This window comes from Halichoerus grypus, chromosome 1 (assembly GCF_964656455.1).
Source record: "Halichoerus grypus chromosome 1, mHalGry1.hap1.1, whole genome shotgun sequence".
In the NCBI taxonomy this organism is placed as follows: Eukaryota; Metazoa; Chordata; class Mammalia; order Carnivora; family Phocidae; genus Halichoerus; species Halichoerus grypus.
The window spans coordinates 85,409,824-85,554,002 of record NC_135712.1 but is presented as its reverse complement, the minus strand read 5'-3'; the positions used below and the strand labels follow the sequence as shown (position 1 = coordinate 85,554,002).

General features: G+C 38.4%; 3 protein-coding genes and 1 pseudogene across 10 annotated transcripts; 2 read left to right on the top strand and 2 right to left on the bottom strand.

Annotated features, from left to right (window-relative positions):
* Positions 1-30,874: 30,874 nt before the first annotated feature.
* On the top strand, positions 30,875-41,411 carry ZNF639 (zinc finger protein 639). Of its 4 annotated transcripts, none has more exons than XM_078068939.1 (7): positions 30,875-31,179; positions 31,933-31,981; positions 34,908-34,979; positions 36,092-36,160; positions 37,483-37,593; positions 39,648-39,782; positions 39,914-41,411. In XM_078068939.1, the coding sequence occupies exons 4-7, from the start codon at positions 36,103-36,105 to the stop codon at positions 41,065-41,067; spliced, it is 1,458 nt and encodes a 485-aa protein (XP_077925065.1). In that variant the 5' UTR covers positions 30,875-31,179; positions 31,933-31,981; positions 34,908-34,979; positions 36,092-36,102; the 3' UTR covers positions 41,068-41,411. The 4 variants fall into 4 exon arrangements, with proteins under 4 accessions (XP_077925065.1, XP_035971800.1, XP_077925069.1 ...); XM_078068943.1 differs by lacking the exon at positions 30,875-31,179 and adding an exon at positions 31,224-31,400; XM_036115907.2 differs by lacking the exon at positions 31,933-31,981.
* A 12,358-nt stretch (positions 41,412-53,769) lies between these two features.
* Positions 53,770-85,249, top strand: MFN1 (mitofusin 1). 3 transcript variants are annotated; one of them, XM_036115909.2, is made up of 18 exons: positions 53,770-53,919; positions 55,173-55,291; positions 56,433-56,568; positions 57,942-58,104; positions 60,613-60,737; positions 62,732-62,840; positions 64,200-64,307; positions 66,922-67,075; positions 67,190-67,257; positions 72,524-72,645; positions 74,470-74,596; positions 74,878-74,982; positions 75,263-75,365; positions 75,507-75,736; positions 77,611-77,763; positions 78,974-79,170; positions 80,997-81,131; positions 83,154-85,249. In XM_036115909.2, the coding sequence occupies exons 2-18, from the start codon at positions 55,180-55,182 to the stop codon at positions 83,233-83,235; spliced, it is 2,229 nt and encodes a 742-aa protein (XP_035971802.1). In that variant the 5' UTR covers positions 53,770-53,919; positions 55,173-55,179; the 3' UTR covers positions 83,236-85,249. The 3 variants fall into 3 exon arrangements, 2 of the variants coding, with proteins under 2 accessions (XP_035971802.1, XP_035971803.1); XM_036115910.2 differs by lacking the exon at positions 53,770-53,919 and adding an exon at positions 53,941-54,234; XR_013446408.1 differs by lacking the exons at positions 80,997-81,131; positions 83,154-85,249 and having other exon boundaries at positions 77,611-77,835; positions 78,974-79,107.
* LOC118550687 (NADH dehydrogenase [ubiquinone] 1 alpha subcomplex subunit 1 pseudogene) lies at positions 78,066-78,497 on the bottom strand (annotated as a pseudogene).
* Positions 85,250-85,663: 414 nt separating the features above from the next.
* GNB4 (G protein subunit beta 4) lies at positions 85,664-142,792 on the bottom strand. Of its 3 annotated transcripts, XM_078068902.1 has the most exons (11): positions 142,607-142,792; positions 141,965-142,007; positions 115,556-115,653; positions 108,130-108,168; positions 107,328-107,434; positions 106,857-106,920; positions 105,224-105,386; positions 103,978-104,044; positions 103,670-103,871; positions 91,812-92,028; positions 85,664-89,893 (listed from the first exon to the last, which is right to left on the bottom strand). In XM_078068902.1, the coding sequence occupies exons 3-11, from the start codon at positions 115,610-115,612 to the stop codon at positions 89,787-89,789; spliced, it is 1,023 nt and encodes a 340-aa protein (XP_077925028.1). In that variant the 5' UTR covers positions 115,613-115,653; positions 141,965-142,007; positions 142,607-142,792; the 3' UTR covers positions 85,664-89,786. The 3 variants fall into 3 exon arrangements, with proteins under 3 accessions (XP_077925028.1, XP_035971806.1, XP_077925036.1); XM_036115913.2 differs by lacking the exon at positions 141,965-142,007 and having other exon boundaries at positions 142,607-142,791; XM_078068910.1 differs by lacking the exons at positions 141,965-142,007; positions 142,607-142,792 and adding an exon at positions 142,289-142,449.
* Between the last annotated feature and the right edge of the window lie 1,387 nt (positions 142,793-144,179).

Sequence of the window (144,179 nt, the reverse complement as noted above, 5' to 3'; positions counted from 1 at the left end):
CATTTTTCTCTTTTGTAATAGGTAAAAAACTCATGTTTTGGACACCATTCTTATTTCATAAACTTAGGTAGTTATCTCTGCACATGCCCTTCAGTTGTATTTTTTATACCAAATGATTCTTAACTTGGGGGACCTGGTCATGGAAATTCACCTGATGAGACAACTAAGTTTAATTTGGCAGTTCAATTGCAAAGGAAAGAACCGTCTTTGGGGAAATGCTTTCTCCACTCAGGAGCAGGAGACTAATTAGAAGAAAACACCTTAGCAGATTGAACTGATGCGTTAACATGTCGGGTTAATTAGCATTTCCACCCTGAGGAAACCTGAAGACGGTTCAGCTGATCTTTGTGAACTAGGTTAACCAAACCAGCATAGACTTTAATCCTAGGAAGTCTAATTGAAAGGTTGCCCAGAACACAGAACATCCTCAACCCTTGCCTCTCATTAAAACTTCTCCTTGGATTGATTTCTTTTCTTTTTAATGCTCATTCCCCAGCCCTTATCCCAGAGTTCCTTGTTGAGGCCTTTCTGTGGTAGGTTTGGAGTATCTGCATTTTTAGAAAGTTCAACAAGTGATTCCTATGCCAACCAGGATTTAGAATCAGAAAACGGAGCTGGAATGAGGAAATCTGGTTCTCACCCAGGTCTGCCATAACCAGCTACTTTAAGCTTGAACAATTCCCTGAAATCTGAGCCTAGAGTCCTCATTAAGAAAAAAAAGATAATAATGACCATAATGACCTCCCAATGACTCATGTGAGAAAAACCTGACATTCCAGTTTTCATAAAAGTGCTCCAAAATGTATTACATAAACACTGAGTCATTGTTCTTATTAAATCCAATGGTCACCTTATTTTACTCAACAGTTTACCAGCATTAGACTCATTTGGCCTCTCCCTTCTTGAAACAGTGTACTCTGTGGCTTCTGTGACGTGACACTCCCCTCACTCTCTCTTACCTCAGGGACCACTCCTCTTCTGTGTTCTTTTCTGGTTTCACTTACTCTGTTGGAGCTTTAAATATTGGACCACTCAGGGCTCAATCATTGTTCCTCTCATTTTTTCTCTATATACTCTCTCCTTTGGTGATCCCAACCAATTTAGTGAAATCTATGGTTTAAAATAAGCATCTCTATAATCATGGTTCCCAAAACTTATGTTTCCAGCTCAATCCTTTCTCTCTCTCTCTCTCTCTCTCTCTCTCTCTCTCTGGGTGTGTGTGCGTGTGTGATTCACCACAAAGAATTAGCTTATTTGATTATGAGGGCTGTCTAAGCAAATTCAAAATCTGTAAGACAGAGAGTATCAGGAAGGGAAGATCTGGCAGGCTCAAACTTTGAACTTCACAGGTGCAGGCTGAAGCCATCATTTTTCTCTTTCTTTCTCTCTCTCTCTCCCTCAGGCCATCTGACAATGGGCCACTAATCGAATTATTCAGTGGACATTCCATGCTGGCATTTGGTATCCCTGGCATTTGGTATTGTCAAGCACTATAATAGCCTTCTCAAAAATTCTACTCAGACATTTCTCTTTTTTTTTTTAAGATTTGTTTATTAATTTGAGAGAGCACGCACACAGAGCAGAGGGGAGGGGCAGAGGCAGAGGGAAAGAGAGTCTTAAGCAGACTTGCCACTGATCACAGAGCCCATGGCAGGGATCAATCTCACTACCCTGAGACCACAGCCCTAAGCCAAAATCAAGAGTCAGTTGCTTAACCGACTGCACCACTCAGGCACTCCTCAAAGAAATTTGTAAGTCTATCTCCTTCACTTCCTTCCGATCCACACACTTTAGTAAGGTAGCTTGCTCAATGAATGTGGCTATCCCCAGATAGAGATCATTTCCATTTTTTTTTTTCCACATATCATTTGAGTTGCATGGATACAGAGAACCAAAATTTGGATATAGAGCAAAATTTATCCTATTACAATTAATTTGCCTCTCTGGATCATTCACATGGTAATTAAGTTTACTTGGCTCCAAATTGTGTAAGATATTGTTTTAAAGACAAATCCTTCTTGGGACACCTGGATGACTCAGTCAGTTAAGCACTGGACTCATGATTTTGACTCAGGTCGTGACCTCAAGGGCCTGGGATCAAGCCCTGCCTTGGGCTCTGGGCTAAGCGGGGAGTCCGCTTGGAATTCTCTCTCTCCCTCTCTCTCTGCCCCTTCCTGCTGTATCTCTCCTCTTTCCCTAAAATAAATAAATAAATGTTTAAAAAAAATAAAATAAAGACAAATCCTTCTTTTTTCTTTATAATCTATGAGTTGTGGGATTTTTTTCCTTATAAGGTTCTTCGAAGTCTTATCCTAAAATACTTTCTTGAGTTAAAAGAAGAAAAGAAAATCTCTCTTGAAATTTTTCTCTCTTGGACCACAGTTAATTTATGATACAGAATGTTTAACAGATATCTCTAAGGAAAGATTTTTTTCTTTTAAGAAATAATTGACATGTATTATATCAGTTTCAGGTGTACCACATAATGATTTGACATTTGTATAAATTGCAAAATGATTACCTCAGTAAATTTAGTTAACATCCATCACCACACAAAGTCACAAATTTTTCCTGTGATAAGAACTTTTAAGATCTACTCTTTTAGCAGTTTTCAAATATACAATACAATATGATTAACTATAGTCACCATGCTGTACAATACATCCCCAGAACTTATTTCATAAAAGGAAGTTTATACCTTTTTACCACATCTACCCATTTCACCCATCCCTCAGCCTTCTCATATGTAAAGAGAGAGTCATAATATACACCCCACAGGGTTGCTAAGAGGTTTAAATGAGTATAATGCCTAGCATCTCGTAGGTGAATAATGATACTGTCACTAATAAATGATTTCTACAGAATTTACAGAGTTCTAAAACTTAATTTGGTTTTAAGTTCCAAATTAGGCTTCAGAAATCTTTGATGCACATGAAATTCTCTGGGAAACTTTTTAAAAATTGATTCCTGGGTTTCACCCTGGAGATCCTGATTTAGTCTGCAACCTGGGCTTTTTTTTTTTTTTTTAACACACTTTTTGTACATGATTGTTCATAGTAGATTGCTTTGTAATAGTCCCAAAAGGGAAACCAGCAAAATGTCCTGTAATGCATGAATGGTTAAACAAACTGTGGTACCTCCATACCATGGAATACCACTCTGCAATAAAAAGGAACAATCTATTGATACCAGCAACAACTTAATGGATCTCAAGGGCATTATGCTGAGTGGGAGGAAAAAAAGTCAATCTGAAAAGGTTACAGGTACATGATTCTATTTATATGACATTCTTAAAAATGACAGAATTATAGAGATGGAGAACAGATAAATGGTTGCCAGGGGTTAGAGATGGGGTAGAAGAGGGAAGAGGGATGGGTGTGGCTGTAAGAGGGTAACACAGGGATCTGTGTGGTGATGGAGTAGTTCTTCACTTTGATTGTGGTGTTGGGCACATGAATCTACATATGTTAAAACTGCATAGAACAGGGACGCCTGGGTGGCTCAGTCGGTTAAGCATCCAACTCTTGATTTCACCTCAAGTCATGATTTCAGGGTCGTGATATTGAGCCCCCATCGGGTTCCTCTCTCAGCACAGAGTCTGCTTAAGATTCTCTCCCTCTCCCTCTGCCCCTCCCACCCGCCATGCACTAAGAAAAAAAAAAAATTACATAGAACCATATAGACTTGCGGCGCCTGGGTGGCTCAGTCGGTTAAGTGTCTGCCTTCGGCTCAGGTCATGATCCCAGAGTCCTGGGATCCAGCCCCACATCGGGCTCCCTGCTCAGCGGGGAGCCTGCTTCTCCCTCTCCCTCTGCCTGCCGCTCCCCCTGCTTGTGCTCTCTCTCTCTCTGTCAAATAAATAAATAAATAAATAAATAAATAAATAAATAAATAGAATCTTTAAAAAAGAACTATATAGATTCACACACACACACAAATGAGTGCACAGAAAACTGGTAAAATCTGAATAAGGTCTGTGGATTGTACCAATGTCAGTTTCCTGGTTTTCATATTGTACCTAGTTATCTAAGATGGTACCATTGAGGGAAACAGGAGTTCTCTGTACTGTTTTTGCAATATCCTGTGAATCTATAACTATTTCAAGATAAAAAGGAGTAAGAAAAACTATTGCTTCATGCAACAGTTTGGATAGGTCTCAAGGGTATTACGCAGAGTGAGAAAAGCCAATCTCAAAAGGCCACATACTGTATGATTCCATTTATACAACATTCTCAACCTGGCCAAAATATAGAGCTGGAACACAGATTAGTTGCCAGAGGTTACATGGTAAGTGGAGGAAAAGAGGGACATGTGATTATTAAGGGACAGCTTAGGGGAGATCTTTGTGGTTCTGGAATAGTTCCATATTTGTACAGCAGCGATGGTTACAGTAATCTCCACAGGTAACAAAATGGCATGGGACAACATGAACACATTGTACCAATATGGATTTCCTGGTTTGGCTGCTGTGTACTAACGTTACACAAAATGTAACCATTGGGGGAACCTGAGTGAGGGGCACCGGCCCTCTGTACCGTCTTTGCAGCTTCCTGTGAATCTATAGCTATTTCAAAATAAAAAGTTTAAAAAATAAGACCCCAGGTGACCTATATGAACACAAATGTTTGAAAAACACTGACTCTGTTAACCCAGTCACAAATATTAAATAAGCAGGAATAGAATCATGATTTGTTCAGACCATTAGTTAACAACCTAGTTACCTGGGGTGTTAAAAACAAAACAAAACAAAACAAAAATAGCCCAGGCTAATTAAATCAGATTCTGACACAGTTCTCAGATTCTAGGGCCTGAGATTCTGCATTTCTAACAAGAGCTCAGCAATAGCAAGGAATAACTTCTGTCAAGAAAGGAGCACTGCTAGACTAAAAAGATGTGGTACCGCTTAAGCAGGTGCTTTGGTTATTATGTCCAAGAAAACTTGTCACTAATTTGTTCGTTTTCTTTTTTATCTCCTCACCAAAGTGGTAATAGCAACAGCTATTACTGGAAAGCATTATGAGACTTTAAGCTATTATGAAAATGAAATATATTTGCAAATACAAGAAATAAAATCTTTATTTACAAATATTTGCATAATCACCAACACTAAAATAGCCTTCACAGATACAGAAGAGAGCTGTAGAGAGAAAGCGTAAGTCATTCTTTAACAAGAGTTGGAAGAATCCTTGGTTCGCAATCAGCAAAACTATGAGAATAATGAGTCCAGAACTGCTAGGAGCCATCCCTAGCTACGATGCGTCTGCTAGTAGCCACACCTCTCTAGTCCCTCTGTCCCCACTGAGCACCAATAACTCTGATCTGCAGTGAGGGGAAAATGAATGAGATGCACAGACAGCATCAGACCAGAGAGACAGACAGACAGAGAGAGACAGGGACAGAGAGATTACTTTGTGGTTCCAGTTGTTTTCATCTATCTACCTTCCTTTCTCAGTTATTACGATTTTTTTACATAAGTCCTCAATTATTTTCAGTACTTATTTTTGTTTTAATTCTTGCGATTATTGGACTTGATTTTTAATTTTGATTTTATCCAAGTGATAGATGTATATGTTCCTAAAAGATCAAATAGTACTTTAGATTTTAAAAAAGAAAAGTAGCAATCCCTGCTCTACCATGCCCCACTTCTAAGTCCCATTTCTTACTGCCTTTTCACTACTTGACCTATTTTTACTTCCCTATTTCTATATATTTATACTACCATCTTCGAATCAGTTTTAGAGGTTATTTATTAACTTTCTGTAATGGCTGAGGACTCAGCACTCAAAAACTCATTTCACTATGCATAACTTTTACCTCTTCTTATCTTCTTGGAAGAATTACATCATTGTTAAAAAATTTCACTCTCCAGTGTTTACATTATCATGATTAAATAACATTCTCAGATATTGAATAACATACTGTGATAATATGCTGAGAAAAAAGTACCATGATTATATATGCATTCTTTGGGTTTAATTTAGAATAACAACCATTGATATTTGCTTAGGAATTTCTTATTTACCTATTACAAAATCTCAGAACTATGAAAACTCCTTCAATGTGTTCAAACATAAGAAATAATCTGCCAGTCCAATTTCATTTTTTTTATAATTCTGCATTTGTTTTTCTGATTTTACTTTTTTTTCTAATTTTAATTCCAGTATAATTAACATACAGTGTTATATTAGTTTCATGTGTATAAGTTATGGTGACTTTATTAAAGTAATGTTTTACTTATCAAAGTAATATATGTATATATTTTTAAAAGTTAAATCATTTTATTAGGCTTCTAATATACAACTGCAGTCCCTTCCTCCACCCCTCTCCATACCCTTTTGTTTTTGTTTTTTAAAGATCTTAATTATTTGTCAGAGAGAGAAGAGAGAGCACAAGCTGGGGGAGCGTCAGGCAGAGGGAGAAGCAGGCTCCCCGCTGAGCAGGGATGCAGGGATGCAGGGCTCAATCCCTCTTCCTCTGCCTCTCCTCCCCTCCCCCCCACCGCCCCCGCTCTCTCTCAAATAAATAAATCTTAAAAAATAACAATTACTCTACTGGTTTATCTACTTACTTATTTTTAAATGTACTTTTGTCTCAAGCTCTGCCCCTTCTTGCTCTAATCGGAGTTGTTTGTATTCTAGGCCTGCTGTGCTACAGTGCTCTGGGAATTCTCTCCCCCATCACCCATCCCATCATCCCTCTCCTTTCTCTGATGTTGTGTTCCTGATTTACTGGAGCCCCCATATTCCACTTTTGGTTCACTCCCTTGTTTTCATGGAGTACATCTCCAGAGCGTCCTGAAGAAGAGCACATTGGAGTAAAGATTCTGAAGTCTTACTGGTCTTTTCTTCTGGTCTTGCTGGTCTCTTCTACCCTCACGTTTGACTGGTAGCTATAGCCTTCGAGATTGGGGTTCATTTTCCCAGAATGTTGAAGGCGCTGCCTTAGAGTGGTGCCACTTTCCTTTCCTTGGTTTGTGATCTCTTCCCCGGGCATCCCTAGAGTTTTAGAATCTTCTTTTTAACCCTAATATTTTAAAATCTCACAATGCTTTGTCTTCGTGTAGGATTTGTGTTGTTTTTGTTCATTCAATTTGCTGGGCTGTCAGCGGACTCTTTCAGTCTGGAGACTCGTGTACTTCTGTTCTGAGAAATTTTCTTGTATTTTTTTCCTTGATTATTTCCTCTTCTCTTTTCTATGTTCTATCTTTTGGGAATTCCTTTATTTGAAGATGGGTTCTGATAAAATGGGCCTATTTCCTTATATTTTCTCTCCTTATTTAGCTCTTTTTTCCCCACTTTGAAGAAGTCTACCTTCCAAAGCTTCTATTAATTTTTAGCTTAGCTAATGTGTTTTTAATTTCCAAAAACCTCTTTCTTGAACACCGAATATTCATTTTTAGAGCACCCTTTTCTTATTGCATAGATTCAATAACATCTTCACCTTGGATTGTCTCTTTTCCTCTAGATTTTTTAAATGTTTGTTTCATTTTCTCTTTCATATTAAATACTTTTCTCAAACTTCTCATGGTTCTCAGGTTCTTTCCATATTTAAGAGTAAGGCACCAAAAAAGCTGGTTAGAAGCTAAATGTGGGTTTCACTAAAGGGTGATAAGGCTGGGACCCAGCTACTTCCCTTGGGGCCCACTTTCCCTACAGCCAATATCTGTAAGCTTTTTCTTTGGATTAACTGGGTCCCCAAAAGAGCAATCGTCTCATTTGTAAGCGTAAAAATTAGTCTTATGACAGCTGAGTTGGGGCAGGAGACTAGAGTCCAGCTCTTAATTATGCAAACTTTCCCTCACTTCCCAGTAGAATCTCCCTTCCTTTTGCTACTTCTCATATTCCCAAATCAAGGCTCTCTAATTCAACCTCTCTACAGAGTAAAATCTCAGTTTTCTATTGGGGTAGTGAATTGGAGCCTGGTATGTAGAGACATAGTTCTAGAGGCTTTTTTAATTTGTTCAGGCTGCTATAACAAACGTAGCATAGACTGTTCTATTTTTTTTTAAGATTTTTATTTATTTATTTATTTGAGCGAAAGAGAGAGAGGGCACAAGTGGGGAGGAGGGGCAGAGGGAGAGGGAGAAGCAGACTCCCTGCTGAGCAGGGAGCACCACGCAGGACTCGTTCCCAGGACCTCGGGATCATGACCTGAGCTGAAGGCAGATGCTCAACTGACTGAGCCACCCAGGCGCCCAGACTGAGTGTTTTAAACAACAAATATTTATTTCTCACAGTTCTGGAAGCTGGGAAGTCTAATACCAAGACATGGGCAGTTTTGGTGTCTGGTGAGAGCCTGCTTCCTGGTTCAGAGACAGCTGTTTTCTCACTGTGTCCTCAAATGATGGAAGGGACAAAGGAGTTCTCTGTGGTCTCTTCTGTAAGGGCACTAATCCCAAACATGAGGGCTCCACCCTCACGACCTAATCACCTCCCAGAGGCCCCACCTACTAATAACATCACATTAGGGGTTAGGATTTCAACATATGAATTTGGGGGGCAGGGACAGTGGTAGACACAAATATTCAGTCCATAATAAAGCCTAACTTTTTTTTGAGAGAGAGAGAGAGTGAGGGAGGGGCAGATGGAGAAGCAGAGAGAATCTCAAGCGGGTTCCACGCCCAGTGCGGAGCCCAATGTGGGGCTCAATCTCACAACCCTGAGATCATGACCTGAGCTGAAGTCAAGAGTCAGATACTCTACTAACTGAGCCACCCAGGAGCAGCCCCCACAACTGCTTCCTTATGTAGACTTTCATTTTCATATAGACTTTCTCAAATGTTCAATCCCATTCATTCCTATGCCTGCTGTATCTAATTCAAGCCTTTCCAGGATACTGCTGTGAAAATTGGCTTGCTTCTTGGAGTTACCCTTTTGTAGGCAGTTGGATTTGAGAAAAATGAAAATCAGCCCTGGTGGTATTCAGACTGTGATATTCCTAACAGAACATAAACAATGTTTCCAATGGGCTGGACAAGAGCACATAAACAGTATTTCTATACAAAGCTATACCACTGCTGCAAAAATGACTAACAATATTTTCTTGTAACTGCTGTTTTGCTACCAGTGCCCTGTCTGGTTTTATTCCTTCAGTTTCCTGAACAAAGATATCTAAGATATTCAATTGCTGAAATTCCCCTATTTCTCAACTATAGCCCATCCTCTTTCCTAATCCCCCTTTAGAATCATGCAGCACAGGGGCGCCTGGGTGGCTCAGTTGGTTAAGCAGCTGCCTTCGGCTCAGGTCATGATCCCAGGGTGCTGGGATCGAGCCCCGCATCGGGCTCCCTGCTCGCCGGGGAGCCTGCTTCTCCCTCTCCCTCCGCCTGCCTCTCTGCCTACTTGTTCTCTCTATCTCTCTGTCAAATAAATAAATAAAATCTTTCAAAAAAAAAAAAAAAAAGAATCATGCAGCACAAACCAGCCCTCTAAGAATCCTTCCCAATTCTCCTGTACTGAGATGCTTCCAAGATTCCTCTGGTGTGTGTTCTCCCTTGTTGCAGAAAACTAAATAAACATAACTTTGTTTAACTCCAGGTATGTTGCTGGTGATTTCTGGTGAATGTTGACAGAACTCAGCTTTTTGTGGTCTGCTAAGTTAGCTAACCCTCAGGTATCTACTTTCCAGATTCTAAAATGTTGACCTCTCTCTGAGGTTGCCACAAGTTGTATTATCTCTTGCCTGCTTATTGCCAACCAACACTATTGCTGAAGATGTTTCAAATTGGATTTCTATCACTTGCAACAGGTTCTTGACAGTATTAAAGGAGGAAAATATACTGAAACAGGAATCAGTGAATGAACAAATATGACCTAGCATCTCCCACGCTGGGCATGTAAACCATGGCATTGAATCCTGACCATATGTGCGTATCTTCCACAAAGTGTTAGACCTGCCGACCAAACTCCAACTGTATGTTGCATTGAGCCAGACCAAAACTTAATTCATCCTTTTTTGCCACCAGGCTTGCTCCCCTCCCCCTTGCTTATGCCATTTAATCTACCATTCCATCAGTTACACAAGGCAGACACTGGGAATTCTGTCTAACTGTTCCCTCTTCCTCACTTCCAAACATCCTATTGTCACCAAGTCCTGACAATTTTACCTCCTACATACATCTTGAATTTGTTCTGTTCCTCTGTCCCTAATGCTCCTGCCCCGTTTCAAAGTCTTTATCATCTGTCACTTAGAACGATGCAATAGCTTCTAACTTATCTCTCTATCTCTAGGGAAGCACCCCCTCTTCCATGCTGTTCTTGCTAAAATGCAAACCTGATGTTTATGCTACCATTTATCAATATGTTCCTATTGGCTACAGCATAAATGCTAAGCTTCTTGGTAAGACAAACAAAACCCTCCCATACCTGGTCCCTGTCCATTTTTCCAGTCTAAAAACACATCCACCTTCAAATTTAACCTTTTCTTCCAGAAATGCCAAAACATGTTTCTCATTTCCTTTGTATATGCATTCCCGCTGGCCAACAAATTCTCCCCTCTTTACCACATGGCTGATTCCTGCTAATCTTCCAAGAAGCCCTTTCTACCCTGCACTCCCCAGCCCAGAAAACATTTGTCTAGCCCCAAAGACTACCAGGTTTTCATGGGTAGGGGCTTGCTTTTATTCAACTTTGTATTCCCCAGTGAGTAGCATAAACACAGGCACTTAATATGCATTCTATAAATAATTGCTACCAGGTTAAAAGAGGATGTTATAATTGTATGATATTTTATGTAAGCCTCATGGTAACCACAAAGGAAAAATTTATCATAGATACACAAAAGACTGTGATAAGGAAGTAAAAGCATATTGCCACCAAAACTCATCAAATCACAAAGAAAGACAGAAGAAAGGAAGCAATGAACAAAGGATCTACAAAACAACCAGAAAACAATTAACAAAATGGAAATAGCAAGTCCTTACCTTTCAGTAATTACTTTAGCATAAACAGATTAAATTCTCTAAAAACACATAGAATGGATGAGTGGATTAAAAAAATTAGATCCAGAGGTGCCTGGGTGGCTTAGTCAGTTAAGTGTCTGCCTTTGGCTCAGGTCATGATCTCAGGGTCCTAGGATCAAACCCTGTATTTGGCTCCCTGCTCAGTGGGGAGTTTGCTTCTCCCTCCCCCTCTGCCCCTCCCTGTAACCCCCGCTCATGCTCTGTCTCTCAAATAAATAAATTTTTAGAAAGTAAAAAAAATTAGATCCAATGATATGCTGCCTACAAGAGATTCATTTTAGCTTTAAGGACACATATAGGCTGAGAGTAAAGGGATGGAAAAAGATATTCCAAGCAAATATTAACCAAAAGAAAGAAGGAATAGACTTCAGCTAAAATAGACCTTAAGTTAAAAATGGTCAAAAGAGACAAGATGGTCATTATAAATGATAAAGGGGTCAATTCCTGAAGAAGGTATAACAATTGTAAATATTCTTGCACCCAATATCGGAGCCCCTAAATATATAAAGCAAATACTAACTGAAAAAAAAAAAGAGAAATAAACAGCAATGCAGTAATAGATGGGACTTTAGCACCCCACTCTTAACAAAGGATAGATCATCAAAAAGGAAACTGCAGATTTGAAGAGCATTATACACCAAATGAACCTAGCAGACATAAACAGAACATTCTTTCCAACAGCAGCAGGATACACATTCTTCCCAAGTACAAATGGGACATTTTCTAGGATAGATCATATGTTAGGTCACAAAACAAGTCTCAACAAATACAAGAAGATAAAAATTATATGAAGTCTCTTTTCTTTTTCTTTTTTTTTTTAAAGATTTTATTTATTTATTTGACAGAGAGAGACACAGAGAGAGGGGGAGTGGGAGAGGGAGAAGCAGGAAGCCTGATGTGGGGCTCGATCCCAGGACCCCAGGACCATGACCCGAGCCGAAGGCAGACGCTTAACGACTGAGCCACCCAGGCGCCCCTGAAGTCTCTTTTCTGACCACAATAGTATGAAACTAGAAATCAGTAAAGAGAAAAGTTGGGAAATTAACAAATATGTTGATATTAAACAACACATTCCTGAACAATCAATGGATCAAAGAAGAAATCAAAAGAGATCAAAAAATATCTTGAGACAAAAGTGGAAACACAACATACCAAAAATTACAGGATGCCACAAAAGCAGGTCTAAGAGGAAAGTTTATAGCTATAAATGCCTACATTAAGAAAAAGAAAGATCTCAAACAACCTGACATTACACCTCAAGAAACTACAAAAAGAACAAACTAAGCCCAAAATTAGCAGAAGGAATGAAATAATAAACATTGGAGCAGAAATAAATGAAAAGGGGAATAAGAAAATAATAGAAAAGATTAATGAGACTTAAGAGTTGGTTCTTTGAAAAGATAAAATTGACATTTAGGGGGCGCCTGGGTGGCTCAGATGGTTAAGCGTCTGCCTTCGGCTCAGGTCATGATCCCAGGATCCTGGGATCAAGGCCCACGTCCGGCTCCTGGCTTGGTGGGGAGCCTGCTTCTCCCTCTCCCTCTGCCTCTCCCCCTGCTCATGCTCTCTCTCTCTCTGTATCTCTGTGTCTTGAATTAATAAATAAAATCTTTAAAAAAAAATTGGCATTTAGCCAGACTATACACTAACAATGAACAACATGAAAAATAAAATAATCCCATCCACAATAGCATCAAAAATAATAAAATACTTAGTAATAAACTTAACCAAGGAGGTGAAAAATCTAAACACTGAAAACTATAAGGCATTGATGAAAAGAATCGAAGAAGATACAAATAAATGGAAAAATATCCCGTGGTCATGAACCAGAAGAATGTTGTTAAAATGCCCCTACTGCCAAAACCATCTACTGTGTCTATAGAGTCAATGCAATCCCTATGGAAATTCCAATGACATTTTTTTTTTACAGAAGTAGAAAAAACAATCTTAAATTTGTATGGAACCATACAAGACCTTGAATAGTCAAAGCAATCTTCAGAGAAAAGAACAAAGCTGGAGGCATTACTCTGATTTTAAATGATATTACAAAGCTACAGTAATCAAAACAGTTACTAGCATATAAAGAACTCATAAAACTCACCACCCAAAAAACAAATAATCCAATTAAAAAATGGGCAGAAGACATGAACAGACATTTCTCCAAAGAAGACATCCAGATGGGCAACAGACACATGAAAAGATGTTCATCATCACTTACCATCAGGGAAATGCAAATCAAAACTACAATGAGATATCACCTCACACCTGTCAGAATGCCTAACATCAACAACCCAGGAAACAACAGGTATCAACAAGGATATGGAGAAAAAGGAATCTTCATGCACTATTGGTGGGAATGCAAACTGCTACTGCCACTGTGGGACACAGTATGGAGATTCCTCAAAAAGTTAATAGTAGAACTACCTTGTGATCTAGCAATTGCATACTAGATGTTTACCCAAAGAATATAAGAACAGTAATTCAAAGAATACATGCACCCCTATTTTTACAGCAACATTATTTACAATAGCCAAGATAGGAAAGCATCCCAAGTGTCCATTGACTGATGAATGGATAAAGAAGATGTGGTATATATATAGAAGATGTGTGTTTTTATATACATATGTTTGTGTGTATACACATATACACACAAACATATATATATAATGGAGTATTATTCAGCCATGAAAAAGAATGAAATCTTGCCTTAACAAGCTCTTTGATATTGTCTTAGCAATAATTTTTTTTTATATGACACCAAAAGCTAAGCAATGAAAGCAAAAATAAACAACTGGGAATACATCAAACTAAAACATTTCTGCAGAGCAAAAGAAACAATGAAATGAAAAGGAAATGTAAGAAATATGAGAAAATCTTTGCAAACCCTTCTATCTGAAGGGTTAATATCCAAAATATATACAGAATTCATCTCAATAACAAAAAACAAATAATCTGATTTAAAAATGGGCAAAAGATGTGAACAGGCGTTTTTCCCAAAAAAAAGATATACAATGGCCAACAGGTGCATGAAAAGGTGCTCAATAACACTAATCACCAGGGACATGTAAATCAAAACCACAAAGAGCTATAACCTTGCACCTGTTAGAATAACTATTATCCAAAAAAACATAACAAGGGCTACATGTATGTAGAAAAATGGGAACACTTGTACACTGCTCATGGGAATGTTAATTGGTGCAGCCACTACAGAAAACACTATGGAGGTTCCTCAAAAAGTTTAAAATAGAACTATCATTTCATCCAACAATTCCACTTCTGTGTATATATATCTGAGGGAAGTGAAATCACTATCTTGAAGAGATGTTTGCACTACCATGTGCACTGCAGCATTATTTACAATAACCAAGACCTGGAAACAACTGAAGAGTCCATCCATGGATGATGGATAAAGAATTATTCAGCCATAAAAAAGAAGGAAATCCTGCTATTTGCAACAACAGGGATGAACTTTGATTGTGTTATACGAAGTAAATTAAGTCAGACGGAGAAAGACAAATACTATATGATCTCACTTATATGTGGAATCTAAAAAAACCAAACTCACAGACACAGAGAATAAACTGATGCTTTCAGGGACCAGTGGGGAAGTAGTGAGGGAAGTAGTGAAGGTGGTCAAAGGATACAAACTTTCACTTATAAGATAAATAAGTTCTGGGGATCTAATGTTCAGCATGGTGACTATAGTTAACAATACTATATTGTATACCTGAAAGTCGCTAAAAGAGTAGATCTTAAAAGTTCTCACTACACATGCAAAAAAAAAAAAGGTAACTATGTGAGGTGATAGATGTGTTCGCTAACCTTCTTGTGGTGACCATTTTGTGATATATACATACAGCAAATCATCATCTTGTACACATTAAAGTTACACAATATTATATGTCAATTGTATCTCAATAAAGCTGGAAAAAAAAGATTTAAAAATGGGTCAAGGTCTTTAGCAGAAAATAATAATTTTGAATTTGCTCTCCCCACACAAATTTGGAAAGAAATGTCACTAAATAATGTTAGCAAAAGCTTATAAAAAAAAATCAAATAAATATTTTTGGCCATTTTACTTTCTCTTTCATTTTCAGCCTATACTTATGCCATTGAATTTGAAGTAAGTTTCTTATAAGCAGCATATTGTTGGATCGAATTTTATTTTATTTTAGTGTAGCTGACACACAACGTTACATTAGTTTCAGGTGTACAACATAGTGATTCAACTTCTTTTCGCAGTGTGCTATGCTCACCACAAGTATAGCTCCCATCTGTCTCCATACAACACTATCACAGTACCACTGACTATATTTCCTATGCTGTGCCTTTTAGTCCGGTGCCTTATTCACTCCATAACTGGAAGCCTGTATCTCCCACTCCCCTTCATCCATTTTGCCCATCGTCCCACTCCCCATGGATCAAAAACAATTTGAAGCCATACTGCCAGTCTTTTAATGATATTTCTATTTTTTTTTTTTAAGATTTTATTTATTTATTTGACAGAGAGAAAGCGAGAGAGGGAACACAGGCAGGGGGAGTGGGAAAGGGAGAAGCAGGCTTTCCGCCGAGCAGGGAGCCCGATGCGGGGCTCAATCCCAGGACCCCGAGATCATGACCTGAGCCGAAGGCAGTCACTTAACCGACTGAGCCACCCAGGCGCCCCAATATTTCTATTTTTTTTAAACCACCCACATTTATTTTTTTTGGAAGTTTACATTTTGTTTTTATGTATTTTTTATTATTAACATATAATGTATTATTTGTTTCAGGGGTACAGGTCTGTGATTCATCAGTCTTACACAATTCACAGCACTCACCATAGCACATACCCTCCCCAGTGTTCATCACCCAGCCACCCCATCCCTCCCATCCCCCACCACTCCAGCAACTCTCAGTTTGTTTCCTGAGATTAAGAGTCTCTTATGGTTTGTCTCCCTCTCTGGTTTCATCTTGTTTCATTTTTCCCTCCCTTCCCCTATGATCCTCTGTCTTGTTTCTCAAATTCCACATATCAGTGAGATCATATGATAATTGCCTTTCTCTGATTGAATTAGTTTGCTTAGCATAACCCTCTAGTTCCAACCATTTCATTGCAAATGGCAAGATTTCATTTTTGATGGCAGCATAATATTCCTGTGTGTGTGTGTGTGTGTGTGTGTGTGTGTATACTACATCTTCTTTATCCATTCATCTGTTGATGGACATCTAGGCTCTGTTTCCTGTTTCTCATTCCTGTGTTTCTCTTTTCCTACCTTCCTACGGATTATTTGGACACATAGAATTTCTTCTTGATTTATTTGAAATGTTTTTTTGTATATTGCATTGTATGGTTTTCTTAGTGTTGTGTATTAGAATATACATATGCAAATTACCATAGACTACTGGTATGAATGTTTTACCACTTTGAGGGAAACGTAGAAACCATATTTCATTTGGGTCCCTTTACCCTCTCCACTTTTTAAATATAGTAATCTTGTGTACTTCCTTTACATACAATGCATACCACATCAGATAATGTTATGATTTTTGCTTCAATAATCAAATATGACTTAAGAAACTCAGGAAAAAGCTAACACACACACACACACAAACTTCGTGCATATGTGACTTCATAGTTGTGCTGGTATGTTTTAAGGGTAAATTTCTAGAAGTGGAACTTATCAATTGAATGGCAAATTTATCTGTAATTTTGCTAATATTGTCCAGGTCTTCCCCCAGGTGTTGTGTCGTTTTGTATTCATGAAATTGCCTGTTTCCTTACAAACCTCTACAAAAGAGTTTACTTGCAAATTTTTGGATTTATGCCAATCTCACAGTGAGAAATGATAGCTAGAGGTAGTTTTAATTTGTATTTATATTGTTATGAATTAACTTGAGCATTTTTTTATATGTTTAAAGGCCATTTCTATTTCTTTCTCTGTGAACCATTTTGTCTCCATTTTTTAAAAGCTTTCCTTGTTTCTCCTCACAACCACCTCTTCCTACTTCTCATAGGCCAGATGTATTTTAATACTACCTCTATCTTCAAGGAAGTCTGGAAAACACAGTTCAGCCTCACATCAAGTCAGAATTTCTTTCATAAGGGAGAAGGCAAGATAGGGAACTGAAAATCTCAGTCTCAATTTATCTTGATTTCCATTTAACCTTTCATTTTCAAAGGTCCTTACAGAGATAAAAATGAAGCAGCCAAAGAAGCAAGAAGTGTTAATAGTGATAAGCTGGGAAAATGGGACTGAAATGGGACTGAATTACGTATGTTGCACCCAATAATGTTTCGTTTCTCCTTGGAAAATGAGATTTCTGAATCTGCTTAATATCATGAAGCCAAATAAATTAATAAAAACAGAGTAATTTCCCTCTCTCCCAACCCCTCCCTCACCACAAGGCTGGTTATTTTGTTTTGAAACTCTGCCTGCTTTTTGTAAACTGGTAAAGACTAAGAGTAGAAAAGATTCCTTAAAGTGCAAATTTTTGGAGTTCTTTTTGTAACAAAATTTGAATATATGAAAGTAAAAAACATAAATTCATCTTTCATAAATCAATGCTATGAAACATGTGGGAAGGAAATTCTCTAGCTTAACTGAGACTAAAGAGACATGACAACTAGTTTTCATTATGGACCTTGTCTGGATCTTGTTTTTGAACAAACCAACTGAAAAATGATGTATAGAAGACAGAAATGTGTGTTTTTGATGATATTGAGGAATTAATGTTCTTTCTTGTTAGGTGTGAAAATGACATCGTGTTCGTGTAAGAAAATGTCCATATTCTATAGAGAATTATGTAGAAGTGAAATGACCTGTGATCTTCTTGAAATGCTTGAGATAAGAGAGAAAAGGATAAAAGGAATTAAGGGAAGGTGAGGGAGCAAAAGGAAAAAGAGAAAAGAGAAAGCAAGTAGGGCTCCTGGGTGGCTCAGATGGTTAAGCGTCTGCCTTCGGCTCAGGTCATGATCTCAAGGTCCTGGGATCGAGTTCCGCATCGGGCTCCCTGCTCCTTGGGAGACTGCTTCTCCCTCTGCCTCTCTCTCTCTCTCTCTGTCTCTCATGAATAAATAAATAAAATCTTTAAAAAAAAGAGAGAGAGAAAGCAAGTAAAGTATGGCTTGATAATTATTGAAAATGGGATGCTGAGTATATGAGGGTTCATTTATTATTCTCTCTACTGTATGTTTGAAAAAGTTTATAAAAGCTATGAAAAATACCCAAAGAGCATGCAGAGTAAAAATGAAAAAAATAAATTTAAGTGAGATTCTCATCCAAATAAACTACCCTTTAAATATACCAAACCTTATCATTTTTATGAGCAAATCAATGATACATCCCTTTAAAAAATACGTTTTTAAGGTTTCAAGTTTTTATTTAAATTCTAGTTATTTAACATACAGTGTAATATTAGCTTCAGGAGTAGAATTTAGTGATTCATCACTTACACATAACACCCAGTGCTCAACACAACTAGTGCCTCCTTAATACCCATCACCCATTTTAACCCATCCCCCACCAAGCCCCCCCCCTCCATCAACCCTCAGTTTGTTCTTTATAGATAAGAGTCTTTTATGGGGGCGCCTGGGTGGCTCAGTCGGTTAAGTGTCTGCCTTTGGCTCAGGTCATGATCCCGGGTTCCTGGGATCGAGCCCCACGTCGGGCTCCTTGCTCAGCGGGGGGCCTCCTTCTCTCTCTTCCTCTGTTGCTCCCCCCAGCTTGTTCTCTGTGTGTGTCAAATAAATAAATAAAATTAAAAAAAAAAAAAGAGTCTTGGGCGCCTGGGTGGCTCGGTCATTAGGCGTCTGCCTTCAGCTCAGGTCATGATCCCAGGGTCCTGGGATCGAGTCCCATGTTGGGCTCCCTGCTTGGTGGGAAGCCTGCTTCTCCCTCTCCCACTCCCCTGCTTGTGTTCCTGCTCTCGCTATCTCTCTCCCTGTCAAATAAATAAATAAAATCTTTTAAAAAAAATAAAAAATTAAAAAATTAAAAAAAGAGTCTCTTATGATTTGCCTCCCTCTTTCTTTCCTTTCCTCTATATTCATCTGTTCGTTTCTTGAATTCCACATATGACTGAAATCATATGGTATTTGTCTTTCTCTGACTTACTTCACTTAGCATAATATACTCTAGCTCCATCCATGTCATTGCAAGTGGCCAGATTTCACTTTTTTATGGCTGAGTGTGTATATATACCACCTTTTCTTTATCCATTCATCAGTCAATGGACATTTGGGCTCTTTCCATAATTTGGCTATTGTAAATAATGCTGCTATAAACATCAGGGTGCATATATCCCTTTGAATCAATATTTTTGTATCCTTTGGGTAAATACCTAGTAGTACAATTGCTGGGTCGTAGGTCAGTTTTTTTTTAACTTTTTGAGGAACCTCCATACTGTTTTCCACAGTGGCTGCACCAGTTTGCATCCCCACTAAGAGTGTAAAAGGGTGCCCTTTCTCCACATTCTCCCAAGCATCTGTTGTTTCCTGTGTTGTAAATTTTAGCCATTCTGACAGGTGCAAGGTGGTATCTCATTGTAGTTTTGATTTGTATTTCCCTGATGATGAGTGATGTTGGGCATTTTTTCATGTGTCTGTTAGCCATCTGTATGTCTTCTTTGGAAAAATGTCTATTCACGTCTTCTGCCCATTTCTTAACTGGATTACTTCTTTTTTGGGTGTTGAATTTGATAAGTTCTTTATGTGTTTTGGATACTAACCCTTAATCACATATGTCATTTGCAAATATCTTCTCCCATTCTGAAGGTTGCCTTTTGTTTTGTTGATTGTTTCCTTCACTGTGCAAAAGCTTTTTATTTTGATGATGTCCCAAGTTCATTTTTGCTTTTGTTTCCCTTGCCTCCAGAGATGTGTCTAGTAAGAAGTTGCTACGGCTAAGGTCAAAGATGTTGCTGCCTGTGTTCTCCTCTAGGATTTTGATGGTTTCCTGTCTCACATTTAGGCCTTTCATCCATTTTAAATTTATTTTTGTGTATGGTATAAGAAAGTGGTCCAGTTTCATTCTTCTGCATGTGACTGTCCAGGTTTCCCAACACCATTTGTTGAAGAGACTTTTTCCCACTGGATATTCTTTCCTACTTTGTTAAAGATTAGTAAACCACACAGTTGTGGGTCCATTTCTGGGTTTTCTATGTTTTCCTTTCTGTTCCATTGATTTGTGTGTCTGTTTTTGTGCCTGTACCATACTGTCTTGATCACTACAGCTTTGTAATACAGCCTGAAGCCAGGAATCATAATGCCTCCAGCTTTGCTTTTCTTTTGCAAGATTGCTATTCAGAGTCTTTTGTGATTCCATACAAATTTTAGGATTGTTTATTCTAGCTCTGTGAAAGATGCTGGTGGTATTTTGATAGGGATTGCATTAAATGTGTAGATTGCTTTGGGTAGTATAGATATTTTAACAATATTTGTTCTTCCAATCCATCAGCATGGAATGTTTTTCCATTTCTTTGTGTCATTTTCAATTTCTTTCCTAAGTGTTCTATAGTTTTCAGCATACAGATCTTTTACCTTTTTGGTTAGGTTTATTCCTAGGTATCTTATGGTTTTTGGTGCAATTGCAAATGGGATCGATTCCTCGATTGCTCTTTCTGCTGTTTCATTATTGGTGTATAAAAATGCAACAGATGTCTGTACGTTAATTTTGTATCCTGTGACTTTGGTGAATTCATGTATTAGTTCTAGCAATTTTTTGGTGGAGTCTTTCAGGTTTTTTACATAGAGTATCATGTTGTCTGTGGATAGTGAAAGTTTGACTTCTTCCTTGCCAATTTGGATGCCTTTTATTTATTTCTGTTGTCTGATTGTTGAAGCTAGGACTTCCAGTACTTTGTTAAATAATAGTGGTGAAGAGTGGACATCCCTTTTTTCTGACCATAGAGGAAAAGCTCTGTTTTTCCCCATTGAGGATGATATTAGCTGTGGGTCTTTCATATTTGGGATACTGAGGTATGTTCCCTTTATCCCTACTTTGCTGAGGGTTTTTATCAAGAACGGATGCTGTACTTTGTCAAATGCTTTTTCTGCATCTATTGAGAGGATCATGTGGTTCTTATCCTTTCTTTTATTAATGTGGTATATCACGTTGATTGATTTGTGAATATTGAGCCATGCTTGCAGCCAAGGAATAAATCCCACTTAATTGTGGTGAATGATTCTTTTAATGTACTGTTGGATTCAATTTGCTAGTATTTTGTTGAGAATTTTTGCATCATGTTCATCAGGGATATTGGCCAGTAATTCTTTTTAGTGGGGTCTTTATCTGGTTTTGGAATCAAGGTAATGCTGGCCTCATAGAATGAGTTTGGAAGTTTTCCTTTCATTCTATTTTTTGGAACAGCTTGAAAAGAATGGGTATTTTCTCTTTAAATGTTTGGTAGAATTCCCCTGGGAAGCCATTGGTCTGGACTTTTGTTTGTTGGGAGATTTTTTATTACCGATTCAATTTCTTTGCTGGTTTTCGGTCTGTTCAAATTTTCCTCCTGTTTCAGTTTTGGTAGTTTATATATTTCTAGGAATTTATTCATTTCTTCCAGATTGCCCAATTTATTGGCATATAATTTTTCAAAATAATCTCTTATAATTGTTCATATTTCTGTGGTGTTGTGATTTCTCCTCTCTTATTCATGGTTTTATTTATTTGGATCCTTTTTCTTTACTTTTTGAGAAGTCTGGCTAGGGGTTTATAAATTTTATTAATTCAAAGAACCAGCTCCTGGTTTCATTCATTTGTTCTAGTGGGGGGGGGGGAATGTATCTATATCATTTATTTCTGCTCTAGTCTTTATTATTTCCCTTCTTCTGCCGACTTTAGGCTTCATTTGTTGTTTTTCCAGCTCCTTCAGGTGTAAGATTAGGTTGTGCATTTGAGACTTTTCTTGCCTCTTAAGAAGGCCTGTATTGCTATATACTTCCCTCTTATGCCCACTTTTGCTGCATCCCAAAGGTTTTGGACTGTCATGTTTTCATTTTCATTTTCTTCTATGTATTTGTTTTATTTATTCTTTAATTTCCTGGTTAACCCATTCATTCTTTAGTAGAATGTTCTTTACCCTCCATGTATTTGTGGTCTTTCCAAATCTTTTCTTGTTGCTGACTTCAAGTTTCATAGTGTTGTGGTCAGAAAATATGAATGGTGTGATCTCAATCTTTTTGTATTTGTTGAGGCCTGATTTGTGACCCAGTATGTGATCTATTCTAGAGAATGTCCCATGTGTACTCAAAAAGAATGTGTTCTGCTGCTTTAGGATGAAATGTTCTGAATGTATCTGTTAAGTCCATCTGGTCCAGTGTGTCATTCAAAGCCATTGTTTCCTTGTTGATTTCCTGCTTAGATGATCTGTCTATTGATGTAAGTGGGTTGTTAATGTCCCCTACTATCATTGTATTATTATCAATGAGTTTCTTTATGTTCATTATTAATTGTTTTATATATTTGGCTGCTCCCAAGTTGGGGGCATAAATATTTACAATTCTTAGATCTTCTTGTTGGATAGACCTCTTTACTATGATACAGTGCCCTTCTTCAACCCTTGTTACAATCTTTGGTTTAAAATCTAGTTTCGGGATGCCTGGGTGGCTCAGTTGGTTAAGAGTCTGCCTTTAGGGGCGCCTGGGTGGCTCAGTTGGTTAAGCGACTGCCTTCGGCTCAGGTCATGATCCTGGAGTCCCGGGATCGAGTCCCGCATCGGGCTCCCTGCTGTCAGCAGGGAGTCTGCTTCTCCCTCTGACCCTCCCCCCTCATGCTCTCTCTCTCTATCTCATTCTCTCTCTCAAATAAATAAATAAAATCTTTAAAAAAAAAAAAAAAAAGAGTCTGCCTTTGGCTCAGGTCATGATCCCAGGGTCCTGGGATCGAGTCCCACATCTGGGTTCCTTGCTCAGTGGGGAGCCTGCTTCTCCCTCTGCCTGCCACTCCCCCTGCTTGTGCTCTCTCTCTCTCTCCCTCTCTCTGACAAATAAATAAATAAAATCTTTAAAAAAAAAAATCTAGTTTGTCTGATAGAAGTATGGCTACTCCAGCTTTCCTTTGATGTCCATTAGCATGACAAATTTTTCTCTATCCTCTCACTTTCACTCTGCAGGTGTCTTTAGGTCTGAAATGAGTCTCTTGTAGGCAGCATATAGATAGGTCTTGTTTTTTTTTTAATCCATTTGGATACCCTGTGTCTTTTGATTGGAGCATTATTCCATTTACATTCAGAGTGATAATTGATAGATATGAATTTAGTGTTAAAGTGTTACTTAAGTCATTGTTTCTGGAGATTTTCTCTGTTCCTGTCTAGTCTTTGCTGCTTTTGGTCTTTCTTTCCCACTCAAATAGTCCCTTTAATATTTCTTGTAGGGTTGGTTTAGTGGTCACAAACTCCTCTAGTTTTTGTTTATTTGGGAAACTCTTTATTTCTCCTTCTGTGCTGAATGACAGCCTTGCAGGATAGAGTATTCTTGGCTGCAGATTTTTCCCACTCAGCATGTTGACTATATCATGCCACTGTCTTCCAGCCTGCCAAGTTTCTGTGGAAAAATCCGCTGCTACCCTTAGTTGTCTTCCTTTGTAACTTAGGGATTTCTTTTCCCTTGCCAATTTTAGGATTTTTTTCCTTGATTCTATATTTTGCAAATTTTACTACAATATATCTTGGGGTGTTGGCCTGCTTTTGTTAATTTTGACGGGAGTTCTCTGTGCCTCCTGGATTTGGAGGTCTGTTTCCTTCCCTAGATTAAAGATGTTTTTGACTATAATTTGCTCAAATAAACCTTCTGCCCCTTTCCCCTCTCTTCTTCTTCTGGGACCCCTATAATACAAATGTTATTATGCTTCATGGTGTCACTGAATTCCCTAAGTCTACATTCATGATCCAATATTTTTCTTTCCCTCTTCTTTTCAGCTCCATTATTTTCCATAATTTTATCTTCTATATCCCTTATTCATTCCTCCACTTCTTCCATCCTTGTGGTCATTACATTCAGTCAGTTTTGCATCTCGGTTATGGCATTTTTTATTTTGGCCTGATTACTTTTTAGGTCTTTTATCTCTGCAGTAAGGGACTCCCTGGTGTCTTCTATGCTTTTCTCAAGCTCAGCTAATATACTTATGATTGTTGTTTTAAATTCTGGATTACACATATTACTTTTATCTGTTTTTGGGGGGCACGTGGGTGGCTCAGTCGTTAAGTGTCTGCCTTCAGCTCAGGTCATGATCTCATCATCCCAGCATCCTGGGATCGAGCCCCACATCGGGCTCCCTACTCAGTGGGAAGCCTGCTCCTCCCTCTCCCACTCCCCCTGCTTGTGTTCCCTCTCTCACTCTCTCTCTCTGTCAAATAAATAAATATTTGTTTTTGATTAGATCCTTGGCCATGACCTTTTCTTGTTCTTTCTTTCTTTTTTTTTTTTTTAAGATTTTATTGATTTATTTGAGAGAGAGAGAAACAGCATGAGAAGGGAAAGGGTCAGAGGGAGAAGCAGGCTCCCCGCTGAGCCGGAAGCCCAACGTGGGACTCGATCCCAGGACTCCGGGATCATGACCTGAGGCGAAGGCAATCACTTAACCAACTAAGCCACCCAGGTGCCCCTCTTGTTCTTTCTTTTAGGATGAATTCCTCCACCTTAGCATTTTGTCTAGGTCTCTGTCTTCTTTGTATTAGGAAAGTCTGTTATGTTTCCTGCTCCTGAGAGTAATGGCTTTATTAAGAAGAGGTCATACACTGTCCCAGGCCTGGCCCTTCAGGAAGTGTCTCTGGTATTTGCTGTGTGCACTCTGCTGCTGTGCTACGGCTGCTCTATCCCTCAGGTCAGTCTGCTGCGAGTTTCTCCTTGCCTGCAGTGGGGAGTGTTTGGACCTTGTCCACTGGGTGGTGAGTTTTAACTAGGTGTGCCCTGACCTGCTTGTCAAAAGAGGCCTGATCCTATTTCCACTAGAGCTGCAGCTTTGCAGTACTGTATGATCAGTAGACTTGGAGCATGAGGGGGGCTTGTGCTGGTCTTCTGGGGGAAGGGGCCCGCTGCTGCTCTGGCTCTCAGGCACACTTGCACTACTAAAAAAGAAGCTGCAGAGCACAGAAGGGTGGGGCTCAGTGTAAGCAGCTCAGGCCCCTACAGTGGACACTGTACCGCTAGCTGAAGTCTGTCTGTGCTGATGGGTGGGGGAGAAAAATGGCACCAGTCTTCTCCGTCCTCCCTAGAGAGGGGAGTTCATGCCCACTCTCTGGGAAGCCCTCACAGAAGAGCAAACAATCACTCCTCATTTGTCCCAGGCCTCCCTCAGATCCCTGCCTTCACCCTGTCTGTGTCCAGGCCATCTGCCCACCTGGCAGTGCAGTGCCCGTGTTTTATCTCAGGCATGCCAGCTGAGTTTCAAAACTCCAAACGTCAGGGGTGTGGTGTGGACCTGTCCTGGTCCTCTGGTGGAGGGTCTCTCCACACTCTGGCTGGTGCTGGTTTGTCCCAGAAGAGCAGTTGCACCAACATGCAGGAGCTTGGAGTCTAGAGTACAGTGCCTGAGTCCAGGTTAGCTGTCCTCAGCAGGAGTCTCTGCCCCTATGCTTAAGGGGCAGGGGAGCACAATGGTGCTGCCAGCTCTTTTGTCTCTGAGAGGCAATGCCACCTCTCCTAGATGCACTCCGAGAAGGCGTAACCATCTCTCTCAGTGTGCCCCAGGGGATCCTCAGATTATGGCTGTCTGCTCCCGGGCCCCTGCCCTCCTTCTCCACAGGAGCACTGCACTGCCCAACAAGCTCAACACCAGCCACCGCATGGGCTTCTAAAACTCCAGTCTTTTGAGCTCCACTAGTTGTTAAAACTCACGATAATCAGCCCTTCTCGTTTTCCCAGTCCATAGCTTTGGGAAAGCACTTTCCTTGTGTGATCCCCTGTGCACTGCTTGCTTTCTCTCTCTCTCTCCCCCCACCCCGGCTTTCTCTCCTCTCTCCATGATCAGGGCTCCCTCCCTCCTGCGGCACCCTCAAACCTTTTCTCCCCCAAATCATGTCTCCACACCTCCTACCTTCCACAATGTGGTCTCTTCTCTCCCTCTAGTTGTGCAATTTGTTCTGTTTAGTTCTCAGATTGATTTCTTGGATATTCAGAATTATTTGATATTTATCTAGGTGTGTTTGAGGGAGGAGGCAAGCACAGGGTCCTCCTACTATACTCTGCCATCTTAACTCGTCTCCTAAAAATTCTTAAACAAAGGGATTTTACATCTGCGAAAGGCAGAAAAATCAAGACCTGCATTCGTTATGATGTTCCTCCTTAAATCTTTTTTCTTTTCTTAATGGCTTTAGTATGTTTCTTGTTCATGTCAGGTCTGCTATGGATGCTGATAGCTCTCCACACACAGAAGGGAGGGCTAGAGAAGCAGGAGCTGGAAATGAAAGGCCTCCACCTAGAAGTCACACATTAACACTTGTACAGGCATTTTCATGGCCCACACAAGTCATGTGACTCTACCTGACCTCAAACAGGACAGGGAGTATAATCCTCTGTATGCCTGAAAGCAGAGAGCACCAGAAACTGGATATTGTGCAACAGTAGTAATGCCTTCCACAAACCTAAACAATTCGTTTTCTTCCTAGGGATAACAAATATACCTATTTACTGGGGACATGCTTCCTTTTCATCATTTTTTAATCTCAATCTCCCTTGACATGGCTCAGGCTTCAGATCTTTGCAGGTATATATGTCTAAGTCTAAACCTATCAAACAGATACAACACTTGACCTTCATTCAAAATAAAGTCAGCACTCTAGAAAATAAAGTGTCATATATGTAGAAATTACTATTAATATTCTAATAAGGAAGTCTAGTCAGATTTTATTCATTCATTTGTTTATTCGGTTAAAGAAAAAATAAAGAATAATAGCAATTGAAAATTCAGCACTGAGTGAAAAAGTTTGATAGTCAAGCAGGGAACTTGATCCAGAATAGAGTCTAGGTAGACTCTTAGTGATAAGGGTCAAGGAAGGGAAAATGGAGTAAGTCTTTTAAAGCCAAAAGACTCTGTTCCATTTTAAGGAATCAATGTCTGAGTGGGCTGACTAGCTGGCGAGATCGACTTGCTGGCTTTGAAAGCACTGCGCTGGCTGCTTGGAGGACCTCTGCTCTCTGAGTGGCTCATAATTATGGAGTCCAGGTGTCTCTGTTGGGGATGTGAGGTCCCTGACTCAAGGCTATGGCATGCGGCTGCCTCATGTCTGAGTCAGTAGTATGTCGATCAGTCGGGTCTGCACTAGTGTTAGCAAGTTAGTGGCCAGGACAGAGTTTACCAATTCATTCAACAAGTTAAATACCTAGACTCTTTACCTGCCCCATCCTCCTTAGACCAAGCTAGGCCACCTGTCATGTGCTCCCATAACACTCTGTATTTACTTTATATAAGTTTGGTCATCACATTCTAATGCTGTTTAATTGGCTATTTTTCCCACTCTATTATAAGGAGCAGCAAGGCAAGGGCTATATCTATCTTGATCACACTGTATCCCCAATACCCAGTATGGTGCTGGACCCAAGGTACATATGCAGTGAATATTTTATTTTTTTGTTCCCCCTCCCCATACACAGTGATTTTTTTTTGAGAGAGAGAGAGAGAAAGAGAGAAGGGGAGAGGGTCAGAGAGAGGGGGAGAAAGACTCTCAAGCAGACTCCAGGCTGAGCGCCGAGCCCCATGCGGGGCTTGATCTCATGACCCTGAGATCTACGACCCGCGCCAAAACCAAGAGTCGGTCGCTTAACCGACTGCACCATCTAGGCACCCCTGCAGTGAATATTTTATTTAAAAAATTAATGAGAGTCTATACAAGACACTGCTAAGCAGGGAGACGGAGCAGACTGGAATATAATAAAACCACAATTCAAAGTCTGTAAAGAAACAATATAATAAACAGGGGTGAAGACAGTTTTTGTGAGGAGGTGAAGCTTATGCAAACTGGGAGAATTAAATTGTTAAGAAAAAGAATATAAAATTATAAATACAAAATTCTATTTAAATACAAAATTATACAAGAACATCAAATTATAAATACCTCATCTTGGAAGAGGTTCATGAAATTGAGGGGACTTGAAACTTCAGCTTTGTTTCCTTCACAGTAAATGCATCTCTGGTGATAGGTGGACCAATGTACTAAATACTGTGGAGTCTCTGAAGAGTGATCAGAGATCTCTGCTGGGGATAATCAAAGCTTTCACAGAAGAGATAAATTGTGAGCTTGATCTTACAGACAGAAGCGAGGTAAAGACATTGCAGGTGGAAAAAACATGCTAAAACACACAGGTGAGAAAGACCTAGAGCCTATCTGTGGAATAGTGAGAAGCGCTACTGGCCAGTGTAGGTTTGGGTGGGGAAAGCCTTAGGATAGTGACTTTCAAAGTGTGATCCTGGGCCAACAACATCAGCATCACCCAGCTCCAGCTCAGATTTACCCATTTAGAAACTGAAACTAGTGCACAGAAATCTATAGTTTGACAAGACCTGTTGGTGATTCTGATGCAGTTAAAGTTTGAAAACCCATGCCTTAAGAAGTTAATTGAGCATCAGATGAAGCTATCCTTACAAATTTAATTTCAGGCTATTATACAAGATGGAGAGAAATGAGAAAAAAAGGATTATGACAGAAAGGGAATGAGTTCTCGTCATCTCACACCCCAAAATAAATTACAGATAAGCTAAAAAGTTAAAGTAAAAAATGCAACCAGATATTGGGTAGAAGAAAAGATTAATTTCACAACAATTTAAAACATTTGTACCATTAATAAAATCGAAAAGTAAACAACAAACTAGAAAGAAATACATGCAACATGTATCTCGGGTAAAAAGCTAAAAATTTTAACTTTCCTTTAAAAAGATAAAGAGCCCGTAGAAAAGTGGACAAAAGACATAAACTGAAAATTCTCAAGAGAAATACAAGTGGCCAGTAAACACATGAGAAAATATTCAAGTTCACAAAAAAACAAATACAAATTATGATGGAATACTATGTTTTATTTACCAAATTAACAGAGCATTTTTTAAAGATAGAAACAACTTATTCATCCACTATTTAACTGTATGGTTGGTTATGTATAGTGGAATTCCAAGGTGCCATTAACATTTATAGCATAAGGTATATTCATGCTATATTAAGTGGGGGAAAAAAGCTGCTACAGAATAACATAACACTAGCCAAACTTTTAAAACCAATTCTAAATGGATATAGATTTAAAAAAAATAATGTACAGCCCTTGAGCAAAATGTTATCATCGGTTAGCTCTGGGTTGTAGGATTATGATAACTTTTTCTTTTGCAATTCATACTTTGCTATTGTCTCCATTGTGTGATAAAGATGTATCCCTTTTCTAATCAGGAAAAAATTGAGCTATACTACAAGTTGGGAGAAAATGATGAAGACTTAATATCCCTTCGGTCAAAATTATATTAGAAGATAGCAAACTCTACAACTCGGTACTCTTTTGAGATTTGAGGGTTTCATCCCCGGAGCCACTATCCTCCGTTAAGAAGAAGGAAAGGAAAAGGGGGACGCAAAAATGAAACTGGAAAACTTACTCCAGCTAATCAAAGAACGTCAAGTAGCCTCTGATTTGTGATTACGCTAAAGGACATGTCAACATTGTGATGCTCTTTGTAATTACTTCTCTGGGTAAGGGAAAATAGTGTGGGTTTGTTTAAGTAATGTGCTGGGCTGGCGGGGGCGGGGGGGGTGTTTGCTCTCACTACAGAATGTTTTGAAATAAAACTTCAGCCTAGAATGTAAAGATTTTGTTTGGCACAAGGCTACATGAGCAAAACAGTAACTTAAAATGGTCACATACCACCCCCTTGTGGCTTCCACTGTGTCACATCGGGAAACAGCCCAACCAGCCGAGAGGACGGAACCATGCATACCGTTTTCATAAATTCAACAAACACGTGTCCATTCTCTATTCGGTAGCAGGTGCTAACTATACTAGGATTAAATATACCACTAAATCTCTTCGTACTTTATTCAGGCCATGCCAGCATTCGTAAATATTCACTTATTTGGGCTGAGTACACACATAGAAGTTGAGGTCATAAAAACTGAGCATCGCAAACCGGTGTCTCTTTAAAATACGGCTTTATCTTCTGGGATAAAGGTGAAGGAATGGGAGTAAGGTCTGCGATTATTACTCTTCAGCGTTTGGTTGGTTGGGTAGCATGTGGTAATCAGAAAAAGCACAGTGGATGTGGATGAAAACACATGCACTGCAGCCCTAACTATCCGAGTGACCTTGAGCACGTGATAATCCACATGGGCCCCATTCATCTATTTAACAATTACTTGAACCCGGGTGCTGAGGTTACAAAAATGAGTAAGACCTGGTCTTTTAGACCCTCGCTTTTCTAATTTGTAAATTGGGACTGACAACTTCAATTTACTATCAAAAATTAAACATATACTACCCTTGTACAGAGATGTTCATTTTTGAAACCGTGTTCACAGATTTATTTATGCTTGTTCAATTTAATCCTCTCCACATCTGCTCATAGGAGCTCTAAATCCTTACAGGAATTAAATAATCTAATCCAATACCCTGTACTTTTACATTCAGTCCACCGGGATTTCTTGAATCAAGGAATCCGGCTGAAGCTTAATAACGACTCGCGATCTTCAAGATTCTCGCCCTCCTGCCCTGTGAACAGCATCGCAGCCCTGCGTAGTTCTTTGGTGGGGCCTCGGTAAAACCTTAACACGGCCGTCGCCCTTTACGTCCCCAGCAAGCAGAGGCCACTCTGGGGGTTGAAATGCCATTTGCCATGCCTAACTCGTGCAAGACGACTCTCGCACGCCCCCTGGAGGAGCCGGGTGGGAAAGGGGCCGCTAGCTTGCTGCGCTTCTCCCACTTCTCTGAAGGCGAGAGGAAGGGCCGGGAGCCCGCAGGGCGGGGGAGAGGGGAAGTTCCCTCGGCGGCCATGCGGGGAGCAATTCTAGGGAGTGGAATCACCCGCTCGGCTCTGGAGAGGCCGTACCCAGGCCGGAAGAAGCCTGCGGCGGCACAGAAGTACCGGCAGGAGGCGCGGGCCGCCGGGCCACCCCCGGGGCCAAAGAGCTGTGGTCCCTCCCAGGTCCGGTGTGCGGCGTGGCCGCGCCGCCGGATCCCCTGTCGCCCCCCATCCCCCCCCCGCACTCTCACCTCGTCACCTCCCCGCCCAGTCAGCGGGTCCCTGAGGTGCGCGGCGCAGGCGCGGAGCGAGGCGGTGAGTGCGGCCGCCGAGCCTGGGCCTGGGGCCTGGCGGGCAGGGCGTGAGGCGCGCGGGAGGGAGAAGGGCCGGCCCGGGGGGAGCGCCCGGGAGCGCGAGGGCCACAGCGGCGCCGCCCGCCGGCAGGGCCGCGCGGCCGCTCCGCCGGCACTCGGGCGCCTCGGCTGCCGCCGCCTCGGAGCTGTGCCTGGGCTGGCCGGGCGGGCCCCGGAGTCCTGGTGAGTGTGAGGGAGGAGCGGGCCCGTGGCGTGCGGACGCAGCCTCCCACGGGAGCGGGCAGGGAAGACCCGACGGCGTCTTTTAAAATGAAACCCTGCCTCCGTTTTATGGCGGGATAGCGGCCCCTCCCCCATCCCGGAGGCAGTTCCACCCCCCCGCGTAAGACGTCTCGGCCCCCTGCTGCTGTTTTCCTTATGGCGCCTTTGGGATCGGAGTTTGGGCGTCCCCGCAGGTCGCCTGGCCCTCCTGGGCTCGGCGCGTGGCGCGGGCGTGGAGGCTGCTGGGTGCGGGGGGCTCCTGCGCGGCCCCTCTGACCGGCGTGTCCGGTGGCGGCTGGGCTCTCGACGTCCGTCGGTGCCAGGCTGGCCCCCGGCGGTGCGGAGCGGCTTTGGAGCCCTCTGGCAGCGCATCCCTTGTTCGCCCGCGAGCCACCGCCGCAGAAAGCAAGCGTGCGTCCTGGCGCTCTCGTCTCCGGCCCGTGGCCTGGGCCCCTCAGGGTGCTCATACACCCCTTTTGGTTTTCTTTTTTAGTACAACCTAGGGACGCGAGTAATGTGAAGCAGTTTCTCTCTGCAAAGAGGTAAAAATTTGTACTTGAGCAAAGACTGACACTCAAGTTGGACGTACCGTGGGTTCTAGTTCAAAAACTCTCCTGAAACATTTTTTTTGTGTTTCAATTCTTTTAAAGTCTGGAGAGTATATACTTATTTGAAATGAGTGTGAAAAAGAACTTGCTTTTAAAACCTTATTGTAAAAATGGAGCTTTTGATTATACTTGCCTTATTTTTATACCAGTTAGAGAATATTTATATTACATGAAAGGCCGTAGATGTTGATCTGTTTGATATAGGTACTGATTGCCTGTTATATGGCATTTTGTACAGACATTCTTGTTGAAAAAAATGACAGGTGGAAGGATGCTGGTATGTATTTTGTAAGTTGCTTTTTAAAAAAATTTTAATCTTTCATGTGGCATGATGTCATTTTTTAAGTGTAAAATATATATGTATACCTTAGCATAGGAAAATGTCTAGATGTCTATATACCAAAATGTTAACAGCGGTTTTTCTGGGTGAATAGATTCAAGGTGATTTAATTAATTTAAATTAATTTCTAACCTTTTTTCTAATTTCCCTGCAGTGACATGTATTACGTTGGTAGTTTGTTAAGTGGGGAAGAGGGAGTGAATGATAAGGTGCATGTGATTCAGAATCGTCCCCATGAGAGGAAGACTAGTGAGCAATGTTCATATGACATCTTTGAGTAAAAAGCCAAACTTCATCAGGGCAGTTATGTATACAAAAAGCACATAAGAATATTTGCTGAAATGAAGGATGGTTAGCATTTCTGGTCTTTTTTTGTTTGTTTTGTTTGTTTGTTTGTTTTAGATTTTATTTATTTATTTGACAGAGAGAGACACAGCGAGAGGGGGAGTGGGAGAGGGAGATGCAGGCTTCCCGCGGAGCAGGGAGCCCTATATGGGGCTTGATCCCAGGACCCTGGGACCATGACCTGAGCCGAAGGCAGACGCCTAACGACTGAGCCACCCAGGCGCCCCAGCATTTCTGGTCTTGAGTAGGATCTTAGCATCATGCTGAAAGGGTGTCTGATAAATGTTTGGATATTGTTCAGCTCTAAGTAGGAGTCAGACCTTTCCTGATCAAGGTGATCCTATTCCTCTCACCTGACAGTCTGAATCCAGGCCAGCTTGCAATGTTAATTTTAATGCCATGTGTGGTTTCCTTTCTTTACTTTTTGATTCTTCAAGTTGGAAAGAATTTAAAGTATATTCTGAAATAGCAAGAGGCTACTTTAATGTTTGGCTGATAGTTTCCATTGTTCTCCCTGATAGTTTTAGAACATTTAAAACATGAAGTGTAGTGCTCTGGGCTGTATAAATTCTGGAAGTGTACAGAAGAGGTATTAGGAACAAGTCTTGAGATTTTAGTTTATTACATAATAAGAAATTTTTGATTTTTGAGTGCACTTGATTGGGAAGGGTTCAAGGAATGCTATTTGTGTTAAATAAGGCATTATATATAGAGGTACTGTTTCTATAAATCTCATTGCTGTTGGTTTCTTTGGGTGATTCCCTTCCCTTCCTCCCATTTGGTGACTAAGAACTGGAAGATGTAACTTGCTGGTAATAGTGAATAGCAATGAAAATTACTTACACAGAATTAGTTGTTCAAAACTCAAGAGTCAGAAGACATGATTTTTCAGCTCTGGTTCTGCCACTTAGTTGAGTTGACTTTCACTGAATGCTTCCTCATCAGTAAAATTGGAGTGAGTTTGGTGGTATCCCCTCTATGTATGTCACAGGATTGTTGTGAAATAAAATAAGAGGAAAATGCTCAATAAACGAAAAAGCACTATCTTATTACTGGATGATCACATCACCTGTAGTGCTAATTTATATGTCCAGAACTTAGTGAAGCAGCAAAGACAGTGTGTGCACCTCAGGTGCCTTACCATTAGAAACAAGATGATCTCAGTAATGATACCAAGTTCTACCTGGTGTGTATATCACTTTGACAAAAAAGAAAAGTAGCATAGAAAGCTGGTGGAGAAAATGTCCATTTCTTTTTCTCACTGGCCCACTTCTGCAATGAAAGAACACTAACCTGAAATGGAAGAGGTGATTCTGATTCTGACACTAATCTGTTACTTCAATTCGGGTGATCACTTTATCTCCCTATTTGTTTCCAAAGCATGTGCTTTAAAATTAGATCTTTATTCAAATTCTAACTCTACACTTATTAAGAATTGCCTTGACTTAATTTTACTATGCCTCAGTTTCCTCATTAATAACAAGGGGTAAATAATCAATTTTGAGAGAGTGTTGTATATTTTTCATATTATAGGATTAAATAAGATAAAGCATGTGTACAGCCTGGCACATGATTGGTGTTCAATAAATGGTCATTGTCCTTATATTGTTAAATAATCTATAAGGACTTAAACAGTTTGAAGTCTGATTTGGTTTGCTTTCATTGTATTTGTTTTCATTATGGCTGAATAAGCAGATTTATATTCCTGTTTTGGTGTTAAAATATACCTATAGCTTTAGAAGGTAAATTCATTTCCAAGAAATGACACATGCATATAGGTATTTATATGTGTATATATGTATGTATTTATATGTGTGTATTATATGTATATTATGTATATATACATATATAAATATGTATATACATATAAATATACATATATGCATAAAATATAAATTATATACATATAACATACATATGTGTTATTATATATATAATATATGTATACACATATATAAAGAAATGACACATGTATGTATATTTATATGTATATTTATATGTATACATATTTATCAGTTTTTAGTGTTTAATACAGTATATTCAAAAGATTATTTATGCTTGAATTCATTCCATATAACTTTGCAGTTAATTAAAGACCTGGTGCCATTGTATTCTTGAGGCTCAGAAGTGAACTACACTTTTGCTTATATGACTTCTGTTGTGTTTTTCCTACAGGCATTTTTTACCATCTGTGAAAACTTCCCTGTAATTCATTTCTCCTCACTACAGTATTAAGAATTATACCAAGTAAGTGGAATGTGGTAAAACCAATTAGTCAATTTTATAACAGTTGATGGGAATTTAATCATTTAATGATTAAACAAAAGTTGCTACCTGTTTTGTTCTAAATAGAATGTTGAATGTGATCTTGTAAGTAAGAAAAGGATTTTTTCTTGAAAATTATATTCTGAGCTTCTGTGTGATGAGTATGTTTTCTGGAAGTCAGGGGATCAATATAGACTTGTGTAAATATTTTTTTAAGGGAATATATCCACCTTTAGCTTGAAAACTGTATCAAAATATTGCCAGTTGTAAGAAATGTACCTGTCTTAGGGTGCCTGGGTACCTCAGTCAGTTAAGCAGCTGCCTTCCACTCAGGTCATGATCCCAGGGTCCTGGGATCAAGTCCCGCATTGGGCTCCATGCTCAGCAGGGAGCCTGCTTCTCCCTTTCCCTCTGCCTGCGTGTCTGCCTACTTGTGCTCTCTCTCTCCCTGTCAAATAAATAAATACAATCTTTAAAAAAAAAAAAAAGAAAAAGAAATGTACCTGTCTTATTCTTAATACGGTACCATAACAATTTTTTTAATAAAAAGTAATTTAAGAGTATGGTTTATTGTAATTATACAGTTCTCAAAATTACATCAACATGTGAAATGGACTTCTCAACATCACCAAGAAAAAAAAACAGGTATTGGTGTCCTGCCTTTAAATTTGATCAGAAAAATAAATCCAAATATAAATGGAAACATTGGGTTTTTTGGGGGGTTTTTTTTGGTTTTTTTAAAGATTTTTTTTATTTATTTATTTGAGACAGAGAGATACAGAAAGAGAGAGAGCATGAGCAGGGGGAGGTGCAGAGGGAGAGGGAGAAGCAGGCTCTCTGATGAGCAGGGAGCCGGATGCAGGACTCGATCCCAGGACCCTGGGATAATGACCTGAGCTGAAGGCAACCGCTTAACTGACTGAGCCACCCAGGCGCCCCAAATGGAAGCATTGTTTAACACTTCTCTTACAAAGTAGATTTTCAAGTGGCGCACACATTTCTTATTACCAGTAAGTTCTTTGGTTAGAAGGAATTTTTATAAAATATTAACAATCTTTATTTGTGATATTTTTATTAAATTTTTCCATTTTTAGATTGAAAAGATATGAATGAATATCCTAAAAAAAGAAAAAGGAAGACATTACACCCTTCTCGTTACTCAGGTCAGTGGATTATTTTAAAGTTGGGCCCTGGATTAAGTCCCATGCAATTGTATTCTTATCCATTTTCTCATAAATGATCAGATAACAGTTAAATATGTGGGTCAATTTTTAGGTAAGAGAAAACTTTAAGTTCTCTGAATATATATTCCTCATTGTCTACCATGTGCTAGGCACACATCAGAAGTTTACGGACATTATTTAATACTTACAACTTAAAGGTTGAAAGATATTTAAAATTAGATATCCAAGGTTGCATGCTTATACAGCATAACTGAGATTTGCTTGTGTGATTCCCAAGCTTGTCCTTAAGGCACAACATTAACCTTGGTGGAAGATATTTGGATCATTGGGAAAAAATTTTTTATCCTATACATTATTTTCAGAAATGTGAACTTTATTTTGATTGTGTTATTTTAGGTCCTTTGGTTGAGGTTGGCTCTGCTATCCTGGCAATAAGAGAGGTCTTAAGAAGACTCATGTGGAATTTAAGAAACAAAACAGAGGAGCATAGGGGACAGGAGGGAAAAATAAAACAAGATGAAATCAGAGGAAGACAAACCATAAGAGACTCTTAATCATAGGAAACAAACAGGGTTGCTGGAGGGGAGGGAGGGTGGGGAATGGGGTAACTGGGTGATGGACATTAAGGAGGGCACATGATATAATGAGCACTGGGTGTTATATAAGACTGATGAAATCCCTGAATTCTACCTCTGAAACTAATAATATATTATTTGTTAATTAATTGAATTTAAGTTAAAAAAATAATAAAGTATATATTGGTGCAAAAAAAAAAGAGAGGTCCCTGTGTGGCCACCTGTAACTAATCTCACATATCTATATTTGAGACAGTCTCTGGCATACCTGCTAGCCCACCCAAGCTACACATTCTTCGTATCTGAGGAAATTAAGGCTGATTTACTGCCCCCATCCCCTCCCAGACAAGACTTGAAATGACTATTCAGAAGCCCTAATTGGTTCTTAGACCATTTCCCCTATGCCTTGTGCTTTCTCTTCACTACATGTCAGATCTTCTTGGTAGTTAATTCATTGTTTTTTGTAGTTAATACATTTATCACATATTTATAATTTGTGCAATTCTGACAGTAAGGCAGATCTATCTTTGTGCACTTCAAGTGTTGTATTGTAAATCATGTAATTTGTGGTTCTTTCATGAAGTTCAATGTCAGTATCTTTTCAGAATTGAAATATTAATACTTTTTTACAAATATGATAATTTATATATGTTGGATAAAGGGATGGCTGTTATTAAATGTATGTATGTTTACTTGAAATTTTTAAAATTTTGCTCTTATGTTCAGATTCTTCTGGAATAAGCAGAATTGCAGATGGATTCAATGGAATTTTTTCTGATCATTGTTATAGTGTTTGTTCTATGAGACAACCAGACTTAAAATATTTTGACAACAAAGGTATATATCATATTTTCCAAAATATCCTTTAAGTTGCTCTTGATGTATTTTTATTTCTTACTTGAAAATGTGAGTGAAAGTTACGACTTCTAAATGGGCAAGTATTCAATTTGTTTAAATGTAAGGAAATAAGGCTTTTTGTAAGAAAGCAAGTATGAATTTTTAATTTTTAACATTATTTCAGACCTATAAATAAAAAGCACACTCTCCTAAGTCCATTTTAGGTGGCAAGGAATTGGTAGAAAATCAGGACTGACCTAGAGTTGGGAGCATTTATGATGAAAGGTTAGGATAGTGTTAAACACAGTTCTTCCACTCAGCTGTAGTCTAGAGGGCTAATGGAAGGAAGGAACAGAGGGTGAAGGATTTGGTGTTTTTCAGTCTTGCATCTTTTATTGAGTCTTTTCGAGAGCATTGGGTAAATGATAAAAATTTGCATTTGCTCTCTTCTTTCTTTGCAACCATCAAAACTGCCAGTTTCCTTGAGCTCCTATCAGAGGCACAGAAACATAATTTTTTAAAAAGCATAAGGAGTTGGAGGCATTTTTATGAACTCATGTTTGGCTTAATAGAGACACAGATGGTTACATACAGAGATATTTATAGATATGTCTGTGTATATGTAGCAGTGTACAAACATTTTTACTCTGTTAGCTGAGAGGGCCTAAAAAGAAATGACGCCCCAGTAGAAGTGAGCCCAGATTTTGGTTTCTAAAACCATTCTCCAACAAAAAGAACTAGCACTTGGAGAAATGGCTGATTCTAGTTCTGAGGCGGGGAAATACATAAGATGAGCCTGGAGCATTTTGTAGTGCCAGAAAATAAGGAAGTACTCAACACACGCACACAATACAGGTACTTCAAAGGAACACAGGAGCCAACTAAAACTCCCAGAAGCCAAAGCTGAAACAATTTGAGGAAAAAAAAAGAATTATAACCCAAAATATAAAATATTCCTGAGTCCATACTGATGTGATTGAATGAATAAATAAATTAGACAGAAACTGTATAGAATTCCATATTATTTATGTGGAGGCTCCTCCCTCAAGGAGGTGGAACATAACTTTCCACTCCTTAAATGAGGACTGCATACAGGGAGTTTGTTCCAAAGCATAGAGTATGGAAAGTAAAAGTGTGACTTTACAGCAGAGAAACCTGATCAATACTACTTCACCCAGGTGATCACAGTCAACATCTACAGCAATAAATCATGTTAGTACTATGTACTCTTGATGTGATGTGATTAAAAATGGCAGCTTGCCTCTCTAGTCTACCTCTAATAACCCATAATCCCAGTCTAATCATGGGGTATCCTACAAAATACCTGACCTCTACTCCTCAAAACTGTCATGGTCATCAAAAACAAAGTCTGAGAAACTGCCACAGCTAACAGTATCCTAGAGAGAGGTGACAGCTAAATGTAATGTGGAATCTTAGGATCTTGAAACAGAAAAAGGACATTAGGTAAAAACTAAGGAAATCTGCTTAAGTATGGACTTTAGTTAATACCATCTTACCAGTATTGGTTATTAATTGGAACAAATGTATCATATTAAGAGCATGGAGATACTGAAATGTAATGTAAGAGAATGGAGAAACTGAGAATGCAGGATATAGGAATTCTTTGTACTATCTTCCCAGATTTTTTCTGAGAACTTCTAAAAAATAAAGTCTTAAACAACAGTGACATGATGTTGAAGCCCAGTTTTTTCTGCTGACCTGTATTTTAGTTTCCCCATGCTAACTTTAAAACACTGGGTCTGGGCTGAGGGAATAAAGCTTATTCAGACTTTCATTAAACTGAAAATTCCTAAGTAACTTTAAAAAGTATATTCTAGTCCAAATGGGGCACAGACGCAAAAGCAGTTGCTTGTTTGGACAGGTTTTTTTTTGTGTCTGTTGGATAACATCTCTTTTCCTGGCTAAATCTGAGTCCTTTAGTTCCTGTTGGAATTCAAAATTATATTTAAAATGTTTAGTGCTTTGTTTAGTAATAATTAATATTTAATGCTTTGATATAAATAATAAGTATTTTTCCAAATCTCTTTTTACAGATGATGATTCTGATACAGAGACATCAAATGACTTGCCAAAATTTACAGATGGAATCAAGGCCAGAAATAGAAATCAGAACTACCTGGTTCCCAGTCCTGTACTTAGAATTCTAGACCACACTGCCTTTTCTACAGGTTAGGGAAACCAGTTGATAGCATTTACTTATTTTATATAGATTAATGAAAAAATTAGGGATAAAATAAATTTTGTGCCAATTTATTCAGTAGGTCTTATTTAGTGATAATAGACGTGTTATATTTTTCAGAAAAACCTGCTGATATTGAAATTTGTGATGAAGAGTGTGACTCACCTGAGTCCGTCAACCAACAAACTCAAGAGGAGAGTCCTATAGAAGTTCACACTGCTGAAGATGTTCCAATTGCTGCAGAAGTGCATGCAATTTCTGAAGATTATGATATAGAGACAGAAAACAATTCCTCGGAAAGTCTCCAAGACCAAACTGATGAGGAGCCACCAGCTAAACTTTGCAAAATTCTTGACAAGAGCCAAGCTTTGAATGTGACTGCCCAACAGAAGTGGCCTTTACTGAGAGCCAATAGCAGTGGCCTCTATAAGTGTGAACTTTGTGAGTTCAACAGCAAATATTTTTCTGATTTAAAGCAGCATATGATCCTGAAGCATAAGCGTACTGATTCAAATGTGTGTCGAGTATGCAAGGAAAGTTTCTCTACCAACATGCTTTTGATTGAACATGCCAAACTGCATGAAGAGGATCCCTACATTTGTAAATACTGTGATTATAAAACAGTGATTTTTGAGAACCTCAGTCAGCACATTGCAGACACCCATTTTAGTGACCACCTCTATTGGTGTGAGCAGTGCGATGTACAGTTCTCCTCAAGCAGTGAACTCTACCTACATTTCCAGGAGCACAGCTGTGATGAACAATACTTGTGTCAGTTTTGTGAACATGAAACAAATGATCCAGAAGACTTGCATAGTCATGTGGTAAATGAACATGCATGTAAATTAATTGAGTTAAGTGATAAGTATAACAATGGAGAACATGGACAGTACAGCCTCTTAAGCAAAATTACCTTTGACAAATGTAAAAACTTCTTTGTATGTCAAGTATGTGGTTTTCGGAGTAGACTTCATACAAATGTTAACAGGCATGTTGCTATTGAACATACTAAAATTTTTCCTCATGTTTGTGATGACTGTGGGAAAGGCTTTTCAAGTATGCTAGAATATTGCAAACATTTAAATTCACATTTATCTGAAGGGATCTATTTATGTCAATACTGTGAATATTCAACCGGACAAATTGAAGATCTTAAAATTCATCTAGATTTCAAACATTCAGCTGACTTACCTCATAAATGTAGTGACTGCTTGATGAGGTTTGGAAATGAGAGGGAATTAATAAGTCACCTTCCAGTCCATGAGACAACTTGATTATTTTTTTTAACTGCTGTAATGTTAATGTAAAATAATAAATTGGACTTTTTTGGAGATGTGAAAATGGATGATTTTAAACATAACTTATGAGAATTGCTTTTAACAAGTAAGATTTTTTTAATTGTCCAATTTTCTTAGCATTGCTACATTTTTCAGTATATAATGGTATCCTAAATGTGGTATTTTCAGTGCATGGTAGTTTTAACCACTCTTGGTATCTGTCGTCTTGTTTCTTACATAAGCTCTGATTTCATGAATTGATGAGAAACAGATGTACTAAAGAAACTAGACTACAGTTTTCCTTCCGTAACCATGGGTGCTATTAAATTTTTTAAACTCAAGATGAACTCAGTTTTTCATGTATGAAGTCATTAAAGTACTGCATTATCAGAACTTAAATGCAATGTACCATACAATTAAGTCCACTGATAGTCCCATTAAGAACCCAAACCCTCCCAGATAATCCCCATCAGGAATTATCCCCAAGACTCAGTGGACGCTCCATCTGTGTAATTCTTTTAACAACACTAGGAGGCAAGTGTTACAGTAGGAAGGGAAGATCTAGTTTTGTTGGCAGTCTTTTTTTTTCTTTTTTTTTTAATTCTCATTCAATTTTAGCCCCAATCTGTGAGTTAAATGATTTAAGATGGGAGTGAGGAGGAACTGGTAAGGGATTAGACAATAAAACCAGTTGTAACATTTCATAGCTCAACCTTTTCACAATTCATTTTCAGTTATGCGACAGCAAAGTAAGCCCAAGATGCTGATGTCAAATCATTTATTGACTGCGAAAACCCACTGAGGTATTAATCTAGAATTAGGAAGATGTGGAAGATAAGGGGTTCTGGCTTTCTTCTTGGCTTATAGATGGCCGTTTTCATTCACATGGTGTTCTCTTTGTATGCAAGTGTATTTCTCAAACTTCCCTTTTTTATAAGGTCACCAGTCATACCAGATTAGGGTTAACCCTGATGACCTTATTTTAACCTAGTAAAGATCCTGTCCCCAGATACGGTCATATTTTGAGGTGCTGGGGCTCAGGACTTGAACATTTGAATTGGGAGATAGGAGAAAGAGACATAACCACAATTCAATAGCAGCTTCTTAAATAGCGGTATCACAAAGATATGATTTGGTCTATCAATGAACTCCAGTAAACACTGCTGCTAACAAACGGCAGTGTTCAGGAATATTGCTATAGTTGAAGAGATCAATTTATGATCTATGGTTTTCCCACTACAAGAACCGTGGAAATTTAATCTATCTTGAGAATGGTGGCAGCAACAAGTCTTTTCAAAGCCAATCATTTTTAACTCTATTATTGTCAGATATGCATAACTGTATTCCTAGAAATTCATCAGGGCTACCTGATAGAAATGTTTCTGAGAAAACTTAATATCAGAATGGTTTAAACTGGACTAGAATCTTAGAAACCATCTGGTCTAACTAAGTTTCTTACAAAAATAGGCCAAGGTCACAAAACCAGTTGTAGCAGACAGGGGTGGGATCCAAGTTATTTGGCTTCCAGTCTAATAATGTTTCCATTACACCATGTTACATTAAAATATAAGCTTTGTCCTTGGGGTGTTTTTCATGATTACTTAACCTAGCTGTTCGGCTACCTTCTTGGTAATTCTGTTTATGCCTTTTTTTATATACATACACCTTCAAGAATTTTATTTTTAGGAAACAAACTAATGTCTTGGTAGGTTTTTTTCAATTTTGTATTTTATTGCTTTACATTTGATCACATTAGTAATCAAAGTAATTGTAAGGAAACCTCAAGAGATAATCCAAGTTTAGAACCATATAATTTTGTGCTTTTGATGAATCTGCATCTTGAGGCCACATCCCACTGACAGTTTGTCCAGTAAAAACTTTTTGCTTTGACTCAGCTTTCAAATAAGTCAATGACACCATAATTTGCTTGGGTACCTGGTTTATATTTTTAGCTTATTAAAGAACTTCTTCAGAAAAACAACCCTAACTAAAAAGAGATTTTTCTAACTACTTCTGGGTTTTTCCCCCTCAAAAACAAACATTTCCACTGAACTCTTGTGATTTGAAGCACAGTTCAAGTCTGAGAATACATAACTGATAGTGATGTTTATTAGCACTACAATAGAATTCTTGGCAGCAAGAATTCTTGGCAGTATTGGGTCATTTTTTTTTTCTTGCTTTTTTTATCTTCACCTTGCAATGAGTTATTACTTATGGAATTCCAAATTCCCCTGTACTCCAATATTTGAAAGTGACTGTGCACTACTCAAAAGCCTCTCCTCCTGCTTGTAAATTTGCCAGTTTTACCATTTTGAATCACCTCTTAGATTTCCTGAGTGTGTATCATCACATACTAACCAGTTTCTCCATTTCACAGGGCCCACAGCCTGTTGTCAGGTGATTGCTGAGCTGTTAGCAGGTGTAGTATACGTAGGGTTTTTGTTTTTGTTTTTTTTTCAATAGACTAACACTATTCCTAATTTTTAAATCTGACTTGGAAAGCATTGTATTACTTAATTTCTGACACTTTACCATTAGCCTTACTTTTGCTTGTTTTGTCAGTATTACTACCTTTTGCAAGACGTTTAATATGTTTCCCAAATGACTATGATTCATTTTTAATGGAATTTTAATGCCTAAAAATTTTAGCACTATGACTTACACAGATTTGAAAAAGCTAATAAAAATCAAATGGCCACAATCCTCTTGGGAAGCAGATTGGTTTGCCAAAAAATCAATACTCATTAAGAATTTAAGTGAAAACAAATAGTTAGACCAAACATCCCAATGGAGAAGCTAATTTGGTTCGTCAGGTTTACCCTATAATTAACACAGTCTCATTCCTATAAATTAAGATGAAATTTGGGGATATATATATATTAGTTTGCCTGTAACTTTCAGTTCTGATGACTGAAGATAGAATATCTACAAGAATTTTTGTTCAAGGCATTTAGGTTATGGAATTACATATACTCCTAATACTGGTTTAGCTTTCCATAAATTAATCTTTTAAGACAACATTCAAATCAAAGAGAAAGAAATGTGTACATTTATGTTGTAAAATACAAATTCACAAAGCTAAAAGTTGTCACGTAATTTACATATTTATATGAAGTTATATGTTCAATTTGTAAGTTTAAAAACTAAAAATTTTAAGACCGCGTTGTTTGAAGCCTACTTCATACTAGCCATTGAAAATAATTTTCTGGATAAAGACTTCCTGTATTAAAGCATCAGTCATCACAACTTCCTTAAGTTCATTCTCCTTAGTAATCTTGGTGTTAAACTGGTAACTACCCAAACCCAAAATAAATCTCATTTGTGAAAAGTAATTTCTTCATTCTAAAAAGAAACAATTTTGGAGGGCAGCTGGCTCAGTCAGAGCATGAGACTCTTGATCTCAGGGTTGTGAGTTCAAGCCTCATGTTGGGTGTAGAGATTACTTAAAATCCTTTAAAAAAATGAAAATTAAAAAAATAAATAATTTTCTCACATTGCTACATAGGAATATTATATTATCTACTAATATTATTCCCACATTTTAAGAAGGATGATTATTTAGACAGTTTTTTAAAGGAATTTTTGTTATCAAAACCTTTAAAAGTGTGTTATTTTTGGTCTTAAAAAGGCAAGTGAATATAACCTGAAAAGCTTTTTTCTTGCTAAAAATATTGAGCTAAATGACTTATGCCCTAAGAAATTTAATGAAAAGTATGTTTTGAATGAAAACTCAAAGTTTTCTAGTTTTTAATCCCACCCGGGTAGTGTCCACTACCAAAAAACATTAGTTGCCTTTCTTTTTCGAATAACCTGAGAGCAGGAATTGGAATCATACCCATCAAATGTAATTTCTGGTGGGTAATTTTTTTTCTTTATTTAATCCTCTATGTAAAGGCCATTCACCATTCTGTTCTGAATTTGAATTGACTGGAGTTTGAGAATACTAGATTCTCTTTTCCTGCCTACCCTGTTCATTTTATTTAGGGTTACCTCTTCTTTTAATGGCATTACTCATATTTCTAAAACATATTCCTCAAACAAAATCTGTGGTCGATTACCTTCATCTTTGCAACTCTTCCGTACCTCTTTTGAGTCCCCAGAAAGTTTCATAAGATTAAAGTTTTCCCAATTAGGGTGAGAGTAAATTTGTTTTCTTTAATTCTTCTATACTCCAAACTGTTAAAATAACTTACTTCCCTCACTCCATATACCACATCACTGGTTTCTGTACCCTATAAATATTTTATATGTTCCTGTCTAACAGCAGTTGGCTGCGCTGAATTTATAAATTCCGGTGTATCTATCTTGGATTTTAAGAAGCAGATTATCATGGCACAGATCTTAATAAATACTTCTTAATGGCCACAAGATTATGGTTATGTTCCTTATGGCACTGATCAGTGTTCTTTACTGAATAATTAAAATACTGAGGTATAGGAACTAACCTGGAATGATGAAATGTTTGTCTGGGAGGGACCTCAGAAGTCATCTAATCCAGACTCATAAAGTGTACAACATATAAAAATAATTGTATGTGGTACAAGTTTTATTTTCATGGTTATAAATTATATGTTAATCACATCAAATCTGATTCATGAATATTTTTACTTAGGACAAAACTCATTTTTTTAAGAAAAAAGATTGATTTGAAGAAAAATATGAAGTAAATAATAATACATAGACATGGAAAAAGTTGGGTAGGTGATACATGAAAGACTAAAATTTGAGAATACAAAATTCTGATCTAAGCTTGTTTATAGCTTAGAAAAATGGTTATCTAATATCATTAGTTAAATGCTTTTTTTTTAAGATTTTATTTATTTTAGAGCGAGAGGGAGCGTGTGAGGCAGGAGGAGGAGCAGAGGCAGAGAAGAGGGAGATAATCTCCAGAAGACTCCATGTTGAGTGCAGAGCCTGAGGCAGGGCTCAAACCCATGACCCTGAGACCGTGACCTGAACTAACACCAAGAATCAGACGCTTAACTGACTGAGCCACCCAGATGCCCCAGTCAAATGCTTTTTAAGCTAGAATAAATGGAACTTCTAATTTCCCCATCACTCTTCAAAAAAATTTCTTTAGATTTCTTTAGATTCTAAAGTTAAAATGTGCCCTATTTTTTTTCACCGAATGTTATACTAGACACCTGAAGAGAGAAAATGACAGATTAGAGAGTACTGGACCAAAACATGAGTGATTTTTAATCCGTTTGCTAACTATAAATCATATGACTATAACCATGAACAGTGGACATAATGTTACTAAATTTTTCTCAAATAGTCCATGAAGTCTCTTCAATTCCTTAAAAACTTCTATTTCACTACTCTTCAATTTAACAAATAGCTATGGAATATCTGTTATCAAGCCATGTGCTCAGTGATATGAGGATAAAAAACTATGGTTCTTGTCCTCAAAGAGATTTACCATATAATGCAGGAAACTCATCTCTCACATTTCTGAAGTCAATTCAGTTAAATATCAAACTGAGTGACTTTTGCATTTCTAAGTATTTGTTTTATGTACAAGGCTACCAGATCATTCTTGTATGTGTTGAGGTGTTTTGGCTTTGTTTTGGTTTTCTTTGGGGGTGTGTGAGTGGGTTGAGTTACATATACACATAGTATACTTGTGATTAAATACTTCCAAAATATTATCCAGAATGGCTAAAGTTTATATTCCCATTAGCAAATCGTATTTCCCTACATCCTCACCAAAAATTAATATCATACCACTTTTTAATTTTCTGTAAATCTGGGGGTCATAAAGTAGTACATTATTATTGTTTCAATTTGCATTATCAGATTACTAACAAGATTGAAAATATATTAATATACTTATAGGATATTTTGGTTTCTTATTCTGTGAACTGCCTCTCCTGGTTGACTTTCGAAAGTTCTTAATAAATTTTAAATATCAGTCCTTTGTTTCCTATATACACCGCAAAAAAAAAAAAAACCAGATTGTTATCTATTACTAATGTCTTTTGTTGAACAGAAATCTTTTTTTTTTTTTTAAGATTTTATTTATTTATTTGACAGAGAGAGACACAGCAAGAGAGGGAACACAAGCAGGGGGAGTGGGAGAGGGAGAAGCAGGCTTCCCGCGGAGCAGGGAGCCTGATGCAGGGCTCCATGCGGGGCCCCATGCGGGGCTTGATCCCAGGACCCTGGGATCATGACCTGAGCCGAAGGCAGACGCTTAACGACTGAGCCACCCAGGTGCGCCGAACAGAAATCTTTAACGTAGACAGATCCATTACATTTTCCCTTTACAAGTTGTGCTTTCTGCATCTTGTTTACAGAATCCTCTTTAACCCCAATGTCATAAAGTTATTTTCCTACATTTTCTCCTAATAATTTTCTGTTTATACCTTGCATGTCCAGGTCTGAGTTTCTTTGTGTGTTGGTATGATTCAAGTTGTTGTTTTGTTGTTGTTGTTGTTTTATTCAAGTGAGCCAATTTCCCTAATACTATTTGTTAATTAATGCATCTTCCCTCAGTGTTCATACCAATTTTATCACGGATCAACTGCCCATGGGCATAACTGGCGTATAGGTCTGTGTCTGTACTCATTATATTCCTCTGTTCTAGCAACAGTACTCCAGGGTTAAATAGTTACAGTACGCTTAAAATATTAGGGCTTTGCAATGTGTATTAATATCAGGTAGTGTGAATTTATTCCCTCTACTCCTTGGGAGAACTGTACTAGTTATTGGTGGACTTTTTCTTCTTCCATGTAAATTTAGGATTAGTTCCAATTCCATCTGAACTTTTGTTGTAATTGCATTAAAATTTTAAATCATTTTAGAGGGAATTAACATCTTTACAACATTAAAATCTTTCCTTTTGTAAATATCGTATATTTCTGCATTTACTCAAGTCTCTTTTTAATGTTCTTTTAAATTTTTTCATGAAGGTCATATGTAGTTTTTGTTAAGTCAATGCCTAGATTCTTTACAGTTTGGGTTTCTTTAACATGCTTATTTTCTAATGGGTTATTACAGGTACATAAGAAGGCTTCTGGTTTTAAACACTGATTTTGGGGGCGCCTGGGTGGCTCAGTCGTTAGGCGTCTGCCTTCGGCTCAGATCATGATCCCAGGGTCCTGGAATTGAGCCCCGCATCGGGCTCCCTGCTCAGGAGGAAGCCTGCTTCTCCCTAACCCACTCCCCCTGCTTGTGTTCCCCTCTCTCGCTATGTCTCTCTCTGTCAAATAAATAAATAAAATCTTTAAAAAATATATATATATAAACATTGATTTTGTATATAGACACCTTTTCAGGTTCTAGTCTTCTTAGTTCTAATAGCCATCTTTGCTCAATTTTTTTTTTATAGTTTTTGTTTTTGTTTTTTTTAAAGATTTTATTTATTCACTTGAGACACAGAGATACAGAGACAGAGAGAGAGCATGAGCAGGGAGAGAGGCAGAGGGAGAGGGAGAAGCAGGCTCCTCGCTGAGCCAGGAGCCCGATGTGGGGCTCCATCCCAGGACCCTGGGATCATGACCTGAGCCGAAGGCAGATGCTTAACTGACTGAGCCACCCAGGTGCCCCTGCTCAATTTTTAATGTAAATAATTATATAATCTGCTCTGAATGACATAAACTTAAGGAATTAAATGTCCTTAATAGTTTTTTTTCTTATCACAGAATTTGGTTGTAATTTCCACTATTATTACTAATTAGCTCCATTATTAATGAGCAGAACTAACAATAGCAGGCATTCCTTTATTTGTTTCTAGTCTTAGATGTAAACTCCTAAAGTTTCCCCAGTAAGTTTACTTACTGTAGGTTTTGGTAGGTAGTCTTTATTGGGTTTCTTAGTTTTCTAAGAACTTTTATTTTAAATAGGTATTAAACTTAAGCAATGACTTTTTCTGCACCTATTAAGATAAATATGTGGGATTTCTCTTTAGTCTACTAATATAATAAATTACACTGGTTGATTTTCAGATGTTGAATTATCTTTGTATTTCCAGGAAGACCCTGTTTGGAAAAAAACTCTTTTCGAATACAATGTTGGATTCAGTTAGCTAATATTTCATAGAGAATGTTTGCCTCTACATTCATAAATGTAATTTTTCTTACTTGTACCTCCTATCCAGTGTGGTATCAAGGTTATTCTACTCTTGTAAGTGAGTTGGGTGTTTCCTCTCTTGTTCTGTTCTCAGCAAAAACCTGTATAAGATAAGATTAATCGCTTTTTAAAGGATTTGGTAAAAAGTCACCTCTAAAATCATCTATGCCTGGCTTTTAAATTGGAAATTGCCATTTCAGTTTTTTGAGTGATTATTAACTTATTCAATTATTCTTAAGATAATTTTGGTATTTGATGGCTTCCCAGAAATTTTACACTTCATTTAAGTTTTCAAATTTATTGGCTTTATGGTATATATCTAGAGTTATTTTCCCCTTGATTTGTGTCTTCCTTGTTTTTGACATTCTTGAACAGATTTGGCAGTGGTATGTCAAATTTATAAGTTTTTTGAATAATTACATTTCAGTTTTTGTTAATCTGTATTTGTTTTAGTCTTTATATTTTAATTCTTTTCTTCTTTATGTTTACTCTGCTGGTTTTTGCCTATGAAGTCTGTTCCATTAAAAGAAAAAATGGATTAAATTATTTATTACTTATTATATTAAAACATCTGTTATGTGATTTGTAACTCATTTTTACTTTAAAATACAATAATTAGGGCGCCTGGGTGGCTCAGTTGGTTAAGCGACTGCCTTCGGCTCAGGTCATGATCCTGGAGTCCCGGGATCGAGTCCCGCATTGGGCTCCCTGCTCGGCAGGGAGTCTGCTTCTCCCTCTGACCCTCCCCCGTCTCATGTGCTCTCTCTCTCTCTCTCTCTCATTCTCTCTCTCAAATAAATAAATGAATAAAATCTTTAAAAAATAAAAATAAAAAAATAAAATACAATAATTATATAAACATGTAATTATTACTTACAGAACTAACAAAGGGACACTGTCATGATTTTAAAAATTCATGAATTTTTGAATATGAATAATATGAATAAAGCAAAAGTTCCTTTTGAGATTCCCTATACTCAAAACTGATTTGAATAGTTAAGGATTTCACATAGCTATTAAGTGGCATAGTCTAGATTTGAACTGAGGTCTTCAGATTTCGAGTTCCACACTTCTACATTAAAAGATTTCTTCTTCAGGGCGCCTGGGTGGCTCAGTTGGTTAAGTGACTGCCTTCGGCTCAGGCCATGATCCCGGAGTCCTGGGATAGAGTCCCACATCAGGCTCCCAGCTCAGCTCCCTCTGACCCTCTCCCCTCTCATGCTGTTTCTCTCTCTCTCATAAATAAATAAATAAAATCTTAAAAAAAAAAAAAGATTTCTTCTTCAATCCGTGTATTTGTTGAATGAACATATGAATAGATCTTAAAGGTGGTGAATGCTTTCAACCTCCACGTGCTGGTTGATGTTTGAAATTCGTCCTTAAAATTTCATTCCTCTTTGCTTAATGCCTTAACATTGTAAATTATAGTGCTTATCAGTCAGAATTGTTACTAGACATGTATATATTTTATTAGGAATTAAAAATAAAAACTATGTTTATATTTTTCTCATTATAGAAATACATGCTTAATATAGAAAATGTGAAAACAGAGAACTACAAAGGAAAAAAAAATCACATGTAATATCATCATCCAGAAATAAAATATATGTGTTGCACGATTTACAAAAATATTTTTATATATTGGTGAATATATCTGTGTCAAGTATTTTTCTAAAACAAACTTTAATGACTACATCATATTCCAGACTGTCCACATACCATAATTTATTTAACCCATCTCCTTTGGGGGGACACTTGGATTGTTTACAATTTTTCATGGTTTTAAATAATATTTTACTAAATATTTATTTGTATTTTTAAATATATTTATAATATTTGGTTATATGTTTATAGCTAAGTGTCTGTCCACTTGTTTATTTTCCTAGAATTGCTGCGTCAAAAGATCTTCACATTATAAATTTTGAAGATTTTTTTTTTTTTTTGACAGAGAGAGCACAAGCAGAGGGAGAGAGAGGGAGAAGCAGGCTCCCTGCTGAGCAAGGAACCCAATGTGGGACTCGATCCCAGGACCCTGGGATCATGACCCGGGCTGAAGGCAGCCGCTTAACCGACTGAGCCACCCAGGTGTCCCACACATCATAAATTTTGAATAATTTTCCCAAATAGTCCATAACAATGTGATAGACAATTTTATGTGTCAACTTGAGTAGGCTATAATACCCAGTTATTCAATCAAATGCTAATCTACGTGTTTCTGGGAAAGTATTAGTGATTAATATTTACAAGCAGTTGACTTTATGTAAAGAAAATTATTTTGGGATGATGTGGGTAGGCTTGACCCAAGCAGTTAAAAGGCTTTAAGAGGAGAATAGAGGTTTTCCTAAAAAGGAATGGTGCCTGTGGCCTGCAGTATCAGGTCCTGCCCAAGGATTTCCATTCTGCCCCTTTAAGAGCCACTGAATTTGCCTCTTAATAAAAAAAAGAAAAGAAAGGAAGGAAGAAGAATTTCCATTCTGCCCTTATTGACAGCTTGCTCCAGAAATTTTGGATTTGCCTAGCCAGCCCTCACAATCACAGAAGAAAATTCTTTGTGATAAATTTCTTGCCCTCTGAATCCTGACTGATACACACTGTAACTCTCCCACCGGCCAAGTATGCGACTGCCCGTGGTCATTTACATTGTAATGCAAAGTTTTCTTACATAAACATCTTTCTCTATCGTAGATCTTTTTTTAAAATAAGATTTTATTTATTTATTTGAGAGGGAGTGAGCGAAAGAGCACATGAGCGGGGGGGGAGGGGTAGAGGGAGAAGCAGACTCCCTGCTGAGCAGGGATTCCCAACGCAGGGCTGGATCCCAGGACCCTGGGATCATGAACTGACCTGAAGGCAGACACTTAACCAACTGAGCCACCCAGGCGCCCTGAAATAGATCTTTATTGGAAAACAAATTCTGATAGAAGTACAATATCAGGATTCCTAGCTGAATGATTAGCATACTGTTTATGTGTGTGTTTGTTTATGGTGTGGAGAGAGATTGGTGAAACAAGATAAGGGATTAAAAAAGCATAGAACACTGAAGTCAAATGATTCCAGTTTATTTCTCAACTATGCCTAGGGCTTTAGTATATTACTGATATTAAAAGCCATTTTTTAAATTAAATGCCTCTAATTCCAGCCAGTGGGCTGGCCCTTTAATAAACGTTGTGTGGACTCTTGGTAGAGTCCACTACCTACAGGGCAACCAAAGTGACCTTTTAAAATGTAAATCATATCAGTCCCCAAGTTTAAAACAGCTAGCCATTGCACTTACAATAAAATCCAAACTTCTGATCTTGGCCTATATGATTCTACAGCTACCTACCTCTCTAAACTTCCCACATTTTTTTCTCCCTCCCTGGATCCTAGATACATTGGCCTTTTCTTTTTCACCCACCATACCACTCTCCTTCCTATGGGCATTTGGACTTCCGATTCCCACTGTTTGGGGGCACTCTTCCTCTAATATTCCAAGGATTGGCTTCCTGGGAAAAATCAAGGAAATATCTCCCCAGAAAGGATCACCCTATGTGATTCAATTTTTCTCATTTTTCTTCCGATAGTCTATCCCATTGTCATTTTTTTTTTTTTTTTGGAGTAGGAAGCATATCTGAAATGATCTCATTTCATTTTTTAATTGATATTCATCTATTTCAATAGAATATTAATATTCCTTTACCCAGTTCTAACTATATACCCAGCAGTGTTATTAGCACTTTACATGCTATTGACCCATTTAATTTTCACAACCTACAAGGTAGGTATTATTAGTACTCCAGTTTTATAGATGAAGTGCCTGAGGCTCACAAAGATGAAGTGACTTCACTTGCAAAACTGCATCTCACTTACTAGCTCTGGAAAGAAACCTCCAGACCAACTATTATGCCGGGTATAGACCAGCAGCAGCCCCTCTCCAAGGATGTTAGAAATGCACACTCAGGCCTCATCTCTGACCCAATGAATTAGAATGTGCAGCTTAACAAGATCACAAGTGATTCTTAAGTATAAAATTTGAAAAACACTCAACAATATATCAATTTCCTAAGTCTCACCTCTAAAGTAATTCAACACACACACACACACACACACACACACACACAGCCATACTCCAAGCCCAGGAAGCCAGGTCTAACAAGATCACAGGTGATTCTTAAGTATAAAATTTGAAAAACACTCAACAATATATCAATTTCCTAAGTCTCACCTCTAAAGTAATTAATTCCACACACACACACAGAGCCATACTCCAAGCCCAGGAAGCCAATCACACAACAGAAGAGAGTACAGGAAGCCAATTACACAACAGAAGAGAGTACTGGAGCGGTCAAAGGGTTTTCCTTTATTGGGGCTGCTGCGGCAAGCAGAAATCCCTTTTGTCTGGCAGCCCAAACCCCACCTCATCCCAGTTCACCCCACCTCCTTTTTAGATCTCCCTCACTAAAGTGGAAGCTTGCTATGCCTAAACTAGGCAGAGCTTTGGAGACTGATGGAAGAAGAGACGGGAGGCCGACACACGAGAACGGACACCATTCTGGTATCATTCCCCAGCCCCAACAAGCCCAGCCTTCTGCCCTTAAGAAAAATGGCTGTCGGCGTAGCTCCACTTCCGGCCACGGAGCCAAACAAAATCGGGGCGGAGAAGAAACCGGAAGTGACCGCCCTTATGGCACTCCGCCCACCTCCTCTCCTTTTCCCAGCCTCTCCTGGGAGGATGAGGAGGCCTGGGGGCTGAGGCTGGTCTGCGGTTGCCGGGTGACAAGTTGGAGCCGGGACAGTGTGAGTGCTCGCTGCCTCGGCCGTCGGCCCGTTCACTTCGCTCGGGGTGACCTTCGTGCGGCCAGGGACAGGGGGCGGGGAGTCGTGCGCCGGAGCTCTGTGACGAGGCGCCGCCGCCGGTCTGCGGGAAAGGAGCTAGCGAGCGGATTTGCGAGCGGGGCCCTCGGCCGGGTCGAGCCCGCGGAGCCCGCGAGGCCGGAGCCCGGGGCCTGGGGAGCCGGGTCTGGGGCTGGCGCTCGCGGGGCGGTGGTGAGGTCCGGTCCCTAGCTCTGCGGGCGGGGCTCCAGCGCCCGGTGTGGAAGGCCTTTCCCCAAGGTAGGTGTTCACACCCGGTTGACCCGGGTCGTTGCCCTCACCCCGCTTTTCCCACGCAGCTCCTTCACTAAGTCATTTCCTGACCCTCTGGAAGGCTCGGCCTTTTTTTTGTGGCCACTCTGCTCCATTTCACACGCATACATACCGGGAGTAGACTGGCGTGTAATCGTTTTTGTTTGGTGTCTTTTTCATGAGAAGTTGCCAGAAAAGGAAATTTGTTATAACTTACATTCTTTGAAGTTCTTGGTGCTTTGGCTGGAAACGTTAATGCTCGCTTTAAGCCTTGCCTGCTTATTTCTTGTGATGAGAACTAATTTTTTTTCAAGGTCGGAATTACATTATGGTACTGGAATTTTGTTTCCTCATTCTGGGTATCCACCTCCACCCGCTAGAGCTCCAGGTTGAGAAACTTGTTTGCGAACTTGCTTTATCTCACTAACCCTGTTACAGTTTTCCACAATTAGTTTCATCTTCACCAAAAGGAAATAAGGTAGAAATTGCAACCAAGATTTTGGCCAATAGAGTTAGTTATTTTAATGGGCTGTCACTGAAAAGTAGTCTTTAATTGCTTGTCTAAAACATTTCTCAAAAAATTATCCAAAAGTATTTTGACAGTTTATTTCACTGGGGAGTTAATGTGGTAGGATGGTGTCATTAATTTGCATGTCTTTATCATATAGTTTAACTTGTGCTTTTCTTTTTTCTTTTTAAAGATTTATTTATTTTAGAGAGAGACACAAGGAGAGAGTGGGAGGCGGGAAAGGGCCAGGAGAGAATCTTAAGCAGAAAGCAGACCCCCCCGCCCCACCAGCATGGAGGTTGACGTGGGGCTGGATCTCAGGACCCTGAGATCACAACCTGAGCGGAAACCAAGAGTCGGATGCCCACCCAGGCACCCCTAATTTGTACTTTTCTAACTTTTAATTTTCTTCCCCCAGTAACATAATGGCAGAAACTGCTTCTCCACTGAAGCACTTTGTGCTGGCCAAGAGGGCAATTACTGCAATCTTTGACCAATTACTGGAGTTTGTTACTGAAGGATCCCATTTTGTTGAAGGTTAGTTTCTCTAAGTTTTGAAAAGAATATGGTTGAAAGTATATGCAGGTACTTTATCCTTTCACCCTTAGTTACTGAACACCTATACGAGGCATTGCTCTATATTCTTGGAGAGATGCCCTAACAAATAAAATCCTTTTCTGCCCTCCAAAGGAAGAAGATTAAGTGGTATTGATAACCTAAGATATAAGTGGTTGTATGTATGATACCACTAAGCTCTTTATTATATTAATAATGCATTTAATTCTCATATCAATGCTGGGACAGATTTTAATTGCAATTATTATATTTTATTATTTTTTAAAGATTTTATTTATTTATTTGTCAGAGAGGGAGAGAGGGCACAAGCAAGGGGAACGGCAGGCAGAGGGAGAAGCAGGCTCCCCTCTGAGCAGGGAGCCCAATGTGGGACTCTGCCCCAGGACCCTGGGATCATGACCTGAGCCACGGGCAGACGTTTAACTGAGCCACCCAGGTGTCCCTAATTGCAGTTATTTTAAAGATGAAGAAACCGAGGCACAGAAAATTTAAGCAACTTGCCCAAGATCACCTAGCTAGTAAATGCCCAGACTAAAAATCAGGCAGCCCACATTTAAGCCATTATACTTATCTCTTCCCCAAGTCGGCTGTCAGCCTAGATCTCAGACCTATCTTCTCAGATGAGGCTGGAATGTGGTGGGGGAAAGGGACAAAGAAGTTTTCTTAAAGTGAGTGTAACTGTTCAAACAAGGTTGGTGAGGAATGTCTTACTGGGGAATACTGCTTTGGAGGTAACTGTTGAAATCTTTTCTGGTTCTTAAGATTACATGACTGTCAAGGGTACAATGAAAAGCGAGGGATTCTATATACTTCAGTGACATTGGGGAAACATTTGGTAGGTTGGTAGAGTCAAACTTTTTGAGGATAGCCCCTGTAATTTTTAATCATTTTGATATTTTGGGGGCCGGATTCTTATGACCTGTTGCAACAAGGCATTCACCTTTTATTCAGATACTGTGGCATTTTTACTTTTCAAAATGGCCATGTTAATGTAGAGCAGAGCCAAAATATGCGAAATGTGTGCATATCTTAGATATTCCCTTGTATAATTAACCCAATATTCATTTTTGTCACTTTTTCTAACACCATTTCAATTTTGTAGCAACATACAGGAATCCAGAACTTGATCAAATAGCTACTGAGGATGATCTGATAGAAATACAGGGTTATAGAAACAAGCTTTCCATCATTGGTGAGGTGCTGTCTCGGAGACATATGAAAGTGGCATTTTTTGGCAGGTAATCCTTTATTGTTTCTCTCAAGGGTAGTTTCCAGAAATCAGCTTTTCTAAGTCATATCTCCAACTTTGTTTCTGATATTTCAGCAAGTGGTATTCCTACCCTTGCGCCACAAAGAGTTTCTCCCTTTGCTAAATGTTAAAGCTATTAGCATGAGAAAGCATTTGTTCATTTTAGCTCTTGGTATAAAATGAAACTTTCTAAAGGTCAGTTGTATTTTTACTTTTTAAGGATGCTGATGTCTAAGAATTAGCTTCTTAGCCAGTCCAAAGAATAGAAATACAGATAAATGATATGCATAACTTGTGACTTTCTAAAGTTTCTCTTAATTATCAGGTGTGTCTTCCAAAAGGATTCTCAGCCTCACGATTCCCAGAGGGAGAATAGGAAACGCCATTTGTTAACATAACTATCTGGAGTGATAGAGCGATTTCTGACACAGCTCATGTTCATTTAAGAATCATTTGTTAACTTCCTGTGTACTGTGCACTCTGTTAGGCACTAGGGATTCGAAGACAGATGAGTAGGCCCGTATCATGTGCTGAGTATCAACAGAAACATTTACTCACTAAACTAACTTTTAAGCCCGTCTTAGGGCTTTTTTAGTACTTGTGATTTCCTATACTTAGAATTCCCTTTGCCTTGTTTTATCTATGTCTGGCTCTTTCTCACTCTTCAGATCTCATCCTAAATGTTACAACATCAGAAACCTTCCCTGACTGTTGTATCTAAAGTATTCCTTCTCATTTATTCTCTTCTAAAGTGCCCTGTTTATGCCCTTTAAACCTTTTCCACAAAGCTGTGCTGGGTTTTTGTGTGTGTTTTTTTTGTTTGTTTGTTTGTTTGTTTGTTTTTGTCTGCTTCTCCTGCTTGACCTTACTCTCAGGGCCTTACAGAGTGTAGTATGAGGTGGGTCCAGAAATAGGCCCTAACTCAGATTAGGGTGGAGTGGGAATGAGAAGGAAGAGGGCTCCTGGTGAGGTGATGACTCCATTGTCCTATTTGAGAAGGAGAAATAGGTAATAGCTTTGGATATGAAAAAGATCCAGCCCAGATTTAAGGAGATGGGGACTTTAGACCACAGCTTGTGATGGGAAGAATTTGGGGTTGTGGTTTCAAATTGTCACAAGAAGCAAGAAAGATAAAAAAGGCAAGGATAGCTATATGGGAAAGGTGGGATTTGTGTTCCTCTATTTTTCTGATATGTACATTCCTGATATCTGTGTAGATCAGGTTGGCAACTTTTTTGTAAAAAATGCAATCTGATGAAATTTCTACAAAGTTTGAATTCTAAAAAGGTTGGCCTTCGACCCAATGAAAGAATAAAGTTTTTACTGTTATGTTTTATTTTCATGATTTTATATATTCTTCAGGACAAGCAGTGGGAAGAGCTCTGTTATCAATGCAATGTTGTGGGATAAAGTCCTCCCTAGTGGGATTGGCCATACAACCAATTGCTTCCTGAGTGTTGAAGGAACTGATGGAGATAAAGCCTATCTTATGACAGAAGGATCAGATGAAAAAAAGAGTGTGAAGGTATAATATTTGACTATTAGCAACAAAATGTACCTGAAATAATGTCCTTGTTCTTTTTTAAAAAAAATTGTAAGATGTCTACATTGCTGGAGATAGAAGAACCATTAATGTTTCTATTTGTAGCTTTAAAGCCATCACTAATATTTTGAATTCTCTAAAATTTTTTTGCTTCAGAGCTAAATCATTAGAAGAATATATCTTAAAGCATACCTTATTAGAAAAATAAAACTTGTCCTTAAAGTAAATTAGAGTTAAGAGTTTATTACATTTTAAAATAATGTTCCCAGTGAAAACAACATTATTGAAGTGTATTGTTGCTATTTAATCTCAAATCTAATTTCATCTTTTGAAAGAAAACTTTGTTTAAAAATTTGGCTCTGGAATGTTTTTGATGCATGTCTGTGCCTTTTGAAACTATTTTATCTTTGGAACGTTTATGAGCACATTCATGAGTAAATGTAACAGTTTTATCAGAAAGGGCCAATGGCAGTTCCCTACCTTTCATAAATTTCTTAAGGAACCCAGTGCCACTAGGTTCCTTTAGCCAAAAGAAGGGAAAAAAGTGTTTCTCAGTATTATCACTTTCTCTTAAGTCTTCCCCGCCCCCCCCCAGTTTCTCTTAAGTCTTAAGATCTCTCCCACAAATGCAGTAGTTCAGTGTTTAAAATCCATGCCATATTCGTTTTTGCAAAACTGAGTTGAATTCACTGGTCTAGTTAATTGTTCTGTGAGTTTGCTGTTTGATTTAACTCAGGTAACTCAATTTGTGTAATACCCTTCAGATTAGTTACGAGGAATAAAGGAGGTGATGTTTAAGAAAATATTTTCAAAGTTTTAACCCATACAAATGACGGAATCACTTATTTCTTAATCAGGATTTTTACCAAATCAGAATTCAAACTGGCCTTAGATCCTTAAAGTAAAATGTATATGATATTTTAAAGTAATTGTCTCCTTTTTCTTGGCCTGTGCTCTCTACTTCCAATCCACTTCCTTCATTCTCTTTTGCTCCTCTCCCCAACTCCAAAATTTCAATTTGTTTACCTCAAGTTGTGGCCTGCTTTAAGGTACAGACTTTGAGTCCTGTGCTGTAGTAGTTTACTTAGTAAAAGAAATGGAATATTAACAGCTAATAAGCTTACTAAGTACCAGGTAGTATTCTAAGTACCTGCAGTAACTCAAACCTCACCACAACTCTGTCAGATAGGTGCTTTTATTTTTTATTTATTTTGTTTTTGTTTTTGTTTTTAAAGATTTTTAATTTATTTTTTGACAGAGAAAGAGACAGCGAGAGAGGGAACACAAGAAGGGGGAGTAGGAGAGGGGGAAGCAGGCTTCCTGTGGAGCAGGTACCCGATGCGGGGCTCCATCCCAGGACCCTGGGATCATGACCTGAGCCGAAGGCAGATGCTTAACGACTGAGCCACCCAGGGATAGGTGCTTTTATTATCTTAATTTTATAGACCAGGCATCAAGATTTTAGTACAAGTTTATAATTCTATCAAAAAGTTTATGAAAGCAAGCAAAAATAAAACCTAGCTAACATTGTCACTATGGAGATTCACCTCAACCCTGATCAGGACTATTGTGCCAATTTGAAAATAGATGTTTCCCTTTAAAAATGGATACCCCTACAGTTCATTTGTATGTGTGCTGGTGTCCTTTCCTTGAATATTAATTTTATATTAAGCCCTTTGTATCTATTGTATATTTAACACAAACATGAACGGTATTAAAGTAACACATTAATAAATTAGCATATGTCAGAAATCATCTTGAGAAACAGAAATATTTTAGTGAATTCAAATGGAAAGAGAAGGCGTAGTCATTGATGTCCAAGCAGGCTTATGTGAGTAAATAACTGCCTGCTGAGAAAAATCCTTTCTTAAAATGATATGTCTTGAGCTTCTCTTGTATTGTTTTAGTCTTATTACTCTGGTGTTTTTAAACTATCTTAATAATGTTTCTTCTATTTTCACCCCTTACTACTGAGCAGTACATTTTAGAAGAGACAGAAAATACAAATGGGCAAAAAGAAACTCCAAAACTCACATGCTTCCTAAAGCCAGTGGAAACTTCCCTGTGGTATAGAGTTAAATGTGTTTGTATTTTGTAAACAAAATGGTTTCATGTGTGCTATTTTGACTTGCCTTTTTTCTCTTAATATATTGTAAATTTGTTTTCATACATATAATATCAATTTCAGGTGTTACATAGGATTCCATTGCCAGAATTCACTTATTGGGCATTTATAGAGTGTTACCAGCTCTGCTTATTTTTGCAGAGTGGATGAGTAAACTGTTTTAAGGATATCTCCTCCCCCCCCCCCCTTGGTAATTCTAAAACTCAGTTTCTCAAGATTGCTGAGATGGTTTTATTTCAGATTATTTAAAGTTCTGCTTTTTGTATATGTTTTGCAAAAATAAATATACCAAATCATAGTGTTTTTAATTTTTATTGAGTTTTATTACAAGCAGAGTTTTGTTTTTTCTTTCCCTTCCACTTTAGACAGTTAATCAACTGGCCCATGCCCTTCATATGGACAAAGACTTGAAAGCTGGCTGTCTTGTACATGTATTTTGGCCAAAGGCAAAATGTGCCCTCTTGAGAGATGACCTGGTTTTAGTGGACAGGTAAAATTACATATGAATTGCATTTTCTCCTTGTAAAAGTTTATTTAATAGAATAGTATTGCTTGCACTGTGAATTGTGTAAGACTGATGAATCACAGACCTGTATCCCTGAAACAAATTATACATTATATGTTAATAAAAAAATTAAAAAAAATAGTATTGCTTGCTTTAGCATATAATACATAAAAATTTAAATGTTTAGTTGCTGCTTTGTTCTCATTTGTTAGATTGTTAAGGAGCAGATAAGGTGTTGGTTTATGTTTTTTACTGGTTACATAAAGTGCCAGTTTCTTAGTCTAATTCTATTAGAAATTTCAAGGATAGTGAAACTTTTTTTCCCCTCTAGATTGTAGTTTGGGTAAGTAGCTGGGCATTAGAGATTATCTAATTCTAAATAACGAGGTAGGTAACTGATTAGGTAAATTTTTTTAACTAGTAATACTTTTTTTTTTTTTTTAAGAATTGAAAGAACGCACTTATGCAGTGGGGGAGGGGGGCGGCAGAGGGAGAGAACCTCAAGCAGACTTGGCACTGAGTTTGGAGTCTGATACAGGGCTTGGTCTCCCCACCCTGAGATTACAACCTGAGCTGAAACCAAGAGTCCAGCGCCTAACTGACTGAGCCACCCAGGCACCCTAGTAAAATTTATGCTGAGACCCGTTTCCCAAAATAACTTACTGGACAGTTTACATAGCTTTTCATTGTTCAAGAATTAATTGAATACTTCTGGAATTTTGTTTTGACTCTTCTGATGAGTCTTCATTTATTATGTGTTCTTTTACTACATTGGTGCTAAGTAAAATGATAATGTACATCTGCTAAGCAATGTCCTTAACTAAAAAAGGTAGTTAAATGATTTTTCAAAATTTTGGTATGCTCTTTTGTTTTCTCGGTTAAAATTTCAATGTTGTATGGAAACCGTTTTGGTTTTGGTGATGGGCTTTTAATTTTGCTTTATTTCATGGCCAGACTATGTCCATGACCGCAGCCTCTCATCTTGCCACATTGTCACAGGATACATCAAGCCAGTGTGTAGATAGTTGCACTATAATTTTTATAGTATAGATAGTATATTAAACTTAGGTCTTAGCAGAGGGTGTTTTATTATTTATGCTCATGAGCACTTAAATATTTTCTGAGCTGTACTGGACACAGCTGCTTGCACCTTTGATTTTGGTTATATATTAGCCTGTTTGGTTTTGGTTTTGGTTTTTTTAGTACTTTTCATCCATCCAAAGCATAAGGATTTAAAAGATTAAAATATTGACCATGTTACTTACTTTGTCAAAAATCACAAGGTTATTTATTTTATTTTTTTTAAGATTTTTATTTAGTTATTTGACAGAGAAAGATACAGCAAGAGAGGGAACACAAGCAGGGGGGAGTGGGAGAGGGAGAAGCAGGCTTCCCACCGAGCAGGGAGCCTGATGCGGGGCTCGATCCCAGGACCCTGGGATCGTGACCTGAGCTGAAGGCAGATGCTTAACGACTGAGCCACCGAGGCGCCCCTATTTGTTTTTATTTTAAAAATTTTATTTATTTATTAGAGCATGAGCAGGGGGGAGAGCCGGAGGGAGAGGGAGAAGCAGGCTTCCCACTGAGGGATCTGATGACATGGGGCTCCATCCCAGGACCCTGGGATCGTGACCTGAGCTGAAGACAAACCTTAACTGACTGAGCCACCCAGGCACCCAAGTTTATTTCTTTTTAGTAAATAAACTATTTTTTTTTTTAAGCATTTGTTGTCAATTGGATAGGCTCTGAGATATCTTTGTCAGCAGAATAAATACTGAAGTTTATAAAACACAGAATCAGCTTGCCACAAGTGCTCTCTTATAGGTGAAAAAGTAAATGTCTTAGGCTTTGTGCTAAAAACTGGTAGAAATCCTGTCCTTTAGACTTCAATTTATAAAAGTTTAAAAAAATGTCTTTCTATAATCAAATTTTCTTTTTAAAAAATATTATAAAATACAGTATTATCTTACTCCCATTAGTCCAGGTACAGATGTCACTACAGAGCTGGATAGCTGGATTGATAAGTTCTGCTTAGATGCTGATGTCTTCGTTTTGGTTGCAAACTCTGAATCAACACTAATGAACACGGTAGGATTTAATCACATTACTATGTTTGAGTGGTAGGAAATGAGTGTCTATTCTGAAAAGTGAGGGAAATCCACATCATGGATTAAAAAGAATCAAGGGTGAACAAAGGAGTTTGTATTTCCATGGGACTGGAAAAGCTGATGCTGGTCTTCTTGAGTGTTCCCATTGGGAATCTAGGGTTTGATAGCTCTAGCTTCTAGTAAATCTTTAAGTTCAAGGTGTGACCATGTGTGGTGTTGCCATTGATTGTGATTATTTGCCAGTTTCAGAAGGAATGGGCACCAGAATTGTTAGGCTTTTCATACTTCTAGTCTTGTCAACCTTTCACAGCTTTACATGTGTACACTCTAGGTTCCAGCTTACCTGTGTACGTTCTACGCCGCTGTCAAACCTAATAGATTAGATTATTTATCCAGGATGTCTAGAGCCAGACTCATCCCACATAAACTCCAGAGTTTATAGATATCTAATATCCAAAACTGTGGTATGATTTTTTAAAACTGTTATTCCTCAAAAGCATATTAGTGGCCAAGCACCATTATAACCTAGATGTTATCAGCAAAGACCTCTGTTCTGCCACTGTTACTCGTTTTTGTATAACCTGATCTATATCACGTGGACCAGGCTGCTGTGACAACATGGACAGTTGTTTATAATCTCATGATATGAGAACTGATTAATGTTTTAAATCTTTTTTAGAACAACCTCATTATTTGGATATTGATAAACAAGCTTTGATGTACATTCTGACTTCTATGTCTTTGTTTATGCTATTCTTTGCCCACAATTCTTCCCCCGCTCCCAGCTTCTTATTTTTCAGAAAGCCATTATCAGTACTTTTAAGCACATCCTTATCACCATTCCCTTCTTTATGGAGTTTTTCCTAATTCCAACTAGATATGGTGTCTCTTTCCTTTGAATAAGCATAGCATGTATTTATAGCATTTAAGGCACATACCTTTCTCTGTTGCTTATTATGATGTACATAGGTCTTACACTGTTATTAATTTACTTAGTCTAAATCTTTAGAAAGATTTGAGGTAGCTTTTTGAAAATATGGACTATAATATCCAATATCGATTGTGTTCTGCACAATAGTAGAGACATAAATATTTGTTAAATTGAATTTCAGAAAAGACTCATGGCAGGAGCAGGAAAATCTTCAGTTTTGCCTTCTTATAATTTAATTTTCTCATCTTTGAGAAGTGTAATGTTCAGTGCTTTGGGATCCTTTATCAATGGGTATTAATCACTGTTGTCTAAATGGTTCAAACTTTTAGATTAGAGCTTCAACTATAAATGTAAATATAAAATAGCTGTTAAAAGTGAACATACTCTTGGGTATTTGATGTTTTTTAGGAAAAGCAGTTTTTTCACAAGGTAAATGAGCGACTTTCCAAGCCTAATATTTTCATTTTGAATAATCGTTGGGATGCCTCTGCATCAGAGCCAGAATATATGGAAGACGTAAGTTATTTTTTCTTTTAAGTTGTGAAATATAGTCATGTACGTTATTATCTGAGAAAACAGTATACCTTATAGAATAGAACGTCCTAAGTAGCTGTTCTTTTACTTGAGAAAAGGCTTATGTGATACAGACCAGAATATTAAGCTACTTTGGAGGAAAATTGTTATAGAAGTACTATATCATCATTTTAGATATTGAAACTCTGTTTTGTTAAGTGTTTTATTGAAGTGTAACATAACAGAAAAGTGTGCAGATCCTAAGTGTCCAGCTCAGTGAATTTTACAAATTGAACACACCTGTGTCAGGATGCAGCTCAAGAAGCAGAACATCCCCAGCACCCTCTTCCAGTCTCTGTCCTCCCTCACAAGAATGAGCACTTACATGACTTCTAACACCTTTGATTATTTTTTTTGGTTGTTCAACTTTATGTAGTGGAATCATACAGTATCTACTTTTGTGTCACGTTTCTTTTACTCAGCATTACATTTGTGATATGCATCCATACTCTTGTGCAGAGTTGAAGTGCATTGTCATTACTGTATAATATTTCAGCCTTCGAATAACTACATTTAGTTTATTCATTCTGCTAGTGATGGGCATTTGGGTAGATTTCCTATGTTTAGCTGTTATGAGTAGTGCTGCTGTACATATTCTTACATATGTCTCTTTGATGCACATAGGTATGTGTTTCTGTTGGGTATATACCAGTGGTTCTCAGCCTGAGGGGTTGGGCAGTTTTGATCTCCAGGGAATATTTGGCCATGTCTGAAGATATTTTTGATTGTCACAGCTCTGGAGTGTGCTACTGGCATCTGTTGGGTAGAGGCTAAGAGCTGTTAAAAGTCTCATAACAGAACAGCCCTCCCAACCAAAGATTTATCTGACTCAAAATGTCAGTACTGCAGAGATCAGTAATCTGTGAGTATATATCTAGGAGTAGAATTGCTGGATTATAGGTAGAGAATATGCTGTTTCAGTAAACACAGCCCAAGATTTTTCTAAAGTGCTTGTACCACTTTATACTCCCAAGCAGATTAAGAGTTCCAAGTGATTTATATATCCTTACCAACACTTGATATTTTTGGTTGTTTTAAATTTTAGTCATGCTGGTGGTTTTAGAAACTTTTTTTTTTTTTAAGATTTTATTTATTTGTCAGAGAGAGAGGGAGAGTGAGAGCAAGCACAAGCAGAGGGAGTGACAGGCAGAGGGAGAAGCAGGCTCCTGCCGAGCAAGGAGCCCGATGTGTGACTTGATTCCAGGACTCTGGGAACATGACCTGAGCCGAAGGCAGAAGCTTAACCATCTGAGCCACCCAGGCGTCCCTAGAAACTTCTTTTTAAAAAGAATAGAGTAGGGCACCTGGGTGGCTCAGTCGGTTAAGTGTCTGCCTTCGGCTCAGGTCATGTTCCCAGGGTCCTGGGATTGAGCCCCACATCGGGCTCCATGCTCTGTGGGAAGCCTGCTTCTCCCTCTCACACTCCCCCTGCTTGTATTCCCTCTCTCGCTGTGTCTCTCTCTGTCAAATAAATAAATAAATCTTTTTAAAAAAAATTGAGAAGAATAGAGTATCTGGAATTTGGTCTGTAATCTATAAAAAATATTTAATTTGCCTGATTAATTTCTTTTTCTGATTTTGATCATAGTTTTTCTTTACAAAAAAAATTAAAATTTACACTATCCTATCACTGTTTACATGTTAGGTTATTTGCTTTCATTCTTTCCCCAACCCCCAAAATTGGAATTTTGTTTCATATGAAGTTTTATATCCTGAAGTCTTAAGATAGAGATCTGTTATCGTAGCCACAATCCTAGAGGCTAGTACTAAACCCTAACTAGTTTCACCCTTAGTCCTATTTTTTTTTTTAATTTTTGTATTTTTAAAGTTTGAAGTAATCTGTATACCCTACATGGGGCTCAAACTCACAACCCCAAGATTGAGTCACATACTGTACTGACTGAGCCAGCCAGGTGCCCCTCTTAGTTCTAATTTTAATACCTAAGTGCTAATCTTAAACCTAACATTGCAACCCTAATCCCTAGCTAATGCATTCTCCCCAACTTTAATTCTCAGTGCTTTAAGAAAAATAGACATTTATGTCCTGATTTCACAATAAAAAAAGCTTAATTATAGCAAATTAATTGTAGCACTTATTTTCTGGTATCAAAGATATTAATAGCTTCATTGTAAGAAAATTTGGAAAATAAGCATAAGAAATAAAAATGCTACCTGGTTTGTGGTTGTTGCCTGCATGCCACCTGTTAATTTTCAGAGATATATATACACATTTCTTTTTTGTAGTATAGTCATGTATGTCAATAACACAGAAATAAGAACCTTTTCCCATGGCAGTAAGTACTAATATTTGTCTACAATATGTTGGAAAATGGCTGCATAGTATTTGGTGGCCCATCAGAATTTTAAATGGTCAAAGAAGGATCATTACTTTAAGAGAAAGTATTCTGTCTATTTATTAGAATTTTTAGATTTGTTAAGTAATATGGGAGCTATTACTTATTATAATATCACTATAAATGGAGTTTAGTATAGACCCATAGCTGTCAGTTACATTTGTTTAATTACTAGAATTACTTCAGTACCCTGTTTTCTCTAGGTACGCAGACAGCACATGGAAAGATGTCTACATTTCTTGGTGGAGGAGCTTAAAGTTGTGGATCCTTTAGAGGCACAGAATCGTATTTTCTTTGTTTCTGCAAAGGAAGTTCTTAGTGCTAGAAAGCACAAAGCACAGGGGATGCCAGAAGGTGGTATGTATTATTATAGATTGTCTTTCGAAATACAAGTATAGTTATAGAAATAACATGCTAGAAATCTTACCTTGCTGTATCCTAGGTTTTAAACTCTTCACGTAAATATTATAGGTGGGGCACTTGCTGAAGGATTCCAGGCAAGATTACAGGAGTTTCAGAATTTTGAACAAATCTTCGAGGTAGGAATTTTGTGAATGTATTCACTAATATAAAACCCTAACATTGGTTGGAGAATGATCATAATCTTCTGTTTCCACTATTTATCTTTGTCAAATAACCTTTGCTTGCTGTTATTTAGTATAGTTACTGCTACAGCAAGTGAAGCAAGTTTGAAGAAAGGAAGTCCCTGCAAAATGGATGATCCGTAAGAATTGAGAATTAAAGATTGTAATTTCTTATTTTTTCTTATGTAGTTGTATTTAAATGGGAAACTGTTTTTCTGATATTGCATGTGTTGTGCAATGAGTGAAATTCTCTTTATTCAGTAATTTGAGGCAAGATTAAATAAATGTAATTGCTGTTGGAATGGGTAATGAGCAAAGTGAAGATTATCTTTTTCTTTTGTACCATACTGTTGATAGATATAGAATGTAGTTAATGTCATTTGACAAAAGTTTATTACATTTTAAACTGTGTTGTCACCTATTTATTCTCCACATTTTATGTCAAATGTCCTAAATGAAAGAATACAAAAATAATTATGATACAGGGTATCCTATAGTTTAGGAATCTGGTAGGAACTACTGGCGCACATGAATAGCTAATGTATTTGCAGCATTGGGAAGGAAGGATTCTTCCTTGTATTTTGGTGTAGGCATTTTATTCAGAGACATTAAAACATCCTACATTTGAGTGAAAAGTTCTTTAGATGTTAATTTCCAAACTCTTATTTAGCCCTATTTAATCTAGCTCTGCTTAGATTGATAGCCCCTTTTCACCCATGAATGAACACGAACACTTCAGAACTTAAAAAAACTTCTTTCTGTAATTATTCTTCCTTTAAGTCGTAACAGCTTTAATAGTAAGGACATGAATGTTGAATGTACTTGGCAGAATTTTTTAAATTAAACATTTGCTATCTCCCATCTTTAATTTGGTGAGTTGGAGATAGACTATTATGTAGATGAAAACATAAGGAAAGCCCACTAGTGGCTATCTTGGTAAGATCTCTCTAAAGTCAGAGGCCCCTGGGATATTAGCATATGTTGTCCCAAGCTAAACCATAGATTACATGAAGGCCCAGTCACTCAGAGACCATTGTTTATATTCTTTCCTTTTTGCTTTCACAAGATTCAGTGCTCTCCTTACTCTTTCTCAGTTATTTCATCCATGGGGAAAATATTGGGGAGAGGATGTATTGTTCTGTCTCCCTTTGTCTTATTTATTGACATTTTCTTTCTTTCCTTCTTTCTTTGTGTGTTAGGTATTTGTCATTGATTTCTCCTACCAAATCATATTGTTCTCTTACGCATTTATAACCTCTTTCATATTGGTTCCTGCTACCCAGACAGAATATCTCCTTGAAGAAGTGGGAATGAGAAGAGTAAAAGCTGTGCTGTAGAGCACTGGTTCCTAAACCTTGGCTGATCATAAGAATCACATGAGGTGCTTTAGAGAACTGCAGACTCCTGAATTATCCCAGAGACCGATCGAGTGGGGCTGGGATGGACCTAGGAATCCGCATATATTCAAAGCTTCCCAAGTGATGGCAATAATCAGGCAGACCTAGGAATTACCGTTTTTTAATGTTTTTAGAAGAAACTTGGCAGTTTTTTATTGTAATAGTTCATTTGGGAATCTAAAAATTATGTATGGAAAAAACTATGTGCAAGAGCTTTTACATAAAGTTGTGGAGAATGTCAGACCTTAGAGTTTGAAATGTTTGTTCAATTAAAAGTATGATAGATTTAATATGAGAATCAGCTAGAAATTATTCGAACTTATCTAAAAAAATAATCAGATGGGCAAAAAGTCTTGTCTTGGTGGCCAAAGCATTTTTTGATGATTACATTGACAACTCTTCAACTTTTTTTCCAGAGTAAAATGTATATAATATAAGGTTATATTATAACCTTAATTGGATTTGCCAGTGATTTAACTACTCTGCTTTATCTTCCAAAGACCTAGCCCCAGCCTTTGGTTAATTTTTCCATTCATAAATAGCATTTTTTGGTTTTTATTCATTAAATTCTATGTTAATCTTTAAACATAGTTTCTTCTCCTTTTTTTTATACCTTTTTTTAAGTGGAATTGTCTTGCTTTTTATTCTTTAGGAAAGAATTTAGGTCTGTGAATTTGTGAGGTCTGTGAATTTGTGATGTAACTTTGGACATACACCATAGGTTTCGGTATCCAGTTTAGTTTTCATTGTCTTTAATAGTTTTTAATTGTAGTTGTTGGCATTTTCTATTCAATACAGGAGTTGTTAAGAATCAGATGTTTTGGGGGCGCTTGGGTGGCTCAGTTAGCTAAGCGGCTGCCTTCGGCTCAGGTCATGATCCCAGGGTGCTGGGATCGAGCCCCGCGTCGGGCTCCCTGCTCAGCAAGAGCCTGCTTCTCCCTCTCCCTCTGCCTGCCTCTCTGCGTACTTGTGCTCTCTCTCTCTGTCTCTCTGTCAAATAAATAAATAAAATCTTAAAAAAAAAAAAAGTTAAAAAAAGAATCAGATGTTTTGATTCTTTTCATCCAACTTTTGGTTATTTATTTCTTGGTTTCTTTGCATTGTGATCACAGAATGTGTCCTTTATATACATTTTCTCTTTGTTTTTAGAATTCACCTTTTTTTTTTTTGAGTCTTAGAAAATGATTTTTGTGAAAAGAAAGTACCAAGTCTTTCATTTTTAGCGGTCTGATCTTTGCCATAGACTTTTTGGGTTTCATTTGGTTCTTATGAGCAAAACAGTACAGGAACGTTTGGAGTACCAAGTTTAAATAATGCTTGAAAATTAAATCTGTTAAAATCAATCAAGAAAATCAGTGTTAATTCTGTCAATATGTTTCTTACTGTTTTAAACCTGTGTTTGAACAAGTGTATATTCTAAAGATAATTTAGAAATCTGAATATCTTTGCTCAAATATTTGGCAATTAACTGTTTTTAATTTGATTATAAGATGGAAAACAGGTATAAAATAATTCTACTCTAAAATGTCAGTGAATTTGTTGTACAGGACATAAGTTTTAAGATAGTCTATAGGATAATCGGACAAGATGGCATTTAAAATGGTTTGGTGTAGTATTTTAACCTTCTCCTTGGAAAATTAGAGTTCCTGATAAAGTAAGTCTGGAAACTGCTGCTCACTATGTATGTTCTCTATGGGGATTCATAAGCATATTAGTGTAGTGAGGGTTCTGAGACATAATTCAATTTAAAAAAACCTGTATTTAAATTAACATTTCCCACAACTCAGAATAGAGTATTTCTTTTGCAGGTTGACTTGATATTTTTGTGATCAGTGGGAACATCAGTGTGGGATACTTCCTAAGTAGAAGAAGATTGCTTATTCTCTTTATACTTATTCATGACATGATTGTATATTTTTAAATAAGGAATGACTTTTATATTGCCTAATAACTTTTGAAAATATTTTCTTTCTGGTCTAGCTCTAATACTGTGCTGTTATCTATAAATTTTGGGTCTTCATTGCTGATATCTAGATCTGCTTCATCGAGGAACATAGGATTTCTTTTAACCTTTTTTTCTTTTAAATTTTCATGGTTTTATTATCATTTTTATGGAGGTTAATTTGTCAGTTTATGAGATACAGTTATTTAAAGAAAATCAAAGCTTTGTTTTGGTTGTTAAAAATAAGCAGTTTATACTTTAACTGTTTAATATTGTGTAGTTATTGGTGGTTTTTCTGTAGGCAAAAATAGAACGGGGAATACAGTAACTTCCTACAACTAATCTCTTCAGGATTAGTGATGTTGAGTGATGTATAAATAAGTTTAACCATGAACAAAAGTTAGGCTATACAGTGAAAGAAAGTAATGGGCTGGAGTTAAGGCTTTATAAATTGTTAAGTAAATGAATTACCCTCACATGTCCTATAGCTAAAGAAGTGAGTCGGTTTTATTTTTCATACCTCAAAGTACTGAAGAGGACAGCTAAAATGTCAAAAGAATTAAAAGTTTTTTCTATCTGAATTGAACAGGTAATCATTTTAGAGATGTGAAGGCTCTAGGTTATAAATAGTGTATTGAATGAATGTAACATACTAATGATTTCAGTATAACAAATACTATAGTGTAAGTGAATACCTTTTAAACTTGAAAGCCATTTATTGTGGCGAAGGATAGTTACCACAATTTATACTGGTTACAATAAAAAAGAGGTTCAAGAAGATGAATTCGTGGAAATCATGGAGAGTTGGGGTATATCCCTAATTTTTAAAAATTCATCACAGCAAATAAATGTGGCTTCCTACAAAACACCTATTGTAGTTATTGCTGCTTTGACCCAGACAAGCATTTCTTGATTGTTCGAAGACTAGATGGCCTTCCTCTGTAAACACTTGGTAGTTGTTTTTAGATGTTATGTCAATGCAGAATTTAACTTTCTATGAAGTAAGAATGAAAGGACAGTTGTAACGTAATAATTGTGAGCTTTCAATGATGAATTCACAGTAAATATTTTAAATAACAAGTAGTATGCACATGTATTGAAATTGAAACAAATTTTATAGTATAAATGTATCCATTACTATATGTGATGCATTCTAATATATTCTCTTCTATTTAAAAAAAACAAAACAAAACACTGGTTGTGAAACCTGATTTGTATAGCTGTGAATGGTTTATGAGCTATAATTAGCTTGAAGGTGAAACAAATGAGATAGGGCATCATTCGAACTGTATGCACAAACTATAGAGCAAGGACAATAACAGGATTATCTTTGAAATAGCTGTAGATATTTTTCTAAAAATATCCTATAGGTTGTTGCTTAAGAGTATTTTTCAAGTTCAAATATTAATGACTTTGTGTGAATCCTGTCATTCAACTAATTTCTTAAATTGTGGAATTCTAATTCATAACTCAGTTAAGAACTTCATTAGGTATTGTAAGCATGAGAAAAATCAAGACAGACTAGGAGTAGATTAAAGGCAATCCCGATAAAATTGGTGATTTTAATGGAGAAAGCTTTAACATTGACAACGGTACCCTGCTTATTTATTCATTTATTTTTAAAAATATAGTCAAAAAACCATTGCACATTACTGTGTAAAATTACACAAAGATGATATGAACTTGCTGTTAATGCCCTTTTTACTTTTGATTTCTTGTAGGTTTTTTAACCTTTGTTATTTTAAGTTCTGTTTATCATGCATTTATTTTCTGCTCTTATTTATGTTTTGGTTATCATTACAAACAGCAAGTTTTTGTGTTTAAATTCCTGAAAATGTTGGGATGGAATTACAGTAATGTGTTATGGCTTGGGCCCTCGCAGGAGTGTATCTCGCAGTCAGCAGTGAAAACAAAGTTTGAACAGCACACTATCAGAGCTAAACAGATACTAGATACTGTGAAAAACATAATGGATTCAGTAAACGTGGCAGCAGCAGAGAAAAGGTATGAATTCATTTTATTGCAAAATAAAAATGTCAGTTCGTGTCAGTATAAATTCCTTAGACTAAGGTCTTAAATTGTTATATTTTAAATACTTACGCACTAAAGTCAGCAACCTACTTGCATGTTTTTAAATGAGTATTTGAAATTATAAATATTCTACAACCTTAAATACATCATTTACATTTCCCGGAACTCAGTATTCTCATGAGCTATGATTTTTTTTTTTTTTTTTTTAAGATTTTATTTATTTATTTGAGAGAGAGAATGAGATAGAGAGAGAGCATGAGAGGGGGGAGGGTCAGAGGGAGAAGCAGACTCCCTGCTGAGCAGGGAGCCCGATGCGGGACTCGATCCTGAGACTCCAGGATCATGACCTGAGCCGAAGGCAGTCGCTTAACCAACTGAGCCACCCAGGCGCCCTCATGAGCTATGATTTTAACATGCTTCATAGTTTTAAAATATCTTTAAAGCAGTGGAAGGACTATTCTTCAAGTGGAATTTTTTGAAGAAGTCCATAAAGGAGGTGGCCCTCTTTTTTGTTTCATTCAACCTGTGACCCATTTTTCATATATTTATACATTGGTACCTTGAAATTTCTTTTGATGCCAGTTGTGGGTTTTTATCAACTGGTAAGCAAACAAGGTGATACTACCTGCCAGCCAGAAAGTCAGTTTGGTAAGCACTACCCTATATGTCCTTGTACTGCGCTGTTATTCCATTTATTACCTTATAAAGATGAAAGTAAATACATGAAATTGCTAACATTGAAGAAAAGGGTAGTTCTCACAAACTTGGTGCACTTAAAACAAAGTTGTGGATATTATTAGATGTGACACACGTAATGATGTTAAGCCTTAATTGAACCATTAGTGGGCTTAAGCCAATCAAGGGAAAGATACAAAGCATCAGAGATTGAGGACATTAAATTGGGAATTTTAAATGCATTTGATCTTACGGGGAACAAATACACCTAAATCTATTGCCTAATTTTGACACTTTTGCTGGAATGCATTATGTATAAAATTAGAGAATTTGTAATATATGAAACACAAGAGTGAGAACTCAGAGTCTGATCTCAGGCCCTGTGCACTGTTTCTCTATGAGATTGTGGTGTCGTTTATACCTCTTCCAGCTCGGTTGCTTTATCATCGTAGTCAAAGTGAGTATTTGGTCCACAGGTTGACCTTAATATTACTGACTTGAAAAATACAGGACATTGAACTAAACATAGCACAAAGAAGATGTGACTTGAGGATGGTTTGTATAATCATGTCTTTGGAACTCTCTTAGCTAAAGATAATTTAAAAGAATCTCAGGTCTTTGTTTTCCTATATCCTGTAGTGGTTGACAAATTTTCTGTAAAAGCTAGATGGTAAATACTTTAGGTTTTGTGGGCTGTACTTTCTCTTTTGCAACTACTCTGTTCTGCAGTTTTAGGGCAAAGACAGCCAGCCATAGAGATGATAGGCATATGAATGGTCATGGAAACTGTAACAAAAAATAACAGCTGGCTGGATTTGGCTTTTTATTAAATGAAGTCAGTGTTTTTATTGTGACTGTTCATATCTGTGTTTGGAGAATCCTTATTCTTTGTGGGATTCAGATGCCACATGTGCAGAGAGACAAAGTAGTTTATATACAGTCATCTAGGAAATATTTTATAAATGAAATATTATTTGAATCCTTTTAGATGTTGAAATACAAGATTCATTTTCCCTACGTATCATGCTAACAGCTGGTTCATTACATAAGTGAATGCCCTAGCTTAATTGCTTTGGGACTTTAATGTATCCTGAGAATTAATTACTCTGCATACTACAATAGGGTTTATTCAATGGAAGAGAGGGAAGATCAAATTGATAGACTGGACTTTATCCGAAACCAGATGAACCTTTTAACACTGGATGTTAAGAAAAAAATCAGGGCGGTTACAGAAGAGGTGGCAAACAAGGTGGGTTGGTGACTTTATGATTAAAATTTCTGGGAATGGAGAGACTGGCTCAGTCAGTAGAGAATGCCACTCTTGATCTTGGGGTTGTGAGTTCGAGCCCTATATTGGGTGTAGGATTACTTAAAAATAAAATCTTTAAATAAATTTCTGGAAATGAAAATATTTTTGATAATCCTAAAAACGTTATCCCTGTTACCCTAAAGGCACATTCTGTTAAGTTTTTTACAATTTGGTTGAGTAGGTGCTAATCTTGTTTAATTTTTTTAACTTCATATTTTCAGGTTTCCTGTGCAATGACAGATGAAATTTGTCGACTGTCTGTTTTGGTTGATGAATTTTGTTCTGAGTTTCATCCTACTCCAAGTGTATTGAAAGTATATAAAAATGTAAGTTAAATTGTTGTTAAAGAGAGTTACTCAGTTTTTCTCACCTTATTCTACATTTTTATTTAGTGGATTAGCCATTTTAGTGTCTTCATGGCAATCAATACATGATTGAACTCATATCTCCTGTGCACTCTTGTAATAAATGTAAACTATCTTGTATATAAAGTACACAACAACATTATCCTCTTAGAATAAGATCATTTACTATACTTTTTAAGCTTTCGTAAAATTTGTACATGTTCTAGAGAAAAAATAATGGGCCCATGTACCATGTTAACAGGAGTTAAATAAGCACATTGAAGATGGTATGGGAAGAAATTTGGCCGATCGGTGCACCAATGAAGTCAATGCTTCAATGCTTCAGTCCCAGCAAGAAATTATTGGTAATGTTTATGTCTACAAGTTCATGTGTGGTTTTTTTATTCATTTTGTTGGGAAAGGATTTATTTTCCTTTAGGTGTTTTATAAAATGTATAACATTATTTACTATTGTTTCTTAAATATCATAATTTTGTTTTGTCTAGAAAATTTGAAGCCATTACTTCCAACTGGTATACAGAATAAACTTCATACACTGATTCCTTGCAAGAAATTTGATCTCAGCTATGACCTAAATTGCCACAAGTTATGTTCAGATTTTCAAGAGGATATTGTATTTCGTTTTTCCCTGGGCTGGTCTTCCCTTGTGCATCGTTTCTTGGGCCCAGTGAATGCTCAGAGGGTGCTGCTAGGATTATCAGAACCCGTCTTCCAGGTATCTTTTTTTTTTTTTTTTGAGCTTTTTATTTTGTTATTGCTCCTACTACACAGTTATGTATCTTTGATTTTACCAGTTGAGATTCTTTTTTATTTTGCTTATGTGATTTCTCTAATAGACCTAGTTGTGTCCAATTTGCATATTTATGAGCTAATATCTATCACATAGAACCATTTCTGAATTAGGTATACAATGCAAAGGGAAAGGCAGTTCCAGCGTTTTCATTCAGTACTGTTGGAGGTTGTTGTACATTCATTTTTGAAATGGTTTTTATTCCTTAAAAGTTTTTGTTTTCAAATAGAATTGAAGTTTTGACTTCAACTAAATTAGAGTAAATGCAAGCATTTAGAAAAAACTTGAATTTATCAATTCAGTACTTTTTCAGAAAATTTGTGGAGTTGTAAAACCATCACCACAATCCAGTTTTAGAACCTGTCACCCTAGGGCACCTGGGTGGATCAGTTGTTAAGTGGCTGCCTTCGGCTCAGGTCATGATCCCAGGGTCCTGGGATCAAGCCCAACATTGGGCTCCCTGCTCGGTGGGAAGTCTGCTTCTCCCACTCCCCCTACTTGCGTTCCTTCTCTCGCTGTCTCTATGTCGAAAAATAAAAATAAAATCTTAAAAAAAAAAAAAAGATTTAGAAAAAAAGAACCTGTCACCCCAAAATGGTACCCTTGTGCCCATTTGCAAGTAATCATCATTCCCACCTCCAGCCCTATTGCTGCTAGTCAGCTTCCTGTAACTATCGTATTTTGGCCTTTCTGGACATTTCCTATAAATGGAATAATAAAAAATAAGGCCATCTGTGATTGGGGCATCTTTCACTTAGCATAGTATTTTCAAGGCTCATCACCATGGTACATGAATGTTGTAGCATTTATCAGTACTCCTTTTTTTATAGGTGAATAATATTCCATTATAGATATCACACATTTTTTTCAGTTGATGGACACTTGAGTTGTTTGTACTTTTTGGCAATTATGAATAATGCTGCTATGAACACTCATGTACTATTTTTATGTGGACATCTGTTTTCATTTCTCTTGAGTATATACCTAGGAATGAAATTGCTGGGCCATGCGGTAACTCCATGTTTAACTTTCTGAGGAACTGCCAAACTGTTTTCCAAAGCAGCTACACCATTTTACATTCCCACCAGCAGTATATTAAGGTTCTGTTTCTCAACATTCTCATCAAGACTTGTTATTGTCTGTCTTTTTTATTTAGTGGATGTGAAGGGATATCTCATATAGTTTCAGTTTGTGTTTCCCTAACGACTAATTATTTTGAACATCTTTTCATGTGCTTGTATTGGCCATTCTTATATCTTGTGAAATGTCTATTCAGGATCATTTGCCCAGTTTTAATTGTATTATTTGGCTTCTTATTGTAGGAGTTCTTTATATATTCTCTAGATACAAGTCCTTTGTCAGATACATGATTTCCAAGTACCTTTTTCTAGTCTGTGGCTTATCTTTTAATTTTTACACAGTGTATTTTGAAGTGTAGAAGATTTTAATTTCTAAGTAATTTAAAAAAATACATTTTTTTAAGGATGTGTCTTTGGTGTGAGAATTTTAAAATACAGCTTTAATTCCTCTTGAGAGTTGAGGGCCTACTGTTACAGGTAGAATCATATAGTATGAAAATTCATCATCATCATGGTATCATTGGTTCAGTATTAATCATAGAAAATAATTTTCAGACCATTTTTATTTTCTTCATATATTTATGGTAAACTCATTGGAGTCATTCTCTTTATAGATTTACTACTGTAATTATACAAGAAATACAATAGAACTTTATAAATGTAACTATTCCATTTGTAGTTGTTTAATTGTAATAATCCTTTTTTCCCCAACCTTATCAGCTCCCCAGATCTTTAGCCTCTACTCCCACTGCTCCAACCAATCCAGCAACGCCAGACAATGCATCACAGGAAGAACTCATGGTTACCTTAATAACAGGATTAGCTTCTCTCACATCTAGAACTTCTATGGGCATCATCGTTGTTGGAGGAGTGGTAAGAAGTCCATTTTAGTATAATTAAAATTGGAATTTTTGCAAAGCTGTCTGCTAGATCACAAAAAGAAAGGTATATTTACGTTTATTTCCAGGATACTGTATAAAATGACATGAAAAGTTGTTGGTTAAAATTAGTGAATAAAGATGAGTTTCACAGGTCTAATCTTAAGTTTTTAAAAATACAAATTTATTTATTTTAAAATTGAAATATAATTAACAACATAACATTGTATTCTAGGCACATAAGATAATGATTTGATATACATATATTGCAGAATGATTACCACAGTATACATTTTTAACAAATACTTTTTTTTCCTACTTTTTTGTTGTTTTTATTATGCATTACATTAATACACTGCATAACCTTCTAGAAGGGGTAGATGAGTATGACTGAGTTATTTTTCATCAATCAGGAAAATGCTTCCTTAATCGATATTCTCCAAACCCTTTGACACATAGTAACGATTAACTCCAGAGACCCACCTGTCTCTTTGCATCAAACTCCACTGATACGGGTAATAGGCAACCCTTTTTTCTTTGCCCCCGTTACTGAACCTGTGGATGTGCGCCTTGGCTATGCCGGGGATGACCAAGCACACGGCCATGACGCCGATCCCGGGCAGGATCTCGAACGACATCACAGCACGGTTGCCAGAGCCCAACAAATACTTCTTTAGGGAAAAAAAATACCACCAACCATCTAGTCCTTAAAACAATGCTTCCTGTTTTCACTTCATAGCACATAAAGAAATGATATTTGTACTTTGGAGTAACAAGAATGATTCAAATCCCTTATGAATACCAAAGGGATCTGCCTGAAAGTATTAAACATTATTTTTTAGTAGTTCTTCTTAACTGTTAAAGTTTTTTTTTGACATCATTAACAACATAGGCCTTACTTGTTTTGGTTTTTAAAATCTCTGACCTAAAAAAAATACACATCCCTTTTTGAGATACATTATATCAACTTAGCAAATGTCTGGCAGGTTATAAAAATTCTTGCCTGATAGTTATGTACTGCTCCTTTTTCATCTTGATTGATTTCCACTTCAGATTTTCTCACAGAGAAGGAAATACATTTTTTTAAAATATGGATTTGAGTCAAAGATCTGTAGGGAGGTGATGAGTTTGTTAAAATGCCTTAACGTACAATCTCCCTAGTGGTGATAGTCTTTCTCTTAGTAACCTGTGAATTTATCCTACAGATTTGGAAAACTGTAGGGTGGAAACTCGTATCTGTTTCACTAAGTATGTATGGAGCTTTGTATCTTTACGAGAGGCTAACGTGGACCACGCGTGCCAAGGAGAGAGCCTTTAAACAGCAGTTTGTGAACTATGCAACTGAAAAACTGCAGATGATTGTTAGCTTCACCAGTGCAAACTGTAGCCATCAAGTACAACAGTAAGTTGAAAGATGTGTCTTTATTTTTTGTTTTTAAGGATTATTGATGTATGACATGTGTAAAAAATGCATAAACAAGAGTATAGCTCAAAAGAATTATCACAGTGTGAACACATTCTGTAATCACCACCAAGGTGAAAAAACAGAATGATATCAAACAAGTGGGCTCAAAAATGTGTGATGGTGAGTGTAATTTATTTTTACTGTCACAGCCCAGATTTACAAGTTTAAATTTTGTTGTTGTTGTTTGAGAAAGAGAGCTTGCGAGCAGGAGCCAGGGGTAGGGGCAGAGGAAGAGGGAGAAGCAGACTCCCCGCTGAGCAGGGAGCCCGACACGGGGCTTGATCCCGGGACCCTGGGATCATGACCTGAGCCGAAGGCAGACCCTTAACGACTGAGCCACCCAGGCGCCCTGAGGCTCTAAAATTTTAAATCATGAAGGATAGTGGGTCAAAAAAGACTTCCCACAGGAAGAGTAGCCTAATGAGTTTTAAATGTGTGGAATAGGAAGATGTAGGCAGAGGAAACACCCCAAACCAAAAGAAAGAAAATAGTGGGGAAAGAAATGTGTTTGGAAACATGAGAAAATTTCAGTGTGGTAGATGTGTATATGAGGGGGGTACATTCGAATATAAACCTAATCAGGAGCTTGGATATTTGGGAGTCCTGGGAGTGATGTCTTTGACATTTAGCTCTAGAACAAGTAACTGCAGTGGTGTGGTGTATTGAATGGTTTAGGCTAAGGAGACAAGCATTGCAGGGAGATTAAACTTTCAGACACAAGATCAAAGCCTGTACTGACATAGTTAGAGCTGCAGAGAATGGAAACAATGAGGGCACAGATTGGAGGATATTTGCCAAATATTTATTGAGCTCCTGTCTTACACAGTAGGTTTTATTTATATTAAGATCTTTTCTCTAGTGGAGGTACCTAGACCTCCAAAAGAAATCAGCTGAGGTTACATATGTAAAAACAAAGTTAATGAAGCTTTTCATTCACTTGATCATTTGTTAATTGCCTACCGTGTGCTAATAACTATGCTAGAGGTGGTTGTAGAAATATAGATAACTAGATCTCTTTCTTAGAAGACTTTACATCCTTATGGAGGCAGCCTTGAATAATTACTCAGTTAAAATAATACTAGCTAAATGTTGATTTAATGAAATATGAAAATAATGAAAGATGCTTAATTTGTCTAATATTGATATATGGTGGAATGGGTTGAGAATGGAGAGGAAAAAAGACCATGGGAAATATGAATATACACAGAATAGTTGCAGAGAAAAATAAGTCAGTTAATCATATTCCAGAGGTACACACGTACTAGGCATGCTCCCAGTTGCAAAAATAACATGTTTGCCAAAGCTACCATATTAACTGGCACACAAATTAAGTATAACCCTTTGGTTGTAGAAACATGGTTCAGTATTGCTATGATTTAAAGTATTTTTTTGTCTAAGTCACATAAGCTCATGAAATTTTTTTGCCTGTTCTCAGTAATTGTTATTTCTGTAGACAAGGGACGAGTGAGGCTTATTGTGCTTCTGAAGAAATACACCCATCTCATGCCTTTTTATAGCTTATTTATATTCACAACCATATATTAGAGGTTGATACTGCCTGTTGAGCATTTGTCTTGAGGCCAGATGAAATTAAGCCTACAAGTGCCATACCCTCCCTCATAACATTCTTAACAGTGTTCTTTGATATCTTATGTTTTAGGTATATTTTAAACTTGCAATCTTTCTATATAAGCTTTAAATTAAAGCTTCGTTCATTTTAAAAGACATTCATGACTGCTGAAAAAATCATTTTTTATTTTAAGGGAAATGGCAACCACTTTTGCTCGCCTATGCCAACAAGTTGATATTACACAAAGACATCTGGAAGACGAAATTGCTAGATTATCCAAAGAAATAGATCAGCTGGAGAAAATACAAAACAGTTCAAAGTTCTTAAGGTATTTGAACCTTTTTTCCCAATAATACGAACATTTATTGGTCTAATTACCTGAATATAATTATGTAAAATTACTAGTGAATTTGTATTAAAACTTTCTACATTGGCTTAAATTATTATTGTCCATATTCCATATGCCTTCCATTTTCAGTGAAACCTAATTTCAACAAGAAAAAGCAAATCTAAAAAGATTAAAAGGAATTTTTTAGATCTTTATCTAAAACTTTAAGCCATACTAGTCCCCATTCAGAGCAGAAGTTTTGTAATTAAAAGTGCAAGGTTTTTGGTTTTGTTTTTTTAAGATTTATTTTAGAGAGTGGGTGCGTGCTTGCACACTTGTACCACCTGTGTGAGTTGGGGGGTGGGGCGGAGGGAAAGAATCTTCAAGCAGACTCTCTGCTGAGCCAGGAGCCTGATGGGGGGCTCAGTCCCAGGACCCATGAGCTCATGACCTGAGCCAAAACCAAGAGCTGGACACTCAACTGACCGAGCCACCCAGGCGCCCCCAAAATGCGAGTTTTTAGTCCTGTGTATTCAAGACCCTTAACTTCCATTTTCATTGGGGGACTGTTGGGTGTGCTTAAATTTGAAGTAACAAAAGTAAACAAGGTATCCTAACATGTGCAGTTCTTTGGTTTAATATTGACTTCTCATGGATTCTGTGGAGTCTAAGTAAAGTTTGCCTTTGGGGACCTGACCAGGAGTGTCACATGAGGTGACTACTTCTTGGTAGTTCCTAACTTTCAGCTTTTACCCCTTAGCTAGCTCACCAAGTATCAGTAAGCGTCAGTTAATTCCTGCTGCCGTTTACCAGGGCGTGTGCTACATACAGTTGCCCATGTAAGAGCAACTTGCAGTGTCTCCAAATTGAGCTAAATTTTGGGACATACATCTAAAAAACGTGCAGTCGAGTCTATCCACGGTGTCTTAATCTGATCCGCAGTGACGTTTGTCATCGCTCCTCAATTTCATAATCTCTGGAAAAGACAACTGCCTGTCACTTAGACCCCAACCTCCTTAAACATACAAACACACCCAAGTAAATTTCATTATTCCGTTCCGCCTGTTTTAAGCTAGATCATCTCAAATACAGTCTTTCAAATTTAGTAGAATTTTTTTTTTACTTAGGTAAGTTTTTTTTAGTAGTGTTTCATCTTGTTAGAGTAAAATGTAAATGATACTATTGGCACCTATGTAGCTTTTTGATTTTGACAGGACTGACTTGGGTAAGTATGAATAGTTTTGATCTGCTAATCCTTTTCCTAACAGGAAAGTTTAAAATAACAAATACCATAATGTTTAGAATCTCCATTGTTACTAGATTAGGCTCAGAGATTCAGATAAAATTTAATTTACCTCATGCTTCAGGAGAGTTGCCTGAAGAAGCATACAGTGGAGTCCATATGTACATTAACTCATATGACCTTGACCATATGCACCCAGCAACAGTACAAGACCGAGAGAAAAGAGAGCAGCTCATTCAAGTATGTGCGTGCCCTGGCATAGTGTGAGAATGGGAGACACAGTCTGTGTTCCTCTGTCAGTGTTAGTTCCTGTTTTCCTCTTGTTAGGGTATTTGGCTGCATCAGGTATGATTCTAGTATTAAAAAACTTTTGGTATACCATGGTCCTTTGACATCTGACAGCTACTTTATGTATACAGAAAATGTTATTCTACACTATGTGCTTAACTTAAAAGGGAATTCAAGGACTGTGACTTAGAATATAACTCCCATGTAAGGTAACAGGACTCCGTTGTCTCTTAGGCTTTTCATTCTTAAGTTTTTGATTTTTATCTCAGTGTACCTTTTTAAAGTTCTGGACATTGGATTCTTTGTTTACAGCAAAGCTATAATAGCATATATACATATTCTTAAAAGGTTGATAATAGTTTAATCTGAGTTCAGATAAATATAGCAGCACCTGACTAGTGATTTTCTTCTTAAGATTGGATGGAATGCATTTTTTTCTCATTGGCTTTTATGATAATTAGATTGGTGTTTTATTCATTTTTTTAAATTAGAAATAAAGCTGTTCAACTTGAAAATGAGCTGGAGAATTTTACTAAGCAGTTTCTACATTCAAGCAAGGAAGAAGAATCTTAACAGAGATTGCTTTGGTGATCATCATAGGAGAAAATGGAACTTGGAAGACTGGAACAGTTGTTTATGAAATGACTTTAAATATGAATTATACTAACTGTACCTAAATTGCAAATCCTTGTGTAGATTCTGGTAATGATCTATCTCAGGGTGTTTGCATTTCTGAAGAGTGTTATGATGTATTTTTAGTTTTAATTTTGGGTAAAGGCTAAATTGTGTTAAAAATGATGAATTAGTTAAAAGCAACAGAACCAACTATGTGACCCCTGAGGGGTGGGGCCTTGTTCTTAATTAGGGCTCTCTTTGTTTTTGATTCTGAAAAACTCTGCTTCCTGGCATCCAGGAGTTAGAGAATGCTCCTTTCATCTTAAAACTAATTTTTGATGCCTACCTTAATGGGAATAGTCATTTGTTTTTTGTTGTTTTATAAACTATTGCTCTATCAAGGAGGAGTGTGGAATGTTCTTGAGTATATTGTTTATGCAAGTTACAGTCACTTTTGCCGTCCTGGCAGGTATGTAAACCACTAATACACTGTTTTTACTCCCTCTTTTTTCCCATTAAAACTGATGTAAAATAGTATAAAGGTTTGGTATCATAAAGTCTCTCATAAAAGTATCGGGGTCTGAATAGTTTCTAAAGAAACATTTTCCGCTTCAACCAGGATTAGGGCAAGGAAACCTTTCTATCTCAGTTTTAGGAATAGTTTGATAAAAATAGCCAAAGATATGGGAGCTCTGAATTTTCGGTGGTTATGGTCATGAACAAATGTTATTCTTCAGAAGGTATTTGCCAAGGATACTGCTGGACTGTCCCCCTGGGTGGCCTTTATTTTTATTGAATGAATTTGCCAGGGCACTGTTAATACTAAATTTTTAACAGTGAAATGTTCATGAGTTCAAGTACTGCGTCTGTTTCTGTGTAAAAATTAATAGAAACTTATTTGGAAACATAAAAAATGGCATTCTAGGGCTTTGCTACGCAAAATGTAGTCTGAGGATCACCAAAGCAGCAGCATCTAGATGCTTGTGAGATGCATGACGACAGTGCATTTGGCCAGGGATGGTTTCTGCTTCTCCACAGAGCAATACCATGTTAGGCTCTTTTATATCCATAATACTCAATATTTCCTTTCTTGTGCCTTTAAGGCTCCTGGATGCTACTCAGTCTTTTCATAGCAGGTGCAGCACTATTTTCCAGGATGTTTTAAGGAGAAAATTACATTACTTAGGTCACAGAAGCCTTTCAAAAATATATTTTTATGCAGATCAGATACTGGGATGCAGTATTAAAATCCAAAAACTAGTTTATAGCTTTTGTTGTTGCTTTATAACCAAAAAATAGTACAAGCTACCAACAAATGGAATTAGGTAGCAACTGCCACGTGAAAAACTGATGTCTAAGACGGGGTACTGTGAATTTAGGTTACAAGTTTAAGACCTTAATCTTTATGTGAAAGTACTTGAACTTTTTGAACTAGCATAGTGGTTTGGTATCACCTCCTTAGTAGTAGTACAGTGGCTGTCAAAGTTTGGTCCCTGGATTAACTGTACATCACCTGTGAACTTCTGAGAAGTGCATACTGCAGGGTCTCCCCCTGCCCTACTGAATCCAGTAGTGTTGCAGCCTGTTTTAACAAGCTGTCCAGTGATCCTGAGGCACACTCAAGTTGGAGAACTACTGGAATAGTGATTCTGGTAGAGTGAAGCTACAGTCAGTCCTGCAATACCAGTTTGAATGCAGTTCCACCTGATCCAGTTTGAAAATGCATGAATGTTGGAAGTGTAGCACTAAAATAATGAAACCCAACCTTTATGCCTGGAGATCTTTGCACCTCTAAGCCCATGAATTATACAGGAATTATGTAATTCACAGCTGTAGTTCAAAGTTGTTGCACATACTTGATGGTTTACTATATATGTTTGCAGGATTATTTATAACTTTGTATAACCGTAAACTTTTTACAGAACTACATTTTTATAAGTATGCAAGGTGAAAATAAAACTTGTTTGCCTGATAGTTGATACATGTAGCATTTATACTGGCAGTGAGTTTTAATCTTCATGTTTGCAGTAGGCATGTACAGTAGCTTGGGTAGACTGGCTCATGCACCTAGCCAAGTAAGGAAGTTCCCTCGCAGTCACTTTGTAGCCTTTTAACAGTAGGTAGCATTCATAGTGGTAAGGAGTAGGTTAAGGAAAGGAAAAAGGCTTCGAGTTTACTTCTGAGGCTTAATTTTTAGTGTGATTAAGATTTTATTTATTCATTTCAGAGGGGGTGGGGGTGGGGGGAAGCAGAGGGAGAGGAAGCAGGCTCCTCACTGAGCAGGGAATCTGAGCGATGCGGGGCTCAATCCCAGAACCCCGGGATCATGATCTGAGCTGAAAGCAGATGCTTAACCAACTGAGCCATAAAAACACACTACATGAAATCTGGTTAAAAGCACTTTATTGATTGATTACAATATCAATTCACAGCAACATTTCACAGAGCTACTGTACAAATAAAGGAATGAGTCACTGTGCAAGAAAGATCCAAGAATACTATTAAATCATGGTACAAGTCCATAGTTTGGCTTAAAGCTTTTATGAGCTTTAATCTACGTTCACCTTGCCCATAGTCCTACTACTGACATTCAAAGTCAATTGGCTACAAGTTTGTAGAAACCACTGTAGGTGAAGAGAAACATTTTAATCAGCTTTAAAAACCCACTTCTATGTGGATGGCTTTGGATAAGAATATGCGAATCCAAGTGTTCAGATGCTTTGAAAACAATAGAGCACCATTGTGTAAAAGACAAAAGGCTTAAAATATCTACCAAGTATCACTGAAGTTCAGTTAAAAAATAAATACTATATGATGTAAGATTTTGTCGGGAACACTTAACACCAGCTGAAACACATAACCAGGTTTTTCATGATGCTGCATTATAACTATTTTATAGGATCAGTAATTGGATTTAAGAAAAAAGACTTAGGAAATTTTATCAACATGCAAACAAATCTGCTAAATACAAGGTGTACCATCAATCTGTGACTAATAAACTTTTAAAAGATGCACTGCTAGCTTAGACATTCAACTACAAACCATTTTAATGAGTACCTATTGTAACCAATATTTTTAGATATACCACAGAATTTAAGGCAACTCAAAATGAGCAGGAGGAAAAACTAGTAAATATGAAACATAATACACCTAAACAATCTAATTTAAAATACCTATTTTTTTCATTGTGCTACTCTTTCTCACAAGAAAGATGGTCTAACCTTGCGGGTGTTTTAAAAAATTCTAACAGTTTAAAATTTTGCTTTCCACAATGGCAAAAGGGAAATTTGAAGCTGAACACAGTACTTGATTTAAAAGCAAAAATTTTTAAGCATGACTTATACCCTTAAGATTCTAGAGAGAATATTGTGAAAATGATAGGCCCATTTAGAAGAAGGCCCATTTAGAAGATTGTTTAATCAATTTCCATAAGTTTAAACATCAACAGATAAGCCACAAGTATTCACTTGCTTGTAATTTAAAATGTGAAACATTCAACAGTAACCAAAGCATAAATTTCCCTGAATGTTTTCACTTTTAAAAAGGTTAATAACAATTACTAAGTCTAAGACCTCAATACTGTTGGAGAAGGCCAGTTATAATATTGGCACGGTATATTTTAGCAATAAAAATTTCATTGTCACCTGGAGAAGGCAAGATAACTTTAAAATTGCTTAACACGTTCCAGAAGCACCTACATCCATATGTCTAGGATACCAGTTTACTATCATCATGCAGTATCAGTTCAGCTGAGTCTACATTAAAATAAGGAGAATGGCCTATTAGACTCTTAAAATTGAAATACTAAGCCCAAATTTTTGCCTCTGTGAAGATGAACTCAGTGTGGTGCATGGGACCATGGGATCCAAACTAGAAAAATCTGAGTGAGGGAGGGAGGGGCCTTGGATATTCAGTCTAAACCTCTAATACAGCTGCCAAAAATGAGGCCTGCCTGTCCATCAAGGTGGAGAGGTCTTTGCTATCAGCTTTTGGGACGATCTGCAGATCCACAGGGCAATCACTATCACTCTTTTTAGAAAAGAATACATTCTCTTAAATTATTCTTGCCAGATCTGAAAAAACCACTCTTTAGGAAGTGATTAATGAATCTATAAATAAACATGCTGAGGCATATTATGTTTAATGTTTCTTATAAGGTAAAAGAAAACACGCACCAGGTAAATGCAACAATCCTGATGCGAATTCTTTAAAACTGTACAGTAGTACTATATTACTCTTACTGGTTAAAAGTCTTACGCTCAACACTTAAGACTATCAGCTGAACTCAAACTGCAAGTAAATATATTTAGCAATTGGAACCTATATTACTAGAGAGCAAAGGTTTAGATAGTAAGTTAATGTGGTAATGAGGTCACCATTTGGTCATATGTATATAGCCACAACAGTGGTTGGGTCTTAGTTGCCTAGTACACATTTAACTATGGGAACTGCTTTTAAGCTTATCTACGAAGACTAACTCATTCTAACAACATGCTTAAGACCATGGATTTTCTTGTAGTCTGTGCCTCTCTGACAAAATTATCTTGTTATTAGAATAACTTTCAAAGAGGAAGAGATACTCTCATATATACATTATGTGGCTATTTTGCACATGGCAGAGTGCTTTCTTGAACAGGATTTTGGAATGAATTGCTGAACTACATGGCAAACCCTCACCTTCTTGGGAAATGAATACGTTCCTTTAAAATATTCTTGCCTTACCTCAAAGAGCTATTCTTTATGAAATGACAGTCCACAAACATTAACTGCAAAAAAAGTTCATAGAAATCTTGTATGTGTTTATAAATACACCTTCATGCCTGCCATCTACAATATATATATATATTTTTTGGTCCTATATCTTAATCTTTACCCATTTCCTTTTTATTATCAGCTATCTTAAAACTGATACAGACTTCATTATAGTTGATGCACTTACTAGCACATTCACAATATAAAAATGAAAATTCACAAGTGAAATTTGGGGAGTACTTAGATTAGGGTTACATGTGATCATAAGTTGAGACCTATCTCAATAGTAATGAACATGGTTCACTAAATTACAAAAATAATGCACTTCTATATATGAGAATAGTCCATGACTTCACCATCAAGCAAGACCAAATCTTCTATTGTCAATCATTTAGCTTTAGTTATAGGGGAAAAGTATCTTTGTTTAAATTGGGGAGGGGCATTCTAGTAATAGACACATTATATCATTGACAAACAGGAATTGCTTAGTACTTTCCTCTGACTCCTTTAAAGACTGCTCTTGGAATTTTTCTTTTGGCTGTAAAGTGGAATCACTTGGATCTAAGCATTCTTTTTTGCGAAATCACTTAGAAACCATTATTTTGTGCCAAGAGAAGAATTACAGAAGTACAGAAGAGCAAAAAGTCTGAATATTTCCTTTTTTAAATTTAAGTCACAGATAATATAAAATCTGAATTAATATAAACTATTTGAACATAAATTCATAAAGCGACCTCACTACACTAACTAATCAACTCTAGTGACTGGTTAGATATTAACGCTTCTTTTTCAACAACATAATGCCATCACGTATTTCCCATCTACATGTGTATCAACGGAGAACACTGGGGAGAATTCTTCAGATGCAAGGACAATCCAAACGTTAATCTGAAATAATGAGTGTGCCCTACAAACTCAGTTCTAGAATATGACATCACTAGGAAAGCCCAACTATTTAGAGGGCTACTCAAAGTGTCATTTGATCATAACCAGATTTTTTAAATGTCAAGAACCGTTTTTATGCAATTACTGCTGTCTAACTATTAATATAATGAGTTTATGTATGTCTAAAATTTCAGAATGAAATCTCGATCCCCTGGCCTTCAGATTATCTCCCCCTCCAAGGACTGAAAATGAGCACTTATTTAAATTCATAGGATGGCAAAGGATGCACCAGAAACTAATGATATTCAACAGGGACTGCCCTCAGAGGTACCTAGGCCTGTGAGCATTCTTAAACATTAAGCAACCAGGAGCTCTTTTAGATTAAAAAGAAAGGTCAGAAATCAAGGAGACCTTCTTCAAACATAAGTACACATACATATGGGATCACTTCCATCTATTACTGTGCCTACTTCCTCCATTACAAAACTCAAAAATGTGGTATTTCTTATGTATAAAGTTAAAAATGTAGGTCTTAAAAAATGCAAACACAATCAAACATGATAAACGGCTATAATGTGTACATTCTGTCCTACACAAAGAAAATAATTTGAGTACAAGCAAAAATTCATGAAGGTTAAATTAGCTCAACTCCTCAAGTTAATGCACTGGTCCTTTTGATCTCAGCAAGCACCCCTGCCTTTTTTTTTTCTTCCCCACTTGTTTTGTAGCTTACTGAAATATTTTTGTATATAATAATCTCAATAGAAAAATCTTCACCTGCAAATATAAGGTAGAATTTTCTTCTCACAGCGATAGGCTGCAGCACTGATTTCTCCAGATCGCAACGGAGAACAGAAAACCTGTACGCACTATTAATTCCAGATTCTAAGAAAACTGTCCCAAGAGCCTGTTGCTACTGCCATGCCATCATCTGTTACACCTAAACAGCTGACACGGTTATCATGACCAGCAAGAACACCTGAAAAACAGAAGTTCAGTAAAAAGTTAACAACAGGCAACCTTCAGAATTAAACAAGTATATGCATAAAAGATCTAGAAGCGTATTTAAAACCTGAACGGGGAGCCTGGGCGCCAGGGGTAGCTCGATATGTGAGCAAAATACAATTCTTGGCATTACATGAATTTCTGACACCTACATCGGCCTCATGCTTATCACTTTTGAAATATTTTATAGTCACGCTTGGTTATATCCAGGAAAAGAGATGTATACTTCATTCTACATCTCTAATTAAAGCTCATGATCCGACAGATGTTGCCACTGCTGTTTTCAAAACAAAATTCCACATGCAGTTCAGTGAAGCAGTCTTTCGCCACAAGAACAGTAAGGATGTTAAGAACGAAGTTGCCTGACATCACCACTTCCAAAAATACCAAATTAGTTTATGTACTTTGCTCTGTTAAACAGCTAACACTGCGATGTTTTGATTCTAACTTTGGTTATAACCAACTCATCTAGTTTTAGTTTTGTAAAAGTTAGATTCATTTGACATTCAGATCACCACACGGGATAAAATGAATATTCCCAAATAACTGCAAGGAAAATGAGAAATGTGAAGATCTATAAGAAAAATTGGAATATATCAAATTCAAGAATTTTTTTCTTTAATAAACTGTGTTTGAGTTTGCAGTATCTCCAGATAATGAAGCAAAATCATTTTCACTCAACTTCAGGAACATAATCTTGTCTCTTAATATTCTCTGGAGTACATCCGGCACAGCAATGTTTGGCAACAGGCAAATGTACAATTACAGGTTGAAATAACAAAAAATGAGCATTGTGACTAAATACTCCTAGTCACATTGGAAAGGAAAATGAATTAGCAACTCACAAGTCGCCATTCAATTGTACTGTGAACGTATCCAGTTGAGCCAACTTGAAAACAAGCAGTTGTACGCAAAGCAAAACTAACTCAAGCATATGCTAAATTATGGAAAACACACACATTCTAATTTAGTTATGGATACTAATTGATTCAATCCAGGCAAAACACCTAAGACCTCTTTAAATAAAAGTCCTAATTGTGTAAACACTGACTGACATTCTCAATAAAATCCACTCTACATGGGAAACAGAAGATAGGAAGGATGTGGCTGTGGTGGGAGGAAAGATGTTAAAGCTGAACCCTCAACAGAGAACACCAAGAAGTTAAAAAAAAATCAATGACTCATTCGAATTGTTTTAAAACTTCCAGACAGTGTCTGTTGAGGGTCCAGCTTTACCATCACTCTCCCACCGCTCCCCAGTGTGGATACTAATAAACCACGGTGGGAGTGCGCACACGCACCCAAATCAAGTAATAGCAAGAGAGGCATGTTACTTAAAGATCTGGAAGTAAATACTTAGGAGCTACCTTTGGGAACAGGAAACAGGGGCTGTGGCCAGAGGACTGCTGTTTTGGTAACAAGCCATGTAGCTGTGTGATTCCATACGCATAATAATGATTCTAAAAAATACTTAAAAATCACTCTGTGCAAGCTGTTATTCCTGACAGTCTCCGCGGTGACCTGCTATACTCACTAGTATTCTGGCAGCTACGGGGGAGAGCTCAGGGCTGAGGTTTGGAAAGGGGGGCTGTGTCCTGTCCCAGACAGGATCCGCTCCAGAAGGAAGAGGATTCACAGCCGTTACAGTGCTTCCTGTCAGGTTAGAAGAAACTCCACACTGAATTAAGACTCACTGTTCATCTTTAGAGCAAAACTTACCAAACAAGAAGATATTCTAGAACCAGATGTCACTGCCCTTTACAAGATGGGAACGTCACTATGGACCACGGACGAGAACTGCCAGGGTGCCCTTCCCCGCGGCTGCGAGGTGTCCGGGGAAGCTGCCCGTGTTTCCTGACAAAATCCAAAGCTACCGTGACCTCTTTACCAACCTGCACGATCTCCTTTTAGCGTGTCCCACACGTTACAGTTGAAGTCATCATAACCAGCTAACAGGAGGCGCCCGCTTTTTGAGAAAGCCACGGAAGTGATGCCACAGATGATGTTGTCGTGCGAGTACAGCAGTAACTCCTGGTCTGCGCGGAGGTCAAAGAGCCGGCAGGTGGCGTCATCAGAGCCCGTGGCAAAGGCATAGCCACTTGGGAAAAACTAAAAGCAAAGGAACACACATTTATTCCACACAAGTCTATAAAATCCATGTGAGGCAGTGTGATAAGACTCTGGGTGAGACAGATCCAGATTTGAACTCCAACCTGGCTTCTTCCCAGGTGAGAAACGTTGGGCCCTGAAAATTCTTCAACACTTCAGGCCTGAGTTTCAGAGTGTTGGTGAGGATGGAATGAATTAACATGCAAGGTCCATGGGTCAGCACAGAGCAAGTACTCACTAAAGACTGGCTCTCTTCCTCCATACGGCTTATTAAAAGATTTGAATCAAACATTACTGTTTACAGAATTTATATATGTGCTGTCTTAAACATTCCAAAATCCCATCATGAGAAATAAATAGGAAAGATTTTACAGAAGAGAACATAAATCATCCCAGTTAGGCTGGGTATAAAGTCAAGCTAGGAGTAAACTATGCATTATTAGTTTGTGAATCCCCTTTTCTCAGAACCTAGCACTACTCAACATTTTTTTTTTTTTTAAGTTTTTTTTCATGTATCTTTTGGTCATCTGTATTACTTTTGTGAACTGATTCTTCACGACCTTTGCTTATTTTCTACTATGCTGTTAGTACTTGATTTGTAGGAATAACAAATAGAAATTTTTTTTACAGATTTTAGTTTTTTATTTTTATTTATTTTTCTTAAAGATTTTTTTTTTTTTTTCATTTATTTGACAGAGAGAGAGAGACATTTCAGCAGTCAGAAATACAAACCCAAAATCTGGATGCTATTGTCAATAAATGGTCTTAAGAAATTGCTATCAGAATTCCTAGAGTCTGCAGATATATTTTTTAAAGATTTTATTTATTTATTTGACAGAGAGAGACACAGCAAGAGAGGGAACACAAGCAGGCGGAGTGGGAGAGGGAGAAGCAGGCTTCCCGCTGAGCAGGGAGCCCAATGTGGGGCTCAATCCCAGGACCCTGGGATCATGACCTGAGCCGAAGGCAGACACTTAACGACTGAGCCACCCAGGCACCCCTATAGTTTTCTTTTTTAAAACTATAAAGCAATATTTCATTTTTATGTAGTCAAATTTATCTTTCCATTTGAGATTTCTTCCATTGTTTTAATGAGTAAGGTCCTTTCTCAGGCTTATTAGCTGATGTTCAATTATATTTTTCTATTTTTTTTTTAAGATTTATTTGAGAGAGAGAGAGCACGAGTGCAAACATGAGTTGGGGGGAGGGGCTGAGGGAGAAGCAGACCCCCTCCTGAGCAGGGAGCCCGATGGGACTCAAGCCCCGGACTCCAGGATCATGACCTGAGCAGAAGGCAGACACTCAACCGACTGAGCCACCCAGGTGCCCCTCTTTTTCCTTTTTAAAGTAATTTCATTTTTCACATCTTAATTTTTATCTATCCAGGATTTATTTGATATACAGCATTCAGTATAAGGATCTAACTTAATTTTCTTAATAGTCAAGTAATTGTCCCAGCTGTTGATTAATCATTTTACTGATTTTCTTGTTACATCTTTAATTCACTGAACTAATATACACAAAAATGTTAGTTTTGTCTACCCTTTCTTGTACCTGTACCACACTTTGTAAAAATCCTAACTTGATAGTAAATTTTTCTATCTGGCATGGCAAAATACTCATGGTACTCTGATTCAAATCAGTCTGTTTTCTCCTCCCCCCCCACTTCAATTTCACAGACATTTGATCAAGTTTCTTTTCTCCATATCCTTCTGACTCATCTCAAAAAAAAAAAAAAATCCACTTGGGTTTTTTTGAGGGAGAGGCAGAGAATCCCGGCAGACTCTCCCTGGACGTAGGGCTCAATCTCATGACCCTGAGATCATAACCTGAGCCGAAACCAAGAGTTGGACACTTAACGGACTGCACCACCCAGCCACCCCCCCTCCATGTGGGTTTTATTTAAAATTTGTATTAAGCCTAAAAATTAGTTTGAGGGATAGATGATTAGCTTATAATATGCAGTCTTCTCATTCAGGAAGATGGTATTTTTTTAAAAGATTTTATTTTTTTAATTTAGAGAAAGCGAGTGCAAGAGTTGGTGGGGGGAGGGAGGGAATCTTAAGCAGGCTCCGAGGTGGGGTTCCATCTCATGACCCAAGCTGAAATCAAGAGCTGACGCTTACCTGACTAAGCCACCCAGGCACCCCGGGATTATTTTTAAGTCATCTCTATGCCCAACAAAGGGCTTGAACTCACAACCCCGAGATCAAGAGTCACATGCTCTACTGACTGAGCCAGCCAGGTGCCCCAGGAATATTGATTTAAAAAAAAAAAAATGTTTCCACAAAATTTTATTATAAAGATTCTACACATTTCTTGCTAATGTATGCCTCTTCCTAATTTCTGTTGCTATTCCCAATAGGATTTTCTTCCTTTCTGTTTTCCACCTGGTTATTATTGGGGTTTGTATATAAGACAGTTATTGATTTTATTGATTTTAAAAGTTTCTGTCGCCCAGAAAATACACTGAACTCTTTGTGATATCTAGATAGCCAGACTCTATCACCTGCAAATAATGATATTTTTTCTACTTTCTAATTCAGCTTTTCTTTCAGTTTCGGGTCCAACTATACCAGCTGGAAGTTTCCGAACAATTGAAACGATGGTGATGGTATTATTGTCTTGTTACTTAATACAATGAGAATGCCTCCAGGGTTTTCACTGCTAAGAAGCTCCCCCACACTCAGGATGATGGTGGAGGAAGGCAGTGCTAACAGGGTAACAGGTTCTCAGAAATGCAAGTACTTCTTATTTTAATGATTTTTAGGATGGTTCAAGCCTGGTCCCAGTGGAGATGGTTTTTCCACATCAAAAACAAGGAACTGCTTTTCCTTTTCAAATTCCCAAAAGGCTAAGGAACCTCTAGCCACCATTTCCTCTATCTACCAAGGATCCAATCATTAGTCCTCCCAGGCCACAGTGAAGTTTAGAAAGAAGGCCCTCAAGCAAGTGAAAGGTTCACCAGACCCTTACCGCTACCTAGAGGCTATGATTTTGACCACTTTCTTCCACTGTAACAGCCAGCAAGATACTCTACATTGTTCCTTTGCAGAAGTCCAACAGTACCATTTACATACATTTATCAGCATGTATGGGTTAAACCTGTTCTCTACCATGGACCGAAACAGAAGCTATACTCAGTAAAGGCCACCGAGCGCAGAACACCCAATCACAACGCTCAGCGTATGGGGCACGGCTTGCCAACAGTCTACGTTTAAGATACAGGATGACCAGACGTCCCGTTCTGTACAGGACAGTCCCCATTGATGCCTTTCTCCTGCGCAAAATTGGTAACAGCATTCTGTCACACTCAAAATTACACATTTCCTAGTTTGGATGATATATGATCACCTTACCAATACGATGAACTAGTTTAATTTCCTGGGCGCTTAGGACGGCCCTAAGAGCTAGAGGGAATACTTGAATATAAAGTCTGCCAGATGCATTTAAAGAAAAGTGTGATGTTGGCTGTTCATTTAAGTTGGGTTTCTTTGGGTTTTTTGTTTGTTTTTAATGACAGAGAAGCTTTCTAGTACTGAGTTTTTTGTTTTTTAAAAATGGGTGTTTGTTTTCTATCAGATACCTTTTGGCATCCAAAATACTGACAAAATGACTTGGTAAATTTTATTAATAGATTTCCTAATATTAAGTCATTCTTTCATTCTTAGAATTAATTTTTACTTGATAATTTATTTTTACCTTGACACCTTGTTGGATTTGATTTGCTATAATTTTTCCTAAGATGCTTTTATCTAGTTTTAAGGGAGACCCTTTTCTTGTGTTTTGATGTAAGGGTTATGCTAGTTTGACACAATGAACTGGGAAACTTTCAGTCTTTTTCTGTGTTCAAAAACAGTTTTAATAGTACTGAAACTCTGTTCCTTCAAAGTATGGATTATTTGCCAATAAACTACATGGGTCTGAACATTTTCATAAAAAGTAGTTTTAAACTATCTATCTAGTCAACAAACTGAGGGTTCTAGAGGGGAGGGGGGTGGGAGGATGGGTTAGCATGGTGATGGCTATTAAAGAGGGCACGTTCTGCATGGAGCACTGGGTGTTATATGCAAATAATGAATCATGGAACACTACATCAAAAACTAATGATATATTGTATGGTGACATAACATAATAAAAAAAATCGTAATAAACGATCTAGTCAAGTTTTCATTTATTGAGTCAGTTTTGGAAAAATGACTTAGAATTACCATGTTATGTATTTTATGATTTTTAAAATCTTTAAAAAATAATAAAATCTTTTATATGTAATATAACCTTTACTATTCTTAATTTTATGTATCTGCAATATTTATCCTTTTCTTTTTTTAAAGACTTTATTTATTTATTTGACAGACAGACAGCAAGAGAGGAAACACAAGCAGGGGGAGTGGGAGAGGGAGAAGCAGGCTTCCCGTGGAGCAGGGAGCCCGACGTGGGGCTCGATCCCAGGACCCTGGGATTATGACCTGAGCCGAAGGCAGACGCTCAACGACTGAGCCACCCAAGCACCACTTTATCCTTCTTAAGTTTACCAGAGATTTAGGGAGTCAAATCTTAGAGTATTTGAATTTTTTAATTTTCTAATAATTTTCTAGAAATAATTTTTTTTTTTTAAGATTTTATTTATTTATTTGACAGAGAGAGACACAGAGAGAGAGGGAACACAAGCAGGGGGAGTGGGAGAGGGAGAAGCAGGCTTCCCGCGGAGCAGGGAGCCCGACGCGGGGCCAATCCCAGGACCCTGGGACCATGACCTGAGCCGAAGGCAGACGCTTAACGACTGAGCCACCCAGGCGCCCCTAGAAATTACAAAATTTTCTAAATATTTGTTCATTCAACATATATGCACTAAGCACCTACTGTATCATGCACAGTTCTAAATGCTGGTCTGGTGGTAAATGGAAGTCAACAAAACTGAAAAATCTTTGTCTCCATGGAGCTTATATTCTTGTGAAGCAGACCATAAACATGAAAAGCAAATAAAAAATAAGCATGTTAGATCATGGTAAATACTAAGAAGGGGAAAAAAAAAAAAAAAAAAAGGCCAGGACAAGAGCAAGGGCGCATGGGCAAAACCTTAGAGTGTCCAGGGAAGACACTACTGAGAAGTAGGATTTACTGAAGAATCCCCCCCCTCCAACCCTGCAGGAGGTGAAGTGATGGGATTCTGTTAGGAAGATCAGAGACATGGGGGTGGGGGGCAGTAAGGGTGACAGTCCTGGGGGGGGGGGGAGAGGTGGCGGTGGCAAGGAGCCCAGTGTGACTGAGGCAGAGGGACGACTGGGCAGTTCAGAGAGAGAGGGAAGCAGTGTAGGTCATGGGTGACCACAGGTCCACAGTCCCTAAGAGGCTGATATGAACCCCTCAGGATGGTTGTTTTTCAGAACTTATTAGAAGAGGAATATGCTGTGTATTAAGAACAACTCCACTGGGCCCGAAGTAGCATGCTGTAATGAACACAACAGTGTGTCCAGGGACAGATACAGTCATCCTAAGTGGGGTAAGTAAAGACTATAAACCGCTCCTTGTTGCTCTGGTCAGGTTCTGCCACACGGTAAGTCTGCACTAAACTGGGGACAAAACGTTTTTCACAACTCGGGACATCAGACTTGCTGCTCAAGGCTGGACGGACCACAGCGAAGGGGCAGAGGGTAGATGGTGGAGGACCTGCTGGTTCAGGTAGAGGTTCTCACTTCAATCTGCATTTTTTCCTTTTCTCCTTAACCAGCTCCTTTCTCTCCCTCTCCTAGTGTGAACTGTTTTTTCGAAGTCCTGAGCTATTCACTTCAGATTATTTCTTTAGTGGCCTACTATGCGACTGGTTCTTATGTTTAAGAACATATGTCCAGTGCAGGGTGCAAGGTTTATTCAGTCAACATTATTAAACTACATTATTTAAATCCTTCATCTTGGGGCGCCTGGGTGGCTCAGTCGTTAAGCGTCTGCCTTCGGCTCAGGTCATGGTCCCAGGGTCCTGGGATCGAGCCCCACATCGGGCTCCCTGCTCCACGGGAAGCCTGCTTCTCTCTCTCCCACTCCCCCTGATTGTGTTCCCTCTCTCGCTGTGTCTCTATCAAATAAATAAATAAAATCTTTATAAATAATAAATAAATAAATAAATAAATAAATAAATAAATAAATCCTTCATCTTTTTTCTTGCCTACCTAGGGTATCAGGATCCCAAGGTTGTATATGAAAGTCTCCTACATAATGGTGTTTTGGATTCATTTCTCCTTGCATTTCTAATGGCTTTGGCTTTCTGCGCATTTCAATGTGACAGCTTCACCACGGACCATTTCTTGTTAACATAAAACTTCTCGTCTTATAGTTTGTATTTCAATTTTACTTTGTATAATAGAAATATAGTAATATTACTACAGATTTCTTTTAGTTTATCATTTGCCCACTCATTTTTACCGTTAGCTTTCCTGGGCCATTTTGTTTTAGATGTAGCTCTTATAAACAACATATAGTTTGACTTAACAATGTATCTTTTAATAGTGGCAACCATTTACATGTATTGCCTTGAGTTATTATATGTGATCTTAATTTCTTATCCTAGGTTATATTTACTGGTATATTTCTCCCCTGTCATAAAATAAGGCCTCTGATACTTAAAATTCCTGGGTCACAGTATTTCTCCCTCAACACTCAGCAGATATTGTTCAGAAGCCTTCCAGCCCTGTCTATTATGGGAAAGTGTGAGGCTAGCCTGACTTTTTTTCATCTTTTGTATCAAGGTAATCTACCTTTTCATTTTGAGTATTTCTAGAATTTTTTTGTCCTTATGTTTTGATATCTTAATTTCAAAAGGATAGGTCTATGTTGGTCTTTTTAAATTACTTTCGTATACTGGGCAAGCCCCTTTAAATTCTTAATTTTTCACAAAAATGAGCTGAAGAATTATACTTCTGCTTTCAGCCCAAATGGAGTTAACAGTGATTACATTTACCCCCATGCTGAAAAAAATAAAATAAATAAAATTGACAAAGTATATGAAACCTGGTTCTAAAGACACTGGCTATCAGTCAACAAAGGAGAGTGGTCCCTGAGAGACAGGACACACATGAGGTAAGCCCCATAACTGCACCAACTTCCTGCCTGGAGAAAGTTTACAGGTCATGGTGCTGGGAAGGGGATCCCAAATGGAGCCCACTGATGTCCCAGAGTTGAGGAGACAGCTGGGAATCCAGGGAGTCCAAGGCAGCTAGAGTTCACAGGCCAGAAACTGGAGAGGACAACCCTCTCTTCTCCTGACAGAAAGTCAGGAGATGGTAAGGGGCCCCTCAAGTATTCAGCTGAGTGCTGACCACAGGTATGTGAGGAAACTACTCAAGCAGAGGAGATACCCATAAAGATAACAGGAAACAAGCCAATGCTCACCCAGGCCCAGGAATAATGTCTGTCCCTCCTAGAAAGGGGGGAAACCTCACAATTCACTGGGAAGAGAGATCATAAGGTTTTCCCCTCACTGGTGGGACAAACTTAAGCATACACAAAGTGGTGCTCTGGTCCACCTAACAAAACTGAAATGTAAGACCCGAAAGGATCAAATTATTTCCAAATAACTATTCCCTAGGACAAAGCTAAATAGTATTTATATAAATACAAAATTATCCAACACCCAACAAGGTAAAATTTACAATGTCTGGCATCACATCTAATGAAAATCAGACATGCAAAAGCGAGAAAATATGACCCATAATTAGGAGGGGAAAAAAAAATCATTCTGCTGACACAAACCCCAAAAATATCAGATGACAGAATTAACAGACAAGGACAAAAAGCAATGTCTGAGATTAAAAAGGACACTGTATGGGTTTAATGGCAGATGAGACACTGCAGAAGTGTACTGAGCTGGAAGACACAGCAACAGCCAACTATCCAGAGTGAAATACAGCGAGGAACAAGACTGAAAAATAAAATGAACACAGTATGAGTGAACTGTGGGAACACTTCAGGTGTCTTAATATATGTGTATCTGGAGACCCCAGAGGAGAAGAGACAGAAATATATTTTAATGATAATGGCTGAAAAGTTTCCAAATTTGATGAATAATCCACAGATCCAGACACGAGAAATATGAAGAAAATTATACAAAGACACATCATAATCAAGTTGTTTAAAAACAAAGAGAAAGGGCACCTGGGTGGCTCAGTCGGTTCAGCCATTAACTCTTGGTTTCAGCTCAGGTCATGGTCTTGGGATTCTGGGATCAAGGCCTGCATCGGGCTCCGTGCCCAGTGCAGAGTCTCCCTGAGATTCTCTCTCCCCCTCTCCCTCTGCCCCTTTACCATGCCTCAGCTCAACTTGTTCTCTCTCTGAAATAAATGGATAAAATCTTTAAGAAAAAAAAAAAAATATTAAAAGTATCCAGAGGAAAACAAAGGACACACTGTGTAGAGACCAAATATAAGCATGATAGTACATCTCACATCAGTACCAACATAAACCAGAAGACAGTGGAATAACATCTTTAGAGTATCAACAGAAGGGGAAAAAAAAAAAACCAGTGAAAATATTTTTCAAAAATGAAAGCAAAATAAAAAATATTTTAGATATACAAAAGCTGACCGACTTTAACAGATTTACACTATAAGAAACATTAAAGGAAGCCTTTCAAGAAGAAAAATAGATGAAAATCTGAACCCATAAACAAAAGAATGAGGAGCACAGAAAATGGTAACTATGTTAATAAACGTAAAGACTTTATTTGTTAAATCTTCCTAAAGGAGCATCAGCTCTTGAAAGCAACAATAATATCAATGTACTGTAGGGTTTAAAAGTAAAATGTATGACAACAATTGCACAAAGGCTGGGAGGGGAGAAGTGGGAGAATCCAGGTAAAAGGTGCTTATCTATGTGTAAAAGTGGTATAAGAGCACTTAAAGGTAGACTGCCATAAACTAGAAATGTATACCACAGATTTTCTCGGCAACCACAACCACAACCACAAAAACCAACAAAAATATTGCTAAAAAGCCAAGAAAGGAAATTTAGAAATTCAAAAATTTTTTAAAACCTCAAAAGAAGGCAGAAAAAGAACAAAGAATAGACAGGACAAAAGGCAAAGAGCAAGATGGTGGATTTAAACCTAATCATGTCAATACAATAATCACATAAAATGTAAATGGTCTAAATAGTAACAGGCAGAAATAGGACTTTTTTTTTTTTTTTTTTTTTTTTTTAAAGATTTGAGCGCATGAGCAAGCATGAGCAGGGGAGGGGAAGGGGCAGAGGGAGAGGGAGAAGCAGACTCACTGCTGAGTAGGGAGCCCGATGCAGGACTCGATCCCAGGACCCTGGGATCATGACCTGAGCCAAAGGCAGACGCTTAACTGACTGAGCCACCCAGGCGCCCCAAAATAGGACTCTTTAGACCCAACTACTGCCCTATAAGAAAATCACTCTGAATATAAAATACAAATAGCAAGTAAAAGCAAGGAAAAAGATACGCCCATGCTAAGACTAATCAAAAGAAAGCTGGGGTAGTTCTATTAATATCAGACGAAAATTTCAGAGTAAATAATATTACCAGGGATAAAGAGGGACATTTCATAATGATAAAGAAATCAACTGACCAGGAGAACACAATAATCCTAAAGGTTTATGCTTTGAAATACTCACTGAAGCAAAAACTAATAAACTGCAAGGAAAAATGGACAAATACAGGATTAGAGATTTCAATAGCCCTCTCTCAATAATAAATAGAAAGAACTGACAAGTATCAGTAAGGATACAGAAGACCTGAATAATACTATTAACCAACTTGAGATAATTGTTATCTGTGGAACTCTCCATCCAGTAACAGAACAGAGATTCTTTTCAAGTGCAGAACAATGACCAGGCCAGACTGTATTCTGGACCATAAAACAAGTCTCAAGAAGTTTAGAATCCTATAAATCATGCAAAGTGTATTCTTGGACCATAATGCAATTAAAAACTAACAAAAATAAAGATATCTAGAAAATCTCCATATATTTGAAAACTATGTAACATACTTCTAAAAAACTCATGCGTCAAAGAGATCAAAATTATAAAGAATTTTTAACTAAATGAAAATGAAAACACAGCACATCCAAATCTGTGGAATGCACCAAAAGCAATGTTTAGAAATTTACCACTTTAAGCTTCAGTATTAAGAAAGAAAAAAAAGTTTCAAATCAATGGTATCAACTTCTACATTACACACCTAGAAAAAGAAAATGAAACCCAACTACACAGCAAAGAAATAATCAGAAAAATCAATTAATAAAGCAGAAAAATAGAGCACACTGTTCAAACCAAAAGATGGTTCTTTGAGAAGATAAAGAAAACAGATAAACCTCTACCAAACGTATTCATTTGCTAGGGCGGCCATGTAACAAAGCACCACAAACTGGGTGGCTTAAACAGCAGAAATTTAAGGTCTCACAGTCCGTGTCTAAGGGCTGTGGATGGCAGTCTTTTCCCTGTGAGTCTTCACACTGTTTACCTTCTTTGCCTGTTGGTCTGGAGCTTTCCCAGATCCTTTTCTAAGGATACCCCTTATCTTGGATTAAATGACCTTCAATCTGGTATGACTCAGCTAATCACATCTGCAACAACCCTATTTTCAAATAAGGTCACATCCTGAGGTAGTGGGGGTTAGGACTCAATGGATAAATGGATAACCTCAACAAGCCTATATCCAAGTAAGACATTAAATTTGTAGTTAAATCTCTTCTCACAAAGAAAATTCTCCTAGAGAGCTTTCACAGGGAAATTAAACCAAACATTTAAGGAAGAAATAAGACCAATTCTACACAATCTGTCCCAGACAACTGAAGTGGAGGGAATGGTCCCCAACTCTGCCTACAAGGCCAGCATCAGTCTCATACCAAACCAGAAAAAACATTTGAAGGAAAAATAGAACTTTTATGAATATGGCTGTAAAACTTTATAAAAACTTTTATAAATCAAATGCATTAATATATTAAAAAGTTATGCATGATGACCAAGAGTGGTTTGTCCCAGAATTACAGGGTTGGGTTAATATTTGGGGGGTGGGGGTGAATCAACGTGAATTCACCATTTAACAGACTAAAAAAACAAAAACCACATGATCATCTCAACAGATGAAGAGAAAGCATTTAATAAACTCCATTCATCCCTGACAAAATCTAAGCAAATTAGGAAAAGAGAATACCATCAACCTGATAGAGGTGATAGGATGAGAGATGGAGAAGACTAGGTTTACCTGCTCTAAAATTCTCTTTTTCTAACCAGGCTGGCCTACTAATAGGGGGTGGGGGTAACAAAGCATTTACTTTCTCAGATGTTCAACAAAATTATAAAAAATGGCTTTCAATATGTGAATAAATAGAAAGCAGTTTTTTCCCCAAATACATCTTCTTACAAAATTAGGAGTGTCTTATACACATAAGCATTTGTATTCATAGTAGTTCTGGAAATCCTAGTCATTTCTACACAGTTTAGCATTTGACCTACATAGGACAATAATAACCACAAATGACTACTTCATTTTCATATACACGAATACTTACCTGGCTTAATCTATTTGTGGTTACCTCTTTGGAGTTTTTGTTGTTAAAATCACGTTAAAGATGTCAACAGTTTATAGGCACAGTGCATTTCTTTAGAAATGCTATTTACTTACACTGACAGCATTAATGTCTGACACATGTCCAGTGAAAGACTGTCTGCACATTCCATCTCGAATATCCCACAATTTTGAAGAGGCATCACAAGCACCAGAAACAAAAGTCCTCATGTCAGGACTCAGAGAAAGACTCATCACATCTCCAGAATGCCCAGTGAATGTGGTGGTCTGCTGGGCAGTTTCGATGTCCCATAAAGCACTATAATTAAACATAAATTAAAATAATGACTATTAGATCTTTCCTAATGTTAGTTCCTGCTACCACCCTCAACCCCCAAATCACTGTTCTTGTGGGCCACACTTACCAAGTTGTGTCTCCTGAACTTGTAACAATTTGGCTGTCATCTAAAAATCGACAGCAGGACAAGTAGCCTACGGCACAGAGAGCAACACATTTCAGGTTATCACTGACAGGGTGACTCAATTACCATGTGAAATAGTAACACATTTTTTTAAAACCCAATACGTGGGCAACAAATGTTTGTTAGTATAATCTATAGTTCTACTTTTAGTTACCTCAAGTTCCATGCTGTCTGCAACTCAATTTTATCAACAAACTCTCAGGTATTTACTATGTTGATGGGGCGCCCTGTTAGACACTCTGAAAATGACAAACTTAGGACACAGTCCCTTCTGCCTACTATGATTACCAAAGACAGAGAGATTCCTTTACACAAATCTCTATCATCTATGGAAGACTAGGTTAGGTACACTGGGAAATCCTTTAATAATACTGTGAGAAATTACGACAACCTCAGTGAAGGCTTCATGGAAAAGGGTCACCTGAATGAGAATTCACCAGTGTTTCCAAATATGGAAATGGCAAGAAAATGCTATTAGAGATTTTTGTAAAAAGCATCATCAAATAGTACTACCAAGAATTCGGAGATTTAAAAGTATTCTTGGAGAGGCAGAAGCCTGATGAGTGGCCATAAATTCCTTATTAATACTGCAAACCAAATGCTACAGTACGGTGTACACTCTATGGTGTGCATACTGGCAAATCAAGCAATGCACTACCACATTCGTGAAGTATTTTCCACTGTGTATCTAATACACACTTTTAATTACATAACTAAGTACAGATGCCAAAATCCCATAACTGTTATATGGTTGTAGAGAAAACAGAAAATTCTATTTGCTCCCCCCCCCTTTTTTTTAAAGTAGGCTCCATGCCCAGCATGGAGCCCAACACAGGGCTTGAACTCACATCCCTGAGATCATGACCTGAGCCGAAATCAAGAGTCACTTAACTGACTGACCACCCAAGTGCCCCTGTATTTGCTTTTTCTTTTCTTTTATTGTTTGAATATTTTACAATCAATCTGTCATTTTTATAAAATTGACTATTTTTGAAAGAGAAATAAAGTTACAGTCATTATTTGTAGAACTATAAAGTTGGTCCGTTGCCGATTCATATTCCTTTCTCCTCTCACTTGATTAACACTCAATCTTCAGCAGCTGACCATGATTTGTCACTCGTTCTCGTTGATCGGCTCCCTTAGGAGTCCTCATACTTGGTAAGAAAGGACAATATTTAGTGGAGCTCACCTGTGTGACCTGGTAACTCTCGGCTCACTCTCACGTTTCCCTCTCTGGTTTTTAAGTTATATATAGAGCAGATGTTGTCCAGCCCTCCACACGCGACATAATTACCGGAGGGAGCGTAGGCACAGGTCATCACCCAGGAAGACCTCAAAGGAATAGCATGCATCTGTACAACAAATATAACACAAACACTATTACTAAGATTACAAAAACAGTCCATTTTTGAAAACGATTTACAGTGAAGCAAATATTACTAAAAATTAAATGCATCTAACTAAAAATAAGCCAAATTAAAAACGCAATGGTTTAAGAGAACAATGAAAAATAAAATACTAATACAGAAAAAGTAATAGGCATGTTAGCATTTATCACCAATTCATTCGGATTTAAGTGTTCTTTTTCAGAAATTATTTTAAGAGGACGCAGAATGTTTCAATGCTAATATACCCATTCAAAATATTAAGTGCAAAATGTTAAAGAATTGAATAAAATTCTTTGTTTTTGCAATAACAGTCAAAAGAGGAATTTCCTCCAATATAACACTGAACAATGCAATTATCAGAGCCAATTAAAATGGTTCTTCCATAAAAAATAAAAAAATAAAATGGTTCTCCCATGAAGAGATAGCTCCGTGGGGGCGCCTGGGTGTCTCAGTTGGTTAAGCGTCTGCCTTCGGCTCAGGTCATGATCCTGGAGTCCCGGGATCGAGTCCCGCATCGGGCTCCCTGCTCCAGCAGGGAGTCTGCTTCTCCCTCTCCCGCTCCCCCCTCTTGTGCTCTTTCTCTCTCTCACTCTCTCTCTCAAATAAATAAATAAAATCTTTAAAAAAAAAAAAAAAATCTCAACCAGGCTGAAGTTATTATTTACTTCACAAAACAGTACTTTTAAATCTTCAATAAAAATAGTGATAGAAGTATACACAGAATCTAAAAGGTATTTCATGTGTGTAAGTTTTCTTGAAGCTTTTCTGCTACCACTCAACCCCTTTACACCAAGGATTCCTTCTGGTGGACACATTAGGAGGACCCACTGGGTTCTGCCAAGAGACAGGGAAAAGTTGTAATTTGCCTCCAAGCTACTGCATCTTCTGAGCAATCCAGAAACACCAATCAGTGGCTAGAGTGGACCGAAGGAAAGCCTCACACTAGCATTCTGGCTTACCCACAACTAGAAATAAAAATCTCAGGGTCTCTGCCCATTAGGAAATGGGTAAGTTAAAAAAAAAAAAATCATTTAAAGGGGCACCTGGCTGGCTCAGTCAGAAGAGCGTTGTGACTCCTGATCTCAAGGTTGTGAGTTTGAGCCCCATGTTGAATCTAGAGATTAAATAAATAAAACTTAAAAAAATAAATAAATCATCCATATGTAAAACTGATGCACATCCTTTTCTAATATTAAAATACAAAGTAGGAGACTCAAGTAAAATACACTGAATGATAGTCCTACCACTGTCCTTGGGAACATAAAAGGGCTTAATATTAAAAGCAAACACTAAGCCCGAAGAGAGGATCTAGATTAAAATAAATGGAATAAATTTATCTTTGAAGGAAACTGGTTTGAAGTAATTGAATAAAGGAAAGAACTGTTGGACACCAGACCAAATAAAAGGTTAAAGAAAATGACTAAGAAATCCTACCTTATTTGTTGTATAGCTATCCCAAATAATTAATTTTCCATCTTGGGAAGCACTGACTAGTAGCCTAGAGGAACAAACACAAAAATAATCTGACACAGAGGAAAAAGTAGTTTAAATTAGTCATGCATTGCATTACTGTAGGGCAGTTCAGAAAAAAATATTTTTCTATTAAAAACTTGATACCAGAAAATATCTTACCAACTTAAAAAAATAAAATTTATTTTGCATGCCAAAATTTTCAATAGGACATAGATTTTAGCAAAATTTAAACATTTTGGGGCGCCTGGGTGGCTCAGTCGGTTAAGCGTCTGCCTTCAGCTCAGGTCATGTTCCCAGGGTCCTGGGATCGAGCCCTGCCTTGGGCTCCGTGCTCAGTGCAGAGTCGGCTTGAGATTCTCTCTCTTCTCTCCTCCTTTCTCCTGCCCCTCTCTCCCCCCACCTCTTTAAAAAAAAAAAAGGGCAGGTACAAACCTTGAATCATATCCCCAATGCATAGCATAGATCTTAGCTAGGTGACCCCTCAACGTACGTCTCGTTCGCATTTGTATTCGGCCCACAGAATCCATATTTGATGTGATCTTTAGAAAACACCAAGAATGTTATTTTTTACATCTTAGACATAGCTCAGACAATAAAGTAGATATAATAGGCATAAGAAGAAGACAAATTTATAGCAATAATCCCAGAGCCATTATAGGATCAGTAAGTTGAAGAAAAAGCATGACTTAAAATGATCCTATTTGCACACCTTCCAGTGAGAATATCTATTATAGACTATTAACTTTTAAGAATATATATCTCCCAACTTTAGAAAAAAAAAAAAAGAGCCACAAATAAAAAGCAAATAGATGATCAAACAGTAAAACACGTATAATTTTAACTGTCCATAAGAAAGCAAGCTTTAGTACAGCACATAAAGTATTTCCTTAATAAAAATTATCAATATTAAACTAATGAAACCTTCCTAAGAGTTGATGTAAGAAAAAAAAGTATAATAGCGCATATCAAAAAGAATCAGAAATTACCTAAAAAAATACATATGAATCTATGTATTTTTTAGAGTATTTGTTTTTCCACAGGCTTCTATTTTAACAAGTATGCTTTAAAAAGCACATGTACATCATTTGACAAATTACAGATTAGTTTTTAAATACAGATCTCTTTTCAATTAAATACAATAAAAACCACCTGAATGTCATTTGCATCCGTTATCAAGCTCTTTCATGTGAATTACTAAAACGAATGGAGAAAAAACAAAACAAAACAACTTTACCTGAATAAGCGTTGCATCATTACATGCTTTCCTAGCATCCTAAAGAAAGAGGATTATAATACATTTAAACATGGAAATCTCTAGATAGGACTTAAAATACTATTTTCATTGAAAATGTAGACTGACAAATACACCTTTCACTGTACCACATATTCTTTATTTAAAATTCAGTGGTTAGTATCTTCACAACTTTGTGCAACCACCACTAATTCCAGAACATTTACCATAAACAAACAAACAAACAAAATCCCTATACCTCCCAATTCACTCATTCCCTGGTAATCACTAGTTTACTTTCTATCTCTATAGATTTGCCCATTCTGGACATTTCCTACAAATGGAATCCTATAATATGACCTTTTGTGTCTGGCTTCTTTCACTTAATGTAGGTTTTCAGGGTCCATCCATGTTGTAGCAAATGTCAGTACTCCATTTCTTTTTATGGCTGAGTAATAGTCCGCTGTATGGATGGATCACACTGTTTATCCATTAACTGATGGACTAAGTTCTTTCCACTTTTTGGCTTTTGTGAATAATGAGGCTGTGAACATTCATGTACAAGTTGTGTATACATGTTTTCAGTTCTCCTGTGTATATACCTAGGAGTGGTGGAGGATGTGATAACTCTACGATTAACTCTTTAATCAAGTGTCAAATTGTTTTCTTCACAGCAGCTGCACCATTTTACACTCCCACCAGGAATGTATTATGAGCTTTCCAATTTCTTCACATCCTCACCCACAGTTGTCCTTTGTATTATTATTATTATTAGCCATTTTCATGGTTGTGAAGTGGTATCTCACTGTAGTTTTGATTTGCATTTTCCTAATGATTAGTGATGGTGAGCATCTTTTTCATCTATCTGTACATGTGCTTACTGGCCATCTGTAAATCTTCTTTGGAGAAATGTTTATTCAAATCCTTTGCCCATTTTTAAATTGCATTATTGTTGAACTGTAGGAGCTCTTTATATATTCTGGACACTAGATCCTTATCAGATGTATGATTTGCAAATATTTTCTCCCATTCTGTAGGCTGTCTTTTCATTTTCTTGACTAGTGTCCTTACAGAAGTTTTTACTTCTTCTGTTGCTTGGGCTTTCAGTGTCATATTAAACTGCTGCTGAATCCAAGGTCACAAAGATTAACAGCTTATGTTTAGTTCTAAAATTTTTATTTTTATTTTTTTAAGATTTTATTTATTTGAGAAAGAGACAGCACGAGTGGGAGGGGCAGAGAGAGAGAGAGAGAATCTCAAGCAGACTCCGCAGACTCCACCTGAGCAAGGAGCCTGATGTGGGGCTCCATCCCAGAACCCTGAGATCATGACCCAAGCCAAAACCAGGAGTTGGACGCTTAACCGACTGTGCCACCCAGGCGCCCCTAAATTTTTACACTTTTAGCGTTTATATTTAGGTACTATTTTCAGTTAATTTTTATAAATGGTATGAGGTAGGAGTCCAAATTCATTCTTTTGCGTGTAGATATCCAGTTGTCCAAGCACCATCTGTTGAAAAGACTGTTTTCTCCCTCTCAAATGGTCTTGTTATCCTCGTTGGGAAAAAAAAAAAAAAAAAAATCAATCGGTCCTAGATACATGGGTTCATTTAGGGACTCTCAATTCTATTCCATTGTGCAAATATACTTCTGGTTTATGATTAAAAGATTTTAAATTTCATCCCCATGAGTAAAAATGAACTAGGTTGATTTAATAAGCCCATAGTATTCAGAGTTATATTTGTTACTAAGCTTCAGCAAAAAGCTTCAGAGTTCCCTTTTGGTTTGTTCTGGCATCTAGAAGTTGAGGTGATAGGAAGGATATTTATAGCATACCCAGGTCATTTCAGAAATATTTTTATAAATATATAAACACTTCTTTAAAATGCTTAGTATCTGTATACAGTGTACTTGCAATCAGAAATACAATATTTTAGATCCAATGAGGAAAAGATAGGCTACATCAGGAAAACAATTTATGTAATAGGTAACAGCTCTTACTGAGTCACATCTATACATTAATAGCAAGGTCCTTACATGTAAGCAGGTGTTTATGTTTAAGCATTACCGGACAGCCTTTCAAAGAGACCTTAAATTTTTCCACGAGCTGAAGGGAATTATCAGAAAGAAGATAATAGTGAACAGAAATCGATAGAACAAAATAACATTTAATAAGCAACAAGAGGTTTTAAACCGGGGTTCTCAATAAATTGAGAGGATGCATATAACATGGGAAAATCAAAAGCACAATTCTTCCTACTAGACTTGAAACAATTTTTCCCCCTCTCAAAAGTCAGGGTAGTATCCTCTTCAACTCTTCTTCCCTACTGCGCTTAGCATACTCCTGCCGCCAAGAGGAAGCACACAGTTGTTGAATAAATGCCCCAAATGGACAACTTGTCCTGTCAGCCGAGGGAAAAATGCCTACCTCCGCTTGCGGCAAAGACTACATGGAATACACGAACTTTTTTAGCTGCCCTTCAACCTATTTATAACACTTACAATATTTCTATGTAAGGCTATTCATAAGTAGTTACACAAACATATGATCTGATTCTCTCATTCTTAGTCAAACCTCATTTGGCAAGGAATAATTGGGTCCAGTTTCCTACAATGAAAGGAATTTCCAGAAACGACAGTGATGGCCTGAGCCACATTCTAAAAACAGGGTTTTCTGATTTTAAGCTTTGTGAAAATGAACTATCATTGTTTAGGTCATCTTTCTTAATTCAGTTATTCAATTAAAAAAAACACCACAATCTATGTCAGGTTCTATTCTGGGCATAACAGTTACAGCAGCAAACCAGACAGGCCAGCCCTCAGAGGGCTTGTAATATTAACGGGACAATTAAACTGTAAGTGAAAACTATTGACTAGTGCAAATCGGTAAAAATTAAAACGCTGGAATATAAGCATTCTACAAATAGCAGTTACGTGCAAATCATGAAAAGATTCTATTCACATGCAGAAGAATTTACTCTTATGACACTTATCCATTATAAAACTGAATATAAAATTATTCCCAATTAAAGGCTGAAGTCCATATTGTCCACCATAATCTAAGACATCTTTGTGCAAGAGAAAAGTGAAAAGAGAAAAATAACAATTATGAAAGAAAAGTCTGTTTCCTCTACTTGTTTAATTTAAAATAATATTTTAAAATACTGCATAAGATTCCATACATTTCTATGATGTCAGGTGTTTACACCACAGTGAAGTATACAGTTAGATTATATTTTAGAAGTGAGGGAGAAAGAGAGGGAGGGTCTTTAAATATAGCATGACATGATTAAACTGAGAAATAAAGTACATGGCACCTTACATACATGTGGTTACTTGAAATCATGGGAGAGGAATGTGAGCACCTGCACCCATGCAATTGTGTTTGGGATGCTGGTGAGCTACGAAGAATGATTAGGACACAGAATTTTCCATCCAAGTACAAGTAGCAGAGGCAAACGCGCACAAGGAACCACAACACAAGGCCAGCTGTGATCAACCCTGTAACACAAATCCAAAGTGCTGTATGAGTAAGGAGCTACCATTTACTGGTAAGTCCTATGCACGTCATTTCACGTGATCTTCTCCACAAACCTACACAGTGGGCACTGGTATTCTCACTTTACAGGAAAGATATCAAGAATCACAGAAGTTAAACTTGCTCATGGCCACAGAATAATGAAAAGCTGAAGCCCATGCACTTTCCACCATGCCATGCTGCCTGCCTTCCAATAAAAGGAGAATAAATCCAAGTACAGGACTCTGGTGAGGCTTTTCAGAGGACTGGGACTCAACGAAGAGGAGTCGCGGGAGAAAAAGTGGAGCCAAGGTAGTATAACCCTAGGCAAAGGAAACCATTTGTAAAACGGCGATGAAGGGGGAAAGAGCAACGCACGATCAGAGAACAGCCACCAGACTACAACACAGGCTGAAGGGCTGGGAGGGCATGGGATATGGTGTCAAAATATACTTGGCCTGAGGGGCTCCTGGGTGGCTCAGTCAGGTGAGCATCCGCCTTTGGCTCAGGTCATGATCTCAGGGTCCTGGGATTGAGCCCTGTGTCCAGCTCCCTGCTTGGTGAGTCTGCTTCTCCCTCTCCCTCTGCCCCTCCCCATAGCTTGTCTGCACACACATGCTCTCTCAAATAAATAAATAAAATAAAATCTTTAAAAATATATATACACCTGGCCTGAATCCTGGAGCTACCACTTTGTAGTTATGTTACCTTGGCAAGTTATTTCATCTCACTGAGGATCAGTTTCCTCATCTTTGAAACAAAGCAACACCATCTACCTCACAGGGTTGCTAAGAGGATTAATGAGATTAGCATGGGACCCTGTGTTTGGCCAATCATTCCAGGCAAGGACACCACAAGGAAATTACAGACCAATATCCCTGATGAACACAGATGTAAAAATCCTCAACAAATTGGCAGTAAACAAAGTCAACAATACATTAAAACAATCACACCATAATCAAGTGAGACTTATTTCAGGGATGCAAGGATGGCTCAACATCACAAATCAATGATACAGGACATTAACAAAATGAAAAATAAAAACTGTATGCTCATCTCAAAACATGCAGAAAGGCATTTGACAAAATTCAACATCCACTGATGAGAAAAACTCTCAAAAAAGTGGGTATAGAGGAAGTGTGCCTCAACATAATAAAGGTCCTATATGACAAGCCCCCAGCTAACATCACACTCAACAATGAAAAGCTGAAACCTTATCCTCTAACATCAGGAACAAGACAAGGATACCCACTCTCCCCACTTTAATTCAACATGTTACTGGAAGTCCTCACCAGAGCAATTAGGCAAGAGAAAGAATAAAGGCATCCAAATTGGAAAGGAAGAAATAAAACTGTCACTATTAGCAGGTGACATGTTATTATATATAGGAAACCCTAAAGACTCCACAAAGAAAACCATTAGAAATAAATTCAGTAAAGCTGCAAGATATACAAAATACATACAAGATACACAAAAATCTATCATTTCTATACACTAAAAACTATCAGAAAGAAATCAAGAAAACAATCCCATCTACAACTGCATCAAAAAGAATAAAACACCTAGGGATAAATTTAACCAAGGAGGTGAAAGACCTGTATACCGAAAACTATTAAGACACAGATGAAAAAAACTGAAGACACAAATCAACGCAAAGCTATTCTATGCTCATGGACTGGAAGAATACTGTTAAAATGTCCATACTACCCAAAGCAAGCTACAGATGCAATGCAATCCCTATCAAAATTCAAATGGCATTTTTCACAAAAATACAATTTTACATCCTAAAATCTGTATGAAACTGCAAAAGATCCTGAGTAGCCAAAGAAATTTTGAGACAGAAGAACTGAACGGGAGGCATCACACTCTCGGATCTCAAACTGCATTACAAAGTCACAGTAATCAGGGCGCCTGGGTGGCTCAGTTGGTTAAGTGACTGCCTTCGGCTCAGGTCATGATCCTGGAGTCCCGGGATCGAGTCCCGCATCGGGCTCCCTGCTCGGCAGGGAGTCTGCTTCTCCCTCTGACCCTCCTCCCTCTCATGCTCTCTGTCTCTCATTCTCTCTCTCTCTCTCAAATAAATAAATCTTTAAAAAAAAAAAAAAAAAACAGTCACAGTAATCAAACAGTATGGTATTAGCATAAAAATGGACATATGCATCAATGGAAGAGAGAGCCCAGAAATACACCTATGCATGTATGGTCAATTAACTTATGACAATAGGGGAAAGACTCTCTTTAATAAATGGTGTTGGGAGAACTGGACAGCCACAAGCAGAAGAATGAAACTTTACCACTGTCTTATACCATACACAAAAATAAACTCAAGATGGACTAAACACTTGAATTTAATACCTGAAACCATAAAACTCCTAGAAGAAAACACAGGTGGTACCTATACATGCACAGGAATATTATTCAGCCATAAAAAGAAAATGAGATCTTGCCATTTCCAACAACATGGGTGGATCCTGTGAGCATTAAGTGAAAAAAGTCAAACACCATAGGATCTCATTTATATGCAATCCAAAAAAAATAAATATCCAAGCTCATCTATACAGAGAACACTTTTTAAAAATGACACGGTCATGTGACCACGTGCTTAGCCAGTCAGTCCGTCCTGTTCAGCTTCTGGGGCAAGTGACACAAAGCTGAGGTGGCAGACAATCCATTCTGGTGTTGGCAACATCTACTTCAGGGATTATTCTGTGAAGCCTTCTCTCATCATTCCAGGCAAAATAAATCCCTCCTTTGTTTTGACAGCTTTGTCAGACACCTAAACTACCAAACTCAAGAGTTCTTACATCTAAATCATCCACTTCCTTGAATTCCTGGCAGTGAGATTTGGTTTAGGATTTCAAGCCAATCGGAATCAACATTTTCTTGGTGAGTGTTCTTCAGCCATCCTTTGTTCTTTCCATCCCTTTCCTCTCTTTTCTTGTAATATCCTTGTATAGATCCTGTGCTCAATCCTTTCTTCTCATTCTTCACTCATCAAATCAGAGGAGTTCTTCTGAAACAGCTCTTGCAGAAAGTTCACGGTTGGGGGGTTGGGGGGCCAGCAGTGTTCCGAGCCATTAGGGATTCTTCTGGCTTTGTGCTGAAGTTCTTCATGTGTATCCCTTACTGTGTCAGCCCTTGCTTTCTCTGCAGTCAGTAGGCAGAGGCAGGCTACAATTCAGTCTCTTTCCTCTACCCTGCTCACCAAGAGGCTTCCTAAACATGAAGGGATATAGACATGCCATCTTTTAGCTCTATGTTCCTTGATATTCCTCCGTCCAGGGAAACATCTGTTCCCACTGTTCCAGAGGATTACTGCTGTTTTTGCTGAGGGAGTACTACCCACTTTGCAGAAACCCTCCCTCTGAGCCTTCCCACACCCTGATGCATCACTGTTCGATTCTTGGAGTGAAGTTCTAAGTGTCTTTTAATTTTGTTGTTAGATGGAACTTGTATTTGTTTAAGTTCTTTGCTGTTTTGAGTTGATTTCCAACAGTAAAAGATGACAGACGTTATTATGCCACTAATAATTTCTAATGTTTTTCTGCAATCTAATATTTTAGAGATTCAGATTTTTCTAGTGTATTACAATGCGATAAATTCTGCCTCATCATATTGCACCAAAAACCAAACTACGATTCCAGGTGTGTGACTAAGAGAATTAGGTTTGTCTTTCAGCAGGAATTACATATAGAATATTAACTTCTTAGGGACACAGAGGTCATAAGTCCACACAGATATTTGTTAGGAATGATTTTGAGAGAGTACTTTAGAGGTACAATAAAAACAAATTGACCACTTCAAGACTGATACATTTAATATATGTAGACTGATCCAATGACGAACACATCTTATTCATCGCTGGTACTAAATAAAAATGTTAAAATTCCAAAATGAGAAACTTTGCTCTTACCTGGATCTGATTCCGAAGCTGTTCCGCTTCCTGCCTCAACTGCTCCAGTTCACTCATCCTTTCACTTGTTTGCCTCAGAAATTAGCAAGTGAAAGCAACTGTCAAAAAAAAAAAAAAACCAAAAAATAAAAAACCAGAGCGAGCTGAATTCAGTTCTCCATTTAAATATTAATCTACTTTCTAAACTATTGACATATAACTTCTTTTTCATCCTTCTGAAACTCAAGTGAGCTAGCAATTCCAAGTTCCAGTAACAACCGACTTAGTAAATATAGATCTAGATCACTAACAGGGTCTGATGGAGAAGGTGATCGGAGGATGGAAGAGAAATCCTGAGTTGTAATATTCAAGACTAAATTACAGACCGTTAGTACTAGAATACAGCCCAGTAGGAAATACTTGATAATACTGCAGAGAGCACCCATATCTATTTATCCCCATTTAGATGTCTAATAGGCACCACAGAGTTCATACGTCAAAGCTGAACCCCACTCCACCCCCAGGGTCTTCCCTGTCTCAGTAAATGGAAATTCAGTCCTGTCAACCCTTTAAGCCGAACACCTGGGAGTCATCCTTATTTCTTTCACACCCTACATATAATCCATCAGCAAAGCCTGCCAGTTCTTCCTTCAGAAAAATATCTAGGATCTGACCAACCCCGGTAACTCCCACCCTGCCTACCTTGGTCTAAGCCACCACCATCTTTCACCTGGTCTCCTTTCTACTGCCCTCCACCACACCCCAGTCTATCCTAAATACGGCAACTGAGTCATCCTTTGTTAAAACACCAGTCTTTCTTCTCCTTTAAATCCTACAAGGTTTTCCACTCCCATTCAGAGGAAAACCTAACTCTACCTTGACCTACAGAGCCCTACCCAACCTCTTACACACACCCCTCTGACCTTCTCAATCACACTGTCCATCTCACTCTGCTCCACCCACTCCAAAGACTTCTTGATGTCCTTTGAACACACTAAGTAGGATCTAGTCTCAATGTCTTTATACTTGCTCTTCCCTCTGCCTGAAATTCCCTCTTACCCCTGATATTTTCATTGCTTGCTGACTTTTCCTCAAATGCTACCTCCTCAGAGGGACCTTTGCTGATAGCCCATAGCCACTTGAGGACTCAACACCATCTAACATGTATTTGCTTATTTGTTGTTTGTTTCCTCCTGGTAGAATGTAAGCTCCTGGGCGCCTGGGTTGCTCAGTTGGTTAAGCGACTGCCTTCAGCTCAGGTCATGATCCTGGAGTCCCGGGATCGAGTCCCACATCGGGCTCCCTGCTCAGCAGGGAGTCTGCTTCTCCTTCTGACCCTCCCCCTCTCATGCTCTGTGTCTCATTCTTTCTCTCTCAAATAAATAAATAAAATCTTAAAAAAAAAAAAAAAAAGAATGTAAGCTCCTTGAGGCTGGGACTTTGCTTTGTTTTTTTGCTACATCCCCAGCGCCTAAGACACTTACCCAGTAAATTAACCTGAAATAGCTTAATAAATAAAGGAAAAAAAATTTTAAAGGATTTAGGATGAATCACAGAACCCAAAGGCAGGAATATTACAACCTCAGGAAGAAACTGAAGCTGAAAACTTATGATAGTATTCTTTCTCTACCTGTCCCGTTTTTCTCTTCCTATTTGTTTTTCTTCTTTCTACAAAATAACTTTTTCTGCTTCTCCGAGCACAAGACCCAGTTTGTATTTCCTCAGGTCAAAATTAGAGACCCAAATGACCACCCTATCTCCAAATTCCCGTAAGAGAGACTCTGATTCCCATAAGGGAAAATCTGGGAGTGCCTGGGTGGCTCAGTCGTTAAACATCTGCCTTCGGCTCGGGTCATGATCCCAGGGTCCTGGGATCGAGCCCAGCATCCGGCTCCCTGCTCTGCAGGAAGTCGGCTTCTCCCTCTCCCACTCCCCCTGCTCGGGTTCCCTCTCTCGTTGTCTCTTTGTCAAAAAATAAATAAAATCTTTAGGGAAAAAAAAGAAAATCTGTTTCTGGTGTCATCCTGCATTCACTTCAACCTGTAGTACAAGTATCTGTTTATTAGGGTTAACTATATTTTGTCAAATTAACAAATTAATCTATTAGGATTGCTTGGAAAGGCATTGAACCGTAAGTAAGAACTGACATCATTCTAATATTCCATGTCCAATTTACTACTATAATATAGCTCTCCGTTTATCTAAATTTCCAGCAAATTTTGATCATTATAAGGCTTAACCATTTTTTGATGAAGTTCTGTCCAACAATTTAGTATGTTCCTCAGGGAGTACCAGGCTGGTTAGATTACTGCCAATCTGGAAGATCATTCTGCCTAACTGAAGATAAATAGCATTCTAGGTTCTTTAAATTCACAACCTTAATTATCCTTGTTGGACCATACCGAGGATACCACTGGCCCCCAAATCCTAAAAACTCTGGTTCTGATGCTGCTTTATTTTCTGAGTTCCAAAAAAATCCTGGGCATGCAAAACTGATGTAAAGCTCTTACTGAGTTGCTAATGTACCTAAAAAAGGAGTATCAAGGGGCCATCACAGGTCTCATTAGTTTCAGGGTGTTCAAAACCACCACTTACCCACCCACTACTGCCTTCCCACCCCAATAGCCACCTGCATACAACTGACTCTCTAAAGCGGAGCTTCTCTGCAACTGTAAGCAGAAAGGGTAGGGGTCCTCGAAGAAAGGCCAGTAGACCTAGCTTTCTTGAGAAGTCATTTCGGGCCCCCAGACATCTTGGGAAAGAATGTGAGAACAAACAGCCACTATCAGGCCAGGAGACTGACCTGACCCACACTCTTGAGTTACCTCTGCTGGATCTAAATCCCTCTGAGCACTCAGATACCAGTCCCACCCGAGCCACAGAACTGATGATCTGGCCTCTGCTTTTGCAGCTCCCCGGGACTTTGACCTGGACTCCGTCACCTTAGGACGACTTCTGCCCCACCGCCCAGGCCCCTTCATGAGTACATATGCATCCTGAGCTTCAAAGGTCCCCGATTTTGCCCTTCGGGGAGACACTGCTTTTGCAGGGGGGGGGGGGAATCCCACGGTTCTCCTTTACTTACTGCAAGTAAAACCCTTCCTTTTCCTTTTCTTTGGCTTGGTTGTGTCTTTTGGCTCAACTCCCACCAAGAGGCAAATCCAGTTTCAGGTAACACGGCTAGCAAGAGCTACTCAGGATATACTAGGATCTGTACCAAATGGAGATTTTCCAGCATGGGTGCTGAAACGGATGGAGTACCATGAACAGAAACAGCACACAGAAAGCCATTCCCTCACCACCACTACTGGATGGGTTACTTTTGGGAGAGGCCATGGGTCCTGAATACCCCTATACATTTTTCCTGGGCCTGCCAAAATATAAGGCCCTCATCACGCTCACCTGGGCCGTTTCTCAGGGTTGTATTTGGAGCAAGCAACCTTGAGAGATGAGACAATGTCTCCCCGCCAAGACAGAGCAAAGCTTGCTTCCACTTACTATAAAAGTGGTACATTCCCCAAGCTCAGTGTTTCTGGGCTGTGACACAAATCCAATGTATGTGTGGCATCTATCTAGGCCCACCTGTGTTAACCCCATAGGAACTGAGGAACATGGGGGAATGAGCACAAACCAACACCAGGACAGGCTACTTGCTGGGCTGACCAAGGAGTCTCACGTCATCTGCTAGCGTCCATGAAACAGTAACAGGCTAATTTACTAGCTAGTAAGTAATTAAAATCCCACACACTTTGAAGTCCTTGAAGGAGAAGGTTCATAAGAGAGATGAGGAGTTCAATATGAAATATCATGAGTTTGTGGTACCTCTCCTCTTTTTATGGATATAATGACCTATAACATTGTGTAAGTTATTGTATAAGTTTTAGTTATAGGATGTGATTTGAAATTTATATATTGCAATATGATTACCAAAGAGTTAACTATCCCATCGCACAATTACCATCTCTTCTTGGTAGAGAGAACATTTAAGATCTCATCTTTTAGCGACTCTGAGGCATATAGTACCATGTGGCTGACTATAATCACTACGAGGTGCAGCAGACCTCCAGAACTCATTCATCCTCCACCTGCAAGCTGCACTCCCTTCTTAAACAGGTTAGATTCCAGGTCCAGCACTTCACCCACAATTTTGCCAGCACCCTAGTTTCCCAACCCTTTTATGTTGTCACACTCAACAGACAAAAGCCACAACCTTGTATGAATCCAACTACCTACCTTTTGGCCAAGTACTCAAGTGACAAAACACTGATCAAAAAAGTCAAACAGGGCATATTAGTTATACTACAAATTCATTTCACCCGTCTCAACTGGGCCCTCAAAACCACCCGGCAACCCTAGACAGCTTTCTACTCATCACTTCCGCTCTTACTATGAACTATGTCAGTTCCTTTGAACTCTTTAAGCTTCTGACCTTTCACAGCCCCTATTACAGACGACCCTGCTTTCTATATCACAGAGAAAGCAGAAGCCATCAGACAGGAACTCTTTCAATTTTCTACCACTACATATATAAAACTATACAAACATAACCGACTCATCACATTCTCCTTTCCCTCTATTCAGAAGAGGAACTGACTTTTCTGTCATTTGGTCCAATTCCTCCACTTACAATTTAAATCCCATCTACCGTCTTTTCAGTAATCTTACACTTCTAATTATCCGTTCTAGAACATTCAAGCTCTCATTTTTCCTCCGTTGTTTTAGTCTTTTAGGAAAAATTTCAAACAGAGAAAGGTAGAGAAATCAGTATAACAGATACCCATAATACCCACCATGTGATTTACAAATTGTTATTGTTGTATTTGCTTCTTGTTTTTGCTCAAGTATTTCTTTTTTTTTTTTTTTAAGATTTTATTTATTTGAGAGAGCACGAGCGGGGTGGGGGGGGGAAGGGGTGGAGGGGAGAGGGAGAAGCAGGGAGCCCAACAATCCAGGGCTCGATCCCAGGACCCTGAGATCCAGACCTGAACTGAAGGCAGAGGCTTAACCGGCTGAGCCATCCAGGAGCCCCCATTTGCTGAAGTATTTTATTTTTTTTAAGATTTTATTTATTTGACAGAGAGAGACACAGAGAAAGAGGGAACATAAGCAGGGGGAGTGGGAGAAGGAGAAGCAGGCTTCCCGCAGAGCAGGGACCCCGATGTGGGCCTCGATCCCAGGAGCCTGGGACCATGACCTGAGCTGAAGGCAGACGCTTAACGACTGAGCCACCCAGGCGCCCCGTTAAGTATTTTAAAGTCAATCACAGACATCAAGACATTCCACTATGAAATATGTCAGCATACATCTCCAAAAGTATTAAGACACTTATCGTTTAAACCATAATACCATTAGTAGATCTACCAAAATTAACAGTAATTATTCAAGAGCTAATACACCTAGTCCATTTTCAAATTTCCCCAATTAGTCTACCAATGTCTTTTTACATCTGATTTATTCAAATTAGGATCCAATTACAGACTACATAATACACTTGGCTATGTCTCCTAAGTCTCTCCATCTAGAAGTATCCACAGCCTGCTTTATTACCCCTAGAATACTGACTGACTGGATAGAATGAGCCACTTGTCCCACATTGTGTTTACTTCCTTATGGTACCGTTTAACTTGTTTATCCTCTACATTGCCGATAAACTGTAAGTTAGATCTACAGGTCAGATGATATTCAAGTTCAATGTGTGTAGCAGGAATACTTCTAGGTAACACGGCAGCCTTAGTGTAATAAATCAGAACAAACTTAATCTCTGTTTATGCGCTATTTGTAAAGCTAAGGTTGGTCAGGGTATTCAGGTGTTAACGGTTCAGTCTATTGTAAAGTTGTAATTCCTCATTTTCATCTAGCAAACCACCACCTGTGGGTAACCTTTCACTTTCAGCTGGATTCTATCAGGGTTGAACATGCCCAAGTCTCTCCCTTGAAGAGAGAGAGAGAGAGACACACACACACACACACTGCCTTGATTCCACATTTCACTATCATGGACCCTCCTTTTTCTATCCTTCATTATGACCTCTCAAACAGAGCTGCCTATACATGACCCCATTTCTTCCCATGGAATTCTGAATCCCCAAGCCTCACTCCTGTCCAGTCACCCCCTCAGCTAAGCTGAAGCAGACACCATGAAAAAGGAAGGGCTGTCAGAAGGCATGGCTCTGAGAAAGGTTTCTAGCAGTAAAACCAGAGCCCTTGTGATGCTTGTACCAAAGGTAGAATAGGCCACCCCAAATATAGTTTAAGGATGTGGCATAGGATTACTCAGAGAAACAGGAGAGACTGAAAACAAGAGAAGTTACACCTGAGATGGAAATTTACACTTAAAAAGAAAATCCATTCTAGGAAGGAAAGGACTGTAAATCACCAGAGAATCTTAACCAATGGAGAATGTACTGATTTAAATCTGCACAACAAACCTTACCTTTGTTTACCCTTGCCTTTCCTGATAACCTCCCACGACTGGTCCCCTACCCAGCCCACCCCTGCTCCCAGATCTTCTTTCTTTAGCTGAAGACTGTTTTTTAAGCTGGTGCCTTGGACTACCTCAGGGGTTACACATTTTTCCCCCTGGAAATCTCTCACATATACCCAAGGAATACATACATATTCATAAATTTGTTTCTCTCATTTATCTTTTATTGCAGGGGGTCTCCGCCAAGAACTCAGAAGAGGAAAGGGAAAAATCACCTTTCCTCCCCTAGAGAGACAACCACAAACTTTCTCTGGGTGCCTGAAAAGAAATGTTAAAGCTGCCTTCCCCCACCTTCCATTATCTACTGCTAAAAGGAGGAACTAGTTTTTGACTCTTTAAGGAAAACTTATTGGTTCTGTCACTAAGGAGAAAGAATATTTTGATTACACACTTTCTGTTGATCTTTTCTTCCCACCTGACAATTGCTGGATTGCAACAAGGAGCACATCTAGCATAGACTAAGTTATAAATGACTAGCCTAGAGGTTGACTAGGGTAAAACGAGGCCACAAGATAGCCCCAAGTGAAACCTAGTAAGATAAATCCTAATAAATTGTGTTTTGACGGTCTAAAGGAGGATCTAACGAAGTGGCTAGTCTATGGACTGACATGGGCTATGGATGTAATATGGCTATGAAAGCTCTGAATTCTTGAGAATGATACTGCTGCATGAGGTACAGTTTAGTAAGTCGCTCCCTCAAACCATAGATCTAAAGCATGCTCCAATTCAGAGAAGTGAGGTCCTCTGGGGCACGTATTTGACTAGAGCGACAAAGTCATCCAACGACTTGCCCTCCTGCAGGTCCTTTACATCCGCAGTTAATAAAGAACAAAAACAGGGGAAATGGTAAATTAGTTCAAAAAACTTCGTGAATTCAATATGTGTGTGTGCGTGTGTGTGTGGGAAACATATGAAAAGTAATGGCAGGAGAAAGAAAACCAGTAAGAGGCACCCACCACTAAAAATTCTCCACTGGGTATAGCCAGGTGAACTGCTGCATAAATTAACTCCAAATCTTCCTTAAAGTTTAAGATAATCAAGAACTCAACCTGAGAAGAGAGTAAACCAAAACATACTCTCTCACTGATCAGACTTTACCTGAATTAATGACCAAAAAAGGAAGCAATGATAGGCAGAAATTAAGGTTTCCATCTACACTGGTCATAGGCCTAACAGAAAACGGAGTAGGACTTCTGAGGACTCAGACATAGTGAACAGCCCCAAAGCTGAAGGCAAAGAGGTACCAATCATGCTATTTTTTTTTAAGATCTTCCAACATATGGGAGCAGAATCAACCTCAAGGTGTACTAAATAGCCCAATGGTCTGCTGCACTCCCCCCAACACAACTGTTGACAATGATTCTTACAATTATCCCTCTATACAAGAAGGCTAAGAAGAGAAAGGTCAGCTAGAAGGGCTAGCTAGCACCTTCAGGTGTGCAACGACAGTGTAGGAATGAGAAGAGTTTCTCTTCTATGGGGGGGGAGGGGGAACCAAGCCACAGATTGGGAAAAGATCGTTACAAGCTAAAATTAAGATAAAGGATTAGTTACAAGCTAAAATTAAGATAAAGTATCTAGAGTTTAAAACCAATTCCTCCAAACTAATAAAAAAGACCAATAATCTAACTGGAAAATGTGCAAAGATATGAGTCAGCAAACCACAGCAGGAAAAACTGTGGAAGCCAATATACAAATGTAAAGATATCCAACCTCAGTAATCAGGGCAATGCAAATCAACAATTTCATACCTATCAGATTGATCAAATTGTATCTCAACCAAGAATTAACAAGGTTGGGGTACCTGGTTGGCTCAGTTGGGGTAAAATGTGTGACTCGATCTCGAGGTCATGAGTTCAACCCCCACAATGGGTGTAGCGATTACTTAAATTTAAAAAGAAAAAAAAAAAAGAATTGGCAAGGTTAAGGAAAATGGTAACTCATTCTGGTAGGAAAGCTCTTGGAAAGCAACTTGGCCAATATCTAACGAAGGTGATGATACCTCTATCTTTCAATAGGACAATTCCATTTCTGGGGGCATCTGGCTGGCTCAGTTGGTAGGACACACCACTCTTGATCTCGGAGTCGTGAGTTCAAGTTCCACTTGGGGTGTATAGATTACTTAAAATTTTTTTTAAAAGTTTATGTAAAAAAATTTAATTCCATTTCTGGGTATATAAGCCCTAAAGGAAACTCAAGTACTCATGTGCTCGAGTGGGGTTCATCTAGTACTACTTGTAAGAGCAATAAACTAAAAACACTAATTGCCCACCAACAGGAGAATGGATAATTGTAGTGTTTTCATGTTGAATTATTATATCGCAATGAAAACAAATGAACTACAGGTATAGACAACATAGATTAATCTGAACAATACTGGGGGTGGTGAAGACACATACCAGCATAATACTCTTTTTATAAAATTCAAAAACAACTAAGACTATTCAGGAATGCACACATACGTAACAAAAGGTTTTTGAAGAGAATGACAAAACAGTACAAGGAAGAAGCACACAAGTACAATAGTTGCAAGTAATTGTTAATTTTCGAATTCCTGAGTTGGGTATTTGCTTTACAGATGTTTAGGTTACCAATAAGCAAATATAAATATATAAAAGTGAGTGATATGTGGATCCACAACAAATATATTTATAGTTAATCTAACTCTTGCACTAAATTAAACAAGGAGACCATTAGGCTGAGGTGCTTCTAATATCTTAGCAAACTATGTAAGCAAACCCAAACCTAAGCCTGTGAAACCCAAGGACAACCAATCACAGCCAACTAGGCTTTGATAAGGCAAGCACATAGCCACAGCTAATCAAGTAATTTCCTTGCTTTGCTTCCTTCTCTATGAAAATCTTGCCCCTACGTATGCCCAATCCAAATTGATTTTTGCTATAAAACAACTTAAAATGTTTACTATGCCTCAGTTTATCTCTTAACATACCTGAAGTCCACTGGGAACCATAAAATAAGTAGAATGAGATAAAAATAAAGACAAAAAGAAACTGAGGCTCAGACAGGTTCAATGACTTGCCTGAGATTAGTAGCACAGTTGGGAACTGAATCCAAGTGTGTGTGTGACTCTGGAACCCAGCATCTCTCCACCCTGCCACACTGCCTCTTTTCAAAAGGCAGCTCATTAGACTTCTTGGCTGAAACTGACTAATGATATTCCCTCTGTATTCCCTTTACTACACTACTATGGCTTTCATGACTCCAACTTCCTAGATCCTCCTTGTACTTCACTATTGTTTCTGGGTTTGTTTGTAGTTTTTGCTGTCTCCCCCCACCCCCATTCACTTCTTAAATACTTAGGTTTCCCAGGATCTATCTTCAGCCAGCTAGTTAAGAAATTTTCCTCCTGGGAGGAGGAAAAGATAAAGGAATAGGACATATACATGAGCCATCTCTACATTCCATTACAAAAACAAAAACAAAACCAAAAAAACCCCACAACCACCACAGGGGTGTCTGGCCGGCTCACAAGTTGGTGGACTGTGCGACTCTTGATCTTAGGGTCATCAGTTCAAGCCCCACGTTGGCTGTATAGACAGCTTAAAAATAAAATCTTAAAAAATTTTAATTATACAAAAAACACAACTAAGAACAAAACACACAGACAAAAAACATCAGAAGGGTACAGTGTAATTGTCAAGAAATTTCACCAATGGTGATGTTTTACTCTAGGTCAAACTGGAGCTATTCATCACAATCTCTGAAGTGGTACCGAAATTATAGATGAAAGCAATTTTAAACTAATAATTTAATAGAAATTAGTTTAATATCAGCACAGTGTCTTTCAGTTACCATAACTTCTTGACTAAGTTCTTTTTCAACATGAATAATTCATTTAACACAATTGAAATTACTCTTATATAATGAAAGCATTGTAAGTTGAGAAGAAAGCAGCATATTAGTTTTTTTAAAAGTTCAGCTGTGCCAGTTACACATATTAAAAAAACCAATGAGCCACTGTATCCACACCAATTAAAAAAATAATACAGTTGCATAATTCAGCCCTCTCTCTCCAAAGCAAGGCATTATGTAGCCTGTACAATTATACTACTGTTAATGAACAGCCATTTTCATCTATATGTGACAAGGAAATATATTTTGTAGCTAATAATTTTCATACTGATTATGAAAGCTCGCAAAGCGTGAAAGAATATTTTAAGTTATAAATTTAGGCATAAAACTACTTTTGCTTACTAAGTCTATTCATCAGAAAAATTCAAGTTTGTTATTATAATCCCTAATGTTCTACGTTTCTCTTTGCAATCTGTTAATTCCTATACTTTGTAAAATTAAAAAAAAAAAACTGCAAACCCATAATGAATTAGGTATTTAAAGCTCTTATGATCATTCTTAGCATGGAATTTAAAAGCACGCTTGCCTATCCACCCCAAGTATTCCAGATACAGATATTCCCATGGGGCTTTCACAAGACGTTAGCTAAAAATCTAGGGCTGTAGGGGGTGATGGATAAGACAGAAAAACATTAGAGCTGCTGAAACTGTAGCATCGGCATTCAGGTTTTTTTTTTTTTTTATTTCTCATCCCATTGAACACTTAAATGTCCCCAGAGTAAAAAATTCTGCCTCTTGTGAACTGCAGGCAGTCTGTGTTGTCTGTGTTCCAGAAAATAAATAAGGTGCTATTCTTCAGTCTGTTTCCCTTCACTCATCTGGTATGTTGTGGCATGGTTCATTACTTTTTTTTTAGATTTTATTTATTTATTTGACAGAGACACAGCGAGAAAGGGAACACAGCAGGGGGAGTGGGAGAGGGAGTAGCAGGCTTCCCGCTGAGCAGGGAGCCTGATGCGGGGCTCGATCCCAGGACCCTGGGATCATAACCCGAGCCGAAGGCAGTCACTTAACGACTGAGCCACCCAGGCACCCTGATGAGGGTTGAAAGAAATGGTTCATTCTTTCACCATTTACCAAATGCCTATCATGTGCTAAGACCCGAGGCTACACATGAATAGGACAGGCCCAGCTCCCCAGGAGTTCACAGTTCAGTAGGAAAACAGACATTTAAGTGCATACTCACATAGGTCCATAATCCCATTATCTAAATCCCTAGCACCAGGTGTGGTTCAGATTTGAGAAGTTTTCAGATTTTATAAAGGTGTGGACCCTGGGGCATCACCCCACATAATCAAGGAGTATTTCTGTAGCAAAACATAAGCACATTCACAACTAGGTGGGGAAAAACAAACTAGCAGGTTTCATGTTAGATCAGGCCAGGTTGTGGCATGAAATGAGTCCAAATCACATAAGGTTTTGCCACTAAGTGATATATGAAAAAAACCTGCCATTTTTATAGCATTTTGGATCTCCAATTTGTGGATAAGAGATTACTGACCTTCAATGCCTAAGAGGAAGATAACGTGGCACAAAGTCAGGACAAGCCCGGACTGAGGCATTAGTAGGAGTTAGCCAACCAGGAGACAGCATTCATTGAGCACTTTTGTGCCATGCACTATTCAAAACTCCCCACAGTAACTCATTTAATGGCCTCAAATCAACCTCAGAAGGGAGGGGCTGGGGCGCCTGGGTGGCTCAGTTGGTTAAGCGACTGAGTGCCTTTGGCTCAGGTCATGATCCTGGAGTCCCAGGATCAAGTCCCACATTGGGCTCCCTGCTCAGCAGGGAGTCTGCTTCTCCCTCTGACCCTCCCTCCTCTTGTTCTCACGCTCATTCTCTCTCTCAAATAAATAAATAAAATCTTTAAAAAGGGGCGGGCTAATATCATCCCCATCCCACAGACGATGAAACTACAAGTTATGGAGGTTACCGTGCTTACCTGAGTTCATATAACCTAATAGCTTGCTGGCTCACTGGAAGTATCCTTACTGCGTGATCCCAGAAATTGCTCACCTGCTCTGAGTCTCAATTCCCTCATCAGTAGAGTGGAGATACCCCATGGGATTGGCTGGAGAATTAAATATACACATTCACAAAATGTCCTTGGAACTTTAAGCGAGGGCTAATTTGGCCCAGCAAGGGAAATATACAAAGACACTACAACCAGAAACACTACTCAGGCCATTATCTATATATGGATCAGTAGATATAATGCAAAATACTTTAAACAAAAAAGAAAAATACAGCTATTACCAGAAAGAAATTTTTTCATGGCCTCAGCATCCCAGTTATGATGCCCTGTAACCCCTTTGTTCTCTCCGTAATTCCTTGAGAAGCACTGAAGATCCCTCCTTAGGAACTCTGAAGACTTCTGTTTGCAGGGAGAGGACTCTATTCTTATGCCCTACTATATAGACCAGGACTCTCTAATGAGTGGGGAGGAGAGGAGAGAGATTCAAAAGGGGAAAGAGGGTAGGAGAAAACACCCAATTATGTGAAGACCTTTCTCAAACCACACCCACCTCATGAAGACAGCAGTACCTGGCCCACCCCCACTCCAATGCCTTGACTCCTAGATTGAAGCACTGTTAATTACTGTTATACAGTAATTAAGGGAAGGTGTGTAAGGGAAGAAGCATGGTTGATAACCACCGATTCAACTAAATAACCTCATCAGTGGTTCTCAACGTGTGGGGACCACCACCAGCAGCAGCAACATCACTGAGGAACTTGCTAGAAACGCACACTTTTAGGCCCTTTCCCAGGTCTAAACAACAAACTCGGAGGGTGGAGCCCAGCGATCAGTGCTTAACAAACACTCTGGTTCTGGTGCCTCCTACAGTCTGAGAAACACAGATCTAAACTCGTTTACATAGGAAACAAATCTAAAACCATTTGATTGAGGGAAGGTTCAAGAATGTGTGTTCATTTAGGGGCGCCTGGAGGGCTCAGTCGGTTAAGCATCCAACTCTTGATTTTGGCTCAGGTCATGATCTTGGGGTTGTGGGATCGGGGCTCTGCGCTCAGCATGGAGTCTGCTTGAGGTTCTCTCCCTCTGCCTCTGCCCCTCCCCCCCTCTTTCTCTCTAAAATAAATAAATGAATCTTAAGTAAATAATTCTGGGGCGCTTGGTGGTTCAGCTGGTTGAGCATCTGCCCTGGGCTCAGGTCATGATCCCCGTGTCCTGGGATCGGGCCCCACATCGGGCTCCTTGCTCAGTGGGAAGCCTGCTTCTCCCTCTCCCACTCCCCCTGCTTGGGTTCCCTCTCACACTCTCTCAAATAAATAAAATCTTAAAAAAAGTTCCTAAAAAAACCTAAATGGCATTTATATTATCTTCCTGGTCAAACAAAACATTTAAATACTTTAAAAAAAGAAGGATAGTAGCTGGAATACATGATTGTAGAAAAAAATCATTCCCATTTTTATCAGTTTTTAAATAGGGCAGAATTATTTCCCACATCTGAATTGTGAAAATTTTTTGAATTTTTTTTTCTTGAGAAATGCCTTCAGAATGGGAAGAGAAAAAGAGACGCTCCCCATATAAATTTCCTATTTCTCAAACACAACTTAAAAATATTTTTACAAAGAAATCATTAACAATTTCTTGACATATTTCAGGTGGTATCTTCTCTTTCCTCAAGGGAACAATGCATCTGGCAAAAACCTGAATTTTTTTGGCAGCCATCACCTTCTTTAAAATAATCTGTATTTGGTTTTGCTTTTACTCTTTAAGAATAGAAGAATGAAATAAACTCAAGAGTTGAAAGGATAGCTTAGGAACCAGCTATCTTCTATCAGGAAATACCCAAGACACCTGAAAAGAGAGATACTTAAGGTTTTTAATTAAAGCTTAAATGCATTAATCTTTGCTAAAGTAGTGAAGTGTGTGAGGAAATAGCTGCCAATAGTGTTTCATGTATCTCTGGAATTAAGAAAGGGACTTTAGATTCTCAACTGCCAAAAGTAGCTCTTAATACATTTTTTTCTTAAAAAAAAATCTTGTGATTTAGTTTTCTTAACAAGTCACAACATGATCAGTCCACACAGTCAGAAATCAACCAACAAGAAAACAAGCTCTTTATCCAGGTATCATAAACAGATCCATTGGGGGTGAACGCTTTGGATAAGAATTAGGGGGTCTCGGGGCGCCTGGGTGGCTCAGTCATTAAGCGTCTGCCTTTGGCTCAGGTCATGGTCCCAGGGTCCTGGGATCGAGCCCCACATCGGGCTCTCTGCTCGGCGGGAAGCCTGCTTCTCCCTCTCCCACTCCCCCTGCTTATGTTCCCTCTCTCTCTGTGTCTGTCAAATAAATAAAAATCTTAAAAAAAAAAAAAAAGAATTAGGGGGTCTCTCACTGAACAGGATTTGTCATCTTGGCAGAAATCTAAACTGAGGTGGTAAATTCCACGGCCCAATAAAATGTCATGCATAAAAGTAAAAAAAATGGACAGGTATTCATGGAATTAAAAGCAAATGGATTTTGTTGTTTCATTCCTACACATTTTTACATTTTTACATTTGTGTTATAAATAGAACACGTGTGACAACTGTAGTGTTTTAAACTATTTGCCATTTATAAAAGCTGAGCGTTTCATCATAAATTCTTTAGGTTTAATTTTTAAATTACAAATTATAAAAGTATCCTTTAAATCAAGGAAAAGAAGGGAAGACCTCTTTGAGGCAAAGGTAGTAACAAAACCTAAAATTATAGTAATATCAGGTACTACATAAAAACCTGATGCACAGTTTATCTTTTAAATGCAGAGTGCGGGCGCCTGGGTGGCTCAGTTGGTTGAGCGACTGCCTTCAGCTCAGGTCATGATCCTGGAGTCCTGGGATCGAGTCCCACATCGGGCTCCCTGCTCAGCAGGGAGTCTGCTTCTCCCTCTGACCCTCCCCCCCTCATGTGCTCTCTCTCTCTCTCTCTCTCAAATAAATCTTTAAAAAAAATAAAATAAATGTAGAGTGCACGTGTCTCCATTCTTTTACTGTATCCTGCCTACAGAAGAAATGAACACTATCCCGACCTACTGTCAATCCAAATTGTCATGTGATTCATTCTTCCATTCAACAAATGTGTTGAACGCCCACCCTGCACTAGGCACCCCCACACACCGACCCACCCCGATCAGAAAAGTTCATCTTCTCACGAGAAACGAATAATAATTATATCAGGATGGAAGGGCTGCAATAGAGCACATATTTAAAATGCTATGTCACCAAAACCAAATGTTTCATGGGAATATGACTGAACTTACCATACTAAGGATTTCCCTTAAACTGAAACTGTTTCTAGTATGCTTATATTTTTAGCTGCACTACCTCTTAAAGCAACACGTTCTATGAATTCACTGGCAGCTATATAAAATGGCAGGGAATTTCCTTTTACTTAGTCCTAAAACTACCTTCTCTAAGTTGAGAAGCCTCTAATTTTAGTATTTCTAAGACTCTGTGACTCAGACATTAGGAAAATAAATTATGAGTATGTAAATTACAAATCGCAACCTTCTCAGACTGTCTTTTCTCAGATGACTTCACTCAAGTATTATTACCTCTTGGATTTTTTTGATAGGACCATGTATGGTTCATCTCTGTATCACTAAGTCACACAGTCTTAGATCACTTTAAAGTCACATAATTTGTTTTTTTTTAACCAAAAACAATCCCTTAAATTTACCAGAATTGGTTACATATTACTCTTGATTATATCTAAAAAATATTTAAATGAATCCCACCACTAAAGGATGAAAATGACAACAGTGGCTATCAGAATTTCATCCAATGTTTCTAAGTGCCCATCCAATAAATATTTATACGTTTATAAATGTTTATAAGGCATCATGATCTAGCTTATTTGCTAATTTGGCTTCACGGGACAAAATGTGACATGCAATTAACATATTCATGGAAAGGCAGCTAGCTACAACTCCATGTGTTCACAGCTTTAATAAAAGTAAAATACCTTTTTTTAAAAAAGTAAAATTATCTTAAAGTTACCAATAGTAACTAGAAATAGAGTACATCACTCGGTGTCTTTCTCCCACCCAGTACAGATCTTTTTTTCTAACATAAAGCCATTAATACTGAGACAGAAGGTAAAACTTTGGAGGTTTTACTAATTAAAAAGCAAATGCACCCATGTGGTATTGGTATGAGATGAACAGATATCCATCAATGCTACTCCAGGATCACACTTTATCAAAATATCATACGATTGCTTTCTTGGGTTTAGACTAACAACTAATAACCCACACTAGCTATCTGTGATTCCACTCCATGCTCAACTCCCTCCCCCACCACTAACGTTCTCAAAAGCCATCAATCCAAGGGGTCTTCTTTCTCCCAGGTGGCTTGAACTGTGTTTTAGCAGCACTCACCCTCACATACACCAATATTGCTCTTCAGCATCACTGAAGAAACATACATTACTCCTGATGCTTCACTAGCCCTTCATGATGTGTCTCACCATCATCTCTAAAAACTTTGCAAAGATGTTTCCTCACTGAAAATTAGCACATAACCATGGGTGAAATTTACATAGCAACATTTCTCTCCTTCTTTATACCCTAAGTCACAGAGGAGTATTTCTGTGTGTGTTTTTAAGTATTTTCCCCCCAAAAGCTTCCCTAGCGGCACATAAATAATGAAATAATGAAATCCCTTGATAAGTTTTAATTCCCATAAACGTTAACATACAACCATGAAAACTAATATCTAAGTTTAAAAAAAAATTTTTTTTAATAAGTAGGCTACTGCTTAATTTTTTTTTTAAGATTTTATTTATTTATTTGACAGAGAAAGACACAGTGAGAGAGGGAACACAAGCAGGGGGAGTGGGAGAGGGAGAAGCAGGCTTCCCGCCAAGCAGGGAGCCTGATACGGGGCTCCATCCCAGGACCCTGGGATCATGACCTGAGCCGAAGGCAGACGCTTAACCGACTGAGCCACGCAGGCGCCCCCTAAGTTTAAAAAATTTTTAAATACCAACTGCTTTTGCTTTTTATATCATGTGACAAGACCACATTTTTCTTTTTTTCTTAAATGTTTATTTATTTAAGTAATCTCTACACCCAACGTGGGGCTCAAACTCACGACCCCAAGATCAAGAGTCTCATGTTCTTCCGATTGAGCCAACCAGATGCCCTAAAACCACATTTTTTCAAAAAGTTTATTCCTACTCCCACAACAGCTTCCCCAGAGACCCATTTCGTAAGTAACGCACATAATGAAGATCCCTTGTTGATAAACTTCAATTTCCTTAAATAATTAGCTGTCCTCCATTTTTCTATTAAGTACATAATTTAATTTACAGAAGTCTAGAAAATAAAAAAATGTTTAAATTATTTCCTTATAAAAACATGGTCACTATAAGCCTTGTTAACTATCCTAAATACAATGTATAATCTATGTTGCATGCCAGTTAGACAACGAAGTCTCATTCAGCTTAAGGTGTTATTACTGGGTTTTTGATTTTACATTACTAAATAGTTAAAGCCCAAATTTCACTCTTTAAACAATTCCCGGGTAAGGGTGTGTAGGTGGGGAACTCATAAAAACTGAAGGGGAAAAGAAAAATGAGTCAGCCATTGCTACATGTTACCGTAACAAAAATGCCAAAATCCCTCCACACAAGCCCAGGGACCACCGTCCTCACCTTTGTCTATTCCAAAGCAGTGTTCTCTCTCTACGGTACAGATTCTACCAATTTCTCCATCGCTAAAAATGTATTACAAGTTAGAAGATGAAGAAGAAACAGTAAAACTTCTAAAAACATAGTATTTTTGCATAAGTAAGAATGAACGTTTAAGGACCGTCACTCTTCAGTTGTTTTTAACAAAAAAGTTACAAACATAAATCAACAGGAGAGCAAATATGGTAAATCCATACAATGAAATATTACGTAGCTGTGAAGAGAACCTCAGAGCCCTAAATACTTGCAAAGATGCCCAGCACTGACAGCCCCTGAGCAAATGCTCTCTTTTGGGGTTTCAACCGTAAGGTAAGCATTTTGGTGGGAGGACGCCCTTACCCAGCAAGGTATATACTAAGCGTCCTTGGTAATAACCAAACAGCGCAGGAAACAACCCTGCTAAAGCCAAAACTGGGTAGGAGAAGAGGGGATATTTAAGCTATGTACTGCCTTAAATATATATTTTTTTTAATATTTCTTTATTTGACAGAGAGAGACAGCGAGAGAAGGATCACAAGCAGAGGGAGAGGGAGAGGGAGAAGCAGGCTTCCCGTGGAGCAGGGAGCTCCACGGGGGGCTCGATCCCAGGACCCTGGGATCATGACCTGAGCCGAAGGCAGACGCTTAACGACTGAGCCACCCAGGCGCCCCATGTACTGCCTTAAATATTAAAGATGGACATTAAGAGAAACTTTACATTTATGTTATTTTAGCAAGTCAGTAGTACACGAGTGTTAAAATCATTTAATGTGATTGCTACCGCAAAACAAATTAAATAAGATATAACTTTGAACAATTCCAGAAGGCTCTCCATAATGCATACTGGAAAAATGGTATTGAGGAACATATATTGTAAACTTACCAAGCATTTTTTATTCATCACTATTGCACCAAAGGAAATTCTTTGGTACCTGCGCCGTCCCTAGGACAATAGGAAGGCTGTCGGGTAGCACAGTAATTAAGAGTGTTGCCTGGACTACCCAACTGTTGGGGTTTGTACGGGCTTCTCCACTGGCATATGTTAACTGACATATGGAAAAGTCAAAAGACTAACTGAAATTAATAGTAGTTGAGAAAAAGGTGTCTGTGAACTAAAAATGGAAAAATACTAAAAATATTTTAAGAGGGGGTGCCTGGGTGGCTCAGTCATTAAGCATCTGCCTTCGGCTCAGGTCATGATCCCAGGGTGCTGGGATCAAACCCCGCATCGGGCTCCCTGCTCAGTGGGGAGTCGGCTTCTCCCTCTCCCTCTGCCCCTCCCCCTGCTTGTGTTCTGTCTCTCTCTCTCTCAAATAAATAAATAAAATCTTTAAAAAATATTTTATTTTTTATTTATTTTTTTAAAGATTTTATTTATTTTTTATTATTTATTTATTTATTTATTTGAGAGAGAGAGAGAATGAGAGACAGAGAGCATGAGAGGGAGGAGGGTCAGAGGGAGAAGCAGACTCCCTGCCGAGCAGGTAGCCCGATGCGGGACTCGATCCTGGGACTCCAGGATCATGACCTGAGCCGAAGGCAGTCGCTTAACCAACTGAGCCACCCAGGCGCCCCTTTATTTATTTATTTGAGAGAGAGAATGAGAGAGAGAGAGCATGAGAGGGGGGAGGGTCAGAGGGAGAAGCAGACTCCCCGCCGAGCAGGGAGCCCGATGCGGGACTCGATCCTGGGACTCCAGGATCATGACCTGAACCGAAGGCAGTCACTTAACCAACTGAGCCACCCAGGCGCCCTTTAAAAAATATTTTAAAAGAAAGAAATATACTTAAGCAGGAATTATTTAAATAGTCAAAACATTTTGGAGCTAGTTTTTTGTTGTTGTTTTTTTTTACATCCTAAACCAGATCGCTCTTTAAATAGTGTCCTTTTTCTTGTCATTCTTTCCAATATTAATATGGTTAATTTAGACGCTTACCAAAAATTAAATTTTTTTTTTTTTTTTTTTTTTATTTGACAGAGAGAGACACAGCGAGAGAGGGAACACAAGCAGGGGGAGTGGGAGAGGGAGAAGCAGGCTTTCCGCTGAGCGGAGAGCCCGACGCGGGGCTCAATCCCAGGACCCTGGGATCATGACCTGAGCCGAAGGCAGACGCTTAACGACTGAGCCACCCAGGCGCCCCCAAAATTAAAATTTTTTAATCTTTGTAATTTAAAAGTTAATTATCCAGTTTGTGGTCAAGATTTTTCCCTTTTTGTTTCTTCCTAGTGACCTACTGTACTCGTCTGGCTGCTTATAAGGATTACATCCACCAGAGGGCAGACAAAAGAAAGATGAAGCTGGGAAACAAAATTAACAACTTGTTAGCTTCCAGAGAAGCTTTAGCAGTTATCACCAAGAAACTTTACATTATAGGATTCTCTGAGACAATCTTCTCCATTTGAAACGGTATTAGGTAAAACACAGCAAAAAAGCTGGAATATATTAATTCATGCATTTATTCATTCAACAAATATCTGAGTTCCAACCACATGCCAGACACATTCCAGGCTCTAGGGATTCAGCAGTAAACAAAACAAACAAAAGGCTCTGTTGTCATGGAGCTTTATTCTATATCTGTCTAGGAGACAGATAATAAAGCACATAAATAAACAACAATTTCAAGTAGAGATAAGTACTATGCAGGAGAAAAAAACCTGCAACAAGTCAGCAACAAGGAAGGCTATTTTTAAATAAATTAATCTGTAAAGCCTGAATGAAATGATAGAATGAGTCATGCCTTAAATGGGAGAAGAGCATTCCAGGAAAAATAAACAGTAAATGCAAAGGTCCTGAGGCAGAGACTAACCTGGCATGCTAAATCAACAACAGAGACGATAGCGAGGCTGGAGGGGAAGGAGCAAAGCAGAAAAGATTAGAGGGGGTGAGCAGGAGACCAACCATGTAATCATGTGGGCCTCCTGACCACAGTAAAAACTTCAGATTTTATCTCATAGTAATGGGTTCTGCTGCCTGAGATTGGAAGCTGAAAGACCAGTTAGGAGCTACTGCTGTAGTCCAGGCCCAGGAAGATGGTGGTTTGACACAAGGGTGGTGGCAGTAGAAACAATAAAAAATAGCCAAATTAGAAATAATAATAAGTTAGAACCCATTAGAGTTGCCAATGGGGGAACAGATGTAGGATGAGTGAAACAGGAGAATTAAAGATTATTCTTAGAATTGTTAGCCTAAGCAACTGGGTGGATGATAACACCATTTTCTGAGGAGAGTAAGAAGCTATCGCCAGTGGAGCAGGATGAAAATCAGAGTCCATGTCCCAGAAGCCAAGGGAAAATTGCTTCAGCCAGAAGGAGTTCTCCATTACCCGTGTGAAAGGTGGCCAAGAGATCTAACGTGGCAAGACTGATGTCACTGGTGACCTTCGAGAAGAATGGTTTTTTTCACAGCACAAGAAGGATAAAGCCACTCTGGAGTGGGTTTAGAAGAGGGGAGACGGGGAGTTGAGGAGTAGATAAAGCCTACATGGAATCCTTCAAAGATTTTTTGTTGTTGTTTTTGGACACAAAGTAGCTTTATTATTTTTTGAAGTTTTATTTTTAATATTTTTTAAAATTTCAAACAAAGCTGAAAAAAGTAGTATGGTGAATAAATACTCTTAGACCTTTCACTTAGGTTCACTAATTATTAATATTTGCCACGTTTGCTTTATCATTCTCTCTTCATATGTAATAATTATTATTGCTTGTCCATTGTGAGAGTAAACTGAAGATATTTTGACCATTTACTCCTAATAACTCACTGTGTATCTTCTAAGAACAAGGGCATTGTCTTATATAACCACAGTACAATAACCAAATTCAGGGAACTTAATATTGACGCAATACTATTTTTTTTAAAGATTTTATTTATTTGACAGAGAGAGACACAGCGAGAGAAGGAACACAAGCAGGGGGAGTGGGAGAGGGAGAAGCAAGCTCCCCTTGAGCAGGGAGCCCGATGCGAGGCTCGATCCCAGGACCCTTGGACCACGACCTGAGCCGAAGGCAGATGCTTAACGACTGAGCCACCTAGGCGCCCTGCAATACTATTATTTAATATTCAGTACTTATTCAAATTCTGCCAATGTCCTGATGTCAGTTAGATTTTCCAATCCAAGATCCAATCTAGGATTATGCATTGCACTTTGTCAGGTCTCTTAAACTATCTTTCTTTATTTTTTTTTTTAGCATTCTTTCCTTTTTTTTTTAAAGATTTTATTTGAGCAAAAGAGTGCACACACTAGAGAGAAAGAGAGAGAAAAAGAGAGAGAGAGCGCGCATGTGTACAAGCAGGGGGGAGGGGTAGAGGAGAGGGAGAAGCAGATTCCCTGCTGAGCAGGGAACCCGGCCGGACTCAATCCCAGGACCCTGGGATCATGACCTGAGCTGAAGGCAGATGCTAAACCGACTGAGCCACCCAAATGCCCCAAACTTCCTTTAATCTAGAACATTTCCTTTGCCTTTGTCTTTCATGACATTAGCATATTGGAAAAGTCTGTAGAACGACCCTCAATTAAGGTCCCTCAATTGTTTCTTCTATGTAGATTTTGGTCATGCATTTTAGAAAAACCACAGAAAAGTAATGATGTCCCCAGTTCAAGCACATCAAGAGGAACCTGTTTTGTTGTTGTTTTTAAGATTTTATTTATTTGTCAGAGAGAGAGAGAGAGCGTGCGCACAAGCAGGGGGAGCAACAGAGGCAGAGGGAGAAGCAGGCTCCCGGCTGAGCAGGGATCCCTGCCTGATGCGGGGCTGGATCCCAGGACCCTGGGATCACAACCTGAGCTGAAGGCAGACACTTAACCAACTGAGTCACCCAGGCGCCCCAAGAGGAACCTGTTTATCCTGCTACTGGTGATGTTAACTTTCATCACTTGGTTGAGATGGTGTCTGCCTGATTTCTGCACTGTGAAGTATTCCTTTTCCCCTCGGTCATTAATCTCTGGAGAGGCCACTGGAAACCGTATTAGTACCCTTTCCCCCATCCAATTTTCTCTATTAGTGATGCTCGCATGAATCAACATGACCATGATGGTTGTAAACCAGTCACCCTTCTAATTCTATTGCACTTTCTACATTTTTACTGGCAGTCAACTGAAAATGCTTTCTCCTTTTCCTTTATTTATTATAAACTTGTGGATTCTTATTTTATTCAATGGGTTATAATCCGTTACTATCATTATTCATTTTCAGGCTCAAATTTTCCCAGATTTGGCTGTTCAAGCTAGTTCCTATGTCCTTTTGATGTGCTACCACCATTTGGGGGAATACTTCCTAACCTTGTGTTCTAGGCTCTTCTACTTTCCCTGCCCCAGCCCTGGAATCAGCCATTTAGATCTGGGCACTACTTGTGCTCACTGCTACTAGGGTGTCATTGCTTCTAGACCTTTCCATGACACAGAGCTAGGAAATATGTAACTCTAAATCCAATCCAACACCAAAGAGTGCTTCACTGCCTTCTTCCATTTCGTATCTTTATTTCCCTTCTCCCACAGTGAAAACCCTACCTCAAAAAATATCAATGAATTTGGGGCACCTGGGTGGCTCAGTCGGTTAAGTGTCTGGCTTCAGCTTGGGTCATGATCTCAGGGTCCTGTGATCGAGCCCCCCATCGGGCTCCTTGCTCGGCGGGGAGCCTGCTTCTCCCTCTCCCTCTGCCTGCCGCTCGCCCTGCTTGTGCTCTCTCTGTAAAATAAATAAAATCTTTTTTAAAAATCTACGAATTTACTCATTTGCTCATTTCTATGATACATAGAAAATAGTCCAAGACTTGCTATATCTCTACCACTATAAAAAACCAGTTTACTACAAAGGACTCAAGATTTTTTTTTTTTTTTGCAGTCCTTTCTCTCTCTAGATTAAAGGTAGATAGTCAAAGTGGTGTATTAAAAACTTACTTGGATTTTTCTTCTCTTCAGAGAATTCATGTTATCCGTTGAAATATAGTTGGTTCCTTTGTTCCTGTTTGTATTAAATTTTGCAGGATTTTTCTTTCAAACTTGTTAATTTTATTTTTGAACATATAAAACATAAACAAGTTTCCAAAACTATACAAAAAGATAAAATCACAGCAGTGCTGTTCCCTCCATTATGCCTTCTACTCAGTTCCTACCCACCCCCTGTAGGTAACTAATTAGTTTCTGGTTATCCTCTCCTGTATTTATTTTTATTCTCTCAAAAAATTACATTTTCTAAAAAAAAAAAAAAGCTTTCTCAATGTGGAGCCAGAGACATGGGGCAGAATAATAGGTCAAGAAAAGAATTTTAAGATGGGAGACACAGGAGCGCCTGGGTGGCTCAATCATTTGCCTTCGGCTCAGGTCAGGGTCCTGGGATCGAGCCCGAATTGTCCTCCCTGCTCAGCAGGGAGTCTGCTTCCCCCTCTCCCTCTACCTGCCATTCCCCCTGCTTGTGCGCTCTCTCTCCCTGACAAATAAATAAATAAAATCTTTAAAAGAAATATCTTCTGGTTTAATTTGAGGAATATCAGAGGGTTCCCGTATTTCAAAAGACACCGTCATACTGTTTATAACCTTCCAAAATAGTTGTATCTATGGCTCTAGAAAACCCACATTAAAATGGGGTTATTATTTTGGAAGGATAATCAAGTTTTCATTACCTATTAACGTCAACAGGAGAAAATCTGCCCTCGCAAGAGGGAGGTCTCGAACTTTGAGTGAGCCAGACATTGAACCAGGAACAGAGAGGTGAGAGAATGGCTGACATGAGGATCTGCACAATAACACAGACGGATAGTAACAACCATGCTGGAAAAACAAATCCACATCTCTGGCATGTCTTGGAAAATTTACAAATATGCTAACGAGTAACTGAGGGTCATTCCTCATGTCCTGGCACGAAGTCAATGTGGCACAGAGGAAAGAACGTGGACTTCAGATTCAGAGAGGTCTGGCCTTGAATCCCAGTTGAGTGACTAAACAGCTACATGACCACAGGCAAGTTATGTTAGATTTCAGGGGCATAGGTTCCTTACCTGTAGAACTGGAGAATGCCTCTTTTGCCAAGTTCATGTGAGATGTAAATAGAATAATGTATAGCATCACCCCTGGCCCAGAACAAATGTCTAATAATTAGTCCCTACAACAAACCCAGGTTAAACCAGCCAGCAAGGTAAAGAAACTAGTAACAAAGTGTACTTTAGTAACATGCCTGAAAAACTCGAGAAATCACACCATCTCAGGCAGTACTTGGTAAGGGCAGAAAAATGTCCGATACTTTGTTCCAATTCTCAATTTTCAAAATGTCCCAGAATCTATTTTTAAAGTGTAAAAATATGTGCCGCCATACTAAAGCGCCAATGACTTAAAAGAAACAATTCTGGGGAGATGTTGATCAAATGGTACAAACTTCCAGTTATAAGCGAGTACGCTCTGGGAATATAAGGTACAGCACCGATACTACTGTTAACACTGTATTCTGTACTTGAAAGTTGCTAAACACAGCCAGAGGCACACACAAGTGATGAATATGTTAACCAATCGTACTATGGTCATCATTTTGCAATATATATGAATATAAAGTCATCACGTTGTTTACTTTAAACTTATACCATGTTGTATGTCAATTGTATCTCAATAAAGCTGGAAAAAATAATAAAAGAAGCAATTCTACAGGTTAACAAAGACCAATGACTCAGAATAACCCCCTAAACAATGCTTATGGCTCACAGAGATGAATCTGAATGTATTGCAAGCCACGGTAACCAATTTTATAATTTAATAAATGTGTATACACAAGATAGTTAACCGCGTTCAATAAAACAGTATTTTAAAAGCTTCTGTTTCAGTTTCAAATTCATCTACAAACCAAAATGCAACACGGAAAATCTTAAAATGATCTTTAGCCAAATACTGAAATATACAATAAACTTTCAGAGCCGCGGGTCGGTAATAACCCAAAAACTCCACACTAGAGTCTTAAAATGTACAATGGCAAAGAGACTCAAAGCATACAATTTTATGTATCCAAACCGTCCTTTTCCTCCACGACTAGAAAAGACTTCCCTTTCATCTTAAATAAGCAGTGTGTGCTCTGTGTTCTAGAAGATGTACTCAAAGGTCACAATCTCAGTTTGCAACACGAAGAAGGAATGATAATAAAGCGTTGTGATCAACAATTAAATCTCAAATGTCTTAAGAAAACTTCCCAGCAGGGTGCTAATCTACACGCCGAGCTATTCTGCCAGTGGCCGAAAGAGAAAAAGATGTATCCACATCCTCTACCAAAAGAGAAAGGGAAGGAATGGGAGAAAAGGGAAGAGAGACACCGAGAGAGAGAGAGAGAGAGAGACAGAGAGAGCGAGATGCAAAATAACAAAGCATCGCTTCTATAAACAAATGAAAGTCTGTTCTTAAACTTTTGGAAATTCAGTCTTCCCTTACCGTATAGCAATAAATATCAAAGTAGAAGGCAATCATTTGTGTTCTGAAGCAGAAAAAGAATGTGGAGAGAAAAGGAAAACATTTTATCATGTGCAGAATTCACAAGAATTCATAATCCATTACCCCGCGCCCCAATACTGGACATATCATTTCCAAAACAAATTTAACACGCAACCACTAGTCTCATTTTTAGCACTCAGCGTAAAACTTTTATGAGCTACCCAATAACCCTTCTGGGCAGTCCCGAATAACCGCTATTTTCAGGGCAGCCACGAGCTCGCGCTCTGAGCCGCCCGGCGAGGCCTCGGGGCGTAGGGGACCGACCTGGGGGTCTGGAGGCCGAGGGACTCCAGGCCGCCCCCTCGCCTCCCAGAGCGAGCAGTCCGAGCCGCCCAGGAAGTGCCCGAGGCGGCGGCCAAGGGGCTGGCCCCCGCGCGGGAGCACAGCGCGACCAAGGCGCGCCCGTCCCGTCCCTGCCGGGCAGGCTCCGCCGCCCAGGGCGCCCGACCCGGCTAGCCCCACGCCACCACCGGGCGGGGTTCCGCCGGGGCGGCCCCGAGGCGCCCCACGCCCCCTGCGGGAAGCCCGGGATCCCCCAGCGGGGCGCTCCGACGAGCCGCGGCGCGTGCGATCGCCGCCTACCTGGAGGGAGCTCGGATCCGCGTCGACCAGCCGCTGCCTGAGTCCGCGGGGAGCTCAGCAGCCCCTCGAGCGCGGAGCCGGCGTGCAGAGCACAGCGCACCGCCGAGACTAGCGCCGCGGAGATCCGCCGGCCACACCCAGGCCCGCGCCGCCCAGCAGCCAACTCCGCGGCGCGCCAGGCCCGGGGCGGGGACGTGGCTCGAGGCGCGAGGCGCGAGGCACGAGGCGCGCGGGCCCGCTGGGGACGCGCCGCGGGCACGCGCGCACCCTGGAGCGCGCGTCGCCGGGGCGGGGGCCGGGGGGCGAAGGCAGCGGGCGCACCGCGCAGCTTCTGCTTCCTATTTTCTCTCTCGTTTCCTGCTAGAAAAAGAAGAAAAACATTAATTCCCAGGCAGTTTCGTTTTCTTGTCCTTGTGGCGCCTGGACGCCGGAGCACACTTCTGAGTTGCGCCCAAGTGGTGTGGCCGATTTCCTTCCTGGCACCGCAGAAGCCTCAGTTTGCTCGTGGGCAGGATGGGGGGCTGACGTAGAGGACCCCAAGGTCCCGTTTAGGTTTAACAGTCTGGAATTTATGTTTAAGAAAGTAAACTGGAGCCCAGAGTCACACTAAATTGCGTTGGAATCCCGGCTCTACCATCGCTGGTCGGGTGACCGTGTACGTCTCAGGGACTCAGCTCGGTCATGGGCAAAATAGGGATGATAACCTGCCTCATAAAGGTGCTAAAATATTAAATGAGATACGGTTTGCACAGAGCCTGCCTCTAAATACATGACCAATCCTTGGAAGTTATTGTTACTGATGAAACGAGGCCTTTCCGATAACCCTGGCAAGTCGCTCATCTCTGCATGAGTTAAACATCATATGCATCTCAACCGACTTTTTCTTTCACATTTCTCCGGGTGTTTTATGTTTAAAATGTCATAAAATGAATGCAACTACCCAATTTGCTTCCTCTGAAGTCAGTACCGCCCGGGAGCAGTTTTCCTCTCCCCACCCCCATCCTTCTTCTGAGTTAATTCCAGTTTGACAGTCTGTTGCTATAGCATTCCTTCTCTGACGTCAAACAATTTAAAGAAACCGCCCTGGGTAACGAATACTGCCGAGGAGTTCTTTGTGGAGTTTCTGTGCTGGAGAAAGGTTTGAACAATGTGAGAGAACTTTAACACCTCCGCAGCTTTGCATTCCTTCCTCGTCGGCAGCTTCCCACTATCACCTGGAATAAATCTCTTAGTACCTTAAAGGAGATGATGCCATGCGAAGCACAGTCTCATTGCGACTGTGCAGAAAATGTGGCCGTTTTGTATAAAAGCCAGACCATGATAAAAATGGAAACTGTTGTAGTGCTAGGATGATGAAATTATAGGTGTTTTTCCCCAAAATTTTTAATTTTCCCTGATGTGGGGTGCTTTTTCCATGAAGAAGGAAGGAGAAATGTCAAATATTCTACATACCAAAGTGTCGAAAAGTTGATTGAGACTTGAATGGTTTGCATCTGTCACTGTTTGCTTTAATGATTAAATCCTGAGCTTTAGTACTGTCATTTTAAAAAGGAAGCAAAGGGAAATTATTATT

Excerpts from the sequence above, each read along its gene's own strand:
- ZNF639 (XM_036115907.2), top strand. The coding sequence starts at position 36,103 with ATGAATGAATATCCTAAAAAAAGAAAAAGGAAGACATTACACCCTTCT. Across the intron at positions 37,594-39,647 it reads AAAATATTTTGACAACAAAG|ATGATGATTCTGATACAGAG; the intron begins GTATATATCATA and ends CTCTTTTTACAG. Across the intron at positions 39,783-39,913 it reads CCACACTGCCTTTTCTACAG|AAAAACCTGCTGATATTGAA; the intron begins GTTAGGGAAACC and ends TATATTTTTCAG.
- MFN1 (XM_036115909.2), top strand. The coding sequence starts at position 55,180 with ATGGCAGAAACTGCTTCTCCACTGAAGCACTTTGTGCTGGCCAAGAGG. Across the intron at positions 72,646-74,469 it reads GTGGCAGCAGCAGAGAAAAG|GGTTTATTCAATGGAAGAGA; the intron begins GTATGAATTCAT and ends ATACTACAATAG. Across the intron at positions 75,366-75,506 it reads GTCCCAGCAAGAAATTATTG|AAAATTTGAAGCCATTACTT; the intron begins GTAATGTTTATG and ends TGTTTTGTCTAG.
- GNB4 (XM_078068902.1), bottom strand. The coding sequence starts at position 115,612 with ATGAGTGAACTGGAGCAGTTGAGGCAGGAAGCGGAACAGCTTCGGAAT. Across the intron at positions 107,435-108,129 it reads ATGATGCAACGCTTATTCAG|ATCACATCAAATATGGATTC; the intron begins GTAAAGTTGTTT and ends TGTTTTCTAAAG. Across the intron at positions 92,029-103,669 it reads CAGACATTAATGCTGTCAGT|TTTTTCCCAAGTGGCTATGC; the intron begins GTAAGTAAATAG and ends CTTTGCTTTTAG.